Genomic DNA, 144,179 nt, shown 5'->3' on the forward strand with positions numbered 1-144,179 from the left:
TTTCCTACATGTGTAAGCGTTGTAATACTAGGGGATTTCAATTACCCGGGTATAGATTGAGAGAATCTTTCAGCTGAAGATCAATATGAAAGGGACTTAAGTTGGTGCTCGATAATTTTTTGCATCAGCATGTATCAGAAGCCACTACGGGTGTACTGCTATTTTGGATTTAGTTCTCACTAGTTCCGAGGATCTTGTTGGACATGTTTCGGTGGGGGACGAGTTTTCTTCCAGTGATCATCGTGTCGTCAGTTTTCACTGTAACTTTTCTTCGGATAAGATTGATAACAAAAAGAATTGGTTCCTTGTTTTCAGTGGACTAACTTTGATGTTTTGAGAAAAAGATTAGCAGAAAAGATCGGCTGTGATTAGTCGGGTGGTAAGTCAATGGGAAGAATTTAGTACAAAGCTATGTTCTGTTTTGCACGACGTCATTCTCTTTGCTGGAAAAAAAAGCGTGTTTGTTCATCGCGCCTCCTATGGTTTACGGATAGCGTGCGTAACCTCTATCTTGAAAAAAAAAGAGAGCATTCATAGAGTATAAAAAGTGGACGGGGTGACATATCATTGTTTACTGTTAAAAGAAGGGCGTTGAAGAAGGCGATAAGGGATAACAAAAAGGAAGTTGACTCTAGGTTGGCAGATAACATTGGCTCCGAAGCAAAATCATTTTTTTTTTTCAAGTACGCCAAAAACGGATGTAAGGGGACAGTTGGCCCCCTCCTCGGGAAGGTCTAGGGTAGAGAGCAATGTAGGTATGTGTAGTATACATGGGCGGAGATACGGGGGGGGGGCGTTAAAGGCGGAGTCCACTGATCTAACGTATATATGTATATATGAGCTGACATCATCATCATCGTGCCTCCCCCCCCCAACAATAATGACCTTGCCCTCCCAGACTTTTAAGTCAATCTCCGCCTATGGTAGTATAGTATAGAACCGAGCACGCGCCCAGGCTCTGTCGCTTTTGCAGGTATGGGTAGTGTTTTCAATGATTTTTTCGCGTTTGTTTTTAATAGAGAATACGATATTAAATATACTGGTGTTGCATGGCAACGATATAAATTGTAAAATTTTTTAGCTCGAAAATCATTTTCGCCAATAAATGTGAAATTTCCGATTATTATTTTCTTTTTTGCCGAATTTAGATTTTTTTTTATTTACGAAATTTGCGTGTTTGTGTGGATTAAGGCCGGTATTACACTATAAAAGGTTGGTAAAAGTCCTTTTATAAAACTTGAAAAATGCAGCCAAAATAAGGTCCCCGGTTGCATTTTCTAGAATGTAACCAATAACCTTATTGGTTAGATTTTTCAAGTTTTATAAAAGGGATTTTATCAAAATTTTACAGTGTAATACCGGCCTAACACGAAATCATATCAATTATTCCTACTCAAAAATCAACAAAATCGCTGAGCAATTTTTATTGTACAGTCGGAACGCCATAAGCTCATATGTAATGTTCGTATAGAAAAATAATAAATTTAAAAGCTATTCATCGCGCCCCATCTCCAGCCACTGTTTTACAAAATAATAACGACGTAGTAAAACCCGCGCGCGCATGCTCAGACTTGTTTATCAGCTTCTTTCCCTCCAACCGCAAGCACGGAAGAATAGACCGTCGTGGGATTCAGTAGCGTGCTCTCTAATAAGCTAGCTTATTTCGAATACACGTGCCAATCATTTGCTTAGTGGTAGCATATGCTCGAAATTAGCGTGCTTTCGTGCTACTCAGTAGCATTGTATACAGGCCCTTTTAGTTGCTTAAATGAGCAAGCGCAGTCAAGACCACCTTAACGCATGGGCTCACCCGGGAGCCTCAAGTGAAAAGGGGGGGGGGCTTACAAAAATTAGAACCGGTCGAAATTTTTCAATTTGATACGTAGAATTTCAGAAAAATCACTTGGCCCGGGGGCCCACGATGCTCTTAAGACGGCCCTGAGCGCAGTGCTCGCGAGTGGCAAGTTGAAGGTGCTTCGGTGCGGAGTAGTTATTCTCAACCGCGTTCATGGTTTCAAGTTCCCCTAGAAATGCTAAGATTTGTCCACCCCTGAAAATGTGAGGAAACTTTTCGTAATACTAAACGTGGGGAATGGAGTGGGACTAAGCGCCCCCCCCCCCATCCTGGAGCAGGGCCCCAGGCCGGGGTTTCCCGTTAGACTTCACACGGGCTCTTTATAGCGGGAAAAGGAGCCATTCAAGTATTACGTAAGCAGATTTTCAGCCATTTTTGACCCCCCCCCCCCGTCAGCAGCTTGGAATATTTCACATCTTCAAAAAGGGGTCGAAAAGCAACCTCAAACCCCCTTCACCCCTTCCCGCCCCCTCGATGCTGACGTAATACTTGAATGACCCCAAAGCAAAAAATAATGAGAACTGCCCCGGGTCCCAGGGCTAGGACCCTGTCAGCCTCGCCCTTGTGGGGGCCCATGAGTAGGACTGCATACCCCCTAAACATGCGAACTGGCCTATGCAAATTCAAGGCTAGATGAAACAGGTATAAATTAGGACATGAAATTTTCTATGTGTGATTAACTACTACTAAACCAGACATGATCTCGTCCATATTCCTCTGTGGAGCTTCTAACGAACTGATACGTTGGAATGTGTGTAAGTGTAGTGAACCTTCCGTAAACTTTGTTTCTGTGTAATGGTTGTTATGTCTAGTGCTGCCATCTGCCATCCATTTCGGAAACTATCCGTGAAGTGTACTGATTGAATAATTGTGCCATTGCAGGCCTGTTGCTCCCTGCGGTGAGACTTTTTTAACGGGGAGATCGGCTTGCATTTGATCCTCGAAGTTAGGAACCATAGAAAACCAACTTCAGCCGTATGTGTGACAACTAAATATGATTCTCAAAAAGTAATTTAATATCAATTAATGAACTAAAAAGTGGGATTTCCGGGCATGAAATAATGTTCCCTTCCGGCTTTTCCAGGATACAGGGACTCCCTTTACTTACGCCGATATCACCGGAACCCCTTGGTTGAGTCCCGATTTTTTTACTTTATTTTGGGGGGTAGTTAGCATAACGGAAAAAAAAAAATTATCATAGAATGTACAGATAAGCTGAAGGATACCTGCACAAAAATACGCAAAGGCTAAATAAAAATTCATAAAAATGAAGAAATTAATTTTTGGAAAAAATAATTTCAAAATTGATGAATTTAATTATTGGAAGTAATTTCCAAAATTAATGAAAGAAATAATAACAAAATTAATGGAAGAAATAATAACAAAATTAATGGAAGAAATAATAACAAAATTAATGGAAGAAATAATAACAAAATTAATGGAAGAAATAATAACAAAATTAATGAAAGAAAAATTTCAAAACTAATGGAAGAAATAATTTTCAAAAATAATGAAAAATAATTTCAAAATTAATGAAAGAAATAATAACAAAATTAATGAAAGAAATAATAACAAAATTAATGAAAGAAATAATAACAAAATTAATGAAAGAAATTTCAAAATTAAAGAAAGAAGAAATTTCAAAATTAATGAAAGATCATTTCAAAATTAATGAAAGAAATAATTTCAAAATTAATGAAAGAAATAATTTCAAAATTACTGAAAGAAATAATTTGCAAAAATAAAGAAAGATAATTTCAAAATTAATGAAGGAAATAATTTGTAAAAATAATGAAAGAAATAATTCAATAAGAAAAGAAGAATTTAGTTCTAAAAGAAATTTAATTTAAAATAATAAATAAAGCAAGTTATTTATATAATAACAATTATTATACAAAAGTTTCACAGGAAGTTGGTGGTAAGAGGACTGTGGTGTGCCAGTGTCCCAGGAAATGACATAACCTGAAGAATTTGAATCATAGGGATCATGCTGATCCCTTGGGAATACGTGAAGATTACGTTTATTTAAAAAAAAAAAAAAAATTCAAGGCTATAAACAAACTCTATACAACGCCGAGAATAATCCTTTTACCGGAAGAAAACGTGGGCCACACAATGGCAATTATGTAGAAATGATTTTTAAATAAAGATCCTTATCATACATATATTAAAAGCTTCCAAAAAAATTCACTTAGTTTAAAAATCAGAACTCACCTATATCTGACGAAGAAAAATATGCTAAGACCAATCAAAACAGCGAGATTATGTTATCAAAGTAATGTCTTCAGCAACTTGATAAACTTCGGATGGGCAATTTCCGACTGTTGCAGAAGGTCTATACAACGCACACGTCTCGTAACACGAATGATGATAGAAGAAGAAAAGCAGAAACACCACACAGAGTAGCAGCCAAAGCTGCAGGATTGTTGGCTCGAAATAATTGGAGCCAAAAAGTGAGAACTAGCGCCAAAAAATGGTTTCGTGTAGTGTTATTGAGGAATGCTGGGATATCATGTGCTCTCTTCACTCTTCAGCGCTCTCTTCTCCCTTATCCCCCTCCTTCTCTCTCTCTCCGATCCCTATTTACAAAGAGAAGACATACACCCATTGGCTGAAAGTCGGGTCTGAAGAGTCTCTTTCCGCTGAAACTCGGGGCTAGCTAAGACGCCTTCATATACTTAAGGTGTATTAAGGAGTTCTAGCCCCGGCTGAAACTGATATGACGTCACTATCACGTGATGCTTTTCCGCTATTGGAAACCGAAAATGTCCGTTTTATCGGCACTTTTTCCTCCCATTTCCAAGGTCATAATCATGAACAATTTGAGGCCCTCTGTGCTCTGACATCTGCATTCTCGCCAGATCTCTAGCGGAGGGAGGAGGCGGGTTCAAGGCCCGTGAACTTTTTGAGTCGGGCCCCCGAGCAATATTTGCTTTATCGTTTCGACAATCAATAGAAATACAGTGGCCATCGCTCATGAAATAATCACTGGTTATAAACAGCGCCGCAACTGGATGTTTTTCCTTTTTTTCAGACAGGGCAAGCACGCGTTTTGGCGCCCTCTTGTAATGTTGAGGGAGAGGTTAAAAGGTGAAATTTGCGCCCCTTCCGGAGTCAGGGGCATCAGATCCGCCTGCTCCCCCCTTTAGTTGCGGCCCTGGTTATAAGAATCAAATCGGCAATATGAAAGCCAAATGTTATTTTAACGTAGGAAAAAATCACATCGGTTATAAGAATCAGATTTCCGCTTATAAGAGTCGCGTTGCCGTCTGGCAGTCCAGTGTTTAGGGAACTAGCTTCTGACTGTGCAGGTTTGGGTTCGAATCCCTGTTCGGGCATGGATGTAACTAACGGATATCTACTGGATATCTACTAACACTAACAAATTCCCTTGAACAGATCTTACGGACTTCTTAGGAACGAGTGCAGGTTATTATTAAAAAATAATTAAAAAAAAAGCTGCCTCCCCTCCAGTGCCGTCTTAGTTCATCATGCCCCCCACCCCCCGGGAGAAGCGAGTTTTTTTCTGGAGTCTACTTGGCTGAAAATGCTTGCCTACAAAATTTACATGCTTACTTTCGAAAATTTCAATCACATCTCATTTTTATGGGAGGGCTCCCTTTTTCTGTTGGGTCCCCGGGCCGTGCCCGAGTGGGCACTACGCCTCCCCCCCCCCCCCCGCAAACAGTGACAGTGAGGATTACCGCTTTGTAGTAAAGTAAGCTTCCAAGAATGACGGAGAGGGTAGAGCTGCCACTAGGGAAAAGGAAGACAGGTATGGTATTCCGGGCGCTGGGCACCAGAGGGTACGCGAACTCACTCTTTTACTGCTAGTTGTACATTATACGGGGGCGGCAAAACGCGTGCTGGCGCCGGCTGACAAATTACCTAGTTGGGACCTTGATGACAGAAGTGACGAAGAAGATCTATTGATTATCAGCAAGAGGTTTATGGTGGGGGGGGGGGGGGGGATAGCCATCCGTAGCTACTACTACCACCCTTTGGGAAACATTTATGAGTTATGCGCTCTCTCTCGGACAATAGCACAGTTACTGTGTAACATTTTCGTCAGTCTACATCATAGTTTCCCAACCTTTTTGTCCCATCGCCCCCTTCTTCAGAAATTTTTTCTCCCATCGCCCCCAACGCAATCTAACCCATAGAGAATCATATGTATACGCGTAGCTCTTACTGCCCCCCGGAACATTCCATCGCTCCCAGGGGGCGTTAGCGCCCACGTTGGGAATCACTGGTCTACATCATAGTTTCCCAAACCCTTTTTTGTCCCATCACCTCCTTCTTCAGAAATTTTTTTCTCCCATCGCCCCCAACACAGTCTAACCCATAGAATCAAAGGTGTACGCAGAATTTTCGCGAGGGGGGGGGGGGGTGACTGCTGCGGGATGTGGGGTCATGGGCGTAGTGCGCCTTCTCGGGGCATATTTTTTCTTGGGGCACCTTGAAAGGGTTATTGTTATGCAAAATAAATTGAAATATTTTTTTGTGGGGACCCTAGAGAAATGCCCGGTTGCAACAACCTAGTTACGGGCCTGTGTGGGGGCCATAGCTGGCTGAGAGATTGTTATTAACTGTTGCTAGTTACATATGTACGTAAATTGACGCGACGGATTATTAATTTTGAGCGATATCTTGCCAATACTAGCGAGTGAGTTGCCAGAACCGTATATTAATAGGTTACAGTCTCTCTTCACGTTCTATAGTCAAGGTCTTCCAGAGGGCGCTTTCGTTCATGTGTGAACACGTGCAAAATTTGCTATTTTTCTTTGGTCTTGTTTACTTCCTCCTTGTTGATTCTTTATTTTATAGACAGAATGAATACTATTCACAGAACGGCGAATTTTTCTTTTTTCGACTCTTTTTTGTAAAAGTCCACAGCTGCAGTGGCGTCAGTGTTGGGAGAGGTTGAGCGTTTACAGTAAATTTCTAGCAAAGCACAGGGTCATAGTCTGAAGATATGTATTAAAGCAGTCCTAGAGCCCTCAGCAGGCATTGAGGACGTTCATCTGTATTGGGCACGGAGTTATGGGTCGTTCTTCTATGTCTATGATATATGTTAACGGAGACTCCTCGTTAGCGGACAAAATTTTCGGTCTATTGTCGGGAGGTTTTACTGTAAAATGCGACTTGAAAGCGCTTCTCAAAACAAATGTGCCTTTAAAAAAAATCCCTTAACGTTACAGTAGGATAACAACTTTACAGGGTGTTTCAAAAAGAATCATCCGATTAAAAAGAAATCATAACTATTCAGCTTTTAATCCGTTTTGATCGAATATTATAGGTAGAAAGAGAGAAATCTCGAGATTCACGCAGTTGCCAACATGTAGCGCTAACTATAACCACTAGAATAACGGCTGATGCCCTTATCAAGTCGCCTTAGCGCTAACGATCTTCTTTCGGCCGCCACTTCAGTGTTTGTCAATATGGCGACTGCACAACAGAAATCGTATTAGGTTTTAAGCTTCGCGAAATGTAAGTCCATAACAACAGTTCATCGTGCTTTTCATCGACGACACCCTGGTGATGAACTTCCTACCGCTCAGAGCATTAGGCGATAGTATAAACCAGCGGTTCCCAACCCTTTTTGACCCACGGAGCCCTTTCCGGTATATGATTTCTATGGCGGAGCCCCGTAGGCCTATTTTTTATCTATTCATCAAAGTTACTGACTTATTTTCGTTATTCAAAAATATTAATAATTTTGTTTTCAAATTTACTGGTATTTTTTTTATTTTTCTCGAGCGGCCGCGGAGCCCCTGGGAGTTCACACGAAGCACCGGTTGAAAAACCGCTGGTATAAACCATAGTTTCCCAACCTTTTTATCCCATCGCTCCTTTCTTCAGCAATTTTTTCCAACGCAATCCATAGGATCACGTTATATCCGGAACTTCTATCGCCCCCCCCCCCGGAGCATTCCGTCTCCCCCAGGGGGCGTTAACGTGATTTGGTGTAAACAATTCCGAGACGCCGGTTGTCTGTGTAAAGGGAAATTCCCCACTGGCCGTCCCCGCATGTCAGACGAAAATGTGGAGCGCATCCGACGGTTTCGCACGTAGTCAACAGAAATCCACTCGCAATGGATGCAAACATGCTCGCAAAAGTTTGGGACGAATTTGACTACCGTATAGACAAATCCCTTGCATCTCAAGGTGGACATATTGAGCACCTTTAATTTGGTTTGTAAAAAAACTTTTTGATTAGCCAAATAATATAAAATTAATCTTAAGAGAATGTTCAATATTTTTCGTAATATACGCATTTCAAATCGGGTAATTCTTTTTGTAACACCCTGTATGCTCCCTTTTAAATTAAAAAATTTCTACCAAAAACATTCCCATTTGGATAAACCCTGTTACACAATTGTTATATTATGGTATCATGTCCCTATATCGATCCCTATGACTCGTGGTCATCACCAAGCTGGCACATTTTTGTGTGATAATTATGGCCAATTATAATTAGCCATAGGTTAGCTATGGCAACCCTAACGATCAAAGGAATCTGAATGTCGATAGTTTAGTGATCGATATATAGGGAGGGCCCAGCGAAAGTCCGAATTTCGGACCTGCTAAGATATTGCTGATTGAAAATTTAATTGTCAGAATTCATAAAAGTTTTAATAAACTGTAAAAAGAATGTTTCGAATTTTTTTTCTCGAGTTTGTCCCTTTATATATGCTGTTCTTGAGACATTTTCAACGATTTTCGAACCAAAATATCTCCGCTGATATTGCAGTTAGAGAAATGGAATCACCTGTGACCAATGTAAATAAAAGAACTTTTAAAATTCAATAAAATAATGGGGGGAAAGTGAGGTACCCCCACGAGATACAACGCGATTCCACTGTAATTTTCACAGTAGTAAAGGAGAGTAGTCTATGGCAGGACTGGACAAATCCGATGCGCCATGGAGACTAAAAAATTGGTATTGGCGCCTAAAATTTTCTTTGGATAGTTACTGAATTGAAGGCTGAGAGCAGCAGAAAATATTTGGCCTTTACAGCAAGCAGCCTATCTACCAACATGACAGATGGTCACTATGGCCTGAAAAATTCAAAAGGACCATTATTTTGGACGTTTTTCTTCGGGTAAAAATTTTTTCTGGTGCCTTGAGTCTTTTTGTGGTTTGTCCAGCCCTGGTCTATGCAAAATAAAAATAGAGTATATATAATTGACTCTCCTGAATTTTTAGGTTCATCTGGGAGGGGGGGGGGCGCGTATTATACATATAAACTGACAAATCCGAATAAAATGCAAGAACAATTTTATTACACAAAGTTCATTTTAATCAATTACCTTTTTTTTTACACTAAGCATAACTTCGAAAATTTAAGCATCAACGTCAGAAGTCACTTTTTCAATAGTAATATTTGGCACCACGAGTTACAAAATTGTGCCTTCAGAATCGTTGTTTAAGTAAACTCTAAATCGGACATTCAATGCGTGTAACACAATGCGCTGACCACGTAATATATAAAAGCGTATTTCACCACACACTCAAAAAATGATGTGATTTTTTGAACAGTGTTCTTCAACCGCTATTCTGCGGCCCGGTGCCTCCCAGTCCGCGAAACATTCCGAACAACTCTTTTATAGACGCATTTGCATAATTTTAGATTTATTAATCGGCGTCTTTATTTATTTTGGTTAGGGGCCGTTCAAGTATTACGTCATCATCGATGGGGGGGGGGGAGGGGGTTTCCGATTTGCTGACTTTTGATGACAAGGGGGGGGGGGTTTGGATGATGCTTACGTCATCAACCACCATTTATGAAAATATGAGTTAGGATTCAGAGGGGCAAAGCTGATGACGAAATTGTGCTGACATTGGGGAGAGGGGGTCAAAAACGGCTAAAAATTTGCTTACGTAATACTTGAACGGCCCCTTATACCGACTCTACGTTGGTTTTTGACTTGACTTGTTTTACGTTCTTTGTACCAACCTATTTTAGGGATTACACTGATTTTTATTTTTGTCTCTTAGCCGGTCTGTTCTCACATTTATTTCCCTCATTTATTCATTCATTTTTTGCCGGTCCGCGAATTATTTCCCTCCCCTTCATTAATGTTTTCCGATCTGCAATTTATTTCTCTTATTTATTTATTTTTTGAAGGTTTCAGAATTTTTTCTCTCATTTATTTCTTTTTTCCCCGGTGTCCTAATTATTTCTCCAAATGAATAATTTTTTTCGGCAGTCCTATAATTCATTCTTCCATTTGTTTGTATTTTGCTGGTCTGCATATTATTTCTCCTATTTACTTATTTTTTGCCGGTCTGTAAATTATTTATCTTCCATTTATTTTTTAGCCAGTCCGTTATTTCTTCCGTTTATTTTTTGATCGGTCTGCAAACTGTTGCTCTCATTTGTTCATTTTTTTGCCGGTCCTCAAACTATTTCTCCAATTTATTGATTTTTTTTTTTCGCCGGTACCAATTATATTCGAATTATTTTTCCCATTTATCTAATTATTTCTACCGAAACTTTTTTTTGCCGACCACTAAATTATTTTTTTTATTCGGCTCCTTTTTTGCTGGTACGCGAACTATTTCTCCTATGCATTTACTTTTGTTGGCTCCCAAATTATCTTTGCCCATTTATGTGTTTATTTTTTTAGGGTTCTCCAATTATTTCTTCTAATAGTTTTTTGCCACAGGGCAAAATTATTTCTCCGATTTATCTTTTCGCTGGTAATTATTTCTCACATTTCCGCGATATTGTTAAACTATTTTCATCGGTCCGCAGTTGTATAAAAGTTGAAAAACACCGATTTAGAACCATAAAAAAAAGTAATTGAGTCACTGATTACTTTCACAACCTCTTCTTCATATTGGATTTTGCTCGCTCCGTCGAAGTGTTGGAGAATTCCGTCTCCTTCTTCAGAATGTCTAGAGTGGACTTGATTTTCTTTCCGACGACCTCCAGATCTACAGAGACGATCTCCATTGCAATTTGCGTTATGTCTGTGAATTCCATGTCCCTGAAGTAAAGTGCGACGTCGTCGCCGAACTCCACGATGGCCGACTGCATCTCGCGGCATCGCTCGTAGTACTCGTGATACGCGTCGTTCTTGGATACCTTGAAGAACTTCAAAGAAGCGTTGTAGTCGCAGATGAGCTCGACGAAATCTTTCAGGAAGAATAAACCGAGATCCTTGGACTCTTGGGCGTTACGTATCTTGGTGTTGTTCAAGAATCTCTCCACGACGGGGTCGTCGTTTTCGTACCCAAGGTTCTTGGCGTCGAAGATGAAACGTGACACTTCGCCTTGCATCACCTTGAAACTCCTACGGGCCTTGGACCAACGCAGTTTTAACATGACCGTGTTGCTTATGTCACGGTGGAAAGCTGGTACCAGTTTTTGTATCTTATCTTTCTTAAGTTTGTTTTCGTTGTACATGAAGACTACGGCAACGTCAGCGATCAGGCTGACTAATATCAGGGTAGAGAGGATCGTTTGGACGAAGAAGATCACAAACAGCAGCATCAAGGCTTTACATGCTGCGCTGACATACAGCACGTTTCTGGTGATATCGGTCATACTCTGGTAGAAAGCATTTTCATCGTGTAATTCCTGCAAGCTTTGTAGAAGACATACCCGTTCAGGGAGCCAAATTTCCTGGTAGAATTGCATGAATTGCCTTTTGTCATCGTTGACGGACTTCAAATATTTAGGAATATTACTCACGAGCTCAGTTATAAGAATCTCTTCGGGCTTCGGACCTGATTTCTATTGATACAAACACACAAATCATAAATATTATTTAAAAAACATCTCACATACATTTACAGTAGGGGAAAATTGGGGGTACTGGACAAAGGGGTGCTACCCTTTGCTGCCCCGCGATAAGAGGATGACGAAGGTAAAAGACACTAGATGGCGCTGTGATCTTTACTGTTTTTTAGGGGGGGGGGGTCTTTTCTAAATTAAATTTTTTATGTCTAAGAGGGGTCGTTCTTAAATTATCATTCGTCACAATGGCACGAAGAGGCCGGAAAACTTTTTTTTTACGTCGCATTAGGGTTCGTTCTTAAATGAAATTTTTTTATGTCACTAGATGACGTCAGGGATCTTTCCCAAATTAAATTTTTTAGTGGGGGTCGTTCTTAAATGAAATTTTTTAATGTCAATTTTCCCCAAGCATCCTAGAAAATTCCAATGTCATTAAATTATCGTTGTTTAACTTTCCCGTCGGGCTAAAAAATTTTTTTTAGAAAAAGTTTTCTTCGCACCACATTTTTTCGAGGGGTTCTTTCCTGTTAGCATTGCTGAACACAAATTAAATCCTTAAAAAATTTTCATTCTCACTAAGATATTTTTTTCAACACTGTAATAAAACAAAGGAGCAATAAAATACAGAGCCATTTTATGCGAATCAAGTTTTCAATTATTTACATTTAAGAGAGAAAAAAAAAAATATTGACATGAATGAAGAAAAAGAAAATATTTACAAATCGCTAACCATTGCCGATACCGTAGTGGCCATACGCATATGTCTACCGAAAATATACCTCTTGTCGTCACGGGGGCACAGCGACGTTTTTCGGAGGGCGACCGTTTGAAGCTTATGGTTTTCTGCGGAGATTTTTATTATTGTATTTTTCATGGAGGAGTGGTTGTGGAGGCAAGTCAGGTAGTCTCTATGTTTCAGCTCTTTTTGTTTACAATGGTACGACCCACCCCTTTCGCTGTCTTCTTTTCCGCGACTGCTGTTATCATGCTGTACATTTTTGCTCTTAGTCCCACGAATTCCACAACGGGCTCACCTCCATCCTCATCTTTCATTACGCCCACCACTTTCTTATTTTGCAGGCTGAACAGCGGATGATCACTGGGGTAGTTCGACGTATCGAATCTGTGGATTTCATCACGCATGTCACCGGTTTTGATTTGGTATAGGAAAGAGTCCGTCAGTATCTGTAAATAGAATTTGTACACCGGGTCCATATTTATTCTTCATAAAATTGTAGTGGAAATCTGCCATTATATGTTTGGACAGGTCCAAAATTGAAACACCGGTATATATTGGCCTGTCCAAGTGGATCTTCGTTTTTATCACCTTTATTACAGCTAGTTCACTGGTTATTATATTAAAGCATTCAAACGCGGGGGATGCGACTAGCTTCCTCACTCGTTTTTCGTTGTTGACGAGATGGATGTCGACGTGCGTACGAAAGTTTTCAAGTGATTTCCCATACACAGCATTATTGAGGAGCTTGTAGAAATCTTTTTCAAAAATCACACCGGGCTTGCTTCCTCTTTCCGGTGTTGAATGCTATGCGTGGGCGTATCCAGGGCTCCTGGGTGAACTTGATGGCGCGCCGAACACCCGTTAACTTCATCCCCAGCGAAGTATATAATTTGAGGCACCGGTAGTGAATCATATAAGCCTTTTTATCCATCAAGTTCGGAGAGAGTTTACGAGATGGTTTCTTGTGTTCACCGGGGTTTCTTATATATATGTACATATTTCTTATATGTTATTTCAATGTTCTCTGCTGCCAAGGGGAAGCAATTATGCTCATCGTGTAAATGCACCGGATATTCAAGATCTACTTCTAATATGTAGCCCTTTTTAGCATCGTCTGCGACATTCAAAAAGTCTATCTCTTCGAGTTCACTCGGAGATAACCATCTAAAGTCTCTCACCGGGAGGGGTTCCATCATGCATTTACCATACAAGTTATTCACATCATAGTACATTATGTACGTTGTTGGATCACTGGGGTTATAGCCGGCGACCAACGGGTTGTTGTCTCTCGCAAACCGTTTGGTGATCACAGACACGCCGCCTCTGATTCCTTTTTCCAGAAAAAGGTGCATATCCGGGTCTGTTATCAACTCCAGTTTCACACCGGTCATTTTCAAGCATGCGTTCCAGGCCAATCCAGGTGATGTGAATGTGTGGCACGGGTCTATTTTATAATTATCTTCGCAGAGTTTTCTGAATCTTTCAAAGACGTCACTCAGACGCAGCACGTCTGTTTTCACGTAGAGGTCGTGATATTCACCGAGATTTTTCAACTGTCCTCCAAACGGCTTGCGCATATGTATATTCTTCACGGGTAATATGTTGATCCCCCAGAGAGGTGTAAAAGGCCTCTCTTGGGAGCAGCACCGGATCTTCGAATTTTTGAAACGAGGGATAGCATCCCTTGCGTTCAAGCAGATAACTCTTGTCACCGAAGCATTTCCGCATGTTTATAAAATCACTGGGCTCCATAGTCTTCACCAGACAATCCAAAGATGCTGATAGGAACTGGTTTGAATCGAGAAATCGCAAGTGACCGAGAGAAAAAGAAATGAATTTTTCCATATTCCTACCGATCACCTGAATCTTGCGATCTGGGTACCGGCTTAGTCCCTGCATAAAAAAATGAGCGTCATAGTTCTGGAGGTTATGAAAAATAACCTGGATGTGTGTTCTCAAACGCAGCTGGAGATTGCACTTTTGATGGAGTGCCGCTCTAAATTTACCGGTGACGTGACAATGGTCACGCAGTCTGTCTAACCCGAGCTGCTCATTGCATACAATGCAGGTGGTCGGTTGCATGAAATTTCGGACGTCACTGCTAGTCATCTTGATTGCCACCGGGTTATTCAGTTTGCCTAATATAATTTCCTCTTCTTCGAGGAGACATCGAAAAAAAAACATCAACGCAGTCCTCGCCCCTGTACACCATGGGTTCCTTCACATATTCTCCATCGAGTCCCACAACGGCAAAAACGATGGAGACTTTTTCGGGTCGTGTGGGAGTACAAAGGGTCAGGTTCACACCCTTCCACCTTCTCCAAAATCGCTTCGAAGTCGGCGTAGATGACGTATGGCGCACGTAATTGATAGTGGTAGTTTTTATAAACCATAATATTAGTGTTTTCACTGAGACTTTTATGCTTGGTTGTATATTCGAGAAGGCGTGACTTGCTTTTTATCAAACAGCAATGCGACGTGGTGTCATTCCTAATCATTAAAGATTTATCGCTGTCTCCGACCGCTCCTCGCTGACCCTGAGGGGGAAGACTTCACTACCCACTACTAAGCCGAAAACGTTTATCCGCAATTTTCACTTTCTCGAACCATTCTATTTGTTTTAAAGTAACCGAGTATGAGTCCACTGGTATCGAGTTCATTCTCATACTGAATATAGTGACCGACTCTTTGAGGGTTATTTTGCACCGGGTGTAGAGCGGCCAACACAGACCAGAGAAAGCATTTGTTGTCGTCGTTTTTTATGTTGACAACAGGGGATGTACCACCTTCTGATTCTTAATAAGAATCCCCTTCTTAACTATGGATTTGATCTTTAGTTAGAATCGAGAGAGAACTTTGCTACCACATTTTTAACTAAGAATCGTTTTTGTTCCATAGTTAAGAATCGAGTTAAGAACCAAGGCTACCCACTTCTTATATATAACTTGATTCTTAGTAAATAATTTTTTTTTCTATATGCGAGATAACTTAAATTCTTTCTTTAATAGGTGGTTTTTATTTTTCATATTTTAAAAAATGGGAAAAAAATTAACAATGCATTTTTATTTCCAAATAAGGAATTCGTCAGACTTTTTGAGTTATCTGAAGGTTGTGTGGGAGAGTTGAAAACAGTGTTTGAGTCCATATACAGCACATATATGTTGATAATAGTGATAAAATATCGGATTATTTCAATAAAGTTTGATAAATTTTGCTACATTTGTCACATTTACCAGTGATTATGCATAATTCTCAAATTTTCAATCCATAAACATTATGATCGATGAGTCGTAAATACAATTTCTTTTCATATTATGGAAACTTGTAGATTTGAAATTTTTTATTAGTTTAAAACTTGAGAGAAAATTGAATTTCGCTCACAAAATATGTGAGACAAAGCTCTAATCGGCCGAAATATAATTGTACATAAATTAAAGATCATTATTAACCTGCTGCTGCGTTTGTTTTTTTCACATGCTTCGGTGTACGTGAAAAAGCCAACATCACCGAAGCGATGACCATTTTTAATATTGATGTATTATCTGATCACTATTATTGTTATTTGACCACGAAGCAGCAATGCAATACATGTACATCATCACGTTAAATTCCCCATGACAATTAATTTAAAGAAACATGAAGCATATTATAAAAATTATTGTTAGTCTTGTAATGTTAGCTTCACTTACATACATAATGTAAACACAACGATGACTCATTTATCGCATTAACCATGGTTTGACAATTATGCATAATGACCTACAAATGTGATAGATTCGCGGTATATGAGCAAAATTTATCAAACTTATCGAAATGGCCGGTGATTATTCATATAATAACAGCTCTTTATCACTTTCACCATAACATTATAGCGTAGCCCCTCTTCATGGAGGGTGGCAGGGATCCATCCCAGTGAACGTGAGATGAATCTTTGATTCGAATCATATCGGATGATTAAGTTTGGATATGTTTGTTTTTTACTGCAACATGATAAAAAAATATTATGTATTAATCTCATTTCTTCAAAACCGTATTCACATTTGCTGAAATAACCTCCGCCATTCTTTCAGGCTAGCCTCGCTCTAAAATTTCTTTTCCTCTCCATCTTGTTAGCTGGGCGCTGATTGGCCAATGGCGAAATTCCCCAAAACGGAAATTTATCGGCCTGTCCATCGTCACGTGACCTTAAGAATAACTTTTAACAATCACACCGTCGGTGCATTCGGAGCTCGATTCTTAACGTGATTCTTACGTATGGATGATTGATTATTAATAATCAGAAGGTGGTACACCCCCCAGCTTTCCTGCTGACTACCCCTTTCGGCAGCGGAATGTAAGAGGCTAGTGCTAGAGGATGGATGGCTAGAGGACGAGCACCCGATCGAGGACCCACCCATTTCCGCTACCTTCAAAATCCTCTGTGGCCTGCTTCATTTTTTCAAATGTCGATTGCAGTTGGTCGTCAATCTGATTTACTGTAAGAGTGGTGAGCGTTTTGGTGCGAAGGTGCCCGTTGCAGACCTCCTCTTCGCCATCACTCCCTCTACGGCTGAAAACAGCAGTCGCGACAATATTCCACTTCAATGACCTATGTGTGGCCATGTCCTCCCTCAGCAAACGCAAGAGCTCCTCTCTCACGCTGTCGAGGAAGGTGGTCATGTCGTGCTCGTTTCCGGGTTCGGGAATGAGTTCGTGCGAGCCCTCCTCCTCCTGGCCGAGCCCCTTGCTGCGGTGGCGCTCGGTGATGGCTCGGTCCTCCAGGCATCGGTGCTTGTCAGGGTCCCGGGTTCGAACCCTAAGGGTGGATATAGGTAAGATATTTTCCCTGACGAACTCGAGTCGACCACCGATAGACAGCGCCTTCACTTCCAACCTATCTCACTAATGGCAGTAAATTGCAATATAGCGATATGGCCAGAGTTGGTGTTTGGTGAAGTAGTAGGCATCGGTGGTCTCTGTCCGTTGCCTGGTGGCGCATGAGGTTGCTATTGCGGTGAAAAGCTGCACCGCACTCCATGCACTTGTGATGGGGTTCACCATGCGTCAACCTATGTTGGTTGAGATTCCGACGCAAGTCTCACAACTTCTCTAGTGTCAGAGAACCTCATCGTGGACTACAGTGGTGATGACGTTTTCATACAGCCTCTACATCGCGGGGACAATAAAACTTTTAAGTGCTCCGAAAACCCCCCCTCAAAATATCTTTTTCTGCTACCGAAACACTCTTCTGGAGTGAGCACGACAAACTGCTTCATACCGTGGTCATTGAGTTCGTGCAGAAAACGCTTTGCGTTCAATATAATTCATAAATATAAAGTTTATTATTTAATTATAGAAGTTACCTCTTCATCACATTGCTTTTCACTCACATAAGTTTTTCACTTACAAAATAGGATGGGAGAGTTTTGGACAAGCACGGTAAAAACCACGGTAAATACCGTGGTTTTTACCGAACTGTCCAAAACCTTGCCAACCCTGGTGTCATGGCATGAAAAAGGTTGAAAATTGCTGCCCCAAGAAATCGAGCTGGACACATTAATTATCTAATATAATCAAAATTACCATCATAATCTTTTCATAAACCGTCTTTTGAGGACGGCTTGCAGCTGGCTCCTCCTTAACAAATAAAAGAAATATATATAATCATTATATATACCATATTATATATATAAGCATACCAAAACATTACTGAAATACATCGGATAATGATAAGAGATCAAAATGAAAAAAAAGACATTTGCCCCTCCCCCCCCATGCAGCTGACACTCCAACTGGACCAAATTAATAACATAATTTATTTGTCCCCAGTCAATTACGATAATACTATACAAATTAGAGTTTACAATTTAATTACATATTTTACAATATTTGAAAGAAAATGCAAAAAGAAAGGAAACATGTTTGAGAGAATGGAAAAAATCAAGGTAGAAAAAAATAACAGTTAATTCATAATGTGATTGTATGTCCCTCAAAGAGAGAAGAGGGAAATCACGTGATCCAAAAAGCCTCATTGAGAAGAAAATCCGGACAGAGCCGGGTATATTATAGCTAGTTATATATAATTATAATGATCACAATGCCAATGATTTTTTTCATCTATGTTAGAAAACTTACCCTCCCCATTGGTTTAACAGACAACAAAAATAAAATAAGTAAATGTAAGTATTGAAGACAACACACTTTATACTTGGGAGAACAGAACCTACTCTGAAATGTTTTTTTCTTAACCAGGTAACATATTCTCCATTAATTCCAAATGTTGCATTCAATAAAAACATTCTATGTATAGTGGTTGACGTGTGAAGAGTAATATTCGATGAGGCGGGGAATTTTAACATAGTGTCTATGGGAATGAATGGCAGTCTCTATGGGAGAAATTTTGATGCTGGAGGATTTAATCCGTTTTAAGCGGGGCCAACTATATTTTAAAAAAAACGAAATAAACATACTTTTGAGTCATTCTGAGATCTTGAACTTTTCGAGCCCATCTTGTCACTGCTTCTACCTGATGTAGATCTATCTGGACAAAAATAGCGATTAGCAAGATTATAATTAGTAATAAAAAAAATAGCAATTAAATTACTCTTGCAGTAAGTACTAGAAGAAAAATACGAATCACAAAACAATGTTTTTACAAAATCTATTGGAATTTTCCTGAGACGATTTTCAACAAGATTCTCAATACGGTAAACTCTCGATTGTTACACTACGTGTAAAAAAAACTTTTTCTTTGTTCCAAGGTAGAAGTTGTGATTTCTGTGTTTGCTTAGCCGGAATATATATATGGAAAAAATAATATTGTTTATCCCCTAAAACTCTGGTTTTGATGGTGAGGGGATCGATATTTGTGAATAAGCCATCTTATACCATTTGCTGATTGGGCAACTGGAATATTGAAAACGGCAAAAAGAAAAAAGAACTTTTTTGCGCACTGATAATACTTTTAAAAACTGTAAATAACTGTTAGAATATGTCACGCATCCAGGAATTTCACACAAAATAAAATTTGAGTTAAAATAAAAATTTCAAATTAAAAAAAAAATTCATGGTTATTTTTCAAACCTTTAGAGAGAGAGAGATGGCTTTTTCTCAGCCCAACATATAAAGGAAACATTTATTTTCTGGATATTATGCTGAGGTGAACTCAGTAAGTCATCTTGTCTCGCCGGAACTCGAACCCAGACCCTCTTGCATACCGGGCAAGCATGCTACTATCTACACCACTGGAAACACGGCCCTGCCTTCCTTTTTTCACGCACTGTGGCGTGAGGCGCTGAAGTAGAGACAATAGCCTCTAACTTCGAGAATTTTTTTTTAGTCTGTTCACATCAGGGTTAATTAATGTTTAAACCACGTTGGTTTAAACCATGGTTTTAACCAAGTAGTTTTTTCAAAAAATCTAATAAAAGTGGCCTAAATATCACATTTTTGACCCCCCTTGTCAGCAAAATTTCGTCATTTCGTCATCAGCTCTGCCCCTCTGAATCCTAATGCATATTGGTGGGATCAGAGACGTATACGGGGGGGGGGGCATAGAGGGGCTCGTGCCCCCCCCCCATCCCGACGATCAAAAATTTATTTTTTTAATCCAAAATTTTTTTTTATTTGAAATTTCGTTGACCTTTATATGTTATAATCAATTTCTGTAAATTTCAATGTTATTTGAAGGCTATGAACTCAAAATTTATCTTTAATAAATTCATTGCGACCCACCCTTTAAGCCATATAATGATAAATCCCATAGACCCATGGACCAAATATGACCCTGGGGGTTATCTGATGCGGCCTGCCTTCCTCAAACCTAATTTTGTAAAAAAGAACTAAGCGGCACATTTTCACAGATCACTTAAAGTGTCCAGTGGTGCAATTTCAGAACGTTTAAGCGGCCCGTATCACATTTTCAGATCACTTAAATGACCCGGGACACAGTTCCAGAACATTTAAGTGATCCGTGACACATTTAGAGATCCCTTGAGTGACATGTGACGTAGTTTTAGAGCACTTAAGTGACCCCCAGTGCGGTTCTACACATCACTCAAGTTACATTCTCAGATTATTTAAGTGATCCGCGCGGCATATAATTACGGATCACTTGAGTGATGCGTAGCACAGTTCCAGAGCACTTAAGCGGCCCGGACACATTTCCAGATCTCTTGGATCCGCGAAACATTTAGAGATCACTAAAGTGGCTCTGTAGGGCTCTGTATCAGTGGCTCTGTATCAATGAGTGGGGAGGATGTTACTTCAAGTGCCCACAAACTATCGAAAGGTTCTTTTTCCGTTTTTGGCGCACCGAATATGATGCTATTAAGAATATTTCATATCTTCATAAAGAGGGGGTTTGTTAACGTAAGCATCGTCCAAACCCCCCCCCTCCCTCCTTGTCATCAAAAGTCAGCAAATCGTAAACCCCCCCCCCCCAATGCTGACGTAATACTTGAATGACCCCTAATCCAATGGTAAATGACGAATTCACGAATATCGACCCCCACCACCACAAAAACAAAATTTAAAGCCAAAAATGGCTGTATTCAGTCTTGGATAATGTGGATAATTCTAACCATTGGATAATGTGGTCCGTTAAGTAAGAACAGAAATCGTGTTATACAGTGTTATCCACCACATCCCCGCTACATTACACTTGTGCGTAAAATCAATCGGAAAATAGTCCAAAAAATCTAGTATATGTGGAGAAATGGAAATATAATTACAAATAAGATTTTTTTTTCATAATTTTGTATCATTCTAATTTTCCCTAGGCCTACACAGTCAAACTGGTCTACACCGACCTCGATTGTAAAAAAGAAAATATCGGTTATAACGTCCATAATTTTCGGGATCTGCGGATTCATATGTAGAATAATTTTAATGAAACTTTTGCTTATAATGTCGATGGAAACGTACCGACCTCGGATACTACGACACATTTTCCGTCAGTTTGCTTCCGTTTCCCAAGAAATTCTTTTAACGAAGTCCCGTTTTTCTGGCGAAAATTGCTTTAATTTATATACTAAAATTAGGGATGGAAATAATTAGCGTAATTTTTATAAATTATATTATAAGAATTCCCCCCCCCCCCATGAAATATTTTTCAATTCCATGCAGCCTTGCTATAGAAATTTACATCCAGCCAAAGACCATTTATAGGCATAATTCCATCGACAATTGGCAGCATTTTCGGCAAAAAAGGCGATTTGTTTTTAAAGTGTATATGACCCCGATTTCGAGTATTTTTCTCAATAAAATATGCTCACGCCGATCAATGTGAAGTAATTTAATTTTCGTTGCATCTGATTATGTTTTTCACGTTTAAAATGTCTTTGAAAACGCTCACCTCAGTTATAACGAGAAAATGTCAAAGAATCTTCGATGTCGCGTTATAACCGGGTGTTTGACTATATTTTTATTTCGCTAGTCCTAGTACAGTCATATTCCGGGGGATGGGGGAAGAAATATTCAATAGGAAAAAAAAAGTAAATTTTTGACCACTAGGTGAAAAAAGTGGAACTTTTTATCGCAGTTATCTTCCCCCGCCCCGGGGTCATTCAAGTATTACGTCAGCATCGAGTGGGGAGGGGGTTTCGGATACAAGAGGGGAGGGGGGGGGGGTTGAAGGTTGTTTACGTCATCAACCACCCCGTCTTGAAGATATGAAATATTCTAAGCTGCTGACGAAATTTTGCTAACGGGGGGAAGGAAGGGTCAGTGTTTTGCTGACGGGGGTGGGGTCAGAAATGACTGAAAATTAGCTTACGTAATACTCGAATGCCCCCCGGTCTGAATAACGTATATACCAAGTTTAAATGAAATACGTCCACCACACCGGGCGCTACATAGGTCGTTATAGTGTCAATGTACACCACTCAGCATAATTATACTAACACTACTCCGACTTACATAGCTCCCGTTGTGGGGTAGTACTTTATTTAAATTTAGTATATACATTATGTAGACCAGGGGGGGGGGGAGATAATTGCGATAAAATACATCGCTTTTTCACCTGGTGATCTAAATTTGAACTGTTGGTTTTTATTGACTTTTCTTTTCCCCATTCCCAATATATCCCTGAGCTGGACAAATCCCAGGCACCAGATCACCATGGTGACTAAAAATGTTTTTATTGGCGCTTAAAATATTATTTGTGTAGTTTCTAAATTGCAGGTTGAGAGCAGCATTAAAACCATTTCCTGGCACCTATATATTTTTTGCGATTTGGAATGATATATCTTGAGACATTTTGTATATCAAGTTTCATCAAAATAACTCCATCAGAATAGGTGCCGCATACGGCCGAGTAATCAGTTTATTTATTACCACCCTGTATATTTCCACTCGTTGAACAACAACTCTCAGGAGTTGTGCAATTTGAACGCATCCAGAAGAGGAACACTCAGCGAAACCGCGAGTGTCTTTAATCAATACACATAATCTTCAAAATCATAGTGTCAAATCTCATTCTTATGGAAGCTCTTGGATCGAACATTTTCGAAGATAAGGCCAAGCTCGTTACAAGAGGTCAGAAGGTTATCTGTCGGACAGGAACTGCTCAAGAGAGGACGAAGTCCTGAAGATGATTTTGTGATAGTATTTCTTTGTGATAGTAAACAAGTAAAATTAAACATCGCTTGTAAATGCCGTTTGGCGTCCCGTGAAAAAAAACCCAGTGATATCTCTCCAGTTAAGCGTCGTACCAGTGCAAGGGAACAAGGAAAACGAACACATAAGTGAGAGAGGCGTATAAGTGAATAACATTATTATCCTATATCTTTGACTGGGAGTGCAGAAAATCGTCTTATAACCAGTGCCGACTTAACGCATGGGCCCACCTGGGCATGGCCGGGGTCCTCAAGAGAAGAGAGGCCTCACTAAAATTAGATCCGGTTGAAATTTTCTACGATTTACCAGGTTGCGCCTCCGGAAAACCACTTGGCTTGATAGTCTTAAGACAGCCGCTGTGGTGGTCGAGTGGTCATAGTGACGGACTCGCATCGCGGGGACCCGGGTTCGAGCCTCACCTCAGTGGTGGTCGGCTGAAGTTGGTTTTCTGTGGTTCCAACTTCAAGGCGCAAATGTGAGCCGATCTTCCCGTTAAAAAGTCTCGTCACAGAGAGCAACAGTCCTACAAACAGTACAGATATTCAGTCATTACACTTCACTCACTTCACTTCTGAGATATAGATGGCAGCACTAAAAATCATACACACAACACTAGATACGCACTCAGACTGTTAGGTACACATACTTACACTTCTGGCACAACACAGTAAATTGCTCATGGCGATAGACCTGAGTTCTGCTCGGCTTGAAAAAAAAGAAAGTCTTAAGACGGTCCTGCTTATAACTGACAGAAACATGTAAGTGAGAGATCACTGTATAAAAAAAAATGTCCGTCTAAATTATAAAGGGCAAGGTGGCAAAAATCAGAACGTACAGAAAATAGGTACAAACAACATTGCCGTTAGGTCACTAATAATAAAGACACATAGATATATTTTCAGTTCAGCTCTCCAAGCATGTCTCGGAGAACTCCATCAGGGACTCCAGAAGTGGCGTAATGGGCCGAAATATCGGAAGTGAGGGTGGGGCGGTGTGAAACCAGAAATTCCAGAAAGCGAACACATAACACACGGGAAAATACAGTGAAATTCTCAACAACGACCACTGACAGGACCGAGCAAATGTGGTCGTTATTGGGAGGTTTTTGTTGTTATAAGAGAGGTTCAGTATAAAATACCAGAATTAAGATAGAAATTTAGAATCAAGGAGAGGAAAACCCCAAAATTAATGGAAATTCAGGATTAATGAAAGAAATAATTCTAGAATCGATTGAAATTCAGAATTAATGAGAGAAATAATTCTAGAATTGATGAACATTCCAGAATCAAATCAACAGAATCTCAAACACCTTGCTTACTACGACTTTTCTTTTTTTAATGTACATACGGGGGGGGGGGGGGGGTGTTGTTTTGAAGTGGCGGCAAACTCATTGGGGTGATATCAGGCATCCAGAGGAACAAAAATTTCCACAGGACATGGTATAGTCAATCACGTTCAGTCGATGAAAATCGCAAAAATACATGCTACATATCCGCGTCCAGTGGACGCGTGGTAACTTTTGTTTGGCCTCCACGCTCCCCGGACCTCAATCCCTTGGACATTTTCTTTTGGAGACAGCTTAAATCACTCGTGCCTTTCATTCTTCTTTTTTCCGTAAGGGGCCATGCAAGTATTACGTCATCATTTATGGGGAGGGTTTTCGATTTGCTGGAAGGGGGTTTGGATTAAGACGCCTTCATCTATATATATAAAATTGATTTTCTGTGTGTGTGTGTGTGTGTGTGTATGTTCTCTATACAAATCTACAATTTTAGTTCGATCGTCGCCAAATTTTGCATATATACCAAATGGGACCCGACTTGAACGATAGGCTACTTTAAAATTTCATCAGACCAGGGCAAATGCCCCAAATGGGCAAAAAACTGTCCGGCAACAATTGTTTTTGGGCCTCAACAATCACTTTCCGAACGTTTACTTTGGTTACCGTGGTTCTCTAGCGATGAGTTTCAGACGTGTTTATGTCTTTACAATGGTTTGTCACTTCTTTAATGCTGCCAGTTATGTATAATAGTTTATGCCTTTATAATGGTTTGCCACATTTTCAATACTCTCAGTAATGAGGGTTTTTGAATAGACGTCATAATCATCACCATCATCGCTTTGAGGGTCAGGAAAAGGGTGATCCTCATAGAAATCAGTATTAAAATTGCCGATTTAACTGCATAAATACGGAAATTTAGTGGGGGGGGGGCCCCGTAAAGTGCATCGAAAAAATTCCACAGCTTTAATTAAGCATTTTTGGAAGCTCAAACAGGCAGAAATAGATAACTTGAAGTTCAGGGGGAGGGAATCGAAATACCTAACACCCATAAAAAAAAGGGGGGGGGACTATTCATTTCTACGTTTCTTTAGACTTGTTTATTTCATGAGTCGCGCAGGACGTCGCCATATTGGTTAACTTAGACACGGTTTGCATGTCCCTCAAAGAAAGAGGGAGATATCGCATGATCCAAAAAGCCTCATTGAAGAAAACCCGGGCAGCGCCGGGTATTGTAGCTAGTATACTATATTATTAAGGAGTTCTAGTTTGGATAATGTTTACGTCATCAACCACCCTTTATGAATGTATGAGTTGGGATTCAGAGGGGCAGAGCTGATGACGAAATTTTGCTGACAAGGGGGGAGGGGGTCAAAAATGGCTAAAAATTTGCTTACGTAATATTTGAACGCCCCTAACTGCTAATCACGATTTTACTGTGCTCCACTAATCACGAATCGTTAGCGAGCTCAAACGAGAGTACATAAATTCAGATAAATCACTATAGGCCACTCCATTGGCCCGCTTGTTAAGTGCGGTAGAACGGCGAACGTGCCGCGGAACCGCCGTAAAACGTTTTATTCAGGTCAGGTCAGATAACGCGTTGATCCTAACAGCGTACTAAACAATGGCTACTTTCAGCAGTATCCTGAACAACTGCTGCTTCCATTTTACGTATATTTCTCAAAATGCTAAGGTCTGGGACATGCTCATCCAGGAGTACGAAGAAAAAGCGGATAGGGAAGCCAACTTCAGGAAGCTAAGCCTACTAGCAGCAGAAGCCGATGTCCTGATCAAAGACCATGCCAAGGAAATTCTGGAATTCCCAACAATTGGTAACGTCTGTAAAGCCGACAACAAATTACGGCAAATATTCCAGATAACCGAGAAACACTTTGCGGGGCGCCAAGAAGTACTGAAAAACAGGTCCAACACAGGAAACACATCCTGGAGATAACATTCACCATGGCTGACTTGACAGTGTTGTAACAAAGCCGAAGGAACAAGTGGTGGATATGACTCCGGAGAAAAATCCGAGACAGCACTCAGCTAAACCGCTGTTCACTCAATTTTTGTTCCTTTTGATGCCTAATATCACCCCCCCCCCCTGAGTTGTCAATTCAAGGAAACACACTATATTGAATATTTTTTCACTTTTCCGAAAGTGTACCCCCCCCCCCTCCTCAAACAGCGGATCCCAGTGCTACCGCACCTATTGCACACACTTCAGAGCGGCTCTGGCATGTAGAATTATATAAAGCCGTGCTATAAGGGGTCATTCAAGTATTACGTCAGCATCGACGGGGGGGGGGGGGGGGGTTCGGATTTGTTGACTTTTTATGACAAGTGGGGGGGAGGGGGTTTGAAGGTTGTTTACATCATCATATCAATCACCCCTTCTTGAAGATATGAAATATTCTAAGCTGCTGACGAAATTTTGCTGACAGGGTTGGGGGGGGGGGTGCAGTGTTTTGCTGACAAGGGGGGGGGTCAAAAATGGCTGAAAATCTGCTTACGTAATACTTGAATGGCCCCTTACTGAAATTAAGTATTAAAATCATTTTCCCAATCCTATGTGAATTATATTATGATAATATTATGACTTTAAATATTGCCATTTTTTACCATCTCCCCCCATAGAATTAAATTAAATCTGCTTCTATGTGCAATGGTGCTTCATTTTCTGCTTTTGACGTTTTTGGCATAATTTTTGGTGACAATTGGCGATTTCCCCGTATTTTTATCAGGGAAATATGATCAGCCCACATATATGCAATTGTTATTCATTAATTCAGCAGTTTAAAATATTTTGAAGCAATATCTTGAGCGCAGCGTTTTACAGCCAGATTTTACGCAACACCTTCTTAAAATCATACCTCAGATATGGGTGGCCATATGTTCTGTTTTCAACATTGTCTCGTAATCATTGTATCATTGTTGCTCTACACACGGGGACAAAAATTGATGGAAGAAATTCAAGCATTTATAAGCACTTGAAAATTGTTATTTTTTTTTCAAGGACTGCAATGATTCTCAAGGACTTTTAAACTTTTTTTTCTCAAGGACACTGTACCAACCATGTATCGCTAAATGATAAATTATAGTACTAAATGCTTAATTTTTTATTGCTAAATGCTGCAAGGACTGTACGAACCATGTGAAATGTGGTTCGAAGCGTTTTGAAAAAAAAATTCCACATGTGTTGTACCAAGTCTTTTTGTTTAACACTTTTTTTCAAGCTGGGACAGCCAGATTTTGGGGTTTTGCTACAAACAATGATTTAAAAAAAAAAAATGTATACCATCTGAAGCAAATTAAGAAATGTCATATGGCAGAGAATTAAATGAAATACTAGAAAAAAATTGTAATTACTACCTTTGACCTCTGAAGACCGGACCTTCCCATCTCAGAGATATTGAAGAATTCCCGGAGGATGGGTGTATTCGGGTCTTCATGCTGTAGCCACTGATAGGATAGGAAACGTTTTAATGTTGCCTGGCAAAGTGGAGAGGGAGTATAAAATGGGAGGAGAAAAAATGGAATGTTTTGGTCATTTTTCATTATACAGTGTAGTTAAAGTTCTCGTAAAACGAGTAGTTTTTCTCGAAAACTGCATAAACTTTTAGGATATCTTAATGACACAATGGGAGGCAGATGGAGGAAGAAAAACTGAAATTTAGAATTAATGGAAGAAAAACTGAAATTTAGAATTAATGGAAGAAAAACTGAAAATGAAAAATTCAATATTGGAAGAAAAGCTGAAATTTCAGAATTATATAATGAAAAATTCAATAATGGAAGAAAAACTGAAATTTCAGAATTATATAATGAAAAATTCAATAATGGAAGAAAAGCTGAAATTTCAGAATTATATAATGAAAAATTCAATAATGGAAGAAAAACTGAAATTTCAGAATTATATAGTGGAAAATTCAATAATGGAAGAAAAGCTGAAATTTCAGAATTATATAATGAAAAATTCAATAATGGAAGAAAAACTGAAATTTCAGAATTATATAATGAAAAATTCAATAATTGAAGAAAATTTCGAATCAGTGAGAAAAATACCATAACAATTGATGAAAATTCATAATGAAAGAAAGCCTTGATAGTTGAAGAAACTTCAGAACTAATGAAAGAAAAATTCGATAATTGATGAAAAAGTTCAGGATTGAAAATATAAATATTTTCATAATTGATGAAAATTCAAAATCAATGAAGGAAAAATTCGGCGTTGAAAATAATCCAGGATTTATGAGGAAAAAAAAACAAAACGCGACAGTTGAAGAATTAACGAAAGGAAAAACTACATCATTAATGAAAATTTAGAGCGATGAAAGCAAAATTTGATAATGGATATCAGAATTATTGAAAGAAATAATTCGTTAGTGAAGAAAATTCAGAATTCGTGAAAAAAATAATTCGATAATTGAAGATAATCCGAATTATTGAAATCAAGAAAATTTCGACAATTGATGGGAATTGAGAATTCACGAAAAGTAGGAAATAATGAAACAAAAATTTTCGAGAACCGACGAAAAATTTGGAATTGATGAAAAAATTCAGAATCAATCAACAAAGTAAATAATTTCATAATTAATGAAAATTTACAATACGCGAAACAATTTCTTTGTGGGTGTTCCTTAAAACAGTCGAGACCGCAAATGAGGGCGAAGGGGCTGTTATTGAAATTAAAAAAAAACTAATTATTTAGCTAAATAAAAAACGGGTTATACTGTACGTGGGAATTAATTGAAATATCCAGTAACTTCGGGGTCTCGTTGCCATTATAACCGTTTATACAGTAACAAATAACACTGCTCAGAAATTTCCAGAACTTTTCAGTTCTCCGTATTTTTATAGACATGCGCAAGAAGAATTAAAAGAATAAGAGTCATTTAATATAAAACTTATAGTTTTTACCTTTTTGTGATTTGCACAATCAGATGACTTAACTAAGTTAGACGCAAAGAACTAAATTATCTACTATCATCAAGCACGTGCCACTTCACCAAGCCTCGTTTCTTCGGACTCAAAGCTTTGTTCGGACTGTTTAGCGGCAAGCGCTTTGGTTTAGCGCCAAGATAAGTTTAGTGAAGAGGTTGCAATAATTTTGAAAAGTCGCCAACCAAAAATTCTGGGGAAAAAAAGAAATGGTCTTTTTTTTTTGTCTGGCTTTGGCGACTTGGCGTCGATATTTTATCACTATGTTTTTCTCGTTTTTTTTTTCCTCCCACGAGTTATTTATCGCGAAAGCGGGAAAAATAGAAGGGAAATATCCCAGGCCTGATCCAACATAATAACCAGCCATCTTCAACCTGTTGCTTGCGGAAAGCACCGAGAGTGCTAAATGGTTATCAAAGATTTCGTGCTTGTGAGCACTTACTTGATCAGCTCTTCAATCAAATACCCCTGTAAAAATTGCATTCAAGAATTACACTTAAGGAGGGTGGTGTGCACGCAAATTTTCCAAAAAACCATTTTCGAATTTTCAAATAAATGTATATATATACACTGAAGAGCCAGAAAAAGTCAGTGTATATATTGTTGGTTGTGGGCCACCAACCATATATACACGGGGGGGTTAATATATAGTTATGGGGTTGTGGTTATGTATTGTTCAGTGGGCCACAGCAAACATTCATTTGTATTCATTTTAACAACGAATAAAATCCAGCGCCCCCACGCAATAATTACTCGGGACCGAATTCTAAGATTTTTATGGGGCCCCCAGACTGGATATATCTTGAGCTTCCGCTATCGGAAATTTTCAATTTTAAAGCAGCGAGAAAGCAATAAGGTCCATCAAGGGCCCCTGGAAACGAAACCTTTTAACTTCCCCCGTGAAGGTATATGTGCAATGCCCCTCCCCCAGGTACGCCGACTGATCGTCTCGTATATATGTAACTCATGCGTAACATGAGCGATAGCATTCACCCGCGTGTTATTCGATCGGCCGTTTAACAGTCGCTCCGTGAATACGGCCATCAAGCGCGTATATGGCAGAGAAAAAGTGCGTTGCATGTTTTTTTAGAAATTATTGGAGGGGGAACTCAGGCCCCCCCTCCCTTATCAAATTTATTGAGGGGAGGGGGTGGCAAAGGGCCTCAGCCCTTAGGTTTTGGCGCCTATGGGTCCACAAAACATAGTTATATCGAGGTTTCGCTGTACTTAATATGTCCCATCTAAGCATCTGGGGAAATCCTGATGCCCCTCTTGATGCAGACACCCCTCACATGCTTGAACAGGGCCCCCAGATCAATAATTTTCACGGGCCCTTTATAGTGTGAAAAAACAAAAAAATGATGAGATTCGTCTCGGGCTTCAGGGATAGAGTCCTGTTAGCTCCCACTTTTGTAGGGGTCATGGACGGGGGGGGGGGGGAGGAAGAGTTCATGCAGTTCTACCTTCCCACAATAACCAAAAATTTTAAAAAATTTAAAAAAACAAACCAAAATATTGAAAAAACATGTTGGATTATTCGACCGACGTTATCCATATGGTGAAATAATAATTATTTTAAATTATTATTTCCTCTGATAATAATATTATAATTTATCCCATGAATTTTTTGAAATTGCTTTCAATTAAATATGAATCCCCCCAGCAGTTCTGGAAATATTTTTCATTAACACTAGAACCGCGGAGTGAGTCAATTTGATCCAAATCAAACTTCGTTTGTGCTAACGGTAAAAAAATTCCATGACATTTCATGATGTCATATTAATTCATGGAAATTTTAGTTTCTTCACATATTTTGTATTCCAGAACTATAAGTATTGTACTTAAAGTAGCCCCTTTCTATAAAATGCATTTGTAAAGAAGATAGTGAAGAATAAAGGTATTTCAAGGTCAAACGCGCCAATTTATTGTCCGAGGAGATTATCTTTTTTTAAATGAAGGGAACGGCGTGTATATATATAAATACATTTTTTCTTCTTTGTAAACTTGATGAATACCCAGTATTCTGACGAGAATCAAGAAAGGTTTTTGGAAAGTAAAAGCTTAAGCTCAAGAGAAAAACGTGTAGCCGAAATTTTTGTAGGGGTAAACTATGTCACAGAAAAAGAACAAAATTCTGGCTTGCGGTTGAGGTCCACCCCCAGCTTTCGGTCCACCAAATATGTTTTGAACGGACTTCCAAACCTTGGGAAGGATCAGCGTCGGACGAATCTTTCTCTTTCAGATCGCACAGTGATGCAACTGATCAAGCCATTTGAGAACAAGGGTAGAAATGTCTCGATATCTATACCTTTTTTCACTACACTGAAGCTGGCTGAAATGCTAAAAGCCAAAAAATACGAGCTTAGTAGGGACGGTGAGACGAAATCGATAAGACGTACTGACACAATAAATATAGTAAAACTACAGTTGCATCAAACACATCAGTACTGGAATACAATTATCACAATTTATCAAGGAAAAAAAGGAAAAAATTTTTTTATCAGTCAGCCCGCTTCATCTGACAGTCGATATCGACAGTAGTTAGCCACAAAAAGCTTCCCCCCCCCCCAGAAACTTTCACACTAAAATTCAATAAAATTCGCCGTAGATGTACCGATCAAATGACCGAAAAAAATAGTTGATCATTTGATCATTTTTGTCGCACCACGGTCATTTTCTGCACACGAGGGTTAATTAGCCCGGGACCTACAATTTATTGCCGATTCCGAACGGCAGGCTTGTTTTTTATACTCGTTGAGGGGTCGGTGCGCTAACCCCTCGATGGGGGACTCCTTGCGGTAGCAATTTTTTCCTGCGGTCTTGCCGGCGTTTTTGTTGTACCCTTGTGTCAGCAAAGTTTTCTGACAAGGACGAACCGGGCATCGAACTCGCGACACCTCTAAACATCCTTTGGTACTTTAGGTGAGTATCTTGTCGACCTGGGCTACCGCGCCCCCGAAAAAAAATAATCAGTGAAGAATGATAATGATGATCCACCTCCGTGATGAATCCTCACGGAGGTGGCCTCTGTCCACATTTTCTACAACATCCTGGTTCTCACTATAATAAATTCCTGCATTTTGCATAGAATAGTGCAGAACGGCAAAACTGTTCAAGAAATGGTATTTTTTGGCCCGAAATATGTAGTGAGAAATTGAATTTTTCTGGATGTTATGCCGAAACTGATATTTGGAAAGAAAAGTGATTTGTCTCCTCCGGGAATCGAACCCGGATCACCATGTTATAAGGAATTGAAAAACGTGTCTCTTGTGTATTGGTTACCGCACTTGCCCGGTATGCAAGGGGGCCCAGGTTCAATTTCCGGAGTAGACAAATCGATTTTATTTCCAAATATTAGTTTCGGCATAACATCCAGAAAATTCAATTCCTCAGTATATTACGGGCCGAAAAAATGTCATCTCTAAACATTAGAATTAATGAGAGAAATGATTCCATAATTACTGAAAGAAATAATTTCAGAACTGGTGAAAAAAAAAATTTCACGATATTCATGATTGTGCATAAATAATGAGAAATTTCAGAATAATTAAAGATTAATATTTAATGTGAAAACACTTTCAAAATGAATGAAAATTCATGTTCAATGAAAAAAACAATAATTTTTCACAATTAATGGAAATTCATATTTAATGGAAAAAATTATCTTAGAATAAATAAAATTATCAAATACATAAAACTTCAATTATCTGTCACCGTCCGGACCAGGGCTGTGACGGATAACCGAATAGAGGGGATAACAGAAATCTCTCAAACATGTCGATTGAAGTGTATGTATTGCTAAGAGAATACTAGTCTCTTCAATTGACAGACCTATCAAAGAAATCAATAAAAGAAACTTGGCAAATTTCAAAAAAATTGAAAATTGTTAATGGTAATTTTAAGTTTCCATATTTTTTCGCTACTGTCAAATTTCACAAAAATCCAATTAAATTCAGATTTGTGACATGCAACAGAAATAGCTACAATCATAAAATTGGTTTTAAATTCTTCGAATTGCTTCACAATATTCTTTAAGAAATTGACAACAGCAAATCTGGCATTATCATCAACAATAATGTCAAACCACAGGGATTCCCATGGAGAATTGTTTTTCAAGTGCTTTTGCAAATATTTTCTTGCATTACTTTGAAAACAAAAATTTAATTTCACATAATATTTCTCATTATATTTCCAATATAATGAATTGCCAGCGGAGCCAGGTTTGCGGGGTGGGTGCCACCCCTCCCTCGTCCATCGTGTTGTTTTTGCTAAAGCTACAGAGCTATAGCCTTCGTCCGCAGGACTTTAGTGCGACTTAACGACAGCACCCAGCTGAAGCCCCCATGGCCCCCACATCCTGTAGCGGGGCCCCTAGACTGGGATCTTTTGCGGGCCCCCACGGTCAGATTTTTAACGGGCCCCTTCTGTAGTTAATTTATAACGTGAAAAAGTAAAAACATTATGATAACCGTCCCGGGCCCCAGGGCTAGAGCCCCGTCAGCCCACCCCCCTCCCGTGGGGGCAATGGAAGCCCCACCCCACTGTGTCAATCTAGAGAAGCCTAGCCTAGCAACAGTAGAATAAAACTAACCTATCTCCCGAAGGTCACACTTGAAGGAAAATAATTCGCTGCCTAAAATTTTCCCTGGATCATTGATAATTTTTGTCGCACCACGGTCATTTATTATGTCTTATTTGCGACCGGGACATTTGCGACTGAAATAAAAACCGTAGTATTTGCGACCGAAGTCACAGAAGGCATCAAAGGGAGGGTAAGTTGAAGGAAAATGTAGCAAGATTCGATTTACAGCACTTCAACGTGTCAGAAGTATCTGACGGAAAGGATTGTATATGTACATTCGATTTAACGGACTAGAGAGAGAGAGAGAGAGAGAGAGAGCACACACACACACACACACACACAGCATATGGTTTCTCGTTAAAATCAGATTTTTCCTTTTCAGACTAAATACCTGCAATGCTTTACTGGGACTTCATAAATATTGTCGATAGTAACGGAATAGAATATTTACACTATTTTTTGATGTATAGATCTTTTGTAACGTGAACTTTTTGTTTACTCTTCCGGTGGAATCTCCTTAATTAATTTTTGTTTTTTGCGTTATTACGATTAGATGGTCAAAAATTGGGAAGTTTATTTATCCTGCATTAACCGGATACAATCCATTTAATCCGAAGTTGGGTCCGTTAATTAAATTTGGGGTTTGTTGTGTCTTATTGGGGGAAATTGATTCCACAGTGCAATATTTCAGATAAACTGGAGGTAGATTATAACACACATATCACTAAATTAAAAAGTAGGCCTGAATGTAATTTACACGTTAAGTATAAACCAAGAGAAAAGGTATATTGGTTTGAAAAATTCTTAAAACAAAGTGTAGTACTTGTTAAAATCTTTTTAGTATAAACATTTCAAGAGACTTGATTTCACACTGCATTTCAAAAATTTATTTTTGAAATGCATCTGGTCTGGGACCATACCTAATTTTTAAAATCTCGTAGGCAGCTATGCACAATTTGAGGCAGTGCCGTCTTGACGCATGGGCCAACCCGGGCACGTCACGCAGGCCTTGAATGAACAGCGGGGGGGGGGGGGGGGGGGGGGATAAAAATGAGATGTGGTTAAGATTTGCGAGATTAAGCATGTGAATTGGTAAGTAGGCATTTGCAGTCTGGATAGAGGGCTGAGCAAAATCAATTTGCCTGGGGGCTCTTGATGCTTTTAAGACGGTCCGACTCCAGGCCATCTCTGGGCCGTTTTTCCAGGAGAGAGAATGCGTAGCCCTGACTTTCGCAACTTTTCAAAATCAATTTATTCGGTAAAAAAACATATTTTTTACGAAAAAGTGAAAAGTGGGAGGGAGTTATAGTGACTAAAACAAGCAAAGAGTGCTATAAGCCACACCTTTGCAGGCTAGAATATAGTCAAACTGTAGCTCGCTTGTTGCTTCATAGATGGCAGCACAAGTTCAAATATTTTGGGCTACTTTTTGGCTATTTTTGAAGAGGATTTTGGCTGGAAATTTTTTTAGGACCTGGCAACTCTGGGTCGCATGCTTATGGTCATTTTATTCAAGGACTCGAGAATGGGAAGTGGTGACTCTCGTCAGGCTGTAGCAGACGTTGAAATAAACGTAAGTATTATTATCCAACGATAATATTATCACAAAATATAAGCTATATATATATATATATATATATATATTGCGTGTAATCAGCAACAAAAGTATATGTTTGACGACCTTGGGAATTGATGATACCTGATACGTATTTATCATGAAGTTTTATGATACGTATTATCATGTTTGTTTATATAAAAGTACAAAGCACAACAGGCTGAAACCAGTGCCGTCTTAAGGCACGACCCGGGCGCCTCAGGAGAAAAGGGCCTCACAAAAATGTGGTCTGGTTGAAATTTTCAAAAATTTACCTGGTAGAGCCTCAGAAAAATCACTTGGCCCTGGGGCCCATGATGCGCATACAGCCTGCATCATAGGCCCCCGGGCATTACAGCCTGCATTCAGGCAGACTCTTCACAAAAGATGGGAATTAAAAAAATATGTTAAGGGTAAATCCGGTTAAATTATGCATAATCGCTGACCATTCTGGTGAGTTTGATAAATCTCCACACAAATTTATCCCTTTTATCGGTGATTATGGTACCATTTTATCAAGCGGTCGTTGATAAAATGGTAAACATGATAAATCACACGAAATCATCACATTCGCCGGTTATCATGAATAATTGTCATTTCGTACCGATAAATATGATAAATTGCTTCCATTGCCGTGGATGAGTCGCAGATAAAATAGACCTTAGGCGCTCGTCTTGTAGCTTATGTAGGGAATTCTAATTTTTCTGAATTAATTCTTTGTCCGCCATGATGTAAAACTGTTATGACACCATTGATATTTGAGGAGTTTATTTTTAAAAGGGAACATTTAAACATTGGCTAAATTTGCAGTAGAAATGAGAAACGTATTCCATCGGAATAGACTGCTTTACAAAAGTGGAAATAGCACAGCAGGTAGCAACATATACGAATAGTAGAAGAATATTTAAATACAATCAAATCTCGAATGCGCAGCGGCCGACAAAAGAACTTCGAGATACCGTTAGTTCGAGTTAACGGGAATTCTGATTTCAGAGTGGGGAAAAGAAAGATTTATTAAAATGACACGGCCAATTAATAATATCGCATTAGTAAAACATGTCAGACCACTGGAGATGGAAAAATTCGAATTTAATTCTAATTTAATTATTATTGAATAAGAATACAGTAAAACCCCCTCTTAACGGACACTTCAGATGCGGTCAACCCCGAAAAACCAAAACTTCACACTTTTTCCTAATTTAAGAGGCCCAATATTTTCTTTTGCGCCCGGGGCCTCGACCGACTTTAATCCGCCACTGCCTACCGGTAACAGTAAAAGAGAGGTTCAATGTACAGTATATAGACCTCAATGCGAGAATTCTTAGTTGAGGTCGCTCTTTGGTTAGCGTGTATCTCTGCTTGTGAAAATAACTGTTTTCTGCGAATAAATCTGTGATGTCCAGCAAATTGTTTTCTCCTCTGCTCATTTCGAGAACTTGTGAGACGTTATATGGAACAATATTATTGTAGTAGACTTGCATCAAAATTTTTTGCAGTCGAAGCTCTGTTATCTTGTTAGAGAAAAATACAGGAAAACAGGAACATCGTGATTCTCATCAAACATGTTACCAAATGTCAGTGAAATCGCCAGATATCGCTTGTAAATAACCTTCGGTAAGAAATACAGTAATACAATAAGTCTGTTAAAATGTATTTCATGGGGAAAAAATTAACTTGGTAAATGTTTGAAATGAATATTATATTTTATAGTCACGTTCATTATAAAGTAATTCATTAATTATGCAAATTACCTTCATTCCTGATTTTAGTAAAGATGAAAAATTTTCAAGATTCGTTGAAAAAACGGGACATTTTCATAAGAGAAAGTTGGTTAGGGTAAAATACGCGGAAATTTTTTGTATAGCGGTCATTTCCAAGCGCAAGTCGAAGCGTCAACAAACATGTAATTAATGTTTTATCCAATGTTACGTACAAATAAAACAACAGACCAACATTCCCAGAATGTGATTAGATCTTGAAGCCAGAATTACATTATAAAAATTTTATAAAATCTCCTTTATAAAATATTCGATATACGGGTGTTGATATTCGATATACGGGTGTGATATTCGATATACGGGTGTTGCATGGGGTAATAAAACGCTCAACGATATTCAAGTGGAAGACGTGGAGGTCCTAAATCTTCTAAGAAATGTATGTGCAAGCAAAGCACCAGGACCAGATGATATCTATCCCAGGGTTCTCAGGGAAGGTGCTAATGAATTGTTGGGGCCAGTCGCACAGATATACAGGAGTAGTGTTGCTGAGGGTATCGTCCCGAGAGATTGGAAACTGGCTAACGTTGTTCCGATATTTAAGAAGGGTAGTAGAGAAGTGGTGTCTAATTATCGTCCAGTGAGTTTGACGAGCTCCCTCTCGAAAATTTTGGAAATTATCATCAAAAGGCAGTTTGTGAAGTGGATAGACGAGAATAATGTATTGTCGGATAATCAGCATGGGTTCAGGAAGGGGAAGTCATGTGTAACTAACCTCCTTTGCTTCTATGATTACGTGACTAAGGCTTTGGGTAAGAGCAAAAATGTCGACGTTGTTTACCTTGATTTCCAGAAGGCATTCGATCGGGTCCAACATGGCAAACTCTTGAAGCGTTTACACGAGATTGGAATTGGGGGCAACTTGCTGAATTGGATAGAATCGTGGTTAAGAGATAGGTCGCAACGAGTTATGGTGAACGGGGAATTCTCTGGTTGGACAGACGTCACAAGTGGAGTTCCTCAGGGAAGTGTCCTTGGCCCCATACTTTTTTCACTTTTTATCGACAAACTCGATCAGGGTATCAATGGAATTACTAGCAAATTCGCAGATGATGTGAAGCTAATGGGGGTAATCGGAAATGAAAGCGATAGGGAGTTGCTCCAGACCAACTTAAACAAGATTGCAGCATGGGCAAATGAATGGAGCATGACGTTTAGCGTAGATAAGTGCATGGTCGCTCATTTTGGTTCGAACAACCCACGGTTCTCTTACGAGTTGAATGGTGTCACTATCCCGGATGCAACTAGAGTCACCGATTTGGGAATTCTCATTGACGAGCGACTTAAGTTTTCTGAACATTGTTCAGCGGTTGTCAAAAAAGCGAATAGAATGCTTGGTCTCATTTTCAAAAAGGTCTCTTCGCGTTCCCCTAAAGTCATTCTTCCGCTTTTTCGAGGCTTAGTTCGCCCTGGACTGGAGTATGCTGTAAGGTTTTGGAGACCATACCTACAGAGGGACATAGACTTGGTTGAAGGGGTGCAGAGAAGAGCTACGCGTGTCCTTATTGGCACACAGGGCTTGAGTTATGAAGAAAGACTTCATTTTTTGAATATGTTTACATTGGATGAACGCAGGTGTCGAGGAGATATGATCGAAGTGTTCAAAATTTTCAATGGGATGGATAGGATCGACCATGAACTTTTAGTACACCGCCAATCGACTGCTTTTACAAGGGGACACCAGTATCGATTGGTGAGGGACAATGCAAGGTTATGATGTCGCAGGGAATTTTTCTCCAATAGGGTTGTTAATAAATGGAATAGCTTACCCCCGGAGGTAGTAAATTGTAACACAATTGACACGTTTAAAAAGAAATACGATAAACATGTTGGGGTAAATCGAGAAGCTATCCATTCTTAGAATAAGACAACCATAAGTATTCTTTATGGGCATTGTATAATATTTTATCATGTGTATATATTGTTTGTAATTTGTGTTAATTGCATTTTTAATTGGGTTGCTGTATTTTTGAAACATATGACAACCATATTTTTATGGGCATCTTTTTATCAGCCACCTCGTTGGGCATTTTGCCTGTTGTGGCGTTGTATTTGTATTTGTATTTGTATTAAAACTTGAAAAAAAAAACGAAAACTAACCAACCAATATGTCTATTGGTTACATCCGTTCGAATATAATTAATGCGCTTATTGGTTGCATTTTTCTAGTTTTAACAATGAACTTTTACCAAATATTGATAGTATAATCCCAGCCTAAGAATTTTCTTGAGGGGAAACGCCATTGAAACAGAAACAAAAGTGACGAAAAATTTGCCGTTATATCCGAGGTTGTTAATTTTCCATCGACGCTACAAACAAGGTTCATTAACATTATTCTCTATGGGGGGGGGGGATCAGTTCCGACCTCCGAATGTTGACGTTGTAGTTGAAGTGTTGTTACAACCAAGGTCGTTATAGCCGAATTTGACTGTATGTAATTCAATATTTGGTGACATTTTGACTCATTGACATAAAAGGTAAAAGAATTCCTTCCTCGATGGAAAAGGGGAAAAAAATGTTCTTTTTTGTCAAACAGTCGAAAAAAGCTTATCAGTCGTGCCTCAACCACACAGTAAGGCCTCAACCGATTAACAAAACAAGTTTTATCTCTTGCAATTTTTTACCTGTTTCATTTCATACATATCGAGAGAGAGAGAGAGAGAGCATAGCTGCGTGCTGACTTATTTTTTCTGTGTTTTATAATACGATTTTGTATAATGGGAGGTGGTGAATCTCGTCCGACGACCGAGGATGAAATATACAAAGACGTACGTGTGAGCATTATTTATATCATTTTAAATTCATAAACAACGATCGAGACACACAGATTACGGCCCCGTGCCAGGATCGTATATCTCGGCCGTTATAATTGACCGACTCATTTAGTCGCGTTATTAATCTACGTTGTTTGAGCTGTGTCAGCAAACGTTTAGCAATTTTTTTAAATGATTTTGGAGCTATATATGTCCTGTGTTTCTCGAGAGACACTCCGGGTTTCTTGCCGTCCCGATTTTGTTTGTGAAAATGTGTCCCGGTTTTTTACGTATTTTCAACGAAGCTAACTTGAATTTTTATTTTTTCAAATCAACGATTGAAATTATCTTCCCAACTCAGAAATTAAATTACGATATAATTACGACTTTCAATAAAAATATTTTCATCTAAAATATTTGGCTTTTTCCTTTAATTCACTGCAATTTGCAGTAGCGCTTCATTTTTAGCGACTTTTCTGTGATTTCACCAATAGTTGGCAACCTTGATTACTTTTGGTATCATTTTTGGCGTTAATTGGCCCATGTCCCGTATTTTCCCGTATTTTGGAAGCCCAAATATCCCGTAATTTTCTCAAGTGAATATGATCAGCCTATTCTCACCAGAAAGCCTCTCCTCCTCCAGGTCTCTTAACCTGGAGTTTTGTGTGTGTGGCTAATAATGCAGTTGTCACAATTTATTGATGAAACAGTGGTTTCAGTGTGTGCAATCAATTTTTTAGCCATTTTTCGTCCCCTTAATATATATATCGTAACTTTTGGTTACTTTTCCTTTTTTTCTCCATTGATTATGTCTTTTTTTTGACCATTTTTAGTTAACGAAATTCCGGGCTCTATTTATAAACTACTTTACTCCATTTTGAAACAAACCGAATGTAAGAAATTTCGTATCAATCAGTCAATTTTTTCTTCTAAAATCGAGAAAAAATGAGTTTCAGTGTAAATTGTATACAGTCAAACCTCGTTAACACTTTCGTGTCTGGTCTGAGCTATTTCAACTATTATGTTTGTTCCTGTGGACTGAGGGATTTTGGTACTTTTCATGATTTTTTTAAAAATACTTAGAATATATACATCTCAACAGTTTTTTCTTAACTAGAAATTTCAAATTCTTTTCTTTCATAATATAGCAGTTATTTAAAGGTAATAGTAATTAATATTTAATGAGAAATAATTAAAAAAGTATGTTTTAGAGTTTTAAAAAAAGTTCCGCAAAGGAAAAAATAATTTTTTAACATAAAATTTCAAACAATTCTGAGTAAAAACTTATCCAAATGTTGTAAAAATATCTAAAAAGGGTTTTTATTAAAAAAAAATCATCTTGTCATCAACAAACATGGCTACCTAATCTAGGAAGACAAATGTGTCTCAATTATACTTATACATCATTTCATAAAGCTACATCCGTTGGCTCTGATGCCATCTATAAATATATATATCTATATATATTTTTTTTTGAAACTATAGAAGATTCATAGATTATGTTTAAAAACACTGGGAACATATATATTCAGCCATTTATAGCTACTAGAGTTAAAAGTTAAGCCGAGTCTGACTCTGACTTAGTTCCCTTGAACAAAAACGGCAAACCGAGTCAGAGGCTCGGGCCTAGACCCCAAATTGTTGATGAATCATTCTTGGGAGACCAAATGAATTACATCGTAAGCGGAATGACTCGTTAAACGGAGTAAGCCATGGCTGCGCTGATTCCCGTCTCCCTATTGATGAATTCACGCAGAAAAAAATACAACAAATTTTAGTTATTCGAACGAGTTCGTAAATGAAAATTGATTACTTGGACTATTTCTTTAGTCAATTAATGTTTATTTGCTACATAATTACGCATTTGAACAACACAAAATATTACCCTTTTGCGAATTTTTAAGAATTCGGAAATTCCTCCCCCCCCTCCTGTTTATGGAAACCAAAGTATTGTCGTCTTTGATGGCAGTTTTTAATAATTTCGGAACGTCATAAATTAAAATAAAATATTCTTTATGGGCTCGAAAAAAGAGAAATTGTTCATTTTTCACTGAAAAAGCACTGGCGAGTTTTGTTTGTGTGAATCTCCAAAGAAGATAGAAATAGGAAGTCTCTCTGTCTCTCTTGTGCTTTCCAGTCCCAATACAAATTTTCTTAATAGGTAGATTTTTTTCATATTCCTCCACTATAATCCTGCTTTGTCTTTAAAGGTGAACGAACATTCTGGCACTTAGGCCGGGACAACACTATACAATTATTTTATAGAACTTGAAAAATCCAACCAATAAAGCTCATAGGTTACATTCGAGCAAATTCAACCGATAATCTTATTTATTGAATTTTTCAAATTTTATAAAAGAACTTTTAGAAAACTTTCATAGTGTAATCCCGACCTTAGGTGAACACAGGCTTAGGCCGGGATTACACTATAAAATTTTGATAAAATTCCTTTTATGAAACTTGAAAAATCCAACCAATAAAGCTCATAGGTTACATTCGAGCGAATGCAACCGGTAATCTTATTGGTTTAATTTTTCAAATTTTATAAAAGAATGTTTATTGAAGTTTTATACATCATCGCCTTAGGCCGCGATTACAGTTTAAAATTTTGATAAAAGATCTTTCATAAAACTGAAAAAATTCAACCAATAAGGGCATCGGTTACATTCGAGCAAATGCAACCGGCGATCCAATTGGTTGAGTTTTTCGAGTTTTATCAAAGAGCTTTTACAAAACTTTTATAGTGTAATCTCAGCCTTAGAGAGAGAGATGTCCAGCTACATTACAATCGTGCAGCTAAGATTTGTTTTTACGACCAATGTTCCCAATTGGAACATCAGTTTTATTAATTAGAAAAACATTTTTCTTACATGAAAACACTTGATTTTTTTTTTCTTATTTCATGAACGTGTGAGATTCGAAACTTAATTTGCAGAACAAAAATTTCATTCATTCCACTTATGCCATAAATTTGATTTTTTTTAAATAGGTTATTTGCAAGGAAAAATAGAATTTATTATTTTGTTTTTAATTTTAATGTTGTTTCTACGGGCATGGGCAAGTCCAGAAAACGTTCATAAAACTTGAAAAACGCAACCAATAGGCGGATTAGTTGAGTTCGCTCGAATGTAACAGATGTGCTTATTGGTTACATTTTTCAAATTTTATAAAATAATTTTTATCAAAGTTTCATAGTGTAATACCGGCCTTATGTTAGGTAAATCTTTGACGTGATAAAGAATGAACGTTGGACTCATATTGCACGAAGCGTTTCCGATTTGAATGGTGATTTTCCCACGAGTGCTTTAAAAAAAAAGTGACTTCTTAAGCGAAGCGGAGTGCAGTGACGCATTATCAGGAGTTTACTAACATTAGAACCCCCACAGAGCAGGGGAGTTTCAATCTTTTTCCACACGTATGTCAAGGCCGTAGCGAGGGGAGGGAGACTTGGGGGTCTGCGCCCCCCCCAAAATGTGAGAAAATGACGGAAAAAAAGGGGGGGAGGGAAATGGCCAAATCTATTGTTCTATCACTTTGGTCCCCCCCCCCCCCGAACAAAATTTCTGGCTACGGGCCTGCGAGGCGTCCCTTTCCCCTGTTCAATGCTTATCCGCCGGCCCCTCACAGCTTTAACGAAGAATATTTCCGAAAAACCCAGGGGTCTCATCGCTCCGCGGCGCACAGTTTGAGAACCCCTGCCATAGAGGATAATTGGGATATCCAAAAAGTAACTCGGTAAGCGGACTGACGTGTTACCCGGGTGAGGCACTAGCGAGGTTTGACTACAAGAAAACACACTTTGAACGCAATTTTCTGAACACAGTTTTTGAGCTTGTCCCTAAGATTAGTACTGTAATAACTGCACCTAAATTTTTGAAATTCCTTTGAAATATTTATACGACACGCTTGGACCTCGAACGTCTTGCCACGCGTTAGAATTTTATTTGAATTTTAAAAGTTTGAAAAAAAAACAAAAAACGAATTTCTCAATAATTTTCCTCCTGTGTAATCAAAGCCGCTTGAAAGATTACGAACTCTTTTAATGCAGCTTTCTGTGTAATAGAATAGAGCACATATTCTTGTCATGCTGAATCCGCTGCTGCCATCTACCAGCAAAAAAAAGAAAAGAGAAGAAATCTCTATATTAAATTTTCCCACAAAAAACTATCTGTGCAAAATTTCAACTCAAGCGGAAAACCGCTTGGTGACCCTCAAACGCCTTGAGGTTGGAACATTATACCTAGAGCCCGGATTATATGCACTAAAATAGTGGCAAAATATTACCTAAAAATATGCAAATAAGCACTTGAAAATGCAAAAATATACACTTGAAAATGCAAAAATATGCACTTGAAAATGCAAAAATATGCACTTGAAAATGCAAAAATATGCACTTGAAAATGCAAAAATATACACTTGAAAATGCAAAAATATGCACTTGAAAATGCAAAAATATGCACTTGAAAATGCAAAAATATGCACTTGAAAATGCAAAAAAAGCACTTCAAAATGCAAAAAAGCACTAAAAATTCCAAAATGTGCACTAAAAATTCCAAAATATGCATTAAACACCCCAGATATGTAAACTAGAAATCTTGAAAAAGTAAAAAATTCCGAAATATGTACAAAAACTGAGAAAACATGCATTGAAATAAATCACCATGCAAAAAAAAAAGATGTTTTTCAAAATGCATCTTTTCTATTTCTTAGTGCATATGTATTTCATTTACAAAAAAATATCCCCTCATATATACATATATACCCGCATATATGCAAATAACTTCTACATATTTTTTAGTCTGGCATAATAAAATTAACACTTTGGCATATCTCTAGAAATAGCCTTACAATAAAACGGTTAACATTCGTAAAATACTTGTATTTATGTATTAATTCACTAAATTTCACCTGCGGGAAAAAAAATCCGGCTGTTATGAAAATATTGTGAACAATATTTATTTGAAAAATTATTTAAAAAAAATTGAGTGAGCTTAAATAAATCTTCAAAAATATGCACTTGTACTGAAAATTCTTTGATTTTATTCATTTGTATGAATTAATGCTAAAAGAAAGGGCCAGAATATGCAAATGCATATGCACATATGCATTTGCATATAATCCGAGCTCTAATTATACCAATAGCATAGTACCCACATCTTCACAGCTTTATTTCTGTCTCACTTTCCTGTTGACTACTACTAACTACTGAGGGTGTGCCGGCATCATGGCCCCCACATAGGGGGCGCTGACAGGGCTCCAGCCCTGGGGCCCGGGACGGTTATAATTTTTTTTGCTTTTTCATGCTATAAATGAACTACAGAAGGGGCCCGCAAAAGATTCCAGCCTAGGGGCCCCGCTACAGGATGTGGGGGGGGCCATGGCCGGCATCTTAGCTGCTGTATCTGCGAAACTAACTTTTGCAAAAAATTATGAAATTGAATTCGAAAAGCCATGAACCAATCACCAAAAAAAAAAAAAATACCCTACTTTGTCATTTATTCTCGAGCGCATTCATTCAAGGGCGTAGCGAGGGGGGAGGGGGACTTGGGGGTCTGGTCCCCCCCCCGAAATGTGAGAAAATGACCGAAAAAAGGGAAAAAGATGCCCAAATCCATTGTTCTGTCACTTTGGTCCCCCCCCCCGAAATGAAAGCGGTCCACCCCCCTCCGAACGAAATTTCTGGCTACGCCCCTGCATTCACTCACTTTTACATAATATACATTACTCTCTTGCCTATCCCTTCACCGAGGGTCCCCAAGGGACCCCAGCCCGTACGGTGACTAATGGGTAATGGCCCGCCATCACCGGTAAACTTTTGATTCTGGTTCTAGGTTGGAACATAGTTAACTGGCAACGTTAGTTCTATATACGCGCAATGATTAATTCCGTTCAAAAGCGCGGTATATATACTCTCCCTATCTCAACCATTTTATTTTTTCTTCTTAGAAAAAAAAGAAGCCAGGATTATACAATATAAAAGTTTGTTAAAGATGTTTTAGAAAACTTGAGAAAATAACCGATAAAAGCGTATCGGATGCATTCGAGCCTATGTATTTCTCGAATTTTTAATGTTATTTCTCGGTATTTTTCGAATTAACATTCTTAATTCATAATGAGATTCTAAAAAACTGCGGGATCTTAGAGAGGAGAAATAAAGATCTATGGTTTTTCCGCAATGGCTGGATGTGTCCTCATAGATAATGTGACCATACGTCCTCTGGCCGTCCCGACTTTTTTTTATTTGCAAAAATATCTCGGTCTTCCACGTGTTTACAACGAAGCCAACTTGACACTTTCTATTCTTCAAATCAACGATTAAAATCATCTTCCCACCTCAGAGAAATAACATTATGTGATACGACTATAAATTAAAATATTCATCTAGCACAGCGGTTCTGAACCTTTTTTGACTCGCTTTCTAGTAAAAAAATTCTATGGCGGATCCCCGTATAGGCCCATTTCTTAATTATTCTCATCAAAGTTACTGATTTATTTTTACTATTTAAAAATATTTATAATTATTTGTTAAAATTTTAGTTTTTTTTTTATTTTCCTCAAGCGGCCGCGGAGCCCCTGCAGAGTGCGCATGGAGCCCCAAGGGCTCTGCGGAGCACCGGTTGAGAACCGCTGATCTAGCATGTAGAGCACATTAGTAATGACGTCACGACCGGCAGCGCTGATTCTAAACAAACATGAGCTGCGCGAGATTATAAAGGAAAACGCCATATGACGTAGTCTATAGTCTCTATTTAAATTAGTTTTTTTTAAAAAAAGATGATTAAATATAAGACTTTTTTTTTGCGAAGCTCTTGAAATGAAAACTTCAAACTCTTGCGCACATGCAATGTTACAGATATAATAATAGTTAGTCTCTAATTAGCTAAGAGTGCTTTTTATTTCTCTCATGCTATCCGTTCACGTGCGTTTGGCCTAATTGCTCCGAATATAAGAACCTCTCGATAACAGACACCCATGGGACCAAAAATTTTATCCGCTAACGGGGAGTAACGGTATGCAATGGAATCTCATTTATACGACGTTTTGGCTTCTTTGCTATTGGTTCCTATGCATTTTAATTACCAAAAGTGATACGCCGGTGGTTATGCATAATCACTAATCGTCTCGATAAAGAAAGTTTGATTAACTTTCACTATATTTTTATCACTTTTACTGGTGACTAATTGTAATTCCCAAATAAAATTAGAGGAAGTTTGATGAATACACACATAACTTTGTGTCGTAGGGTTTCAATAAGTTTCACGTTGAGGAAAAAAAAAAACTTGCATTCATTTTTCGCGATTAGCGACTTTTCTGTTATTTCAGCAATAGTTGTCACCCTCGATTACTACATCATTTTTGGCGATAATTGGCCATGTCGTTATTTTCCCGTATTTAGGAGTCCAATATCCCGTATTTTTCTCGAGGAAGTATGGTCAGCCTACCTAAAAAGAAAAAGGAAAATGGTTGAGGTAAGGGAGAAGTATACCAAGGACAACTCCGGTCTATCGCTATGGGCAATTTACTACCGAATGAGTTGAGCCGAACAAAAGTATTGCTTATGCGATTAGGCAAGCTGACCGACCGAGTTGGGACTTATTCGAAGGTTACGATCGTGATGTTGCTCTTGTTCTCACTCGCTCATGGTATGGCCTCGTACTGGCATCGTTGAGCCGGAAGTGTGCATGTATACCTAATAGTCCGAGTGCATGAATTTTTAGTGCTGCCATCTATTTTTCAAACTATAAGTAAAGTGTAATGATTGAATATTTGTACTGCTGTAGGTCTGTCGCTCTCTGAACGAAGTCATGGATGGAGATAATTTTTATTAGTAATAAATTCCGAAAAGTATTTAATGATTTCACAAATATACTTATAAATTTTCCTTTGTTTAAGGAATTGGGTCCCAGACCCGAAGATCTCGTGTTCGAGAAAATCGTGACCAGCATCCCACAGATTTTGGAAAGCGTCAATAACAAGAAAATGATATTCGTAAGACACTGTCGCGACACCTGGATACCCCAGAGAGAAATGACTCTGGATGTCTTGGAAGATGCGACAGCTAAATTCCAGATCCAGGAAGAAATAGACAATTTATGTTACCGATTGCAATCGCTCAGCGTCTTCCTCAAAGTCTTGGTGCTAGTTCTCAGTTTCTACTTCAGCGCCGGGCTTCTCGTGGCGCTGCTGGTCATCAGCTTCGGAGACGATTTCTTGAGATTCTACCACGAGACGGAATCGGAAAAGATTAGGGAGAAGATAAGGTCCCTTACTCCAGTTTTGGAAACTGACCGGAGCACAACGGAAAAGGCCAAGATTCTCTGGAATGGATTCGATTCGAAGTTTACGGAATTGAAGGTAGAAATCGACGATTTCGTCAAGAACGTCAAGTACAACTTCATGGAGGTCGAGACCAAGACACCTGGCCTCAAAAGGTTCTTCCAACGGATACGACTCGTCAGGGCCAAAGACAAAGACGACACGAGTAAGTTTTTCGATGCTTTACTGGAGCTTATCCACAATTTCAACTCTGCCAAAAGCATCTACGACAACGTACGAAAGGGCATCAAGGAGGACACTTCGTACGCGAGTTTCGTGGATCGGTGCAAGTCCACGGGTAGTCAGATATCGTCTTTCCTGGAAGATGTGAGCTTCTGCTATTCCGAAATGGAGATTACCGATGCCAGCAAGATGGCGCTCGAAATCGCTGTCAGCAAAGTCAGCGAAGTGCCCAAGAAAGTCCATAAAATGCGGCAAGTTCTGGACAAGAATCGGGAAAATATCAAGAAAAACACTTCGAGAATCAATGTGAAATGTGAACATTAAATTGATAATTTACCCAAGTAGTACCTGACGTAATGTTTGTCGTGGAAATTTTTGTTCGATTGACGTCACAGTCAGGAGAAAACTTACGTTATTTTGACGTATTTCAATGTCGTATATGTACTGGTCATAAATTCACGTCTTTCGTACGCCATGCAATGATATAAAATATTTCAGGACGCCATTTTCCGTTCATAAAATTTCTTGAATACTTCAGAGAGTCGAACCCATGAATGTGATGGGCGAAGAATGAATGCCTAATCTTAATGCGCTCGCACGCGCTTTAATATTTGGCATTCAGTGAAAGCGTATCTTGAATAAATAATTGAAAATAAATTTACAAGATATACGGAAGATTGGATGTTGTGAAAATATTTATTATTTGAGATGTTTTTTTAAGAAAGGAAAAACTCACCTCTGACACCACCGGGAGTCGAACCCGGGTCCCTCGATTGCCGGACGAATGCTCTGACCACTAAGCTACAGAGGAGGTAGAGATTTTCCTTCGCTAGAGCGTATATATATAAATTTAATTAATCAATACTTATTTAATTCAAAATTTTTTAATTTCTCAAGGATAAAATTGTTATATGCATTATTTAACAGTAAATGAGGGTTCAATTCGTGAATAGCGTCAGCTATCCTCCAAAATTCAAAGTATTTGCATATTATGGTCATTATTTTCGACATTCAGTTGATATCTTCAAAGTCGATGTAATCGCGATTTTCATCATGTCAATTTTAAGACAGATTATGATTTACTAGGAAACGTTTTTATCGAAGTCGAATAAAAACTTAAGTGTCATTTCATAGAATTTTATAATACAATCTATCTATATATATAAAATTGATTTTCTGTATGTGTGTGTGTTGTTCTCTATACAAATCTACATTTTTAGATCGATCGTTACCAAATTTTACATATATACCAAATGGGACCCGACTTGAACGATAGGCCACTTAAAAAATTTCGTCAGAGCAGGGCAAATGCCCCAAATGGGAAAAAAAACTGTCGGGCAACAATGGTTTTTCAGCCTCAACAATCACTTTCGGAAAGTTTTTTTTTTGTTACCGTGGTTCCCTAGCAATGCGTTTATATGCCTTTACAATGGTTTGTCACTTCTCTAATCCTGTAAGTATATGCATAATAGTTTATGCATTTATAATGGTTTGCCATATTTTCAATACTCTCAGTAATGAGGCTTTTTGAATAGACGTCATAATCATCATCAGCATTGCTTTGAAAGACAGGCAAAGAATGACCCCCATAGAAATCAGTGTTAAAATTGCCGAGTTTACTGTAGAAATGCGAAAATTTGGTTGGGTTTTCCACACATCAATAACTTAAAAAATTGTATTGAATTCTCGATTTTTGAAATATTGAGTTCGCTTGGAGATATACGAAGCCCAAAAAATTAAATATGAAATAATTGAACGGACCTACTTTGTAGCTGGATATTCATGCAATAACATTGTTTTCAACTTTTTATTTATATCCTGACAAGCATGAAAATTAATGTCTCCGTATTGTCTTTTGATTATTCAACTGTATAAATTCATGTGGGTTAGGATATTTTAAAATTAATTAAGGGCCCGTAAAAAGTACATCGAAAAAATTCCACAGCTTTAATTAAGCATTTGTGAAAGCTGAAATAGGAAGATAGATAACTTGAATTTCAGGGGGGGAGGAATCGAAATACTTAGCGCCCCTTTAAAAAAAAAAGAGATAATTTCTACGTTTCTTTAGATCTAGATTTGTTTATTTCATGAGTCGCGCAGGAAGTCGCCATATTGGTGAACTTAGACACGGTTTGCATGTCCCTCATAGGAAGAGGGAGATATTACGTGATCCAAAAAGTCTCATTAAAGAAAACCCGGGCAGCGTCGGGTATTATAGCTAGTCAATTATTACAATAGTTTTTTCTAATTTCATAAACGGGGGGGGGGGTATAAAAGTTTTCCAAAGCTGCTTGTTAAATGAGAGTGGCTTAGTCATAAAAGTAATCTGTGACAAGTATCTAGTTGTGGCTCGAGGTGATTTTCTGTTACCATCAGTAGTGTCCCCAGGGGCATAATTCGCAGTTGCACCGCGATTAAACGATTTTTTTCGTAATTTTTTCCGCACAGTAAACCACGTTGCTTCAGCCTGTGTGTACAATAATTGGCGTAACTCCACGATATCTTTTTTTCGCATCAGATCACCGAACAGCGGTGTAAACAAGGTAGGTAATATTTTTCGACGCTGTTCCTCGAGATATTTCAGAAACGTGCAAAATTGGGTTATTTTCAATGCGATATAAACGATTTTATTTTTTAAACCAACAAATATACAGTATATACACAACTGAGAGCAAAAACTGAAATATTCAAACGGCTGAAGGGCGGATCACGAAAATATTGGCGAATTTCAGTAAAACATTTCTTTAATTTATCAATGCATTCTTCGATAACAAATCCAACAGAAAAATTATAGTATAAAAAAAGGAACATGTTATATGCACGTTAATGGTCGTAATATTTAATAAAGTATTTTAAAAATCGAAACTTCGGAAGAGAAAAGGTACTAAAATATAACTACATTTTTAGAACATTATTGGTCTTAATTTTTTCTACGTGCTTTCGTTATAATATTTAATTTATTATATACTTGTATTTTAGGGGTCGGAAAAATTTATTGTAAAATGTATTGCATTAGTAAAGAAAATTAAAAGGTTTAAATCATTTTCGGGAGAGTAGAAAAAAAGATATTGGTTATAACTCTTTCTCAAGCTGGATTCGAACCATGGTCTTCGGATTTACAGTCTGATACTCAATGATCTACACCAGTGATTCCCAACGTGGACGTTAATGTCCCCGGGGGATGATGGAATATTCCAGACGGCGGTAGAAGCTACGGGTGTAACATAAGATTCTATGTGTTAGATTGCGTTGGGGGGCGAAAAGATGTAGATTCTACACCATAGTTTCCAACATTTTCTGCCCCATTCGCCCCCTTCAGAATTTTTTTTCTCCCATCGCCTTGAAGAATTTTTATAGTGTAATGCAGGCCTAAGAGAAGTTTTTTTTTTCCATTAGGCCCCCCCCCCCCTCCAGAAGCTGGAGATAGACCGGATAGACCAACTCCATAGACCGGAGTTGAATGTCTACTAGAGACCCAGCTTTCTTTCGGCCCCCGAGTTCTGGGTCTCGGAAATTCAATTCTGGTCTGGTCGAAATAAAAACCTTCTCTTAGGCCATGATTGCACTATAAGAGTTAGATAAAAGTTCTCCTTTAAAACTTGAAAAATGCAACCAGCGAGCGCATCTGCTGCATTCACTCGAATGCACCCGATACGTTTATTGGTTGTTTTTTAAGTTTGGCAAAGGATCTTTTATCAAATTTTTATTGTGTAATCCCGGCTTTATTGGAGAAGATTGGGCCACTGCGTGCTGGGTGCTTTCAACAACGGCATCGATGCCCCCCTTCCCCAGCGTCAAAGGTGGAGTCGACTTATCTTTTGCGTATATGTATAACGCAATTGACATCATCATCGTGCCCCCCTCAGCAATAATATCTGTGCTCCCCAGACTGCCAAGCCTATCTCTGCCTATGAGTCACGCTTATCCGAGGCCACTACTGTGATGATAACAGAATCATTTAGGGCCATTATAAGCATACCCAGGGCAACAACTAGATACTTACCAAACTAGGCCCAACCTGGAAAAATTCTTGAACTATTCAACCATTTCTCGTTTTCTGAGACCCCTTCTTCTCTTGAGGCCCCGGGGTGTTCCCGTGTGAGCTCATGCGTTCAGACGGCCCTGCTAGTAACCTCTTCCCGCAAAATTTCCCTCAAAAAATTTCCCTTCTGACTAAATTTGTCCCACGTATTCCGAAAAATGTGCTGCTATCTAGCGAGAAAAATACCTAATCAAGTACAGTATTTTCTAATAGAAAAGTATTACACTGCATTAATTTCTTTATTTTTTTCAAAAAATTATTTTGTTTGATGAACTAGAAAATTTCCCACAAATGCTAAGAAATTTCCCACTGGGACAAATTTTGGCCAATTTTCCCCATGAATATGGGAAATTTCCCACAAGCTACCATCACTGTATGCAACCCATCGAGCATATATTACTAATATAAGCTCCATGATGAAACCTTAAAAAATTGAACTTCAAATGGCCAATAATATTTAGATGTATTGTGCTGCCATCTTTTGCCGTTTTAATCAACTGATGCATTTAGTTTTATATCGATACAATAGATAGCAGTAAAAGTTCGTATATATAGCTTCTGCTTGAAGAAAAAAGAAAAATAATCAAAAAATATAAAATATTTGGTATAAATAATTTTTTTTTAAATAATTTATTTCAACTACAAAAATTTAACTTTATGTTCAGTGTGGTTTTCAGATTAAATGATGGGGATAAGGGAAATTCTTATTAATAAATTACATTCAGGTTATTTAAGTTATAATTTTTTTTCAAGTATAATCAATTGTATTCATTTAAATATTACTTATTCCAGCAATTTAATTTTATTCCAATAATTTGTTTTACGGCCATAAATACAAAATATTCAACTCTCACGTTTGTTCGCTAAACTAAACCTTTAACCAGCTGAGGGGCCGCGACGCATATGTGAGTCAAAACTCTAGTGTACCAAAAGGGGCAGCAACTCACATATGCGTTCACCGAAAATGGTTTCGAAAGTGCCAGGAACGCACATCTGCGTCGAGAAAACCAGTTCCTTCCCCCATTCTTTTGTATTGCACCGGACACTAATACTGTCATGTCATACGCCCCTTTCCTTTCTCCATTTTTAATCTTTCAGACTGCCCCTCACTTGAAGATCTCTAAAATAAAAGGACACGGGAAAAGAAGAGTTGTGGGGCACACGTACCTTCCTACACATTGATAACACAAATACTCATACATACACGAACACAAATGAACAATTGAGTGTTGTTTGGCATCGGTTTTCTTCGAGGATTATCACGGAGACTACTTTGGGTTGGGGAGGTATTAGGAACTCAGCAGTGATATACTGTAGAAGCATTCTTGGATATCAGATAATTCCCGTCAACAAAGGGAAACAGATTTTCTTGTAAAAGACTTAGATAGACTGTAGCATATTTCATTCTGTCAATTTATCAATGTCGCCAATTTTTATTAAACGTTGTGTTTATCATAGAAATTTTATGCAACCTTTCAATAATTGTGTGCTGCAATTGAAAATTAAATACCTATAGCAATGTTGTAGCAGAGCAATAAAATCATGAGCGGAAACAGACGGGACTGGTCGCCTCTACCGAGTGGCGTACGCAGGATCAACTTTCGGGAGAGGCATAAAAGACTTAGGGGCACAAAAATTTTCTTCCTGAGAAATTCTGAGTTACTACCCTTCAAAAAGCATTTATATTAACAGAAATTTTTAAATATAACATATAAAGAGAGTATTTTTTTTTATATTTCAATTTTTTTCTCATAAATCTAGTGAAACTTTCATAAGCGGCCAACCTTATTCTCTGGCCAACTTACCTTTGCGGCAAGTTTTTCTCGGAACGGAAAATAGGCTCCATAGACATAATAGAAAAATAACCCCTATTTCGCGGCCACCTCTGTATGCGATCAGCGGCCAACCTGTTGTCTTAGAGGAGTTTCACTGTATAATTTCTTTTTCCCAATTTTTAATGGGCTTGGGGGGTCGGTGCACGGGTCAGCCTCCCTGCCCCTTTGCCCCTACCACCCTCCGTTTCCCCAAAAATAAATCTGTATTATCATAGGCGGAGAGTGGAGGAGGAAAATCCGCCCCCTCCCCCTCGTTCGAAGTGCCTGCATCCGCTTATGAATGAAATACAGTGGGAACCTGTTATATATGTGTTATATTTATATGTATGACTTGGCAACAGCGCATAGCGCGAGCTTAAATGAGCGCGCGCCGTTCGATTGTCTGCGCGATTCGAGTTCTAGCGGCCATGGCGGTCGGTTGTGTTTCTCCGTAACTATTGTACCAATGTTGGAATAAAGCGCATTTATGCTATTGTGTAATTCCGAATGCTCCTTCAGTCTGACTCTTATAAATGTCTAGTGAGAGACATTTCAGTGGCGACGAGTACGGGATCTATCGTCATTCTGCAGGAGTTGAAAATCATCGTCTCGGCAGGACGGGAACAAGATAGAAGCAAGCGCTAGCGAGGTAGGCTTAGTTTCTTCAAGCGATTTCCTCATACGCTCCGGATGGCAGGTTTCGGGATAATCGGAGAATTCGACCGCGCGAAAGAACCGTTTTCGGAGTATGCCGAGCGATTGTATCAATATTTTGTTGCGAATGAAGTTACGGATGATGTCCGCAGACGTGCGATATTCCTATCGCTGGTGGGTGCGCCGACGTATGGCTTGATAAGGAGTCTGGTGTCCCCAGCCTTACCCACGGATCGAACGCTAGCAGAACTGATAGACGTTCTCAGGAATCATTTCGAACCGGCTCCGTCGGAGATCGTAGAGCGGTTCAAATTCAACTGTCGCTGTAGGAAGCCGGGAGAGTCTGTGCCAACCTTCATAGCCGAACTTCGAACTCTCGCCAGGTTTTGCAGTTATGGGCGTACTTTAGCGGAAATGCTACGAGATCGGCTCGTATGTGGGATAAATGATGACGCTATTCAGAGAAGGCTGTTGGCGGAAAGAGATCTGTCTTTCGATCGGGCGTCGGAGATCGCGATGTCGATGGAAGCGGCCTCGAAAAACGCCTCTAACCTGCGTGGTGACAACACGTCTCCAGCGGAAGTGCTGTTTGTAAAGCAGACGCGAGCGAAGCAGCAACTGAAAAGTTCCAGAGGTCATCACCCGTCACAAGCCAAGGTTATGTTTTCCTGCTATGCTTGTGGTGCAAGTGGACACAAGTCCTCAACTTGCAAGTTTGCCAAGAGTACGTGCCATTCATGCGGGAAGACGGGACACTTAGCCAGAGTATGCAAGTCAGTGAAGAACAGATGGAGTGTTGGAGTCAAAGGCCAAGGACGTTGTGCGAACAGAGTGAATCAAGTCGACCAGCTGGATAACTCGTCTCCGGCGTTCGATGTGTTGACGTTGAACTCGATGTCTGATTTCCCACCACCTTGTACCGTGCAAGTCGTGATTGAAGGGCTACCTATGGTAATGCAGGTGGACACGGGAGCACCTTTTTCGGTGATGCCTTATTCGATGTTCAAGAAGCACCGATGTCGATTTCCACCTTTGAAAGACACTCGTATAAAGCTCAGATCTTTTACAAGGCATAGTCTGAAGATAGTGGGCACGATGGATGTTTCTGTGAAGTACGAATCCAGTTGTGAAATGCTTCCGATCCTGGTGGTGGATCAGTGTTCCGTGATCTTGATGGGACGAAATTGGATCCGCGAACTAGGGGTGTTGAGCACTATTTATTCGGCTGGCTCTACAAACACGATCCAGGTTGACGTGAAATCTTCGTCACGGGACTTGCAGGCCGTCTTGGATGAACATCAAGAACTGTTTTCGGGGGGTCTCGGGAAGCTGAAAAATGTGAAGGTTCGTCTGAAAAGAAAAGGCTGTGCTTCACCGAAATTCTTCAAAGCTCGTCCCGTGCCTTACGCTTATAAGAAGAAGGTAGAAGAAGAAATAAGTAGACTTTTGGATTTAGGCGTTTTGGAACGAGTGTCGTCATCGGAATGGGCGACACCTGTAGTACCAGTCCTAAAGGCGAACGGTAGGATTCGACTGTGTGGTGACTTTAAGCTCACCGCTAACGTTGCGACAGATCTCGAGAGGTATCCGTTACCCAAAGTCGAGGATTTGTTCGCTCGTCTTTCAGGAGGAGTGACTTTTTCAAAGATCGACTTATCGGATGCGTACTGTCAATTGGAATTGGATGAAGCTTCCAGGGACTTATTGGTAATTAACACTCATAAAGGTTTGTTCAGGTACACGAGACTGCCTTTTGGGGTAGCGTCAGCTCCATCAATTTTTCAGAGAGAAATGGACAAGCTCTTGCAAGGGCATGAAAATGCGTTGTGCTACCTAGACGACTTGCTGATAACAGGCAGCTCTGTTTCGGATCATTTAAGGAATCTGAGCAAAGTGTTGTGTACTTTGCAGGAAGCTGGTATCAAGCTACATCCCTCGAAGTGCTCGTTCATGCAGACGTCAGTAGAATATCTGGGGCATAGAATCGATGCAGAAGGCCTACATCCAGTGCAAACGAAGTTGGAAGCCATTGAGAAAGCTCCTGAGCCAAAGAATGCGGATGAACTGAGGTCTTTCATAGGTTTGCTGACTTATTATGCAAAATTCCTTCCAAATATGTCCTCTATGCTAGCACCATTGTATAAGTTGTTGAATAAGAATTCATGTTGGAAATGGACTGAGCAGGAAAGGAAGTCTTTCCAAGAAGCAAAGAAAAGATTGTCTACATCTTCGTTGTTGGTCCACTTCGATGAAAGTAAGGAAGTGCGTCTCGAGTGTGACGCTAGTCCGTACGGAGTAGGAGCTGTGTTGTCTCATCCCTCAGCTGTGGGCGATCGTCCTATTGCTTTTGCGTCTAGATCCCTGACGAAAGCGGAAAGGAACTACAGCCAGATCGAAAGAGAAGCCTTGTCGTTGGTCTTCGGGGTTACACGGTATCGGAAATATCTTCTGGGAAGAACATTCACTTTGGTTACCGATCATCAGCCCCTAGTGAGCCTGTTTTCTGAGACTAAACCAGTGGCTCCAATGGCTGCTTCTCGCATTCAGCGATGGGCGCTTGTACTATCAGGGTACTCGTACAACATTGTGTATCGGAAAGGATCTTCTCATGCTAATGCTGATGCTTTCAGTAGGCTACCTGTGCCGACAACTGTGACTGATTCTCCAACGCCTGCTGATGTAATATTATTGCTGGAATCTATGGATGATGGCGATGACCAGATTTCATTTCCAGAAGGAGTTAGATGCTGATCCTGTTCTGTTGAAAGTGAAGAGATACATAGCACAAGGCTGGCCCAGGCGTGTAACGGCTGAAATTCATCCTTTCTGGCTCTGCCGAACTGACTTGTCAGTGGAAAACGGTATTATTATACGTGCGAATAGAATATATGTGCCACCAAAGTACAGGAAGTACGTGCTGTCGGAGCTTCATGGGGGTCACCAAGGTATGGGTGCTCTCAAAGCCTTGGCTAGACAGTCTGTGTGGTGGCCGAATATTGATAAGGACATTGAGGACTTGGTGCGTTCGTGCATCGATTGTCAAGTCGAAGCTTCCGTTGCTCCATCAAACTTGGCACCATGGCCTTCCACAACGGAGCCTTGGAGCAGAATTCATATCGACCATGCAGGCCCGTTTGATAACCACATCGTTTTGTTAGTAGTGGATGCTGCCACTAAGTGGTTGGAAGCAATTCCGGTGTCTTTGACATCGTCAGCTGCTACGGTCGCTGCATTACGATCCCTCTTTGCGAGATTCGGACTGCCCAGAACAATCGTCAGTGATAACGCAACATCGTTCACTAGTCAGGAGTTCTCGGATTTCCTTCGTAGGAACGGGATCATCCATGTCCGAGCTGCGCCGTATCACCCGCAGTCAAATGGGTTGGCTGAAAGAGCGGTGCGCTCCATGAAGGATGCTTTGAGGAAAATTAAGGGCGGTTCCTTCCAAGAAAGGCTTGACAGATTTCTGTTTCACTATCGAAGGACACCTGTTTCATCAACTGGTCAAGCTCCTGGTACGGCGATGTTCAACAGACTCATGAGAAGCAGGTTGGACCTGTTGAAACCGGGTCAACATCTGGCGACGGATCCCGATCTCAAACCCAAGTTTGCACCTGAGGATAAGGTATGGTGCAGAAACTACGCAAGTGGCCCAAGGTGGATCCCAGGAACGGTCTCCACTTCAAGGGGTAGGGTCATGTCGGAAGTGAGTACTCCTTCGGGTCACGTGGTTCGGCATCGGGACCAATTGCGTCAACGGCGTTCGGTGTCACCTTCGCGTTCAGCTGGTTCCGAGGTATCCCAGCAGCCCAATAAATCAGAGGGGCCCGATCAGACGGAGAATACCGAGTCCATCAGAAATGAACCAACGAAGGCAAGGAATCCTCAAGCTGTTGATTCATCACCTCCTCATCTGAGGCGATCGCAACGTCGCAGGCGACCACCTGAAAGACTAGGTGTGTAGTGAGTTGCGTAACTGAACTCGTGCATTGTAGTGCAGACTTTCTTTTAGAAGGGAAGGTGTTATATATGTGTTATATTTATATGTATGACTTGGCAACAGCGCATAGCGCGAGCTTAAATGAGCGCGCGCCGTTCGATTGTCTGCGCGATTCGAGTTCTAGCGGCCATGGCGGTCGGTTGTGTTTCTCCGTAACTATTGTACCAATGTTGGAATAAAGCGCATTTATGCTATTGTGTAATTCCGAATGCTCCTTCAGTCTGACTCTTATAAATGTCTAGTGAGAGACATTTCAGAACCCCTCTCTTGTGGACACCCTGCGGAACAAACCAACTTGTCCGTAAAAGAGGAGTGGCCGTAAAGAAGGAGTTTTTCGTTTGTGATTGAGAAATTACTCTGTGAAAAAAATTCATCATTTGAACATCGGTGACAAAGGGTCCATAAGTGGAACCTTTGATCTCAGATTTATTTTTCTTGTAATCTTGCACATAGTAATGAGCAGAGATACGGAAGTTCACGGGGGAAGGAGGAGGGGGGGGGGTTCGACATATAATTTTTAGGAATTTATTCAGCTTTATTAGCTTTGCGTTCAGATAAGTAGACCATTCTTCAAATACAGATAAATACCCCGTATTACCTGTACAAAATACATTCCTATTCATTGTACTAGCAAGTTTGAAAGAAACGTAACGTTCCTTTCCCCTCTAAATTCCTCTCTTCCTGAAATTCTTTTTTTTCCCTCCTTTTATTGTTAGCTAAAATTGTTTCTTTCCTGATAAGAAACTATCTCAAAAACGGTTATTCAGTTGCCTATAATCAATTGACTGCTTCATCACCTTCATTTTCACTAGCGAAAATATTGAAACAAAGTAAAAAAAAAATGAGTGACAGAGAAGAGCTTTTATCAAGCTCAAAAAATGAATCATCTAAAATAATCCGTTACCGAGTCGGAAGAGGAAGACATAAATGATGTAATATGGACTGGTGAAAACTTAATGCTAGAAATCCTCGAGAAATATGCGAGAATATTATTAATATTGCAAATGTGCCGCTAGTTCTCAATGCCTTGCAATGCGGAACATTTTACTGAATTTTTGTTGCCTACTGTATTTTTATGGGGACTTTTTCTCATTCTTTTATTTTTCTACTATCGGTTCAATTCACAAATTTAATAATTGCTACTTCAGGTATCTTTCTGATATTCATTATAATTTTCAAGTACTTCGTTTACCCCACATCTGTATGTTAGAGAAAACATTTCATCGAAAAGCTATCAAAATTCATTTTGTATGCATGGTATGAACTCATGTGTATATGTTTCAGTAAATATGAAAAATTGGTGATTACCCATAATCACCAGTTATTATGCGTAATCACCAATCGCGTCAGTATAAAGTAGATTAATTTTCCTAGATTTATTACTTTTATCAGTGATTACGCATAATTCCCGAATGTAGTTTATAAATAACATAAATATGGAACAAATTATGCAGAAATATTCCCAAATTCAACCACTTATCAGTTTTCCCGTACGTGATGGGGGGAATTAAATTAAATTAAAATAATGTTATAATGATAAAAACATATAAATTATTATCAATCTTGTAATGTTAGCTATCGTTAGAATGTTGGAATTACCTTTTGGGTGAGACAATATACTAGGGAAAACAACGTGAGCATACCAAAAATTAGAAGAGAACAACAGCTAGATACGTTTCGGAACTGTATGAAGTTCCTTCTTCAGTAGCAGAGACAAATAGTGGAAAGACAAAATAATCTTTATAGCTGGAGTTACTCGCCGTTCAAGACAAAGAGTCGGACTTTTTGACTCTTCGTCTTGAACATCGGTATTTGTCTATTTATCACCGGTAAATGTGATAAATTCGAAAAATTTAACAAATTTGTCAAAATGGTCTAGAATTATGCATAATAACCGAATTTTTTGCATTTACCATAAAATATATACGGGGGGCACAGGTAACGGTACGAACGGCATTTTACTGGCGAACGTTGTCACTAGAGGCATACTCGCAATTAGAAAAAGTATCCAAATAGCGAACATTACTGAGATACGTCGTTCATGTTCCAAAGGGTTGTTAGTTACAAAAATAAAACACATTAGTTTTTGTACGGACACCCTGTGGCCGAAAATCAAATTAAAAAGTTGTACCCTGTCTGTCTCTCTACTGCAGCCAACAAAAACAAATTCCACTTTTCCACGAGGTAAAACAGTTTACCCGCATCTCCAGTGCTATTTTTCCCCAACATTCCCCATTTTTCTAATTCGAATATCTCAGTGAATATTCCACTTAGAAACGTGGAATTTTGTGACATCATAAGAAGAGTCAGGACAATAACTTTCTAGTTGGATTTTTGGGCATAGTATGTCCTCCGTATAGAAAGTTAAATTTTATATTTTAATAACTATAGTACCCCTTGCAACATGAATGCGTGTCTGTGCATTGACGACTTCAGTAAATTTACAAATTTAAATAAAGCCTCGTTGAAAAAAACGGAACAAATTGTATAAAAAAAATAATCGGAACAAAATTATAGGAATGTTCCGTAATAGGGGACACATGTGGTCCGAAAAATTGTATGAGACATCTCAGTGGTCCTTGGGATCAGGAAGGTTGAGAAACGCCGAACTAAAAAATACGAGTATTGAAAACGGAAATGACATAGTATTAAATTAAATTGGAGTTTTTTTACTTTTTTTTAGCCGTAACGCAAATTCAACAGAATGATCAACTTTAGAAGTCTTATATTTTGTATCTGAAAGCTCCTATTAAATACCAATACAAACGCCTATAACAAAGTTTGTACACACCTATACAAACAAAATGTTCGATTTTAATTATTTGTGACATTAGTGGAACAGCAAATATAAGGTATTTATAATTTAGATGGATTTGTATGACCCATTTCTGAAGCCGATGCGATAAGAACCCCTAAAATGGATTGATGATCTAAAAAAAAAAATCAAGCATAAATTATACGTTCAAGATCTCTATACACACTTCTCCTCCTTTATTTTTTCAACACCTAAATTAAATTATCTCATATGCAGAACATCTAAAATACAGATTTTTCAGCACATTTCCCTCATCTATATTTCTAAATAGTCAACCGGAACAAGTAAATAACTCTCTACTCTGTCAGTACGATTGAGCAGGTTCGACAAAAGTCCAGAGATGCACTATTGTTCAGCCTAAAGAATAGAGGCATTAAGTGGGCGTTACAGAAATGTCACTTCAGTCAAATCCCTAGCACCCCTTGCTCGATGTCCTGCGGAGCAGAAGGGGGGAAAGCATTTTCTAGCTGGCCACTTTTGAAAACATTTTGTTGAAGGTGAAGTGTTTTTTTTCAAACCATTTTGTGAATCTTCTGTGATCCTCGGAGGGTTAATGCATAGGCGGAGATAGACTTGGAAGTCTGGGGAGGGGGAACGATGATGATGTCAATTCATATATACACATATACATTAGGTTAGTCGACTCTACCTTTGACGCCGGAAAAGCCCCCTAGGCTCCCCCCGTATCTCCGTCCATGCTTGAATGTTGGCTCTTCCACTACTAAAATTATGAGAGACAGATATTTTTGTGTGTGAAGATTTTGATAGAAACTAATGACATATAAAGAATAAAAAGAGAGCCACAATAAGAAAATTTTGGTGATGATCATGGCCCATATTTTTCGGATATTCCCGTAATTTTGGCCGTCTCGATTTTTTTTCCGCAAAAAAAAAATTTCCTGTTTTTTCCCCATATTTTCAAATAAGCCTTCTGGAATTTTTGTTTGTTACTGGAAAATCAAGTATCGATAATTAGCCACTTTGCTCAGCTCTGGCATCATTTTTGGCGGCAACTGATGAGTACCGTATTTGGGATAACAATTTACCGCGTTTATCTCGAAGAAGCATTTTCGGTGTAGTGATGAGGGCAAATTATTGAATGTGACCTTGTTGATTCTTCCCGCCTCCTCATAAAATCGAAATTATGGAACAAATAGAACTCTTAATTTTTTATGGGCTTTGGGATGTTTATCCGAAATAAAGAGCAGTCCCATATACAGTCGAACTTGGTTAATTCGAAGTCAAAAATCACTGGAAAAAAGTTAGAATTATCCAATTTATCTATCCTAGAATTTGTGAAACGACTGCAAATTGCATCATTAACATGCACATAAGTTAATAACTATCATTATTAAAATTTCATCATCTGCTACAGAGCTGGTTCAAAAACTTTAATGATTTATAATTATAATACATTGATCTCAGCTGCTACAATATCCCACTGTTCTGGAATCAGCGCCGCTGCAGAATTTCGTGACCATGCTCAAAGCCTGATTTCATAATCACCCGTTGCAGAAACTGTTTCCCAAATTTTGCTCATTATTCTTATGCTATGAAAGAAATATACTTTCATTAACGTATTACTTTCCATATTCTTAATGACGACAAAGAGATTCAGATCTTGAATGGTACAACAATTTGATTCATAGGCTTAACAACATAATCGGTTGTATAAAGTGGACATATTCTCGATGCACTCCAGCTGAACAATGTTAAAATGGCATTAAATTATCAAAGAAACTGTAGAGAAAAACTGAACATTCAAACATTTATTTGTCTTTTAAGATTTGTTATCTAACAACTTCGCCGAGAAAAGCAAAGTCTGACTTCGTGTACAAATTTTCCAAACTAAATTTGCTCATACAAAAATCACGATTTTTCCCCTCCAACTTCAAATTATCCAAAACATTCGAAAAAAATTCGAATTAAACGAGAAATTTTTAACATTGAATTAGAGTGAAAACTCAAGGGCAGGTCGTAAAAGTTCGAATTATCCGAAATTATATTAACTATATTCGAATTAACGAAGTTCTACTCGTTGGGCATTTTGCCTGTTGTGGCGTTGTTTTTTGTATTTATACTGTATACGGGAGGTCTGAAAAAAAAAAAAAAAATGAACTGATACAGCAAATTTTAAATTAAGATCCAAATCCGGACTCTGCTTATCTATAAATTCATCGGAAGAGAAGTCCATTTTTCCGAAAATAAAGATTCAAAATGTTATTTGTCGTTATTACTGGAAGACATCAACAATGTTCAAGTGATCACTATGTCCATATCTCTCTTCGAGTACAGTCCAAATAAAAAAAACAAAAATTGACCTCATTAAGAAACATCCACCAGAGGGCGAACAATAGATGAGAAACCTTCGTGCCGAACAGAATCCATAAAAATCGAAAATTCAGTCCCTTATTCTTAAAATACACATACCATAGAAGAAAAACATTTTGCAAGGGGGGAAAAAAAACTCTCAGAAGATGAAGGATTTATTACACATAAATAGCAGTTTTACGTGACTAAACCGAATACAAATGAAGACTGGAAAAAGAATGATTTTCTGGATTTTTTCTTCCGTTTGTTTTCTATCTGCCATCAAATTTATTACATCAACATGATTTTTTTTTTTGACATGGAACTGAAAAAAATATCTGGCGTCATGCCAAAAAAAAAAAAAATCTTAACTGAAATAGTTAATATATTATTCTTTTGTATTTTTTTTTATTCACGAAATTTACTACATCCTATTATTGAGAATAATTACAGGTCAAAAGAATCCCTTTTTTTTCACTGCTATTCACTTGCAGTATATTTAATAAAAGGTCTTCTGAAGGTGGCGGATCGTTATTAGAAACCAAGATTAGGAAAATGTTTAGTGTTTAAAATTCTTTCCGTATATTAGTGGGACGAGACGATGATAATCATCATTTGTGTCCCAGCCACACCTGTCGGAAAAGTCTCCACCAATATCTATTTATTTACAGTAAAGCATCGATTATCTGAAACAGTAGGGGACTGGAGGCGTTCGGATACCAGGTTGTAAAGATAACCCAGTGTGTCATGGGAGCAATGTGAATTAAAGAATTAAAGAAACAGTGATATTAAACTCAAAACTGTATATATTTTGTATCGCACGTCTTACAAATAACACAGAAAACTGACTAGCCTGGTTTGACAAGTTCAAAATGGTCATTTTTTAAAGTAGTTTACGGAAAGAAGACTAAAATTTTCTTTTTCTTCAGAGCTGAGACTCGTTTTTTTGCCGCAAACATTTTAAAGATAGCAATTGGACAACATCATATTATTCTTGTTGTTCTAACCACTTCGTAGCCGTCTCAAGGCAGTGAATTTACAGACTAGAACGCTTGCGGTTAACCAATGTTTCGGTTGATCGGTATTTGAATAATCGATGTTCTACTCAGGGCCGTCTTAAGAGTATCATGGGGCCCCGGGCCAATTGATTTTTCAGAGGCCTTACCAAACAAATTCTCGAAAATTTCAACTAGATCTCATTTTTGTGAGGCCCCTCTTCGCTTGAAGTGCCCGGGTAGGCCCATGCCTTAAGACGGCACTGGTTCTACTGTATTTGTACAATAATGTTGGCCGAGAGGCCTATACATGAGAATTGCGGTTGATGGTGACAAAAGTAATGTTATACATTTTTCGAAAACATATAGGGCGTGGGTGAATCAACAACACAGTGGAGGGCAGTGATGGTAACCTCTTCCAGCAAAATTTCCCTCAAAAATTTCCCTTTCGATTAAATATTTCCCCCACGCATTCCGAAATATGTGCTGCCATCTAGCGAGGAACATACGTAATCAAGTATTTTACAATAGAAAAGTATTGCACTGCATTAATTTCTATTTTTTTCAAAAAAATTCCTTTGTTTGATGAACTCGCAAAATTTCCCACAAATGCTAAGAAACTGGTCAAATTTTGGCCAATTTCTCCCACGAATATGGAAAATTTCCCAAGAGTTCCCATCACTGGTGGAGTTCTGGCAGCCGATTAGCGAGACGTAGACGATGATAATCATTTCTAGTATCGCAGCGACACCTGTCGGAAAAGTCTCTACCAATCAGGGCCGTCTTAAGAGCGTCACGGGCCCCCGGGCCAAGTGATTCTTCTGAGGCCCTACCTGGCAAATTCTCGAAAAATTCAACTACTTCTCATTTTTCTGAGGCCCCTATTCTCTTGAGGTGCCCGGGTGGGCCTATGCGTTGAGACGGCACTGCTACCAATATTAGTAAAGTGTTTGGTGGTGAAAATTTTCTAGCAGCTGATTAGCGAGAAGATGATAACCATTTCTAGTGTTTCAGTGACATCTGTCGGGAAAGTCTCTTTACAGAGAGCAACAATCAGGCCTACTACATTTAAAATTTAGTCATAAAACGAAACAGGCAAAATAACTTGCGGAGTTGTTCTGAAATCAGACGACTGGCTGCTCGATTTGAGCACAATAAAACAAATTTCGCATTAGGTGCACGGCACATACACGGCGCGTTCCAACACGTACCAATCAAACCGTTAGTAGATGCTCAATTGATTATTTAAAAACTGCATGTCTGGTTTTGTGGTAGTAGTGACACCTATCGGTAAGACCGAATTAACAGTAAGAACAGGTTTGCGGCCTATCCCACAAATTTTTTAACTTGCCAAAATTACAGGCAGTTCATTTCCTCTCCACAGAGAGCAATCAGGCCTACAATAATAAAAATTCAAGAAAAATAACCACAACGCTGCTGCTTCCGGATTTGGAAGACAGATGGCAGCATTGTTCGAACACATAACATGCATTTCTCCGAAACAAACATCACGTTATGTTTATAGCACACTCCGAGATACGTATTTACATATTAGCTAGAGGTTCCTCAGACGAACAGTCACAACATGCATGTGTGGCAGTAGTAGTCAGCCCATTTCATTGAAGTTGGTTTTCTGTGGCTTTTCAACTTTGAGGCGGGAATGCGAGATGGTCTCCCGTTTGAAAAAGTCCCTCCGCAGAGAGCAGGCTGACCTCAGAACCGACATTTCTTTTTTCACTTCAAAATATTTAAGCCAAATGGTATCACCACTAGAACACAAATTAATAACAATTCTGAGAACATGAATACGTTAAGGCTAATATGTAAATGCGCACGTTCCGACATGCACCAATTCGTTAGAAATTCCATAGAGCCGGGATGGCCAACCTTTTCAGCTTCCGAACAAGATTTACAATGCCATTAGGGGAGGGAGGGGACAGAAACTGGTGTACCTATCGTGTTGTGTGCATTGGCAGTATTTTTAGTAACACTTTTCACGGGACGGATAGAACCCTTTGGTGGACCGTATTTCGCCCGCAGGCAGAAGGATTGACATTCCTACCGTAGAGGAATGTTTATGAGAGGGGTTCTTATATAACCTTTTTCAACCGCTTCCCAAAAAACAACAAGATCAGTTTCGCCACCCATGGGACTGTTTGTACTTCCAAATTAGTGAAACCAGTGACGCTATAAGTGCACTTATAATAGAGCTATAATAAGAATTGTACGGTTCATCTAGGAAGCCGAAGCGAATTAAGTTTGGGTGTTAGCCTTCAGAGGAAGAATCCCTGACAGTAAGTGGATTTGCACGATCCATCTTGGAAGCTCAAGCGAATCAACTTTGGGTCTTAGCCTTCAGAGGAAGAATCCCTGGCAATAAGTGGATTCGCACGACCCATCTTGGAAGCTCAAGCGAATCAAGTTTGTGTCTTAGCCTTCAGAGCAAGAATCCCTGGCAGTAAGTGGATTTGCACGACCCATCTTGGAAGCTCAAGCGAATCAAGTTTGGGTCTTAGCCTTCAGAGGAAGAATCCGTGACAGTAAGTGGATTCGCACGACCCATCTTGGAAGCTCAAGCGAATCAAGTTTGGGTCTTAGCCTTCAGAGCAAGAATCCCTGGCAGTAAGTGGATTCGCACGACCCATCTTGGAAGCTCAAGCGAATCAAGTTTGGGTCTTAGCCTTCAGAGCAAGAATCCCTGGCAGTAAGAGGATTCGCACGACCCATCTTCGAAGCTCAAGTGAATCAATTTTGAGTCGTGACCCGACTCATCCAGGAAGCCCCTGCGAATCAAGTTTCGGTCGTGACACATAGCTCAAGAAACCCTGGCTGTTAGTACATTCTAACGATCCATCTCGGAGCACCCAGCGACCCAAGTTTAGGTCAGGACCCATAAGTTAAGAACTCCCCTGGTTTACGAGGTGCATTATACCGTCAAGTAGAACAGTATTAGTCTGTCTATTCTAGGACGCCCATTGATTAGCCTGTGTTATAATTCTAAGAAATGCGTATGTACCAAGGGTTTCTGAAGAAAAAATATGTATTATACTTTTCAAAAATGTAATATACAAGAAATTTATTTTCGCGAATCGAAAACTTTGGGAATTTAATAGAAGAAATCATAAGTCGAGAATTGATAAATTTCTTTGTTATTTTATTTGTATGAACAGAAAGTTCTTCAAAAAATATAAGAAGCTTCTGAAACCACGTAACGAAGCAAATTGTTACCGTGAAGAAAGGTAATGCCAAAACTATAACCTCAATTTGGAGGAAAAAGTAAATTTCTATTTTATGTCTTAAAATATATATTGTTCGTATTACTCCGTAGTTCTTAGATCCCTACTTCGCTTCTTGTTAAGAATAAATATGAACGAAATGAAGATCGAACCGAATCTTTGGAATAGGAATTCCCAGACATTTCTTGTTCGTGGCATATTTTGGAATTTCAAAAATTTCGCCGCAACTTAAATTGCCGCACGGCAGTTGTGCAGGAACCTTCGACTGGAAGAATTGAATTTATAACATTTCTGAATCGAATTTGTGAATTGTGATCCCGGTCTAATTAACGTGTGAATAATGAAGACCACATGGTGCAGTAGACACATGTAGTCTTTATTTTGAAATGAAATTTATTTTGATTTAATTTAATTGTATTTAATTTGATTTTGAATTTTCATCGATTCGGAAATTGGCTTTGAATTTCCATCAACTCGGAAATTGATCCTGAATTTTCATCAATACTGAAATTAATTACGGATTTACGTGAATTCTGAAATTTATTCTAAATTTCCATGACTTCCGAAAAATTTTCTGGAATCTTTTTTGACTTTTCCTAATTTTCCTTGAATATTCATGATTTTTTTTTCTAAATTTTCATTTTACAATTTTATAAATTTCCACTATTATTTTTTAAAATTTTCTGAATTGGTGTTTTAACGCTTGAGACAACAGTGGCCAGGACGACGCGTCAAGTAGAAGACATCATTATTTTTGTTTTCATGAATTCCGAAATTCACACATTCTGAATTTTCATGATTTCTGGAATTTATTTTAAATTTTATTGAAAATTTATTAAATTTATTTTAAATTTCAAATTTTTATTCAGAAATTGGTTGATTTTGATTAATAATAAGTAATTTTGAAATTGGTTCTGAATTTCCATCAATTATCGAAATATTTCTAAATTTTTTCGCCATTTTTGGAATTTAATCTAAATATTTATTATTTCTGGAAATTATTCTGTTTCGAAAGTTTTGGGATTTTTTTTGTAAATTTTCACGAATCATGACTTTTTTTTCTCAATTTTTACGAACTCTAGCGTTTTTTCCTGAACTTTCATCAGTTCCGAAATTAATTCTGAATTTTTATCAATTGTGAAATTCAGTGATCAATAGCTGGATCACCTTTCGACCAAATCCTACACGCTAAATATATTTTAGTACAATAAATAAAGTCACAAATGTTACAAACCGACATTTTTCTTAATTCTTAAATTTTCATACTTCCCTTGATTATCATTCAACAGAAAGTACTATTAAGAAAAATGTATTTACTTTTCTAGTGATAACTTTTGATATTTCTCTTCAATTTTAGAACTAACCGCAGAATTTTATTTCTTCCGGGCATCCTTTATGAAACACTCGGTACATACATTTAACTGAAACAATATTTTGATCCCCAAAATTTCCTAAAACTGAAACATTTTATACGACGTATAGAATACACAGGGAAAAACTGCTAAGCGCTCCTTAAACATACAGGTTATTTCAGCAGTTTTTTGCTCAAGAAATGTCTTCTCTTATTAAAATTCACGGAACAAAATATCCTTATACGAATGGACGTTTTAATTACTATAAATGGTCGTTTTTTTGTGTGTGTGCGCAAGGTAATTAGAACAATGATGAAGAGGTAGTCTTCATTATATCCTCTAGTTACAGAATTTACTCTTTGCATATGTCTTCAAGACTATAAGAAAATTTTTTTGGGAAAATTAGAATGAATAGTTTCGAAATCGCAATGTTAATGAGATGCATGCAAGAATGCTACCACCAACGGCACGCGTCTCGGAACAAGTACGCACGTATGTATGCATAAATGCATAATAAACCACTTTGTCCGGGAGGTTACTCCAATTTTCGGAAATTTCTGCTGAAACTGATAACGATTCCAATTACTTGCTCAACGAATGGTTCTCAATTTTCGTTAATTATTTCCTCTTCGACTCCTTTCGATTGAAGAATTTAGAAGAGTTTATTCGCGATATACAGGGGGAACGAGAGAAAAGTTATACCACTTCCATTACACATATAAATTATACATCAAATTCTGAAAATATTTATGAATTTTCATCAATTTTTAAATCGATTTTTATGAAGTCTGAAATGTTTCTGAATTATGATGAATTATAAAATTGATTCTGAATTTTCATCAGTTCAGTTGGTTTCACCAGATTTTCTTTGAAATTTCTGAAATGCTAGATTTTTATGTATTCCTAAAACTTTCCTAAATTTTCATGTATTCTTAAAACCTTCCTAAATTTTCATGAATTCCTAAAGTTTTTCTGAATTTTCTTTGAAATTCCACCGATTCTCAAACTAATTCTGAGTTTTCATAAAATTCTTGAAATTTTTCTGTAAATTCTTCTTCTCAATTTCTATAGTTCTGAATTTTTATCACTTCTGAAATATTTTCTAAATTTCACGAATCTTCACTTTTCTGAATTTCATGAATACCCAAAACTTTTCTGAATTTCATGAATTCCCAAAACTTTTCTGAATTTTCATCAATTCTGAGATTTTTTTTTGAATTTTCATCGATTTTGAGATTTTTATCAATTTTATAAACTTTTCTCTAAATTTGAATTCTGAAAATTGTTTAAATATTCTTGAAATCTGAAATTTTTTCTGAATTTTTACCAATTTTCAAATCGATTCTGAATTTCATCAATTTTGAAATCGATTCTGAATTTCATCAATTTTGAAATCGATTCTGAATTTTCTCAATTTTGAAATCGATTCTGAATTTCCTCAATTTTGAAATCGATTCTGAATTTCATCAATTTTGAAATCGATTTTGAATTTCATCAATAGATATATATATATATATATATACACAGTCGATTCCCGTTTTATAAGGAAAACCGTTATAATGAAAAAATCTCTCCCTTATCAAAATCCTTTCCGATTCCTCATACATAGGAACAATGTAAAACTCTCGAATTCCTTTATAAGTAAATTTCGTTATTACGAAGTGGTCTCTTGGAGTTGGTTACTCTGGCCTCTTGGAGCTCTTTGTAATAATGACATTGACTGTACACATAATTTAATCATCATTATACTTCATATTTCCATATTTTTTATTCCAGAGTATTGGGAGAAAAGAAATTGGGAAAATTAGAATGAATAGTTTCGAAATCGCCATGTTAATGAGATGCATGTAAGAACGTTGTCAAAAGCAATTATCTCGGAACATGTAAGTGCGTATGAATTCACATTTATACATATAATAAACCACTTCATGCGGAAGATTACCCCAATTTTCGGAAATCTCTGTCGCAACTGATAACGATTCCAATTACGTACTAACGAATCATTTTCGTTAATTATTTCCTCTGCGACTCCCTTTGATTGAGGAATTTAAAAGAGTTTATACTGGGGAGGGGGCAAAAAGTTATACCACTTCCACATATATCGATACATCATCAATTCTGAATTTTCACGAATTCTGAAATTGATTTCAAATTTTCATCGATTCTGATTTTGAATTTCCATTAGTTTTGAATGCTTCTTTGAAATGTCTCCAATTCTGAATTTGCTTATCTTGAGACTTATTCTTGAGACTCTTATCTCAATTTTCATGAATTTTTAAAACTTTTACGACTTTTCATGAATTTTTAAAACTTTTACGACTTTTCATGAATTTTTAAAACTTTTACGATTCATGAATTTTATAATTTTTATGAATTTTCATAAATTTTACAATTTTTATGAATTTTCATAAATTTTTAAAATTTTTTCTGAATTTTGCGTGAATTACGAAAACTGTTTTAAATTTCCAAGGGTTCTGAAATATTTTTCTAAATTTTCCATATAATTCTAGATTTTTTTCCGAATTTTCATCAAATCTGAAATGTGTTCTGACTCTCGTGAATCCTCAAAAATTTTCTGAATTTGCTACAAAACTGAAATATTTCCAATTCTGAAAATTTTCCTGAATTGGCATCAATTCTGAAATTTTCGGAATTTTCAGGAATTCTGAATTTTTACCGTGTTTTCATGAATTCTGTAAATTTTTCACATAATTTGAATTCTGAATATTGTTTTTTTTAATAAATTTCCTGAGAGAATTCTGAAATTCTTTGTGCATTTCTATCTAATATATAATATATGCTAATGATCAATATAATTTATCTCCCCATACTTATTTCAGACTGTAGGGGGAAAAAAATGGGAAAATTGCGATGTATATCTTCGAAATTGCAATTTTAATTAGATTCATGCAAGTATGTTACCAGCAGAGCACGAATCTCGGAACAAGTACGTACGCATGCATGCATATATGTATAATAAACCACTTCATCCGGAAGATTACTCTAATTTTCGGAAATTTCTCTGCTGCAACTGATAACGATTCCAATTACCTACTCAACGAATGGTTTTCAATTTTCGTTAATTATTTCCTCTTCGACTCCCTTCGATTGAAGAATCTAAAAGAGTTTTACACCATGGGGGCCAAAAAGTTATACCGCTCCCATCATACATATATCGGAATATCGTGGAACAATTTGGATAAATCTCCGATTATTTCCTTCCCCGTATATTCGTAGATATTAGGTTTATCAGAAATAATCGAAGCTGCAATTACATCGTAAAGGTAAATCACCCTTGAAAATGTACCGATTAATGCAAAATTGGACGCGCGCGTGCGAGGCTACGTTACATTATCGATACAAAACTTTCGAGAGAGAGTTTTGTGTCGTTCGCGCTTTGAACGTTCTGTTTTAGTGTCGGCTGTTCCCTTGTCTGATTCCCAGTCGAGAGATTAAATGATCTCGAATTACACGGGGAATTGACAGGTGCCTATTTAATGAAATCTGATTGGACAACACCTGGTTTCGTCGACCGAATGTTTGAGAGTATTAGCGTGTCTTTATGCATACAACTGATTATATATCATGTGAATCATGTGATTCGATATTAGGAAAATGATCATTGAGTTTGGAGACTGTTTGTGTGTCGTTTCATGTACGGAGCGATTCTGAACTGATGGTGCGAATTTTAAATCATGCTAAAACGAATATTTTCTATATAGCTATGAATCGACGTAATTAACACATTTGGCTGTAGGTGGCGCCCCGTGAGGTATAAGGCTGACTTATCCACCACGTTTGAGTAAAAGTGTGACGTCAGTATAACCACTAATGCCAATTATTGTTTCATATCCCTTTCAGATGTGAATTATTTTTTTTGAAATTTCAAAATGTTTTTGATACTCAAAAAAAAGAAAAAAGTTTAAAAAGCATAAATGTCAGCAAATTTTTATTTTTTCAATTTTTTTTTTGCAAATTTTCAATCATTTTTTTGTGAAGAAATAAAATTTCTTACAGAATTATTATCCATGATAGGTAGGCTAACCACTTATTTCTTGGAGAGAAATACGGGAAATTGGGATTCCAAATACGGGAAAATACGGGACATCGCTAATTACCGCCACCAAAAATGTCGCCAAAACTGAACAATGCTGCCAAATATTGCTGAAATTGCGGGAAAAGAAATATGGCGGAAAATGAAGCATTACTGCAGATTGCAGTGGATTAAAATGAATTCCACGAGAAAAACGTTCACCAAGACAAATGTGGGAGATTAATATTCTTATTTATAGTTGTAATTATCACAAAATAATTTATGCGTTGAAAAATAATTCCAATCTTTGACTTCAATAAAGAATAAAAATTCAAGTAGGCTTCGCGTAAAAAACGGGGACACTTTTGCCAAAAAGTAGGGATAGCCAGAAAAATAGAAAATAATGGGACTGTCCCGGGAAATACGGGACGTATGGTCACCCTACTGATAGGTGGTAAAAAGGTTGGAAATCTCCCATTGGCGATATTCATGGAGGTTGTAGACGGTTTAGAAGAAAGTAGTCTACAAATATCCTGATCCGCGTTATAACTACCATGGTGGAAATCACTAAACCTTCTAGAAATTGCCACCGATTTTCAAGAAGAAATTTTTCTTTTCGATTTTGTGCACAGATAAATGCTTTTCCCCCAACTTAAAATAATAATAATAAAACAAAGAAGGGAAAAAAATCTATAGTTTTCTGTTATTTTCACTGTACGATTTTAATCGTATAACTACCTCGAAGGAAAAGGAAAGACATCCATTCACTCCCCTTCTGTTACCAGACTTTGAATAAAAGCCGACTCCGCCCACTGGCAGTTGATTGACAGGACGGGGAGCGGAAAGGAAAACATGTTATGAGGAGAAGAAAACTCCCAACGGTATCTGGTTTCGGGGTTGCCGATATGAGAGAGTTTTTAGAATCTGAGATAATTCGGGATTTCCGAAATAAAGCAGATCAAGTTGGACGAGATATCTCGGGATTGACCTTGTAAGAGTTGAAGTTCTATTGGATAATTAAAATAACAAAAGTATTTTGCAATATACAAGGATTCCTTATTCAACGAGTTGAAATTTGTATTCACAAAAATTTTATTTTAACCAATGGAAGGCAGTGTTTAGATTGTCATTCTTAAAAATTGTATCGACAGCAGAACATTTCACAACTCTTAGATACTTTAGAGACTTTAGGGGATAACTTTCGACTGCGGTTTTGCATGTGACGGACGGTTTTGATTTTCGCACTTATGTCAGACGTGCTATTTTTTGAGCGTGCTAATAATCAAAGCCAAAAAAATCACCACCTACTAGTGAAAAAATTATTGCGACTAAAGGGATTTTTAAGGAATGCTATGAATAAAAAAGTTTAAAGGCTAAGAATGAAGAATTTTAGGAATTCTATGAATATGAAATTTTGAGGAATTGTACTGTATGAATAACAAATTTTAAAGAACGCTTCGAACAAAGAATGTTAAGAAATGCTATAAATAAAGAATTTTACTGAATATTAATCTTATGACTAACAGTTTTAAGGAATGTTATGAAAAGTAAGAAATTTAGGCAATGCTACAATAATAAGGAATTTCAATTAATGCTACGATAATAAGGAATTTCAATTAATGCTACGATAATAAGGAATTTCAATTAATGCTACGAATAAGGAATTTTAACGAATGATGTGAATAATTAATTGCATTTAATGCTACGGAAAAAAGGAATATTAAGAACTGAGACAAAAATAGGAAATTTTTAAGGAAAGAAGAATAAAGAATACTAGGAAAACTAGGAATATATAAAGATATATTAGTAATGCTAAGAATCAAAACATTAGTACTGTAAAATGCTATGAATATGAAATTGTGGGAAATGCTAGGAACAAGGAATGCTACGAAATTATGGAATTTTAAGGAGTGTCATAGGCCGCGAATTTTAAAGAATGCTACTAAAATAAGGGAATTGTAAGGAATACTGAAAATAAAATGATGGGCATCTTTTTTCAGCCATTTTCATCTTTTTTCATTGGACATCTCGCCTGATATAACCTTTGTATAATAAAGACTATTTATAAATGCCATGAAAATTAAGTTTTAAGGAATGCTTGGATTAAGAAATTTAAAAGAATGCTATGAATAAGAAATTTTAAAAAATGAAAAAAAAAAAAGGAATTTTGAGGAAGGTTGCAAAAATTCTAAGGATTTCTAAAGAATGTTATAAACAACGAATTTGAAAGAGTGCTATGCGAAAAAGTAATTTCAAGAAATGTTAGAATATTAAATTATAATATTTTTCGCTATGAATAAAGAATTTTATGTAATTAGGCAAATAAGGAATTAGTCTTAGTTTTTGAGTTGTTTTCATCTTGTGTTTGTACGTTCTAACAAATTTTTTTTCTTTAGTATGCTTCGTCACCCCCTCTCAGTTTCCACCACGAGTTCAGAATCACCCTGCTTGAATACTACATAAAAATTCACGAATTCTTTTCATATCTTCCTTTAAGTCTAATACTAGATTCATTCAAAATCACAAAAAAAAAAAAAAAAATAAATCAAATTCTGATCATTTAAGGTGTTTTAGCACTAAAATTTCTTCAGAATCAATTAATTTCTGCCGAGTTTCTAAATATTATTTATTAAAAAATACGAAAGTATTTGCATTGCATTTAAGAAATCACTGAATATGCAGAAATAATCACATATAATTCAAGAAATTAAAAAAAATGAAACTCCGAAGGAATTTTTCTATAGTCTATGAGTAGCTCCTAAATATTACAATATATTTTTGTAAATATTAACAGAAAGCGCGTATCTTAATTATAACACCATTCTCTTTCATAGGAAGCATTAAAAATTACAATTAATCATCTTCTAAAGAATATCATAATTACATAGAATACATAAATTTCGACGATAAAGATTTCCATGTCCATACTGACATGTAAAAATACATATAATGTATATTTCCCTCATTAAGGTCATAAATACATAATAAGACATTGAAAATTCATGCAAATGAAGTGTTTTTAATGGTCTATTTTTTTTTTATTTAAGTATTCAAAGGCATATATATATATATTAGGTCGTAAAGCGAGTGAAATAAGAAAAGCTCAGCCCCATTGAGAAAAATCTGTCGAATAACATAATTTTCTTTAACGTTGCCCTCGAGGATTTACAATGACGCTAAATAAAGAAAAGAAATTATACAAGAAGATATTTGAAGAAAATAGTGATGTCAGAGATTAAAGTAAATGAAGATACGATACGAAAAAAAAAAGAAAATTGAGAATTTTGTTTGAAAAAAACTGAGAAAACTGGAAATTTATGTGAAGCTTTTTTCCCATTATTTCTCAGGCAATTCATTTAATAGTAAAAAACGAGCTTCACTATTTTTTAAAGCTTATGCTTTTATTTTTAATAATATATTCCGACGGGATTTTTAATTCTTTTATTGTACTTGTGGATAAAAATATTAGGGAAAAGGAATTCTTCCTTAAATAAAATTAAAAATTATTTTTTGTTTTTCAATTAACTGAAATGAAGAAGTAATATTACTTGTAGACCTTGAGCGATTTTGGGAAATTTATTTTTGATTTTTTTTGTTTTGTAATATATAATTCCAAAAAATTAATGATATTTCAATTAAAATAATCTGTTTTTTTAATTAGTTTTTCTGAGAGGAACTGTATTAATAAAAGATTGTTGTGATGATAATGTTATTGCGAAGTAGAGTCTGAAATTATGATTTTTGTACTTGAATAACATGATATTTTTTTTGTACATATCTTGATCTGTTTGATTAAAAAAAGTTTTTCGAGATTAAATTTTAATTTAATTATGATAGAAAAATTCTAAAAGAAAAATCTTACGGACTTTTTGAATGAAATGATTTTTTTGGACTGTGTGATGATTATCAGGTTATAATCCGACAATTTTAAATTCAAAAATTCAAAAATAGCAAATAGAAGTTTTAAAATATGCTCCGATAATATCTAATAGAAATTCAATTTTTCTCTTAATAATGAAAATTGTTTTCAGGTAATTACATTATTTAATGATGAAATCTTCTTATTCTTTATGGAATTAATTCGAACGAGACGGGGTATGTTGCTGGTGCCTAGATTTCCAACTAGTGTGTCACGGAACACAGGGGCTTATTGAAAGCTTGCAAAGTAAATTTTCCACATGCTTAAGAAAAATCTTTGTGGAAAATTTTCCAAGAATGGCCATCACTGTGAGTGAGCGCACTGAAAATTTTGGGGTAACACATAGTTGGTTTCACTGTCCAATCAGCATTTGTTAAAAAATATCACGTGACAAGCAAAAAAATAAAACTAAAATATTAGGCAGCCTCCTGAGAATTCTCCGCAGAGAGCAGACAGACCTTCAACACGATATTTATAGATCACGAGAATCCACAGAATCTGTCATTCCCACTTCAAAACATGGAAGCCAGATGACAGCTACAGTAGAACATGAAACACACACCATTCGGACAACATAAATGCGTTAGAACCATAGACTAAAGGTATAATAGACCGAGCACGCTATTCATAAAACTTGTCGAACGTGAAGAAAAGATGAGCAGTATTGTCGGGGAAAGAACAGGTTCTGCGCTATTACATTTGGCTCGTTTTCGCAGAACCTAGTGATTTCGTGTTAACGCAAGGATGTTGCTGTAACGAAATTTGACTCGATGGAGTTGATGAAAACTTTCCTTCATTTCTTCAATGAATTTCATTCATTCTTTTGTAAAATATTTAGGGAATGAGGGATTCGGAAAAAAAAATCAATTCTATAATATAATAATAATAATATTTATTTATTTGCATATAGGCCATTGGCCCGTTACAAAGACCGGCAACATCATAATTACACATAAAAATACATTTACAAAAATACATCATAATTCAAAAAATAGTAATAAAATGAAACGAGGGTCGGGGGTTAATTAATTTTTACATATCAACTTCAGATAGTTGATATGTAAAAATCAATCATAATCAATTATATTTATATAATATATATATATTATTTATATATATATTTATTTATAATCAATTCTATATAATATAAACAAATATTGAAAAACGAAATTGTTTTATTTTCCAAAGGGGATAATTCCTAATAATTTAAGACTTTCGAGTTTTTAAATCTTATTATATAACCTATCTCTTATATATACAGTCTATTTCATTTATATTTTTAAATATTCTCTTCTCATTCACTTTGTCACTATTAATTTCGAAAATTTATTTTAACTAGGAGTTATTAAAACATAAAAATTATCTTCCAAGAACATTAAAATTACTTTAATCATACATTTATTTTGAGTATATAATTATAATGCATCATATTATGTTATGTAATGTAACACATTCACACTCATACCATATTCAGTCATGAGATATTTAAATAATAAGTAACAGTTTCATTTCTAACATTTTCTTGAAAAACCTTTTATAACCTTATCACACAAAAATGTAAACACTTACATAATATTTCAGGAATAAAATGATTTTTTCAAGAAAATTGCAATACCTCATCGTCAGTACTTTTCTAAACTATAAGAAATGAAATTTCGTGTAGCGTATATATGTAATAATTTAGAGTACGTAAATGTATGTTACCTGTCACATATGTGCAACCTCTTCGCTCCAGAAGTATACATATGTGAATCTTCATTTGTTTTAGGCATTAAGTAGTTTTTAGAATGATTCTTTCATTCAGTTAACATCTGAGGTACACATAGTGACTTCAGATCTTAACTCAGATGGTCCTAATAAAGATATTAACTGAAAATTAATTAATCAATTAATTAATTGATTTTTGTTATTTGAGGGCAATTTCACATACAACAAACACAAATTAATCAATAAAAAAATTTATTTTCTGTAATAGTTTTATCTCAGGCGTGAAGAGAGGTAAAAATACTATTTTTAGAGGTAGTTATACATTTTTATGCAAAACTGCCATTGTCTAGAGGGTGCGTTTTCATTACATTCTATTTAAATAAAATATTTGCCATAAATTCCTCATTCTGAAAAGCATATTTTCTTCAAGTTGAGCGAAACTCGAATAAACTCACTAGCTCGCCAAATCTCGCCAAATCTTGCGGAGACGTATATTTCAGTTAAAAGTTAATAAAACTCATTACTTCAATCATTTATTGCCAAGAATTCTATTAAAACATTTAATAATGGCTTAATATTCCAATTTTTAATTTATAAGAAGGGGAATAAGCAAAAAAGTATTCCCTTGTGAAAGGATACTGGTCCCCCTTTCCTAAACCGTTCAGAACATCCGAAAGCTGCGCAAGTGCGCCATTCTAAGCTGCGCCATTCTAATCAAAAATAAGACAGCGCGTGTAGATTGTCATACGAATAGCCATAAGGAAAGCATTGAAAGCGAGATTCCCTGACCAGCCTTTTGACCGGAGTCACGTGACTCCGGATCTTTGCTTCACATTGTAACCCCTCGCGCGCACTCTATATTATTCTTACTCTATGGTTAGAACCACACGTATACCCAGAACACATATTCCAGTGTGTACCAATTCATCAGAAATTCCCCAGAGAAATATTTACGAGTCATAAAGATAATAACATCTGGACTCTGCAAGAAATGAAAGCCTTCTCTTCGAACAGTCAAAGAGAAGTAAAGAAAAGGTGTGCTCACGAAAACGATGTGTTGGCAGATTTATGATATTGGAGCGCCACCACCTGTGTACTCTTGCCGACAGCACTGCCAAGTGTCAATATACTGAAACAACTCAGACCTACAGTATGTAGCGCCTGTTCTAGTAGACGTATTCCATTGAAACTTGGTATATACGCCATATGGACCACGGGAAAATGCAAAATGTAATAAAAAAAAGTTTTTCCATTTTCGACCTGGTGGTCATAAATGGAACTTTTTTTTTATTTCATAAATCTCTTTTCCATGGTCTCATTAAGATATCCTAAAATTTGGCTGTTTTTGAGAGAAACTACTCACAGAGCACGGGAACTTTAAATATATGGTTAAGTAGTTGTAGTCCTCAGATAAATATGTGCTCTCTATCTTAAAAACGAACACTCTTTCATTATGTATCATTTCAGTCTTTATTAGTTTGTAAAATTTCTTGGATTTTTTTTACATTGAAATTTCAACATGAAACTGGTTCCAACTCTGTGCGATGGATAAAACGTCACAAATGTTATATTCGAATCTATCGGGAAATTTTAAATCTTAAAATAGAAGGTTTTTTAGAACTTTCTACTCACTAAGGGCGATATTCACCAACATGATTTAAACTAGACACAATTTTTTGATAGGAGATCGACACGAATTGGTTAAATTCAGGTTTTTAACCAATCTACATTTATATTGATCTCTTATCCAAAAATTGTGCCCACAGTTTAAACCATGTCGGTGAATACGGCCCTAAGAGTGAGAATTTTGAAACCGCAGAACTTACGAAAAATTTACGGGACAGGGGACACCCTTAAAATTAAGAGCTATGACCTTAGACAAAAGGAGAAACATGTTGCTGTAACGTCACAGCCAGTACTGTATAAAAATGCGATTGACGACTCGTTCCCCGCAATCAACTTTTTACTTTTAACCTTATGCATCCCTGTTATCCGTTTCAAGTTATATAATTTTTTTAGCATGTTAACCAGTTTGTTCTGGAGTTATGTTATTAATAATGAATTGTTCAATTTACCAAAATATGGAGAAGTAGCAATTCATGGAGTAAGATTTGTAAATTAGTAATTGCTATCACCCAGCTGTTCTGAATAGCAATAATTTCTTGAGGTGGTACAAATTCTTGACACCTGATGCAATTTTAAGATAACATTGTGATGAAGGTCAGGATACAATTTTTAGTGACGAAAAATTCCTATTTAGTAATTAAAACCCGGGCTTGATGGGTTTTCAAAAGTCATTTAGTAGGAATCTACTCAGTTTTCAACTGCTATAATTCTCACGAAATGTTTTGAAACAATGAGTTTTAACTCTTCCAGATCCTGGTGCCACAAATGCGTGTGGATTGCTTTCTTTCCCCGTAGAATTTTTTTTTTCGACCTTAAGGAATTAAGCCCCGATTTAAAGGATTTTGTAAGTTTTAAGTTAGAAATATGGTGAACAAGAACTTTAGGGGGCTTTCATTAGAGGGCAGCACATAAACTTGAATTTTCAGGTGGTTTTTACCAGGAAAAGTGCCTCCGGTGAAAATGTGATTTATTACACATTATTTAGTAAGAAAATTCTGGAAAAAATGTACGTGGAGATGAATGCATCTCCTACATCATTTTGGATGAAAAAATTTGGACGAATTGAATTATTTTTCACAAAAAAGTTAAAGTGTGAAAAAAAATTGTAAAATAGAGATTTTTTGGGAAAATTCCAAGAAAAATGAATGCTTGGGTCTGAAAAGGGTAAAAACATTGTTCACTTTGCTGTATTGTTGAGATGGACCCTTTTTTTATATTTTTATTTTCACAGTCGATGTAACTAATTCAATTGTTATGCTTAACAAATGAGCATTGAAAGTACGATTTCAGCCAGAGACGATTTGATTGCAGTATAGCGCGGTATTCGAAACAGAGGGTTATACGAACTTAATGAAAAAAATAAGAGATCAGAGATTATTATATAAATATTGAATGACTATTCAATGCTACTTCTGCATATTATTGTTCCATCCTTGCGTTGTTTTTTCTTTTGTTATATGTTAATCAGATCATTTCATTCATATATAAATGTAACCCTTCGAGCTGCACAGCAAATATCACTAACCTCCCTTCCAAATGCCATATATATATTTTTAATGAAGTAGTCTTTCTTTGAATTTTTTCTGCAGGTACAAATTAAGAGGTATTGGGTGATGTGTTCTATTGAGAAATCAACATTATAAAAATTCTGGGCCTGTCAATGTTGAAGGGCTTTTAAGCGCCTCATTTTAACGCAACCCTTATTTTAGCATTGAGGCGAGATATCTCGTCAATGCCACTTAAAGGGTCGAGAGAAATAATTTAGTTTCAAAAACCAATATACGCATGAAAATTAAGTATAAACGAATTAATAAATTATGAAAAGCTTCATAAGAAACAAAAATTAATGAATGCTATATATATTCAACATGTGAATTATAAAAATTTGATTATTCATCAAAACTACTTTGATACCTAAAAATACTTTTTCGTTAGATTATATTAATATTATATTACAAAAACGTGTTTACACTAGATGTTTCTATGGACAACGTAGTTTTTTCACTAGCATAGCTTTAGGATGTGTAAAAGTCTGAATCAGATTAAGATATTTGAAATGCTTAATTTTCTCTCAATTTGAGATTATAACTTCAGATATTCTGTAAAGTAAAAGCTTTATTATCATATTATCTCCTTGTTTCGTAGAGTAATAATTAATAGCGTGCATTCTTATGTTAATGATCTGAAGTGCAATTTGAACAGCCTAATCGCACAAGAAATTTTTGATTATTTTTTTCGGAGAGTAGTGTCTTGTCACTTTCGATTAGTTGAAATTCAGGTCATCGAGATCCCTCGTGGACCAAGGAAGAAACGAACGATTACTCAAATTCCTCTCTAGCAAGATCTAGAGACAATTTAGATCCCATGAGTTCTAGATCTGGCTTGAGCAGGAACTAGGGTGACCAGCCCAAGTGTTCCAATGATACCCAGAACTTTATCAACCTATTTTTCACGGTTTAAGATCAACGTTTATCGGCATCTGAATCATCCTAGAATATGTCATTGCCTTTTAAGAAGACAAAAAAAAAACCAATTGATGAATAACTATGATCATAAAGTTTACTGAAAGACTCAGCAGGCTCCATTTTGTTACTGGGACAAGCTACCAAATATATAGACTATTATAAATTTTTTTTAGAACTTTGGTGTATTTTACGCGCATAAAAATATGTATAAAAAAAGAAGTTCATGAAGAGTTAAAGACGAAAAGTTTTCCGAAGTTTGTAGAACAAACAAAAACATCAACAAAAATTTAAATAAATATTTCGAGTATATAAAGAAAATTGTGAAAGAAAAAGAGTTTTCCCGAAACTTAAAGCTTAATGTATGGATACTTAGAACAAAAATTTCCCAGACAAGAAAATTTTCCGAACATGAAAAATGATAAATTTCATAAAAAGTGCACAAAGAAATAAAAAAAACAACAACTTATAGTCTGAGAAAGACTTTATTCTTTATTTACGATTAAAAAATAACATTACTTATATCTATTTTTTTTCTTTTTTCAACTATATACTCATGAATGTTCGTATTACGTGACTCGAATAAAAGATTTCATGCATCATTCCTCTACATGTTGATTTTCAAGAAATATTTTATGTGTTTCTCCTTGTTAAAAGAAATCTTTTAAAAGTTTTTGCAAAGTTTTTCGGATCGCAATTGACGGCATATACTTGAAACGGCTGATGTATTAACCGACGTATATATTTTAAAAATTTGTTTATTTTTCTTAGAAAATTTTTTTGCAATGGAAACTATCGTTATAAAAAGAAAATGGCTAAATGGTGGGTAGACATGCTCTACATCATTAGATAACCTAGATATATGCATTATTTTTACGAGATAAAATCTAAACCTCACATCTGAAGTTTTTCCACGATTATTTAATGATATTTCTATGAAATACATGTGTTCAATCTCAAATTAAGAAAAATATTTTCTTCTACTTATGAGTTTATAGAGATCGGGATTTTTCTAATTAATTGCGATGAAATTTTTAATGTTTGATGGAATTTTCTATCGCTCTATTGTGTGCATGACATTTAGATTATTTTGAGAGACAACTATATTCAAATTGTCTCTCAAAGTAATTTAAATATTATTATACAATTATACAAATTAATTTCATAGAATTGAAATAATTAATAGTATAAATACAGGAAGAATAAAAATACAAAAAAAAACCCCCAGTAATAACGTAAATAACGTAATCCCCACGTATTCCCAAAAGATACGCATTATCTGTCCAGGAAATTTTTATTAGTGTTAGTAGACATCCATACTCGAACCGAGATTCGAACCCAGACCGGCACTTAATTTTGTACCTGGTTTTATTATTAAAATTGAGGGACTTTTGCCAACACGGTCTATAGCAGAAAGCCTCCACGCGAAGCTCGTGACATCACTGAAGACTACAATTTCAACTATTGGATATACTGCAAAAAAAGGTAAAGATTTCGCATACGCCGGCCTGCTATATTCAATGGCTACAGATGAAATTTACAACTTCAGCTTCTTTCTGCTATAGAAGGTGTTGCCTTTGCATGCCACCCGCCATATTTGTTGACACGATTTTTACCGTCAAAACGTATGTTTACAGCAAATATATATGGACAATTTTTGAACAATAAAAAATATGTGAAAGGACATTAAAAATGCTTTTGTGGATGGTGGTTATTACTGCGTCTAAGCAATGAAACAATTATTGAACAATCACAGTTCCCACACCGGGAAGTTAGCGTACTTTCATTCTATGCAAGAGACATGGAAGATAGCTGCTCAAAATCACCTACAATATAGGTCTTGTTCTAGCCGACATCCTTCTTCGTGTAAAAAGACGGACATAATATATGAAAAAACTGATCGAAATGAACTATATGCTTGTTTTTTTTTACACTATAAACTGATTTTTAAAAATTTTATATGAATATATTTCTATCATACGAATAAATCGAATTTTTTGGTTATATTTTAGTGAAATAAAAAAAAACATGATATCTCCAGCCTAATGAAATTAGTGGATAATATTTAAGAAAGTTCAATGAATGCGGTTGATCTCCTATCAAAAAAATAGTTCATGTTTTTTTCGATTAACTTTTAATATTTCTTACCTTCAAAGTTCAACATTTTTACGATGATATTTTATGTGCTATTTGGAAGAGGAAAATTTGAATTTTTCCTAAAAAAAGAAAATTCTCGCGACTGAATGTGTACATAACCGCGTGGGCTTGAGATGTAATATTTCTGAAAAAGTTTTCGAAAGCGTAGCTTTTTCGAACGGAAAAAAATATATATATAACTTAATGGTTTGTCAGAAGAATTTTTTTTTTGAAGTAAACATTACGTGCATAAGTGCAAGTATTCATCGTATAAAACGTTTTCGAAATACGATTCATGGTGACTTCTCATACAATTTTCCGTGTTTTCCTACCTTAATATCATGCGATTATGTTTTTGGATGAGCTTCGTCTTAAGAGCTATACGTGCGGTAAGATATTCGGTGAATTACCTAACAAGAAAGCACTCGTATGCACTTTGTTGTTGCGCGGAAAAAAAACTTCACAAATACACACGTCCCTTAAGCAATTGTAAAGTCTTAGATAATGTACTTATCATTCCATAGATTTCAACAAGTTTAATGCAGCGAAAAACATGGAAACGATGCATTTAACGATTCAGAATATGAACAAAAGTTATATACAAATACAAATAGCCTAATATGACCATCAGGCTATTTATTTTTAATAGAAGTACGTTGTTAGTTTCTATTTTCGAATAACTTAATAAAGTGATAGCAATGATTAGCGATGATTTTGGGATCTAAAAATGCAGTCAAGCTTGGTAAATACCACCTATAAAATATTCGAAAAATTATTGTAATTAAAAATACAGGACGGGAAATTGTCAATTGCCTTCAAAAATAGTGACTAAGCAAAGCCACTAGGACTGAAGCAAAGCCACCAATTATAAATGAAATCACTGAAAAATTGTCAAATAGCGAGAGATGAAGCACTATTGCAATTCCCAGTGGACTGAATGTAATTTATGAAGATGAAAATTTTATATTTTTGGTCATAATTATCAAAAGTGTGCAGTCAAACTCGGTTGTAACGACTGCTCGGATATAACGTTAGTAAATGCCGGTCCCGGTCATTTATTGTTATTATTTATTATTAATTCCTTGGGAAATAACGTTAATGAGCTTTGCTTATAATGCCAATGAAAGCGCAACGACCTCGGATATAACGAGATTCATCGTTCGTTTTTTAGTTTCTCTTGTTTATTTATCATTAGGGCTAGGATTTTTATGACCTACAAACTGCTTGGAAATGGTCCATAAAAAATATATTTATGGCCTAAAAAAACGAAAAATATTCTCTACTAGAATATATATGAATATTTATTTGTTCGCCATCTACATGTCATTTAAAGAATTTCAATTCAAACCATCAGAGTATGATTAAGCAGGTCACTACGCTTCCCCATGTATAGACGATGGGGGTCAGTTTACGGGCTAATCTCAATATTTTATACATAACTAAACATCTTTAATATATCAGTAAAAATGTAAAAAAGAGGAATAAATTTAACGATTAACTTTTTATAATTAAAATTTATTATATGAAATCTCATTCTGTAAATTATATTCAAAAGCACTAAAATCTCGATGACTTTATAAAGCCATTTGGTTCTGATGAAATCATATGGTCAATTTAATCGTATGCGTGTGAGTGCTATGGTGCAGCGACAAAATAGGCTTATTCTGAAACCAGTATAAAATTTTGATCTTGAAACATCCAAATAAATTTGTCAATTTCTCTGCGGCACTATGAGACTTTCCAATCACCGGTTTCGAAGGTAAGTCCACGGATTAACAATGTGTATTACGGGTATTCATAAACTAATAAATGTTACATAAAAGTACAAAAAAAAAAAAACATGAATAAAAGGCGTTGATTATATTCGTAATGGGTGGAAAAATATTTCTGGTCGAGGTCTGGGTGTAAGATCTTATGGTCACAACTATTAATGTATATGATAATAATATTGTGATCATAATTATGATATATTAACAATATCACTAGAATAGTCATGTAATTGTAATACTCCAATGTAATTGGAGACGTTTTGCTGTAATCTTAAATTTTTTTCTCCGCTGTTTCGCCCATTCTAGATATGAATGGACAAAAAAAAAAATTATGAATTGATGCAACCCCTCTTGTGAATTTTCGTAAGAAGTATTTTAGAATTTATTTAAGTTTTCGAGGTATTTGCTGTTTCCTTAATCAATCAGTTATTTTCCCTCTTTCTGTTCTCTCATTACTCTCAGCGCATTCTGATATGGGCTCACCACCACACGATTGCTCGTGTGTATTTCGCACAAAAGAGAACGTTGACTTGTCGAAATTTGCTATTTATTCTTTTTGCGTTTTACGTGCACCTCTCCAATTTTGCTTAATTTAAGCATTTAAAACTTCATTCTGTGTTAATTTCTTTAAGAGATTTTCTGAATCAGTGCATTGCTACTTAATATTTGAGAGCTGTGAAATCTTTTATACATATATACTTCGGTCAAATCTCTTTTTTTTTTTCGGAGTGAAGCATCTGGAGTTTTAAACTAGAGAGAAAAAAAATTCTGAAACATGTTTTGCGTTTCAATTTTACAGCTTTAATCAACAATAAACCATTTTTGAAGAAATTTTATTAAATTAAAATCTATTCTGCATTTGTTTAGGGAAGCCTCGGCTTTGGTATGTTGAAGAAAAGTCGCTGCAGTCAGCGGATATTAGCAGTTAATTTCACTTTTTTCATAAACTAAACATGATAAAGAATGTTGAGAAATGAATTTCAAACATCAGGATATTTTTTTTGCACCACCACTCACAAAAATTAATTTTTCTATAAAATGACTTTGTTGAAACAATAATTTATTTCTTTTAATAAAAATACCAAGAATGAAATTCAGAATGTATTTCTAAATTTCTGACACATTTGAAGGAAAAGAAATAACTGCCTAAAATTCCCTGGAGAGCCACGGAATTTCTGAACGAAAGCTGTTTTGTAAAAGGCTTAGGTTCAGGTGAGGTATACTGCTACTTGAATCTCCACATTGGAGCACCTTCTAAAAAGAAAAGAAAGAACATGCGTTGAGAAGCTGGGGTTTATCCACTCTTCATCTTTTAAAATAAGGATTGAACGGGTAAAGTTTTTTTTTTGGGGTTTTTGGCTCACGATTTTTGCAAAACGCACCAGTGTGCGTTGAGGAGATAGTGAATGTTTGTGTATAAAGTTCTCGTATAATTAGGCCTCGGAGTTCAATTGCTCTTATACACGGGGTTCTTGAGATAACAACGATATTTTTACTCCGAACAACGACCACTTTGGACATGGAGTCGGAAAAAAATGAGCATATCGCTGTGAAAAAATAATTTTCAAGCTGATTTTTTCTCATGGGAGTTTTTCCCTTGCAAACTCTACAAAAAAAGAATCTTTTCTTTTCCTGGATATAAATGCCAGATGGGCAGAAAGAAGTGAAGTGCCGCCGTAGTTCCTTCATACAATATGAGGTTTGAGATCGCGGGCCACATCAGATAACTCCAAGGGCTATATTTGGCCCACCTGTCATGAGTTGAGCATGTATGGTCTAGTTGATCGTGGGTGGAAATAAAGAATTATTTTGGTGTTGTTGGTACACTATCTTGGTCCATATCAGTTTTGGTCCATATCAGTCACCAATACCAAGTCGTTTGTGCTGTGTCCTTTCTCAGCACTGCAAACGAAAATTTTAAGATGCTAAAACAGCACTGATAGCAATGTAGATCGATTAACAGTGCTGGAACTAGATTCTTGGTCAGCCGTGGCAAGAGCACATTTTGGTGCCCCCCTCTTGCAATGTTGAAGGAAAGTTGAATGGATGAAAATTGCACCCCCTCTGGTCTAGCGCCCGAGCCCCCAGACCCACCTCATTCCCCCTCTAGTTCCAGCCCTATCGATTTATCAATTATTATAATCTTACAGTATCAATACAATCATATATATATTCTAATATAATCAATTATATATAATTACATTAATCAATTACAGAACGGATATAATCATTATTCGTTATAATTTATATATATATATATATATATATACAGTTTGTGTGATTTATATAACATATATAATAATAATCATTATTATATATGTTATATAGATCACAAATTTTTTCAGTGTTTTTTTTCCAGACATAGATCGGACATTCTCAATAATGGCTATTCCCAATAACGGCCATTTTTTCCCGATTCTGTTGGTCACCGTTGTTCGGGGGTTATACTGTATACGAAAAATCTGTTATACCTAGTAACCCTTCATGGTTTTGCCTTATCGGAAGGAACCCCTGCATTGGAGGGGGAGAGGAGGGGTTGCCACTTGGTTGTCGTGTAGCAACTTTCACATACATTCCAAAATTTTGAAATCAATAATATGCAGTATATATAAATTTAAAAAAATCATAATTTTTTTTAAGGAGTTAAGGGCCCCATGCCCACAAAAAACTCCCATAAGGCAATATTTCGAGACAAGTAACCCTAGTTCTGTGACACTTTTTTTAATCCTAAAATAAATCAACAGGACCGCTACCGGAGCGGTCAGAAACGACCGCTCCGGTAGTTCTAGCGTTAACCTGTAAAATTTCAGGAAAAGGACGAACAAAAAACAACAAAAACGACCATAATACCGTCGATAAAAAGTATACCGGATCACCATGAAAATCAATCAAAACGCTCGAAGGCACTATCATTTTCGAGAAACAATTCGGACATAAAAATGAAATTCTAGCCCTTGAAGCTACGAAATGGAGATGAAAACCTAAAATATTGGATATTCATGAAAGAATATGCATTAAAAAAATTTCCCCATCGGAAAACTTATTTTTCTCTTATAAAAGTCATTAGCTTTGAAAAGTTTGATGTGCGATGGAAATATCAAAGAAGAAAATCTCCCTATGGCCAAAATGATCGATTTATACCCATTTCCCCCTTGAAAAATATGCCTATCCTAAAGAGAAAAAATAGTAACCAAATTTCACAGGAAAAATGAATTTTTCTTTTGGAATTGTTAAAGATTTGAAAAAAATGAAAATAAATCGGTGATTTTTTTCCATTTCTAGTTGGTTACGATTAAAAAAAAAAATGAAATTGGTGAAAGAGGAGGAGTGGAATCACAAAATCGCCAGCATCGCATTTCTCTGTTCGGCCATTACTCTTCTCCCAAGTATTGATAAATGATATATCCTACGGCAATGACTCGAGATATAAACGACCAACATGTTCACGATTAATATTTCGCTGCGATAAGAGAAAAAAAAAACGAAACAAATTGTTTTTCGAACGGCAAAAGATTTATTTCAAATAACGGGAAAAAGAAAATCACATCGAGGTGATGTCCGATTTATTAATTCCAAGATGAAATTAATTTTTCCTCCGTAGAATTTATGAATATTTTTTACCTATGAATGAGAAAGTTATCGCTTATATCAGTTTGCAAAAATCGTCATGTTTCATTAGTGAGTTTTATGAGTGAATCAATGATTTTATATACACAGTCGAGTCACATTATTGACATCATCTATTCTGAGAACATCAGTTCTGTAATTGAAAATAATATGCATCCAGTTCTAAATTTTTGGTATTAAAGATGGGATTTTTGAAAGATTTTGCGCCTGTGGTTTGCGGTTTTCTTATTTTAAAGTTTGATCACGTTTAATGCTTAATATCTTAAATTGGTACAGAATTTAATTTTTTTTTCTGTTTCTAATTTTCCTGTTATTTTATTCTAACATTATGATTGTTTTAAATTTTGCTATTTTTTTATTTTAAGTTATTTCATTTTTTAATTGTAATTTTTGGTATTTTTTATATTTCATTTTTTTTCATTTTTATTTTTCATGTTTTTTTCATTTTTATTTTTCATGTTTTTTTCATTTTTATTTTTCATGTTTTTTTCATTTTTATTTTTCATGTTTTTTTCATTTTTATTTTTCATGTTTTTTTCATTTTTATTTTTCATGTTTTTTTCATTTTCCAAGTTGTTTTTTTGTTCTGATATTTAGAATTAGTGTTTAATATTTAATTGGTAATTTAAATATTAAATTAGTCTAATATTAGAATTATATTATACGTGCCATACACTGGTGTAAGAAATTAAGAGAATTTGCAGACTTCGTCGATTATCTCTAGAACTACTGTACCGATTTTAATGAAATTTGATATGCACATACATTGATACAATACAAAACAAATAACCATTCAATAATTGTAATACACACGCATGATCGTGCGTAACACTCGTTGGAATCGGAAGGTACAAAACAGCGGTTGCAGAATAAACAAAAAAATTTGTTAATAGGGGGTATGGTCCCCTCTTACAGATATACAGGTCTCGCAGCGTGATTTCATACTTGAAATAAGGCAGTTTATCATTTCCTGCGGCAATTGGTCCCACTCGTTCAGCAACGCTGTTTTCATTCCCTGGATGGTTCTCGGAGGGGGGGGGGTTGCGAGTTGCAATTGCCCTCCCCAGAGCGTCCCAGACATGCTATATAGGGTTAAGGTCTGGAGATCTGGCTGGCCAATCCATCCGGCGAATATCCTCACTCTCTAAAAAATCGTCGAGCAGAAGAGCTCTATGTGGCCTCGCGTTATCGTCCATTAAAAGGAACTCAGGGCCAACTGCACCCCTGAAAAGGCGAACATAGTGCTTCAAGACCTCATCCCTATACCTCACACCAGTCACAGTGCCTCTTTCAAAGACATGGAGAGGTGTGCGGCCATCCAACATGATGCCTGCCATTAAAGCTCCTCCGCCATAATGGTCGATTTCGCGGACATTGGAGGGTAGGTAGCGGGTCCCTGGTTCTCTCCATACGAACGTACGGCGAGAATCGGTGCTTAGGCAGAACCGGGACTCATCAGTGAAGAGAACGGTCGCCCATTGATCCATACTCCAATCTCTATGCTCTCTGCACCATGATAAACAGATTCTCCTGTCCATAGAAGTGAGCCGGACGCAAACATCGGGTCTTTTTGCAAACAACCCTCTCTCATGAAGTCTTTTGGAAACAGTCACCCTTGATACACGGGTTCCTGTTGCTGCATACAAGTCACGAGAGAGCTGAGAAGCTGTAGCACTCCTGTTACGCCTCGCTATAATCGACAAATGGCGATCTTCTCTGGCCGTCGTGGCTTTTTTACGACCTGGCCCAGGCTTTCTCTCGATGGATATGGTATCCTGGAACTGTTTCCATAAGTTACACACGACGCTGGGCGTTAAATTGAATTCTCTACAAATCTGGACTTGAGATTGGCCTGCTTCTAGCCTCCCCACAATTCGCCAACTCATTCCATCATCTAAACGTTGGTGGTTACTAATTTTTACTGTTACAATTTGAAATTAACCGATTGCTGCAAAATAACACCAAGAAATTCGCCAAGGTGGGCTAGCGAACGAAATGCGTCTTAACTTACGCGCGCTTATAAAGCCTGTTTCTCTACTGGTTCCGCCTACACACACGTGTACGCTTACGCATTTGACGTACAAGATTTGCATTTTTGTCTAGAAGAAGTGGGTTTTACATTCAGTTTAGTTCTTTTCATGAAATTCGATAAAATATGCAAATTCTCTTAATTTATTTCACCAGTGTATGTCAAACTACTCCTCATCCCTCTTTTTTCGCATATAGGTATCTGTTGACAAATTTGTAACAAATTTTTGATTATCTTCTTTGCAGGTTTGCCATGAAAAATTACTAGAGGAAGTCTGAATGAGCTGAGATAATGAGGAATGCTGTGAGATAAAAATAAGCCTAGCTGACACTATGGGGGAGAATTCAAAACCCTGTCCAGAATTCAGCCACATATTGCCGAAAAAAAGTGGGAACTTGATGCTGCTTTCCCATTAGACACAGCCACTGAAGAGGAGGAATGCGAGCCCAAGCTTTCAGGATCTCGAGAGTGCCCACCAACACTCCACAATAAAAACACCATGAATACAGCTCGTAGGCATTATTCGGATCAGTATCGGGGGATAACTTCGTGCCGGGGGATGATAGTGCCAGGCCATATTTTGGAAAGGTAATGGAAATTGATGAACGATCCACTATAGTAAAGGAACAGAAATTTAGGAGATGTCCAGACATATCCCAGACACGATTTGGTATAACCCCAGAAAAATTGTGCGGAAATTACATCCACCAGTTAGCGATTGACCTGCTTTCTTAGTGGACATGAAGCTCGAATGATGACATCCTCGTTCTTTTGCTGTTACTTTTCTCTTTTTACATTCATTTTCTTAAAAGTATCGAGTGCTTAATATGCGCACTATATTTTTTCTACATTGAGGAATGCTGTAAGTGTATTTGCATTGAAATAAAAGTTTTGTATTCACTAACTTACTATTCCTTAGACTTCCTGTTAACCATCATGCTATGACAACTCACCCCTCCATTGGGGTGTGTGAAGTTACCCACATCTAGACGGAAAAAAGATGTGGAATTTTACAGAGGGTTTGCTTATTTCCACTTTAAGAGGTATTATGAGGATAAATAAAATTTATACAACCCTGAAAGGATTAATAGTGACAGAGAAATCCCTAATAAAATTACGTAATCCCCAAAAGATACTCTGAATTATGCCAATATAAGTTTATTAAAATTTGATCGCTGAGATGAACTTTGTGTGAGATACATGAAAAGTGTCCCAAAATTTACATAAAAGGCTTTCTTTGGCACAGGCACTTGATGATGTAACATGATTCAAAATACAATCGAACCACTTTATAGCATCCTTCAATTTATTGCTAAACCCCACTTCACGGCAGAAATTTTCACTAAACAAACCTTCTATGTTTATGAATTATAGGTGTTCAACCGAGATTCAATATAACGGCAAACTCATTGTAGCGCCAGAATTCTACGAGACAAATGATGGTGTTGTATCGAGATTCGATTGTAAATGAAATCCTAATTTTCATTCTCATGTGCATGTTGACATATCGGGTGTCTTTTTCTGGTCAGTGCGACTTATCGGAACAATACTTGTAATATCCTCTTTGCCTAGGTTCGGGCATGGATGTCTACTAACCTAACACTAACAAATCCCTGGACGGATCATGCTGATCCCTTGGGTATACGTGAAGATCATGCTATTATTATTATTATTATAATTTTTCATCATAAAAAATCTCCCATACAGACAGTCCCTACCGGATCTCAATCCGATCATTTATTCACAGTTTTTTATTAATTTAAAATATCTTTACGGACATTGTCCACCCTGTACCAAGTCTAGATTGTTACTTGAATACGAACAAAATTTCCTTGTAAATTCAATATCTGGAAGAAGAATGTTTGACCATATTTAAAGATACCTTCAAAAACACACACAAACTGGATAAGATTGTAGAAAGTTTGTTCAAACATTTCAGTCTCAAGAGTATTATCATTCCATTGAAATTTTTTTCTATTCAAAATAAATATCCGGTTCTTTTTTAGCGTTATTGTAAGGTACACATACGTATTTTCATTCTGGAATTGCGTTTTGCTTTGGAATCGTTCATATTTTCAAAGTATGTGTGAATTCACGGGTCATCATCCCAGACTGAAAATTTATTTCGATTCGATTCTCTGATCTCAAAGGAACGTTTTTTTGCTTCTGGGAATCAAAAGGAAAAGGTTTTCCTTTTTTACTTTTCCCGAGTTTCCGTGGAGAAAATTGAATTTGTTCTCAGAGGAGGACTTTTGCGCTTCCTTTTTCTTTTCTCCCGAATGTCCATCTCTATTGCTTCTTGGCTCTGATGAAATGAATATTTACATTGACCGATTCACGAATTCGGACAATATTTCTCCTTTGAGGAAACACGCGTACAAGTACGAAATCGAATTGTGAATTTTACTCTCTCTTCTTTTACATTCGCGATTTGTTAAATAAATTCTCTTGTAGAAATGAATTTAACCAATAGAAATCGAAATTTTCACCGGCTTTGAGGTGTACAAATTGTGTGTATTTCAATTACAAAATGAACATTTTCATTCATAATAATATTTCAACAAAAATTATTGTGTAATTGAAAATAATACGCTTTCTAATTCTAAATTCTTGGTATTAAAGATGGGATGTCTAAGAAATATGGATTATATAATGCGCCTAGTTTGCGGTATAATTTTTGAGTTTGATTATATATTTCATACGTAATTTACTGGAAACGTCATCTGTTTTACTAGCGGTTATGCATAATACCCAAGCATCGTTGGTAAATTTGATAAATACTAAAAAAATATCACTTTCACCGGTTATTATGCATATTACTCAAGTGTCGTTGTAAATTTGATAAATATTTTAAATTTACCGGCTTTATCTGGGATTATGCATAATACCCTAGTGTAATAGGTGAATTTCATAAATAATAAATGCGGAAAAAAATTCTAAATGAGTCTAGCATGTGTGATGGATATAGTCAGACCCCGATGTATAACGATAAAAAATTCTACGATCGTATCATGATATAATGATATTACGCATGTATCAATCATCATGTATAGTAAGTACATCATACAATGAGATTTATCATGTTTACCAACAACGCGACGCTTGGGTTTTATGCATAATCGCCGGTAAATGTGATAAATTTAGGGAAATTTATCAACTTAATTACAAAATGCTAGGCAATTATGCATAATATAACCAGATTTACACATTCACCGTAACATATACATTTCATCGCCATTTATAAAAACTCACTTGTTTGAAAACATTCCGCGTCATTGGACGAGGGTATTGTCAGTAATTATTATATTTTAATAAATAATAATAATAATAATAAAAATATATCTAATAAAAATTTAAGATTTTATTTCATCACGTACAGAGAGATCTTCAGAAAAAAAAAATCGTAAGGAAAAAAAACCCCAACTTTTTTTATTTTCGACTTTCGGAAAAAAGCCAGTAGTATACAGAAACGGGCTCCAGAGAGTGAATGCAACAGCCATTAAAATTCAGTCAGCGAACAGCTGTTTCAGCAAACGCCCATGTCGAGTGGCATCTCCACAAGTCTCTCTATTTCTGTAGGATTCAGGTTATATGGTGGACGAGCCAATCGGGACACTGGAGATCACCCCTACCGACCTCCACGTTGTTTCCTCCCCCCCTCTCCTACAGGAACGTGACCTGTTGTAGAATGTGAATTATATAGACATCAAAAAATGTTCCTTATTTCTTGTTTGTGTGTGTTATATGCGATACATAAAACAGAGCACGCACGTGCGCGTCACACAAACAACGAGATACCGCTTTAGTAACAATAGAGCCGGAGAATGTTTTTTTACTTTTCTTTTGCATGCATGCATGATATTCTTGATGTCACATTTATGACGCTTGCATGTACAGATATTATTGACATGGGGAAAATGTATTGGTCCTTTTTATTGGAAAGATAAACGTATGAGCTGACGTGGAAACAAGTATAAAATGTAACTGTTACTGCGTAGAAAATTTTAGAAATCGTGTGGAAATCTGCGAACGAGTTTCTGAACGGATAAACTTGTGAAGTGTGACTTCATCAGTGTTATCGAAATGTGATGTGTGTTGTTTGGAGATTGATTGTTAATGTAAATGCTATGGGGAAAAAATGATTGTTGCTGTTGAAGGGATTTTTAGTGAATGCGCTTTTCGTTATCTTCTAAGAACCGTACGTAATTCATATTTAACACAACAGGGCTTGAGTCAGAATTTTGTAGATATTTGTCATAACCGCATATATTTTTCAACTCAGTAGCTTTTGGACACGATGAAATCTCAAAGCTTGCATGGTGATACGAAATCCTTGTAGAACCTAATTGTTTTTGCATATGTCTGACTTTGTAAAGTGCTTTTTGAAACTGTACATGAATGAACATGATTTGAGGTCCTTTAGATCACTCGCCAGGATCCTCGATTTATTTTTAAATTTTGTGCAGTCTATATTTATACTTGCACGTGTTACTTTGAATCTCGTATTTGAATGCGTATTGCCAAAGGGGGTCCCCGAACTCCTCGTATAAACTGATTATTTTCGTTGTGCCTGAACTCGCACATGGCTTATGAAATTGTGTATGAATATACATGACGCGGGGTTCTTTAGGTCCCACGACAGGGCCCCCGATTTATTTTTACTTATTTGTTTTGTACTTGCACTCTTCCGCGTATGTATTTATACATACGTACACACATACCGTGTACGTGTTACTTTGAATCTTGTATTTGAATGCATATTGCCTAAAGGTTCTCTAGGTATCCTAAAATAGGTGCCGCCGAATTCATTGTACAATCTGATTCACTTTTATATGTCTGATCTCACGTTTTTTTGTAATTCTATATGAATGCACATACATGACTAGGGGTCAGTTAGATCCCATGATAGGGACCGCAATTATTATTATTTTATGTATGTTTTTCTCTTTATAACTCAAAATTTTTTTCGGCACGATCACGACCTCAGGGACAATGAGCTTATGTCGCGTGACACACAGAGCCTGCTCATGCTGGGTCTGTTCTGTTCTGTATAGTAATACACAGAAAACTTATTAATAAAACAAGAGTGGTTGAAAATTGCAATGCTCATGGACTGCTGCTTGGTGCAGGGAATTCTTAGGCCAAAACTTTTTTTATTCAATACTCTCACGAGACTATACATAGCCAAGCCTAAAGGAATAATTACCATACATGCATAAACTATACACCATCCAGATCTACCACTAATGCGATTTACTTTCTATCGCCATTTGAGGCAGGATGGTGGCAGAAAACCTTTGAGCATCCGGGACATGCGAGGCTACCACGCATCGACTCCATCAAATCACACCTTAATCAAAGCGGTTTGTTCCAGCCTACTCATCACCATACTGATTCGACAGACAAGCACATCTAAGAGAAGAAAACAAATCGGGTCAGGCTGTACCATAGATACGGCCGCAAGTTCTGACGTGAATACGTTTTTTGTGCCTTGAATCACTTGTTAGGTACTGACAAAATCATTGGGTTTGTCTTTGGAATAGCTAACAAACGACACTAATGTCGTCTATTTTTGTTGTAAACTGCTCGAGATATATCGGAAAAAAAAAAACATTGTTACGAATTAGTGCAGCGGGCCTGGTTCCCATATGGGAAAAGACATTGAAACTGGAGTAACATCACTGGATGCACCTTTGCTATGTGCATCTGACCATACATTGGCACCATTGACAAGCCATATCATTGCTTTTGATTTGCGTTAGGGACTCCTTTAAATATGAGAGCTTAAATAATTTCATCACGTAACTTTTTGTGAATTCTCTCAGTATCGTCAAACGATTTAAAAGACGTATTCACGTGAAAAATAAAAAAATAAATCAAATGACACAATTCTGAATAAAATATCAAACGAATACAAGAAACAACCACAAGTTTGATTTGTCCAGACTTTGAGTATCGAAGCTGAACTGTTACGAGGATATATCTGAGTATTTCAAACCAAATATATTATATATACAGGGTGTCATGTAAGTGCTAGCACGGCATTTATATCATCCGTCTGTCGTAGAGGTATGATTCCAGCTTGAAAAATGCTCAACAGGCATTAAAAAATTACCCTGTACCAGTTTTGAGATTGAGAGTACAGTGTGTAACAAAAATTTAAAAAAAACACACATTTTTATACGTTCTCCCTCTCTCTGTGCTCTAACTTCCACTCAGAAAGTTCTTGCCCTGCCTCTCCTGATGCCAGAAAAAAAAAATCAATGTTTCTAATTGCAATATTCACAGAGATATTCGAATTCCAATAACGGAGGAAAGTTGGGAAAAACAGCGTTAAGTACGAATTCTATTAACGATTAAACCATTTCACCCTCATCTCAATCTCAAAGCTGATGCAGGATAAATTTTGAACTCCCGTTGAACATTTTTTAAATTGGAATCATACCTCTGCGACTGACGGTTGATGAGATAAAGGCCGTGCTAGCACTTACAGGACACCCTGTATATTATATATACATTATTATATTAGAAAGACCCCGTGGTAACATTGGCATATATTCATATTGTGTCTGGTAAATTCATAGACGACAATTCATCAACGATAGTTTTCATTTAATTGATCAAAAGAAAATTGACCGAGAAATTAATAAAAAAAAATCGCAATTCATCGAGAGACTGATACTTCATCGCCATTGGTACTGATCTTTATTAATCAAACTTGAATGCAAATAAACGTAAACAAAAATTTTACATTAGTTAATTAGCTGTATATTAGAACTACCCATCTAATATTACACTGATGCAAATTTTTCAAGACGAATCACGTTAACGGTGAGCCGTTGTTGACGGATTTTTTGCAAACCTGTTTATCACTCATAAAATAGCTTTCATCGACAAAAATTATTCCTTTAAAACTTTTTGTAAAAAATTTTTCATAATGAAACACAGTGAGAATTTTTAATTAAGCTCATACTTTATTCGTAGAATAACTCGTGTTCCTTACAAAGTATCATATGTTGCAGGTATCATATTTCGCAGAGAACACTCCAGACGATACCCGAGATCCCTTCTTATCAGGGGAAAAAAATCCCTCAAAAACAAGATTTTTCCAAAAATTAATTATGTCCCAAAAAAAACAAAGATAAAAAGCGTGAATGTATCCCTCAAATCCCTTTGATGTTTATTCATACCATTTATTTCTCAACGTGCATAACTTATTCACCTCTCGTTAACATTGAAAAAAATGCATCAACTTCACGTAAGAATTAATTTTCACCACGGAATATGATATAATATATATAAGAGCATCACATTATATTTCGAGAAAGATGTGTAACTCTTTACTTCTTAATACAAGATACACCGAAAAACTGGCTAATTTCATAGAAATATTGATTTTTTTGGAAAAGTTTCACCTCTGCCGGGACTCGAACCAGGGTCCCTGGATTACCGTTCGAGTGCTCTACAGTATTTCTACATGATTAGCCAGATTTTCAGTATATCTTGTACCATTATTATTATTAGAAAACGTATATTGTAATTAATAACGTATATTTTATAGTATATTGACTGCAGCCAAGGACATGAATAAAAAGCAAGACACTCAACGGAAAATGAATTATGAACGTAATAATACATCTTATGATGAAGCGATTGACCCTAAAGAATGGGAATTAAAGAAATACATCCAATGATTCAAATAATCCTAATTAGAAGCAATGTATTTCGGTATTTGAAATAATAATGTAATTGTGTATACATAACACGTTGGATACAGTATCGATAGAGAAATTATTAGGAGAGAAAGACTGATAATTAGTTCACTAATAACAGTTCACCATCACCTCACATATCCATAGTAACCAAACCGAAATGAATATAAACGTAAATAAAATGTATATAGTAGATAATTAGCTATATTACTGATAACTACCCTTTTTCTAAGAATACGGTAATAGCTTACTTATGATGAACTGTCAATTTTACCGACAACAGTTCACTGTAAGTAATTAGTTATCACCGGTGAACTGTTTTATGTAAATAGGTGAAAGGCCTGTTTTTTACATAATAATAATAATATTAATGATATGATCATTGAATTCATTCATCGATATGATAAGCAAATTAATCGCCTCCTTACGGTTTTTAAAAGAGAAAACAAATATACTCGTTTTGCGAAAATGCTAATAGAATCTCTATATATATAAAATTGATTTTCTATGTGTCTGTGTGTATGTTCTTTATACAAATCTACAATTTTAGATCGATCGTCGCCAAATGTTGCATATATACCAAATGGGACCCAACTTAAACGATAGGCTACTTTAAAATTTCGTCAGGGTAGGGCAAGTGCCCCAAATGGGCAAAAAACTGTCGGGCAACAATGGTTTTTGGGCCTCAACAATCACTTTCCGAACGTTTACTTTGGTTACCGTGGCTCCCTAGCAATGCGTTTAAGACGTGTATATGCCTTTACAATGGTTTGTGACTTCTTCAACGCTGTCAATATATGTATAATATTTATGACTTTATAATGGTTTTCCACTTTATTCAATCCTCCCAGTAATGAGAGCTTTTTGAATAGACACCATCATCAGCATCACTTTGAGGGTAAGGGGCCGTTCAAGTATTACGTCATCATCGATGGTGGGGGGGAGTTTCCGATTTGCTGACTTTTGATAACAAGGGGGGGGGGGTTTGGATAATGCTTACGTCATCAACCACCCTTTATGAAAATATGAAAATATGAGTTAGGACTCAGAAGGGCAGAGCTGATGATGGAAATTTGCTGACAAGGGGGGGGGGGGTTAAAAATGGCTACTAATTTGCTTACGTAATACTTGAACGGCTCCTAAGGCAAAGGATGATGCCCCATAGAAATCAGTGTTAAAATTGCCGATTTTAATGTAGAAATGCGGAAATTTGGTGGGGTTTTCTGTCACATCAATAATTTTAAAAATTGTATTCAATACTCGATTTTTGAAATATTGAGTTCGCTTAGAGATATACGAAGCCCAGAAAATTAGATATGAAGTAAATAGCCGGACCTACCTTCGAGTTGGATATCCATACAATAACATTGATTTCAACTTTTTATTTATATCTTCTCAAGCATGAAAATTAATGTCTCCGTATTATCTTTTGATATTCAACTGCATGAATTCATATAGTTTAGGTTGCTTTAAAATTAATTATGGGCCCGTAAAAAGTACATCGAAAAATTCCACAGCTTTAATTAAGCATTTTTTTTGAAGCAGAAACAGGCAGAAATGGATAACTTGAAGTTCAAAGGGGGGAATCGAAATACCTGGCACCCTTCAAAAAAAGAAAAATATATATATTTATTTTTACGTTTCTTTAAATCTAGATTTGTTTCTTTCATGAGTCGCGTAGGAAGTCGCCATATTGGTGAACTTAGACACGGTTTGTATGTCCCTCAAAGAAAGAGGGAGATATCACGTGATCCAAAAAAGTCTCATTGAAGAAAACCGGGCAACGCCGGGTATTATAGCTAGTGCATAATAAAGGTAAATCAAAGTAATTTCATGCATTCACGATGTCAATGAATATTCGCTAATTAAGTAAATGCTTATATTAAGTTAGAGAGATATTTTTCCTTTTATTCTTTGTTCTAATAAGCAATATCATCACCGTTCTAACGTTAATTATTTCTTTTTGGCATTTATCCACCTTTTATAATTGAAGAAAAAAGGAAAAAAGTAGGTATATTGAGTAATCCTCAATACCTACAGTAAAATTAACATACATGATTTATAGTAATCCTGTTTCTCACGTTTAAAAAAACATTTTCATCAAAAAAAAATATTCCTTACAACATTTTAATTAAAATACTTTTATGTTGAAACGTAATTCTTTAACTAACTATCACATCATATTCGCCGAATAACCCATGATATTCACGTTCTCATAAAGTATATGTATCGGGTATCATATCTCACCGAAAAACTCTCGGAACGATACCTTAGCTCCCTCTCCTTAGCAAAACTAAAAAAAAAAAAAAATCAAATATCTTAACAAGATTTTCCAAAAATTAATTATAACACAGAAAAGAAGAAGAAACAAAGACGAAAAACATGAACGTACTCTAAAATTCCTTTGATATATTTATTTACTATATCAATCATTCCTCACAACGTGTATAATAACTTATTTACCTCTCGTTCACGTTCAAAAAGTAGATCAAATTCACGTAGGAATTAATTTTCCCAACGGGATATGATAAGAGTACCATTATTATTATTATTATTATTGCGATTTTTCCGATATCGATATTGACAATCCAGCCAAGAACATGAATAAAAAATAAGAAGATACTCAAGGAAAAATGAATTATGAACGTACTAATCATCTTATGATGAAGTGCTTGACTCTAAAGAGAGAGGGTATATGATTTATCTTGGTACACTTTTAATATATACTACATCATTATAATGAGTGACAAAGAGTAAGAGAAGAAAAAAAAGTAGATTATGAAGATAGTAACGAGGTTTCGCCGGGTATAGAATATTCACGAGAATTTTCTCCACTTTTGTCATTCCCAAGACACTCATTTACGTCAACGCAAAGTGACAGTAACCTTAAGAACTTGGTCTCTTCAAACAAAATTGAATTTCATGCAGTGACATACACACACATAAAAAGCACGAAAAAAAACCTGGATAACAAAAAAAAAAAGCTTAGTTTTACTGGAAGTGGAGTGTTAAGCTATTAAGCTATGCATATTTCATTTTCTTTGAAAAGAAACTGAAGGGAAAGTAATTAATTTTTCCTCTCTCGCTGGAAATGTTAATGAGTATGTGCGCGTGAATACTTCTCGGTTTTCAATGTAATTAGCCTTAGTAAAAAAAAACAACAAAGGAATTGATCCTGTTTCAAAGCCCAGGACAGAGATTTATGGTTTAACGTACTAGGGGAAAAAATGCATGTGTTATTAATATTCCCATCATTATACTACATAAGTAATTTCGGAATCACATGTAATGAAAATCGTGGAAAAATAATTAACCTTAATATATTTATATTTTTTTGATCTGAGAATTTCTGCTTTTTTTGATGGCTTATGTTTCAGCGGCGTTAGTTTTTTATGACATCAAATTTTTTGTTGCTATACAGGGCGAAGTTGAAGTCTAGTTAGATGTCTAGTCTGTCTTCAATCGTAATCTGTATATTTTGAATGCTTTTTGTAGTGCTACGATGAGGGAATTGAAACTTATTCATTTGATGATGTAGATATGTTACGGTAAATGCGATGAATCTGGTAATTATGCATAATAACGTGTTATATACAGTCAAACCTCGTTAATGAGTCGCTCTTGGGAGAGAAAAATATGACTTAGTAAGCGGAGTGACTCGTTAAACGGAGTAAGCCATAGCTGTGTCAATTCCTGGCTGAGGACACTTTGGGACTTCCAAAAAGTGACCCGGTAAGCGGAGTGACGTGTTAACCGGGTGACGCACTAACGAGGTTTGACTGTATATATATACAGGGGGGGGGGGCAAAAGTTCGTAAAAAAACTTTAAAAATTCATGAAAACCGGAAAAATAAACGAAATAAAAAACGATTTGCAGGATTAGCATCGCTAGGTCACGGGAATTTTTGACAAGAAAAAAAAAAACTCAAAAACAGCCGATAGGTGGCGCTGACGTACGCAAGTCGAAGAAAATATACGCAAATACTGAACAGAATGCCTCCAAATCGTTTATTACAACAGTATGTGTTCCACATGACTACCACCACAGGGGATAACACATTGCAGGCGAGTCACAAATCCAACAACGGAAGAGTCCAGCAGGTCCACTTACATGGTTTGCAACGGTGAACTGGTTGTGGATTAAGCGCAAGTTCTTATAACCGTCTCATTTGCATATTTCCATCGAAGCATATTTGTAAAGTCGCTCGTATCAGCACCAACTATCGGGTGTTTTTGAGTTATTTTTTTTCTTGTCTTAAAAATTACCGTGACCTAGCGATGGTAACTCAGCAAACCATTTTTTATTTCAGTTATTTTTCCGGTTTTTATTCATTTTTAAAGTTTCTACGGACTTTTTGCCCACCCTGTATATATATATTATAATATATGCTAAAAGCTACGTATGACATTGTATTTGAGTGATTCGACAATTACATTCAACTTTAAAGCTAATTTCAACATTCGTGCATTTGTACTTTTACGTCTATGTCATGATGAACGTGTAAAAAATCTGGTTACTACGCATAATCGCCGATCATTTTGGTATGTTTGATAAATTTCCCTAAATTTATTACTTTTACGAAGTTATGCATACTATCCAAGCGTCGTTGATAAATTTAATAAACACTAAAAAATTATCATTTTTTCCGGTGATTATGCAAATTATCCAAACTACGCATCGTTGGTAAAGATCTAATCGTACTACCTTTTAATAACCGTTATCATCGTAATATAATCGTAAATATCTATATCGTGATAATTCATATACGATAATTCATACATGCATAACTTCATTGTATTGGGATACGAGCGATATAATAAAATTTGTTATCGTTATATCGGGGTCCAACTATATTCATCATACATACTAGACTCATTTGTAATTTTTACATATTTATCCAATTCACCAATTACACTAGGGTATTATGCCTAATTACAGATAAAGGTGATAAAAAAATTTCAAGTATTTATCAAATTTATTATTGACACTTGGCTATTATGCATAGTCGTCGGTAAAAGTTCATTTCAGCATTGATCAAATTTACTAATGACGCTTGGGTACTATGCATATTTTCTGGTAGAAGTGATAAATTTATCAAACTCACCAAGACGATTGGTAAGTATGCTTAATAACTGGTTGTTATGTATAATAATAACTCATTCATCAAATTTTTCGTTACATGTGTATTTAACAAATGTTATTATGCATAATAACTGATAATTTTGATAAAAATGAATAAATTTCCATAAAACATCGTTTTCATTGTAAATTATGCATAATACAAAGCATCATTGGTAAACATCATTAACTGTAACTAAGTCTAAATTAATTATATTTGCCAGTTATTATGCATAAATACCATTTCGTATTGGTTAATGTGATTAGTTGTTCCCTTGTCGTGATAAGATTTATTATATTTAGTTGTTGTACTTGTGAGCCAGAGTCTGATCCGGATATAATGAACTACGATTCAAAGAATTTTTCCGAACACTTCTGAAATAACTCCCGTAATTTAATTCTACATGACAAATTCTGAAATTAGACCCCGATGTAACGAACGCTCACTTAACAAATTCTTTGATTTAGAGAATTTTTACAGGTTTTTGTGCGTATACAATCAGATCCTAATATAACAAACTTCTATTTAGCGAATTCAACAATCGGACCCCCCCCCCCCCGATAGAATTAAACCCTATTCGACGAATTATAAAATCAAATCTCGATATAATGAACTCTCATTCAATATATTCTTTGTTTACCAAATTTTTACAAGTTTTCATTTAACAGATTCGCACGGGGACAGGATTCAAAAGAAAAAAAAAACCCGTTAAATCGTGAAACTCATTACATGGGAGTTCATTATATCGGGGCTCAACTTTATTTATCAAACATACTACCGAGACTCATTTAGGAATTTTTTTCATATTTATCAAATTTACCAATTATATTAGGGTATTATGCATAATCACGGTAAAACAGATAAGTTTCAAGTAGTCATGAAATTTACCAGGTACGCATGGTTGTTATGCATGATCACCTTTAAAAGTGATAATTTTTGTTAGCGTTTGTCAAATATACAAACGACACTTGGTATTATACATCTTTCCACCATGGTCTAGGCCAGTGTTTCCCAAAGTGGGCAATATCGCTCCCTGGTGGGCGAGTGGGGACGATGGATGCTACGATTATAACATTGGAATCTATGGACTTGTTTGAGTAGGGGGGCGATGAGAGAGAAAAATTTCTGAAGAAGGGGGCGATGGAACAAAAAAGTTTGGAAAACTATGGTCCGGGTCTTCCTCGACCACCTGCTTATATCTCTTCGTTGAGAGAGCGGCGGGCCACGATCTGGTAAGGATGAGGTGTTATATATACACGATTGCCGGTAAAAATGATAAATTCATCAAACTTAGAGACGATTGGCGATTATGAATATTTACTGATTTTTACAAATGTCATCGTAACAGATAAATATTATCGTAAATGGGGAAGATCATGTGATTATGCCGCTAAATCGCCTGTTATTACTCATGCAATACCGACCATTTTGGTGAGTTTGATAAATTTTGTTCATATATTGTGAATTTATCCCATTCACCGGTGATTTTATACAATTCCCACGTCGTATTGGTATATATGATGAATAATATTCTTGAAATTTACCGGAAATGTGAGTGAATATCAATCCCAATCCAGGATGACGAATTTCGATCTGTAATGTTGGTCTTTTTGCACATATTGGTACACGGGAAGAAAGCCAACATTACCCAAACTTGTAACAATTTTTTTGTTTTTAATTTTTCACACGATTATACATTTAATTGCATTTTTATTGCAAAATAAGTGTGTTGTACGCATCACGTACGTGTAAAACTAATAAACTGATTAAGTGGAAAGCGAAAAGAGATGAAAATTTTTTTCTCATTTATTATCATTACCAACTTAATTCGGGAATCATGGATGATCATAAAGGATAGAAATCGAGAAAAATTTATCAAATGCACCGATGTGATTATTGACTACGCATAATAACCAGCGATTATGCACAATTTATTAACATATGCATTTTCCATAAAGGTAATTTTTACTCGGACTTGTGTAACTTTTGGAAGTCTAACAAGATGTTGCTATACGCCACTTGCAGAAATTTCGAATCCAAGAATTTTTGAGCACGTAAGAAAAAGGAAAAATGAATGATCATGATTACTTGATTATGATGTCTTGAAAGGGGGGGGGGTATCGATTAGCAGTGATTATGAATATTGTTGAAAGTGAAAATCATTCACTGATGTATAGCAGTCAAAAGCCCCATAGACGAATTTTTTGCCTTAAAACCTCTTAAATTATAGAAATTCGTAACTTTGAACATGTCCGAAGGGCATTGTAAATTTGTAAAAATTTGGATAGAAAATTCTTCAAAAGACAAATCGACTTCCTAAACCTCTTCCTAAACCTCGCTTTAAAACAGTGCTGTTCAACCTTTTCCTACTTTTCGACCGGTGAGATTAAGTGAGCTTTTCTTTTTCGCGGATCGGAATAAACGGGAGAAATAATTCACGAACCGGCGAAAAAAAAGGGGAATTTCTTAACCTTATACTTTATTACATTCTATCGTGCGAGAAACATCGTTGAGGTGAAAGTCCTGCTGCCACCTATCTAATATAAACAGAACAATTTGTTGTAATTTCTCAAGTAAAATTGGTTGCTGATTTTAAACCTGAGCGCAGCATAGAAACGAAAAGCGCATGGCAGCGGTTCTCAACCGGTGCTCCGTGTGCACTGCTCAGGGGCTCCGCGGAAGCTCGAGGAAAATAAAAAAAAAACAGTTAATTTGAAAAAAAATAAATATAAATATTTTTAAATAATGAAAATAAACTTTCAATATTTCAGATATGCAAACAATAAAAAATTGTTTGCATATCTGAAATTATTGAATAAATTAGAATTTCATAGCAAAAAAATGTGTCATTCGTGCAATGGTAGAAAAGGAAAATGATACCACGGAAGACTCTTATGTAACAAAGTACTCATGGACCAACCGAGGATCCGTGCACCACAGGTTCAAAACACTGCTCTAAAACGTGCTAAAAAAACTAACTCTCTTACCTCTCAGACCCAATAAATATTACATTTAATGATTATGTATTTCAAAATTTCCTCTTTGGGAGTTGGAATATTTTCTGTAAGAGAGTATAGATTAAATCCGAAATGCGTGAGACAATCCGTAAATTCAATTTTATAAAAACATGCACCGTAATGAAATTCATCTAATTCTTAATGAGTTACGCATTATAAGCAAATAATACATGTATTTGTATGTTTATCGCTCCCATCATAACGCCGGTATTAAATTTTAAAATCAAATGTAAACCATGTATCCACGTGATCAATACAAATTTGCATGGAAAGAAATACATACACAATATATGCAGAAATAGTTATTCTAATCCAATCTCTTTTCCGGGTATTCCGGGTCTTTCTCTCCCTCTTTCTCATGCGAGTTTTCTAATAACTTGCATAAATATTGCACAAGTAAATTTACATAAATTCCTCTTCGGATCCGTCTTCAATTAAGTTCATCTCCATTTAGATGAAATAATAACGTTGTTCGTGTCCGGGCGCTGATTAACAAATAAATCGTTTTCTTCGAGGATAATAAATAAGAGAAGGGGAAAAAAAAGTGTATTAATGTAATTGAAGTTATACTGTCGTAATGAGTAAAACCTCCGTCGAAATTACTAGAAATAACGGGGGGAAAAATAATAAATCGGAGGGAAAGCCTTTATTAAATTCTACGTCATTGATATAATTTATTTTCGGGGAAATGATTTAACAAGAAACTAGTTTTCCCTTTTTTTTTACCCTTCTTAATCATTAATATCAATGAAGGAAAAAGCTTTCTCTCCAAGATTTAGAAATTTTCCAAACATTCTCAGTTTTAGTATAATATTATGATATATCCACAAAAATTTATATACCTACTCCGAGCAATATAATAGAATATTATGATATATATTTTATGGGTATATTAGATTATTTATAATATTTATTTTGATAAGAAAGATAATAGTAATATATATATTTTGTTGAATTAAAGTAGTTATAAATTTTTTTATAAGTTATTGTTATTAGAGAATTGTGCGTTTTTTTTTATTATTATACAATTATATTTATGAATATTTATTTGCTATCGTAGAAGTTGCTTTTGTGTTTCGCAAGCGTTTGTGTTTAAAAATATGATTTAAGGAGATCATATTCCATTTATAGAACAATATATTTGGTAGACAGAATTAAAAGAGTATAATTTTTTTAAATACTGTATATTCGCATAGCTTTTCTGGTAGCAAAATGATCAAAATAGTCTGAAATGATTATTGCGATGTAATTAAATACAGGTTGATTGCTTAATTACCCTTGCCGCATTTTACTGGCGAACCATCGATCATAGAAGCATACTTCCAATTAGAAAAAAATATGCCAATAACATATGGATAACATAAAATCTCTCTTTTGCGGACACAAGAGGGACAAAAAAAATTAGTTAAAAAAAAAAAAAAAAAAAGGTGGTGACCGTTGATAAGGAGTTCGAAATGCATAATTTTATTATGAAAGGAAAATTAATATTTGTCCGTAAAAGAGAGGTGACCGTTAAGTGGGGTTTTACTGTAAAATAAATAAAATTAACTTTTCATATACGGACACCTTGTCCTCAACAACCCAATTATAAAGCCTATTGTTTCTCTCAATGCCAACAAAATAACTACCACGTTCATAAGTGCAACATTCGCAGGGATATTTGAAATTAAGGAAAGTTGAGAGAGGAAAAAACAGCTTAAACTAACGTTTCTTTCTCTGATTTATGCTGTTTTTTCCCCAATTTTCTTCGGATTTTTGAATCTTTGCGAATATTGCATTTAGAAACTTGGGAGTTTTTTTTGTTAGCCTCAGGAGAGACAAGGCTTTATATTTGGATTCTTGAAGACAAGGTGTCAGTAAAAAAAAGTTGATTTTTTTAATTTTCATACTATTTAATGCCCGGCAACGTGGATGACGTATCTGAGTTCTACTCATTATTGGGATACTTTTTTCTAATTGGAAGTATGCCTCTGGGATCGACAGCTGACAGTTATTGAACTAATACTTAGCGGCAAGGGGAATTAAGTAATCACCCTTTATACTGGATGCAGCAAAAATTATAGAGGGAGAAGTTATTAGTAGAGCTAAACATTTTACGAATAAAGTTGACGCATTAATTCACTGTGATGACGATTATTCGCGAATTATTGCAAACATAGCTTTAAGTTTACTAATAAAAAAATCATTAAAACTCTTATATACAACCATTTCTTTTTGTTGTAATTTAATCGACTCCTAAAAGTATAATTTATAGTGAAATCACATTTTCATTTACTATTTATGAAAATATAAAATCCTTGTTTAATTTATCATATTTCACAAAAAAATATTTTTTTTATCACTTCGTAATTCATTATAATTTTTAAATTGAATTTTTTTAATTAAATTTTTTTATAAATTTCGATATATTCTGCAGAACTTCCCTATAACGACTTTAATGTTTAAATTTAGTTTTTATAATCATTATACTACTTTAATTTTGAGCAGTTAATTTAATTCGCTTACCTTTATAAGAATTCTGATTTTATTCAATAGTTTCTGATTCAGTTCTGATTTTATTGAGCTTTTGTATTTAAATTGAATTAAAGCTTTTATTTAAAAGTAAAAAATAATTTTATTAAAATTTTAAAAATTTATTTAATTAAACCTTAAAAATTTATTTAATTAAACCTTAAAAATAATGAAAATACTTGAATTAAAATTCAAAAAGCAACTAAATAAAAAAATTGAAAAAATAATTAATTTAAATTTAAAAGAATAATATATAAATCTAGATATTTGTCCTTTTATTTCGTGTTTAAAAAGTTATTTAATTGATTTTTTAATCTGTGTTTTTGATTTTGAGCTCAGTTTTAGCCAATATTCTTAAATTAAAATACATGAACTCTCGCGTTTTATTTTATTATTTCAAGACATAATAGATGTCTCTCCCCATAAAACAATTATAATTTACCACATTTCACACATATTTCAATTTTCACTCAACATTTTCTCCGATATAAAAATATGTTAAAAAAATCCTTAAAAAATACAGAAATTGTAATTTTAAAAAATTTAAATCAACACATTTTTTCAATATTAGAGAATTAAAAAATGGCATATATATTTCTTGCAAGTATAAATAATGTAATTCGCAATGTAATCTCAATAATGTAATTCGCGGAAATAAATTTTCATATAACAAGTTTTCCTCTCGAAATACATAGTTCCGTTTTGAAATTTCGAATGAATATTTTACCGATATTTTACTGGACAAATTCATGATAAATTATCCGCTGAAATCCAGCTCATATTAACACTTCAGAGATAAAGGATGAAAAAAAATCCCTTCGGTGCTTTTTCCTATCCATAATCGATTAATTAATTTCGACTACATAAGTGGTCAACGGAATAAAAATGGTATCGAAATTATTTTTTTTGAGATGAAATATTTTCCTCCAGTTTTTCTTTTAATCAGAGCCTAAGGCTGGTATTACACTGTAAAAGTTTTGTAAAAGCGCTTTGATAAAACTTCAAAAATCCAACCAATAAGCTTATCGGTTACATTCGAGCGAGTGCCAACTATAAGCGTATTGTTTGCATTTTATAAAAGAACTTTTAGAAAACTTTTATTGCGTAATCCCGGCCTTATCCATCTAATAACAATTCGTATATATTTTTTTGCTCGTGCTTTTAGGTGCGGAAACGAATAGTTTAAAAACATTTCTAATTTAAATTTAATCGATGTTTTCAGTATTTTAAATTTAAAATCAAATTGAAGTTTCAGCCAATATTCTTGAATTGAAATACAAAAATGGCCTTGATTTTGGTAGATTTTTCCACACAAAATTGTCTGTTTGTCTCATAAATCCATTATAATAACCCCATTATAATTGACTGTATTTGGTATTGCAATTTCCATACAAAATATAATTTAATAACAAAATATAAATTTCACACAAATATAGAAACATTAAAAAATTCACACACACACACAGTAATTGTATTTTTGTTAAAATACAGTGAACACCTTCCATTTTACAGTATTAAAATCTATAGTCTTTTTCTGTAACATGGTCCTCTGTAACATTTAAATTTGTAATCTTTGTTTTTTTTCAATTTTGTAGGGATTGCTTTTACGGTATTTTTATGAGTAACACAATTTTACTTATGTTATATACAAATCGTTATAATTAAATACATTCCATATTGCAATTTTTACTCAAAATTATTTTTTGTTATTAAGTATTAAAAATCAATAAAATTTTTAAAGAAAGCGAAATTTAAAAAAATTCAATTGTTATGGAGAATGGGAAAAATGGAAGGTGTAGTGTTATTATTTCTGTGTTGATTATTTATTATACTCATTCTTCATACTCACACACACACACACACACACAGCTATTAATATCTCTGTAATATTCATATTATTAATATCTCTGTAATATTCATATTATTAATATCTCTGTAATATTCATATTATTAATATCTCTGTAATATTCATATTATTAATATCTCTGTAATATTCATATTATTAATATCTCTGTAATATTCATATTATTAATATCTCTGTAATATTCATATTATTAATATCTCTGTAATATTCATATTATTAATATCTCTGTAATATTCATATTATTAATATCTCTGTAATATTCATATTATTAATATCTCTGTAATATTCATATTATTAATATCTCTGTAATATTCATATTATTAATATCTCTGTAATATTCATATTATTAATATCTCTGTAATATTCATATTATTCGTTTCAAAAGGGGCCCCTAGAACCAACGGTTCATTTTTTTAGAATTAAATTCTTAATTTTTGAAATGTTGTCTTGCTTGATTCACTGTATCCTGTGATTTGTTGAGATAGCTTTTCCTTTCTATTTTTGGTAATAATATATTCTCAGAAATTATAAAAGAACCTGGGTGGTTATTCACCCCCTTTCCCCCTCTTATCACGGCATTCCTCTATTTAAATTAGGTAACGGTAAAATTAATGCACTAAGAGTTAAATAATCTAAATAAACCATATAACACAATCAGTAGTTTTAAACACTACACATTCATATGGATGATTCTTTTCCTAGATGGCGTGACTAAAAGGAACTATGTACACTGAAAATTCAGGCATTCTCATCTTCTCACACGTTTATACTCTCCGTAAAAACGATGAATATTATAATTTTTAATTATTTTTACTGATCTATATATGCCTAAGTATACGTATTTATGTGAATATGTGTTTATATAATCGTATATAATAATGCATATGGCAATTCCACGTCTACATTGATGACATAAGTACAACTGAACTGCGATGTTTTTTTCATTTTCAATCATTGGAATGACGAAGAAGAAAAAGTTACCTTCGTTTTTTGTATAAAATTATCAATACTATAACTGATGACTGCTGTCTTGTTGATTTTTCTGCGCCAATTGGCCTGTTTGAAGGACTTTTCGCCTCCCTAAACCTAAATATTTTACGACGGTCTCCTATTTCTGAGATGTGCAATATATATATAATCAGTGCGATATGTTCAATTTAGCTATAAGAGAATTTCTTAAAAGTTAAATGCGAGTTTTGAATATTCATGTTATTATGCTTTTCCGTACGTATTTCTTAGTATTGTATTTTTGATCATTGTGTTCCACTTTTTTTTGTGCTTTGTTGTATTCACCTTTTGTATTTCTCTTCTCTCGTCCATATCTGTAATTGGACAATCCTTGCCTGTTGACATGTGAATAAATGAATAAAAATAAAATAATGTATTGCTACTCATGGTAAAGAACCTTTGTTTTTTCAGATAATAAAGTTCTATTCTATTCTGTTAATGATGTTACATATATTAAATTAAATAGAAAACACTAGAGGATTTCGCGTAAAAGTTCGAATTAACCAAGCTCTACCTTATATAAAAAGTCATATTTGTATCAATATTTTGTTATTTGATATTTCAATATATGATTTATATTGAAGAGAGAGAGAGAGATAGAAGTACTTATATTATGTTATTTTTCCTGCAACATTTGTAGGTTCTCATCTTCGTAATTTTACTTTGTTTCAAGGTACAACAGTACATGCTTAGAGATACAAGACCCCTTGCTATAAATTGGAAAATTTTTTCCTTTTCAAAAATCCATATTTTGTGATTACAAAACAATTTTTAAAATTTGTAGAAAATTTTTAAATTAAAAAAATTTAAGAAAAAAAAAGTAATTTAATATTTATATGATATTCCGTACAGTATACAGTTACTAAAAATGCATGAATCCAGTGAAAGTTTACGGTAAAATTTGACTAAAGCCAAGGGATTACAAAGGGATTACATTATAAAAGTTTGATAAAAGCATTTTTATAAAACTTGAAAAATGCCACCAATAAAATTTACTTGTTACATTCTAGAAAATGCAACCGGTACCATTTTTAAAGTTTTATAAAAGGACTTTAATCAAACTTTTATAGTGTAATCCCGGCCTAAGTAAAAGAAGTTTGAAAAATAATATGCCAACGTATAACAATCTCCCGTACATAGTCACATTTTCAATTTAAGAACGAATATCACACAGGAAAAATTTATGATGAATTATCCTCTGAAATCGGGATCATGTTAACAGTTGAGGGAGGGAAAAAATCAATGTTCGATTAATTAATTTCAACAACATAAGTGGTCAACGAAATAAAAATGGCAGTGAAATTACTTGAGATGAAATATTTTCCTCTCTGGTTTTCCTTTAATCTGTGCCTTATGCATCTAAGAACTATGTGTATGCACTTTTTTTTTTTTGCGCCGTGCTTTTCGGTGCGGAAACGAATGTGTTTACGGAAGCGGAAATGGTATCACTTCCCCCTCCATCTTCCAGAGAAGGGTAATTTCCTCTTCTTTCGCCCATATCCCAGCTCCTATTTTTTTTATATTTCTTATTTGCCGTTTCACGAGAGGGACGAGGAGTCGGGAGAAATGGGAATCAATTTCTTTCGAACCAATGATCGAGATGACATAAATAGTTTCGGGTTCGGTTCCCGTCTCTCTCTGTTGGATGATGCTTGCTATTCGCGTGAGACGTCTCTACCGACTTTCTCCACACTCGTATCTTCGCTAACTTACTTACTTACTTACTCACTCCTCTGGCTCCCACTTTCCGTTTCTATTCCGACTCCCTCACGCTTCTTGCTTTCAATAAACGACGATGATTTGGACATGAGAATATGCTGGCCGGTCTTGACTTGTCTTGAATGGAATCTTGAAGTGTCTGGAATCATTCAAAAAAGAGATTGGGGGGGGGGGGGGAAGGAGGTTAAATGTGCGGGGTCGAAATGATTTCGTAGCTACTTATCTGAGAATTCAATTTTATTCATATGTTACTGTGAAATTTTTAGATGTCACATTTGTTTTTTCTAGTCAATAAAATTAGCTGCCACTTTATTGCTAGATTTATTGCAGTTTATGAAAGTGTTTGTTTTTGAACACTCTATAAATATTGAGAGAGATAGAATACTAAAAATTCCACTCTCGACACCAATCTGGAAAGTACAGGGGTTGGACAAAATAATATGAACACCTGTGAAAAGAGAAAAAATAATATGAATACCTGTGAAATAAGACAAAAATATTTATTAATAGGCTGTTGGCTATAGGCTGTCATTACCGTCGACACGGTACTTCTCCCGACACCACAACAAGGGTGGCCGTTTTCGTAACTGTGGCCCCGGCAAGACGGGCTCCAATAATCATGCCTCTTTCGAAATCTGTGAGGTCAGCCATAACGAAGTTTTAACGCCTCAATATACTATTTCGCACCCGAACGCTATCACTGCTACGATTAGACTGATGTGTGCACATTCTCGCCCGCTAGGTGGTACTCTTCCGCACTAGAGGGCGGGAGTATACGACACAGGTTCCGTCGAGTGTTGTTTTTTTCACAGGTGTTCATATTACATGTATATTTTGTCCACCCCCTGTAGGTAAACTCTTAAATGCACAGCTTTGCATATGTGAAAAGCTGTTTTTAAACGTTCATTAATGCAGCCGGTTTGGTCATTGATCATTTTTGTCGCACCACGGTCATTTTCTGCACACGAGGGCTAATTAGACCGGGATCTACAATTTATTGCCGATTCCGAACGGCAGGCTTGTTTCTTATACTCGTCGAGAGGTTGGTGCGCTAACCCTTCGATGGGGGACTCCCTGCGGTAGCAATTTTTTGCTGCGGTCAAGTCGCCGTTTTTTGGTTGTACCCCTGTGTCAGGAAAGTTTTCTGACAAGGACGAACCGGGTATCGAACTCGCGACACCTCTAAACATCCTTTGGTACTTTAGGCGAGTATCTTATCGACCGGGCTATCGCGCCCCTTGGGGGGGGGGAATCCTGCGGCATCCCAGTCGGTTGTGCCTGCCGGCCACGATACCGGGAGGGGTTTTCCAGCATGGCCCAGCCACGAGGTAAACTGCTTATATCCTGCATTATATCCTGCAAAGGACAGAGCGGGGGCCATCTTTGGTGTGGTCACGTTCCCGCCGTTGCTGTTGAACCTTCGCATCAGGAATGTGTCTAACAAGGACGAATGGTATAATGAACTTGCGACACCTCTAAACATCCTTTGGTACTTCATGCAAGTATCTTATCGACCTGGTCCAGCCAGTTTGAGACATAAATTCACAATCGCCTTTCTACATAAAGTTGGGTGACATTCCTTCCATTTCATATCTTGAATTTGCTGGTAGATGTCCCAATTAACGGCAAACAACTCTTTATCTGTTGCAGAGCATGTGCGGCTAAGATTTCGATAACTTGTTAGAATGCTTTGCTTGCATTTCTTTCTTTCACCTTGAAGTTTGCAATTTGAATTTTTTCTTACGAAATCTTGATCACAAAGAACGTAGTTATGTATTCCAAGAGAAGTAGTATAACTTCAATACATTATCTCACTTTCACACCGAAGGCAAGGGCTCGATTCATGGCACCTCAATTATTTTATGTGCGATTTTTGAGGCCTTGCAAGTATTCAATAAGACCCTTTATAAGCAGAGCAATTTGAAATACATTTTTAAAGTGATTTTACCGGCTTTCAATACGTGTCATTAATGATGAGAAAAATTATCAGCTCAGAAAAACATTAAGCATTTAAGGGTTGAAGATGCGGTTATTTTCTGATACACATAATCCATTATCTGGATTAAAATTTATTGGTTTTGTTATCCACGGGAGGTCCTGGTGTATAAGGTTCTTTATCAGTTAATTATACTGGTTATTAATCAGTTATGCTAGTGGTTCCCAAATAGTGGGCGACGACCCTCCCTCTTCCAGGGAGCCGCGCTAACGAACTAAGGGAAACGCGAGGGAATTTACAAAATAGAAACATCCTTTTAGAAATTTATTTATTTAAGGTAAATAAAAATATATCAAGTTAGTATAATGACTTCTCAACTCTTCACTGAGCTATTTGGCATATAGGTATGTCTCATATCATATAAAAAAGTGAAGCACACACACACACACACGCACGCACGCTCGCAATAATCGATAACAATATAGCCATGGTGGCCTATAAGTACTGATGCAGACTTTATCTCATCACCCGTCCTTCGTAGAGGTATGATACCAAAACAATTTGGAATTTTTTTTAATAACAAAAATATTCTCAAAACACGTTCAAAAATTACCCTTTACCAGTTTTCAGAGGGATAATACAATGTGTCACACAATACAAAATTTTAATTTCCATACGGTTCCCTTGTCCTCTAACTTCCAATAAGAAAATTATTGTCCTGTTTTCTTCTGAGCTCAACAAAAAATCCCATGTTTTTAACTGCAATATTGACTGAGATATTTTAATTCAAAAAACGGAGAAAAGTTGGGAAAGAACAGCAAAACACTAACGGACAACGCTCCTCTACCTCATTCATGCTGTCCTTTTCTAAGTTTTCTCTGATTTTTTAAATTCGAATATCTCAGTTAATATTGCACTTAGAAACTTTTTTGTAGGCCTAAAGAGATACCCAAGCCAAAAACTCTCTGATTGGAAGTTAGAGGACAAGGGGACCGTATAAAAATCCAGACATTTTATTTTTACGCACTGTATTCCCACTCTCGAAACTGGTACAGGGTAATTTTCAAACGCTTTTTGAGCACTTTTTAAAGTGGAATCACAGCTCTACGACAGATGGTTGATGAGATAAAGATCACATTAGAACTTACAGGGCATCCTGTGAATAGAAAGAATAAGAAAAACAAATTGAAGAGATTTATTTGGTCGAAGTGCAATGCAGTCGTTCACTGTTTTATTTTGAACGAAGTTGATTACGACAAAAGGAGGGGGGGTCCCGCTTAAAAACTTGGGGTCACTGAGTTATACCCCATGGCAACTAAAATTCAGCCGAGCTGGGCATCATGTGAACCTAAGAATTCACTGAACCCTTTGTATTTGCATTATTCCATGGCAGTGTTTCGCAAAATGTACATGCGGCGAAACGAAGGTACTGATTTGTGTGAATATTTATGCTTTTTTTTACAAGGGAAAATATCTTCTAGAGTACTCTGGGGAGCCGCAGATGCATCACATGAATTGGGCAAGGGAACCACTGTGTCTGTGCTTATAGTCTATCGTAGCAATGCTCTTGAATCGGCAGGACATCAACGAAGTCCGGTGCAAAACTTACAGCAGATTGGAGCCACATGTTACCACTACAATCCCGATTCGGAAAAAAATTCTTGAAAATTTTTATTTTTTGAATAAATCCCTTTTGAAGTTATTTTTTACAAAATAAAAAAGTAAAAAATAAAATATAAAATATAATTTACTTTTCAAACAACTTATCTCAAATGATAATGTAAATGGCTATTTTGCATTTATATAATTTTAAGCTCGAAGTTAACGCTAGATGTCACGATATAGGGCTATGTGTTTCATATATATGTGCTGTATTGAGCATGAAATTGCCAATCCGAACACGACTGTTTCAATATATGATTTAATGATTTTCAGCGCGTACTTCTATGCGTCTAATTCTATCGCTTTTAATTCATGCTATAATCAGCATATAGACCCTCATCCTGAGATTTTGTAAAGAAAAGTTAAAATTATTTTTGGTATCGCTGAGAACTATAAACGCTTCATCGATTAAGTAATGACAAAATAATTTAATTAATTGAAAAATCTTCGATAATTTTAATATCATAAAATTACTTTGAAAAAATATTAGTAAATTATCCATTAAGTAATATACAGGGTGTCCTGTAAGTGCTAATGTGGCCTTTATCTCATCAACTGTTTGTCGTACAGGTGTGGTTCCAGTTTAAAAAATGCTCAAAACACGTTCAAAAATTACCCTATACCAATTTTCATAGTGAGAATACAGCGTGCCAAAAAATTAAAAAGTATAGCTTTTTAATACAGTCCCCTTGTTCTCTAATTTCCAATTAGAAAGTTGTTGCACTCTCCTTTCTGAGTCCGACAAAGAATTCCCATGTTTTTAACTGAGATATTTAATTTAAAAATTGGATAAAAGTTGCGAAATGACAGCAAAAACTAAGGGGTGCATACACACATACACACGCCGCTCCTTTCTTTCAGTTATATTGTCCTTTTCCAACTTTTCTCCCAATTTTTAATTCGAATATCTCAGTGAATATCGCAGTTAAAAAAGACAGGGCAACAAATTTTTAATTAGAACTTAGAAAACGGGGGGGGGGACTTTAAAAAATTAAGATTTGTTTATTTGGTGAAACACTATATTTTCGCTCTCAGAACTGGTACAGGGTAATTTTTTTAAACATATTTAGGAGGTTTTAAATTGAAACCATACCTCTACGACAAACGGATGACGAGATAAAGGCCACATTAGCACTTTAACGATTTCCCTGCATATGAAACACCTATATTTAATACAAAAAAAATTAACTTAATATAATAATTTTATTTGAAGCTTATATGTAATCAACAACAAGCATATTTGTGCAAATACGTTTACAAACACGATATTACGGCACAAAAAAAACCCCATTAATTTTGAAAATTTTTGAATGTAAGATGAATTTGAAATTCCTGAGAAAAACAAACTTGAACAATATAAATAGACGGCGTTTTTTTTTTAAATCATCCGTACTTCCAAGAATTCCGTAATTTTTAAAGATAACGAGAATATCAATCATCATGCATTACTTATTTAATGTTTGAATAACAGTGCATGGGGGGAAAAAGCCCCACATCCACACATTATTTACGAACTGAATAACATAAATAAACAGAATCATTCTTCAAATCAAATATTCTAATTCATTCACGCTTCCCTATGAAAATAAATAAAAAAAAAACTAAAATTCTGAATATATCACGTTAGCAAACGATTAGAGGCACTCAAATCAGAAAAAAAAGACAGAATTACATTTCGAATTACTTTAATTACTTCAAAAAATCCACTTCTTCAATATTTTTATATACGTTTTGCTTCCTACTTTATTATGTGTGCGGAAAATTACGTAAGGAGTTCCATTTAGAATAAAATTCGAATTCCTTGGAGCAGCTTTCATAAGAGAGACTGAAAAAAAAGTAAAATAATGTCTTAATTAGTTAAATAAACTTTTGCTGAGTATTTTTATGACTTTCAAGTCAAACTTCTTTTTCCTAAAAGATATTATTAGTAAATTATCCATTAAACCATATATGAAATGCCCATGTTCTATTTTAATATTATGAATACGTATAAAATAATAATTTTATTTAAAGCGTTATTATAATCAATAAAAAGCGTCTGTATTGAGATTTACAGACACGGAATTACGGTAAAAAAAAATTTTTTTTATCGATTTTGGAAATTTTTGAGTAGAAAGATGAATTAAAAAATTCTGGGTGGAAACAAACAAATTCCACAAATAGACGGTGTTTTTGTGTTTTAATTATACACACTTATAAGAATTTCCTAACTTTAAAGATAATATAAACATCAATCATCACGCATTACTTGTTTAATGTTTGAATAATAATACATAAAGAAAACACATTCCCTCTTTCACACACATTATTTACCGAACAGAATAATATGAATACAAATACAAGGCCACAACAGACGAAATGCCCAACGAGGTGGCTGAAAAGAATGACCATTAAAAAAAAATATGGATGTCGAATGCAAATCTGAACTATATCAAAAACATAGCAACCCAATAAGAGCAATAGAAAACAAATAAACAAATAATTCTGATAAAATATAAATATGCTTCCCATAAAAATTATGGTTGTCTCATCTAAGTATGGATAGCTTCTCGATTTACCCCACTATGTCTATCGTATTTCTTTTTTAAACGTGTCAGTTGTGTTAGAATTCACGATCCTGGAAGGTAAGCTATTCCATTTATTCACAACCGTATTAGAGAAAAACTCCCTGTGACACCATAATCTTGAGTTGTCTTTTACCAATCGATGGTTAACTCGAGCACAATTCTAGTCCATCGCAATGGGCAATTTACTACCGAGTGAGTTGTGACGAAAATGTAAGCGTGTGTGCCTAACAGTCTGAGTGCGTATATAGTATTGTGTCTGATTTTTCAATGCTGTCATCTGAATTTCAGAAGGGAAGCGGGTGAAGTGTAATGGTTGAATGTTTGTACCATTATAGGGCTATTGCTGTCTGTGGGGAGACTTTTTTAACGGGGACCAATCAGTACTGGTGTTCCCTTGTCGAAGCAATTGATTGACGATGTATTAATAACTCATGGCCCGTTTTATTCATCCCGTTGAAAATTTTAAACACTTCAATCGTTCCCCTCCTGACATCTGCATTCTTCCACTGTAACCATTTTAAAATTATCCAGTGTCTCTTCATAGCTTAACCCCGTAAGTCAATGCCCTTCTGTAGGCATGTCTCTATAACCTGATGGCATACTCCAATCCAGGAAACTAAGCCCGGAAAATTCGAAGGATCATTTTAGGATAACACGAAGAGTCCCTTTTTTGAGAATGAAACCGAGCATTCTATCTGATTTTCGGCTACCGCTGAGCAATGTTCAGAAAACCTAAGCCGCTCATCAATAAGAATACCCAGATCGGTGATCCTAGTTTCATTCGGAATAAGAACAACATTCAACTCGCAAGTGAAACGCGGATTGTTGGGACCAAAATGAGCGACCTTGCAATCGCCATGCTCCATTCATTAAACCATGCTGCAATCCTGTTTAAGTTGGTCTGGAGCAACTCCCTATCACTTTGATTCCGACTATCCCCATTGGCTTCACGTCATCTGTGAATTTGCTAGCAATCCCATCGATACCCTGATCGAGTTTATCGATAAAAAGTGAAAAAAGTATGTTGCCCAGGACACTTGCTTGAGGAATTCCACTAGTGACGCCTATCCAATCAGACAATTCCCCGTTCACCATAACCCGTTGTGATCTGTCTATCAACCACGATTCTATCCAATTCAGCAAGTTCCCCAAATCTCAATCTCGCGTAAACGCTTCAAGAGTTTATCATGTTGGACCCGATCGAATGCCTTCTGGAAATCAAAGTAAACAAAAATCTTCATTTTTGCCGTTACCCAAAGCCTTAGTCTCGTGATCATAGAAGCAAAGGAGGTTGGCTACACATGACTTCTCCTTTTTGAACCCATGCTGGTTTTTCGACATCACATTATTTTCATCTATCCACTTCACCAATTTCCATTTTGTAATAATTTCCAAAATTTTCGAGAGGGAAATCATCAAACTCACAGGACGATAATTGGACACAGCTCCTTCACTATCCCTTTTTAAATATCGGAACCAAATTAGCAAGTTTCAATCCCCATTGGGACGACACCCCTCAGCACAACACCACTCCTGTAAATCTGCGAATGCACAGAATTATTCGTCATATCAAATAAGCTTATACGATAAGAAATACTTCAAAAAAATAATAAGTAAAACTCTAAATATCATGTTATCAAACGATTGCAGGCACTTAGATAAGAAAAGAGACGAGACAAAATTACATTTTGAATTTTTTAATTACTTCAAAGAATCCACTTCTTCAATGTTTTTTGTATAGTTCTTATTTCCTACTTCGAGTGCTGAAAAAATACGTACGGAATTCCAGTTAGAATGAAATTCGAATTCTTTGGAGCAGCTTTCATAAGAGACATTGAAAAAAAAAAAAAACGCAAGATAATTTCTTAATTAGTTAAATAACTTTCTCTGAAGTTATTTTTTTATGAACTTCTAAAGTAGTTTTTTTTTCTTATATTGTCATAAAACTAATTATTGATAGCATTGAAGCAAGAAATGGACTTACTGTATCAAGTGAATTAGAAATTTTAGGTAGAAAAAAAAACCGATAAGGATATATATATATATTAAGAAGACATATAGCCAAAAAAGGGGGTTTTAAAGGATTAATTTAGATTTTGGATCAAATTAAGAAAAAAAAAATATTATCGATATACTAAATATGTGGTTATTTTCTAACTTTAGATCTAATTTTTAGAGATGATGCCGTAAAAAAAATTTGGGGGAAAATAATTATCCGCTTGAAAGATTTTTAATAGCTTGAAAAAATAAAATTCATTACTAGATAAATTTAAAATCTCAATTGAATGAAATTAAAAACCAGAATATTAATGAAAAACGATACTCTGGAGTATCTAGAGATCTCTTAAATTAAAATCATTTTTTAAATGTTGCTTTTTTCCGAAGCTGTTTTTTTTCCTTGTTTGTAATAATTACAATATGATTCCAAAATCTTATGAATTGTTTTTTTTCCCGAAATCAGTCAAATTCAGTGTTTTTAGTACTGTTTTGTTACTGTGATCTATTTCAATACTGAGAAGTCTTTGGATTGTCAAGGTAAAATAAATATGTAAATATCTACCTGTTATACTGAATGGAAATATTTATACAGTATTTAAAATTAAATTTAAAATTCAAATTTCTTAACAACTAAAATAAATATTTTTTCTTATTGGAAAAAAAAAGTAAATATATTTTGATTAAAAAATTAAATGTTTTTAAAAGGAATATGATACATTATTTAGTGCAAATTATAAGATCTATTTTGATACAGAGTGGTCTTTGGATTCAAGCTGAAATGAATATGTACTAGTTATCAGCCTGATATACTGAATGGAAATGTTGATATAGTATTTAAAATTAAATATAAAATTCAAATTTTTTAAAAACTTCTTTAAAAAAATCAATTTTTTTTCTTTATAAATCAAGTATTTATGAATGGCTCTCAAATGTATATCGATTGAAATGAACGATTTTCATTATTTTGAATTAGTTTTTATTCAATTAGATTGATATCATGCTATTTTATCAGGAACGCAATATATTAATAATGCATTTTTTTCTCTTATTGTTTGAAATTGGCAAAGAAAATTATTTATCTAAAACAATACTGGCGTAATATAGGATTTGCAACCAAAAATAAATATACTCAGTTTGAAGCATAGTAAAACCCCCTCTTTACAATTAAAAATGTCACATCAGACAAAATGTCCAACGTGGTGGCTGAAAAAACATGGCCGTACAAAAAATATGGATATCGAAAATCTTTTATCTTAATCCCTCACGTCGATTCGTTTCCGATTTCATCATTCGTTCCATTGGACTAGTCAATCTTGTACGGACATCAATAGTGCAATTTTGGTTTAAATTATACTCACTAAATAGCAGTACAAGTTTCAACGTTCAATTTACTTTTTGAGTACTTTTAAATAGAATTTTAGTAGATTTTTATTGTATTCGGTATGCTTCCGATGTGTTATTCGTCTCAAACGGGGGATGTCCCTCAAACCTTTTAACCGAAATATTATCGAGGACATCCTTTATAGGCTGTTGTAGCATTCCAATTTCTCGCTACTAAATGTGGTGTCCCGGGAGCACTTTTCGGAATGTTTGTTTCGGTTTTAATTAGGCGATATATACAGGGTGATTCATAATTCCCTCCGGGGTTTCGGAATGCTATTGTGGGGAAACTATGACGAGTGCAGCGGAGGGAACCCTCGCAGTAAATACAGAAACAATTCAAGTTCATTTATAGAACTTACAAATGCTCGGTGGAACTTACAATGACCCCTCCTCACACGGCATACATCAATTCGATAATCCAGTTCTTGTCATATTCTTTCGAACATGGCACGATCTACGGTATAGATCCATCCACGCAGATTTGCTAAATCACGCGTCAAAGTGGGTACGAACACAAGATCTTTGGCATAGCCCCACAAGAAAAAGTCGCATGACTGAGTCTAACTCTGAACAGAGAGAAGAGGAGCATCATCTTCGGAAGTTCGTCCAATCCAACGATGAGGCAATTCAGCATTAAGGTACTCGCACACATTTCGCAGGAAATGGGGGGGGGGGGGGAGAGCTCCATCTTGTTAAAAATGAAGTCATCACGATGTTACTGTAACTATGGAATATTCAGGTCCACTACAATGGTAAAAGTTCGCTCCGTATAAAAATGGCCCGTAAAGGTAAATGTGGACCTGACTGCAATTTAGCAAATTCTAACACACAGAAAGCATTTTTATTGCCCGTGAACGCCATTTTAATTCACTGACTGCTTTCAGTCGAATGCATACTGCTATCTACCAGTGACTGCTGTTATAAAAAACTTGAATTGTTTCTGCATTCAGTGCAAGGCTCCCCTCCACTGCACTCGTCATGGCTTTCCCTCTACAGCATTCCGACATCTCGGAGGGACTTACGAATCACCCTGTATATTGAATTTTAACGATATTCAATACATTTTTTTATATACTACGTAAATGTTTATTTTGTTTTTTGATATAGTCTACTTACTGTTCTTTATGCAAGATGGAAATTTAGCGAGATGTATGCTTCTTGATTTTCGTATACAGTGTGATTAAGAAAGAATCATCCGATTTCAAAATGATACTTCACTTGAAATCGTCCATTAACAAAAAACTGTTCATAAAATGTAGACATTCCCCCCCCCCACTTATATTCACGTATATTACTTATCATTCTGTGTTTTTAGTTTTTTAGAAATATACAATTTTGCAATCAGGTGATTCGCTCTGAGTCACCCTTGAATTGATTATTGTAAGAGTAGAATTTGATAAATTACATTGAATGATACACGGTAAATAACTCAGATGTGTAAAGGCAGTTTTTAGTTTTGCCATATTTTTAAAAGAAAAATGAATTTCTTATTTGGACGTTTTTTATTTCGGAAAATCTCTCGCGTACCACTTTTTGGGAACCACTGCTACAGATAACAATATGAATGTAGAATAACACAACCCCAGAAATATCCAACATAATTAATTTTTTGTAATCAGCAATGTCAGAAAGTTATCTGAAGAAAACTAAAAGGAAGGCATAGAGTGTGAGAAGCAAGCGTGTGAAACTATTCGTACCTTTCTAAAGTACTGTACTTGTTGGATTAAATACATTTTCCTGTACACACAATCACGGAAAGACTGTATTTAGTCTTGAAGAGCTACATTTTGAAGGAGTTAGAATACTCAGCAAAGTCCACCAAACATCGATTGATCAGTTTTTCCAATAGATGTGAACTTTGAAAAATATTCCTTTTGTAATTTTAATTGCGTATGTGTGCAGCAATTATGTGCTTTCATGAGTTTAAACGCATCTTATATTGTCAGACTTTCATTCATTTTCAAATAAAGAACCCATTCCAGTTATTGTAAGCACTGCATTTTACAGTTCCAACAGAAACCTCTTTTCATACGCTCACCTCCTCTCTTACGGACGAATTTTTTTGTCCAGCGAAAGAAGGGTTTTACTGTTAAGAAGGGTTTTGTATCTTCTATATATTCTATATATTAATTGTTAAATGATAACTTTAATGATATTTATACTAGAGCACACAGCTTTTAAAGGTTTTTAAGCAACGTTAAAATGCATGAGACACCTTTAGAAGCTGAGCGGTCTTTGATTTAAGGCTAAAACATTTATTAGAACAAACTTCAGTTATTGTAATTATTAGAGCCCTAAAGTTTAGGCATTAAAAATACCTAAAATAGACACTAAAAAAGGGGCATTTATAACTTATGGAAGGAAGGAAAAGTAACTAAAAATTAAGGTATAAAGGGTCCAAAAACTATCCGGAAGATTGGTTGCACTTAATCCGTCTGTTTCAATTTATCATTTATAATTGTATTATTATGCAAGTAAGATTGATTTCAATCCCAATATAAAATGTTAGTAGACCTTCGGGATTAGATCAATTCCAGGGCTACCATTACCAGACGCAGATCCCGTACAGAAAATTATCTTTAGGGCTCTTTCTCGTTGCGATTAATTCTTGTTTATTTATTGCATTGCTTGTGGAATAATAATTGTCATTTGTTTCAATAATGATTACCATTCATTTTTAGTTGAAACATAGCTACCGCTTTCCATTGTTGTGAAAAAAAGTTATATTTTTTTACATAACCATGTATATGCGGGACTCCTTCAAGCGTAGGACCCCGTGTGGGTCGAACACCTTTGAGGGTGACTCTAGCAATTTGATCAAATACTAAATATTTTTAGGAAATAAACAGTCATGGATGTTTGCATTTATGATGTAAAAAAATAAAATCAAAACAACATGAGGCCCCCAGAGCTCTGTCTGCTCCTACCCCGCCTTTGTTAGCCATGATATCCACCGATGACCTACCATTGGAACAGTCATCGGTCAAGTATACATATTCAATGCCAGTCCAAAATGGCTGAGCGAGACACGTTTTGCGAAAGCATTTGGAGAAACAAATTCTTAATTTTCCTCTGCTTTTCTAACATGGGCTGCGTTTACATGAAAGAAAATCATTCACGTTTAACACCATCTGGTCAAAGCAAAGTTAATGCACGGCAACACACATCACAACACCAAATACTTAATCTCTCGGATCGCTTATTCGCATTTAAGTGGGACTGAAAGGACCACCCCCCCCCCAAAGGAGGGGGAGGGCTTTTTAACACTGTTAGAAAATAAATTAAAAAAAACAAAACATTATTTTGTTACAAGGCTCAAAATATCCAAGTTTTGAAGATTATGGCCTCTCAAATTCACTAATAAACTTAAAACTATGTTAAAATAGGCATTTATGGCAGGAAAAGGTAAAAAAGAAAGGCATTTTTTTACCGAAAAGTTTGAAGATAGGAAAAAAAGGCATTTTGCCTAAACTTGCGGGTAATAATAATTATTAAATTTTCTATATTAAATGAAAATATTTGACTTTTCCTCCCGTAAAAAGAAACCTTAAATTGTATTTCTTGTGTATTTCATGAAATAAAGTGTTGAAATACACCTCCCATGCGATATCTATCGTTGAACTAAATCTAGAAACTTAATCGTGGGAATAACACACACACACACTTCTTGGTAAATTCAATTGAGGGGAAAAAACTTTCGATAACTTTTCTCGGAAACTTTCCTCGATGGTTATCGCGAAAAGATATCTCGCGATTCATCTTCTACGTGGCATAATCCTTTCTTTCTCCTTCATCTCTTTTCTATCTTAAACTCACCAAGAACGTATCATTTTTTCCTCACCTACGATTTTTCTTACTCTATCTTTATATTGACTGGCTGTCACTGAGATAAATACACGTCGATATTTCATCCGCTTCTAAAAGAAATAAAAAAAAAAGAGAAAAAAAGTGATTTAATATTTTTAGTCTTAACCTTCCCATTTTCCGAGTATCATTTCTCAATATTTAGCGGATAATTTATATTAGATGGACAGCAACCTTTACAGTCCGTGGGCCAGATCATCTCCACCTAGATATAGAAGGCCTCCGCACTCTGCTTGTTACGTGAGTAAGTAGTCTATTTTCCCTCAGAATATTCAGGGAAAACAAATTGCCTGCTCGTGCCAGTACAACACCCACTAGAGAATTGTTTTCTAGTGGGTGTTGGCCAGTATCAATGTTGTGAGGAAAAGAAATTATCGAGCTCAGAATTGGCGATTTCTATGCCCCCACATCCAATCATTATGCTGCTTTCGTGAGGCAATCAGGAAGATTCGACGCCAAAATAAGAAGAAACGAAATACGATGCTGTGTGGCAAACTTGCTAGGTAGTCTAAATCAGTGTTTCTTAACCTTTTTTTGTCCGTGGCCCCCTTTGAATTATATTTTTTTTCTCGTGGCTCCCATGTCTTACACACAGAGTCTTCACCTCTCATCTAGAAGCAAGATGCTTTATACGTATTGAAATGATTTTTTCAGTGAATTTATACTGAACGAAAATTTTGTAAAGAAAATTGGCCTCCAGACCATTAGTCTAGAATTATTGATTTCCATGCTAGCCCGAGTTCTATCAGGACCGACCATCTCAACATCACAGCCCCCCCCCCCCCACCAAAGCGATGCTATGGTAGTCCCATACTTGACTGGAAATAAACAGCCTATATATTTCCTACTTATTTCCAAAATTAATTGTACTACAAAAATATCATAAGGTGGACAGGAGGCCCCCCAGGCATTACCCCTCACAAGAGCAGAACTGCAGCCCGGGGCTTGATATGGTTTTCATCATTTTTTTGTTTTTCACACTATATTTAATATAGAGAGGGGGGGGGGTCTGCGAAAAAACCCATCCTAGGGAACTTGTTGCAAAATGTAAGAGGTGAGGCCCGGATGGGTCTTTGCCCTAAGACGGCCCTGGTTTTATGGGTGGTTTTGTTGGATTTTGTAAGTGTATATTCACTAATATAAAAGCTTTATTTCTTCACACCTTAATTTTTTTTCTCAGCTCCATGCCGCCCTCCAAACCACTGTGTCATGGCCCCTTTCTCTACTTTCGTCCGTGGCCCCCTTGAAGTATCCCAGTACCCCTAGGGGGCCACATGGCCCCCGGTTGAGAACCACTAGTCTAAATGACGTTTACGGCAAACACTGCAGAGGCCTTCTATCTCTAGGAGGTGATGGCCAGATACACGGTATTTTCGCCGCTCACGGGCTACTACTACAACTACTATTATACCTCACATGTGTGCACCTCGTCCACATACTTCTGAGGAACTTCTAACGAATTGGTACAGGTTGGATTGTGCGTGCACGTGGGGTTACCAGATTCAAAAACTGAGAAAAGAGGATACTTGCGCGCACCCTTAGTGACGTCACTTTTCCCTAATTTTCGCAACAAATGACGCCACTATACTGACTGATAAAACCGGCCACAACGATAATTTTTCCCGACTAAAACAAAACTGCAAAGAAAAAAGACAAAAAAAAACACGCAATAACTGGGAATATCGATGGCTATTGGTAAATGGAGAAAAACCCACAAAACACTCATGTTAATGAAAGTACATATTTCCAAGTGGGGGAAAAATTATAAGAAAAAAAGAAAAATAATTCCGGAAACCCCTGAAAAGAACAAAAGGGTGAATTTTCCGAAACGTAGTAGGACGCTTGAAATGACAACAAAAAAGAGGACGTCTGGTAACACTAAGCGTACTTGTAGGGAACCTGACATGAAGTTTGTATCTGTGTAGTGCCGCCATCTGCCGTCATTTCTTCTGTCTATGAGTGAAGAGTAAAGATTGATTGCTCTCAGTGGCAACAGGCCTACGACGATGCAATACGTCTCGCGGGCTAGAAACCTGTATATATATAGGGATGGCCATATACGACCGATCGATATTTTATGGGACATTTCCATAATTTTGACCTCACCATTTTTTTCAACGAGACTTGATTGAATTTTTTTTCTTTAAAGAAATCAATCTTTTGGCTGTAAATGACAACTTTACACTTCGGCAACAAATATGTTGGCTATAACTACTACACTTGCTTTTGATAGTTATTTTTGACTGTAAGTGGCAATCTTACGTGCCATTAACGCAAGTCTTTTGACGTTTTTGTAGCTACAACTGACAACTTTACGTGACTTTCACAATTTTTTTTTTGGCTATAACCGGCAACTTTACCTGCCTTCAACAATGTATTTGGCTATAATTGAAAACTCTAGTTCACTTTGACAATTCTTTTTGCCTATAATTGGGGAATTTAATTGCTTCCGACAATGTTTTTGGCTATGATTTGCGAAGCCCCCATATGGACTCAAAATTTCCACATTTATATCGGGTAAACATGGTTAGCCTGGATGCTGATCATATTTTTGCTTTTACAACGGAACAGCTATCGCGGACCAGATTATATATAATATTTAGTCTAGAATGATAAAAATTTCTCCAAACATATACTGTAAAGACATATTAACATTCCAAAACGATTAATAATGCTAGAAATGATTACGATACACTTAACACACAACTATTATCTTGAACCTTTTAGAATCGTTCAAGTGGGTAATTATTTTCTCTCGAATGTTTTATACGCGGCATCATAATCTTTAAAGTGACACGGAAATTAATGGACAGAAATGATCGCGTATTTAATATACGATATTTTAATTTGATCCAAAATCTGAATTAATCCTTTGAAAATATCGGGGTTTTTTTTTTCCTGTTTTACTATTATTATATCCATATCATTTTTTTTTCTCTCCCCATCTAAAATTTCTAGTTCACTTGATGCAGTAAGTCCATTTCTTGCTTCAGTGCCATCTATAATTACTTTCGAGATACTTTAAAGAAATGAATGCGAGTTAAAAATAGTGACTGGAAAAGAAACCCCGGAGAAACTTATTTTACTTATTAGGAAATTATCTATCATTCTTTTTATTTATTTAATTCAATATTTTTTTTATGGAAGCTGCTCCAGGAAATTCAAAATGTTATTTCAACTGGAATTTCGTCACGTATTTTTTTTTTTTTTACGTACAACGTAATAAGCATTTTTTTTTAAAAACAAAACATTAAAAAGTGGATTCTTTGAAGTAATTAAGTAATTTGAAATGTAATTTTGTCTTTTCCGTTTTCTTATTTGAGTGCCCGCAAGCGTTTGATAACGCGATATTGAGAGTTTTATTTACTATTCTTTCAAGTATTTCTCATGCAAGAGCGTGAATGAATGAATTTGCATATTTGATTTGAAGAATGAATCTGTGTATTTGCATCATTCAGTTCAGTAAATAATGGATGTGGGGGGGAAAACAAAAAATTTTCCCCCTCTGTATATACTGTTATTTAGGTTTTAAATATGTAATCCGTGATGATTAATATTTACAATATCTTCAAACATTAAAGAAATTCTGGGAATTAAGAATAATTAAAAAAAACGAAATATCGTCAGTTATTGTAATTTGTTGTTTTTACCAAGTTCTTCGATTTTTGTATTGCTTATTAATTTTAGAAGAACCATTATGTTTCGAAAAATAAATAATTATTATTTACAAAATGATGAATTTCGTGCCTTTAAACTTATCCATATTACGATTATATGCTTCTTAGAAAACTCTAAATATGCGTATTTATAATACAGTCAAACTCGGTTATAACGACTTCGGTTGTAACGACATCTCAGTTGAACATCAATAATAGATCCGGACGGATAGAGCATGAGGTTTTCAATGCATGGCCCGCGGGCCACATTTCACCCTCGGAGCTGTTTGCTGTAGCCCGCCGACCCCTTTAAGAAAATGGTTAAAAACATTGAAAGACTATTTTAGAAATAATTTCGGAATAAATGAAAGAAATAATTTCGTAATATGTAATAGAAATTGTTTTACAATTACTAAATAGATAATTTACTAATATAGGAATTAATGAAAGCAAATTATTTCAAGAATAAAATTTTTCAAACTTTTTTCTAGAATTTTAGCACTAAATTTTATGCAATGAATCAGTTTTGCTCGGACTTTCAAAGCAGTTTCTTCTGGAAGCCTTCTTAAACCCCCCTCCCTGAAAATTCAACTTTAATTGCAGCCCTCAAGTGAAAGCCCTAATTTCGTAATATTTCTAACTCAAAACTTACCCAATTCTTCAAGTCAGGACTTAAATTCCGGAGGTCAAAAGGAAAAATTTTAAAGTGAGAAAAAGCGCCGCTGTGCGGTCGTGTTAGCATCGTGCTGGACTCTCGTCCTGAGGATCGATGTTCGAACCCCGTTCACGAAGCAGTAGTGGTCGGCCGATGTCGGTTTTGTTGAGGTTTCCCAGCTTCGAGGAGTGAATGCGAGCTGGTCCCCCATTTGAAAAAGTCTCTCCTCAGAGAGTAGGCAGACCTACAACACGATATTCACATAATATGAAAATTCAAGCATTTCCATCTCTACTTTTGAAAAACGGAAGACAGATGGCTATACGAACACTAGACAAGTGCATCTCGACAACATAAATACGTTAGGGCCATACATGCGCTCAGAACGTCAGAACACACATTCCGGCATATGCCGATTAGCTAGAAATTCCGTAGAGGAATGTGTACGAGGTGCATGTACGGTTGAGTAATATTGAGAGAAAACAACCCACACATTCGTGGCACCACCGTCTGAAAGAGATAAATGTGAAATGAAATTTAGTTGATAATTCAGTGATGTATTTTTCAATTAATTGCGTGATATTATATCAGCGGGAATTTCTTAAATATTTTATTAAATATGCGGGATTTTCAATTGATGAAGTGTTTGTAATTCCCTGAAATACCCGAAAAGATTTATATTTCCCCCTTCTAAAATCGTTCAAGATTCTACGCTAATGATAACACGAATGAATCGTGAAAAAAACAAAACTGGAAAGCAGAAGAAAAGGATGCAAAAAACAGTAATTTGGATTTTTCAAGGCAGCGATATTAATGGTTAATTAGTTGTTTAATTAAGAGATTTCCTTAGAGATAGAGAACAACATTTTCTTCTGTTTTCAATTCTTCCGTTTTATTGTTTTCTTTTTCGTTCCATAAAAGACCAACGACTAAGAAAGAAAAGCCAGTTAATTTTTTTTTTCCTGTTCCCGCGGGAAGTGAGTAAGTATGTGTACAGTCAACCAACTATTCCCGGCCTAACTAATTTTGAGGTCTCGTGCAGTTGCTAATTACTTCGTTAATCCTCCGACGCTTGACTTCGTTTTGCGTCTTGGTGGAATTAATCAGGTTACGTCAAGTTTCCTTCTTGAAAATTCATATCCGTCGTCCCTATCTCGGTCTCATGCAAATCGAGGATTATTATTATAGTCGCATTCGACTGGACAATCTTGCGTTAATGGTTTATATTTTATATCAGATACATGTATCATTCCAATATCGATCCAAAATATCTGTTCTTACGCTAAAATTAAAGAGGAACACCATACTGCTTGTTTAAATCTTTCACTTACTGGTATTTGGATGATATCTGTTTGACGAATCAGCGATAAATATGGTAACCTTCTCCTAACCCAACCGCATGTTAGAAAAAATAAAGGAGAAGGAAAAAAAATGAAAATTAAGAAAAAAAACGAATGAAAGGAAAACAGTATAATAGATAAGTATAAAAGAGATATACTTATCTATTATATGCAATATACTCTCTCACTTATCTGTTATAGGTACAGATAAGTGAGTATGTACGAAGTAGATTTCTCTTTTCACCCTCACTTAACTATTCTCTTTCGCTCTTACAAGTATACAGGGTGAATCTCCGACCTATTCTCTCAAACGTAAGGGGTTGATAGATGAGCCCAAGTGGATCATAAAACACCCCATCAACTTTGTCCTATCTCAAACCGTTTTCGAGTTATAGTGGATAATCAATTACAGAAAAAAATGCGTCAAGTCTGAAAAAACCAGAATTTGCGAAGTTTCTAAAAGACCTATAAACAAACTAAGCACACATTTGGAAAGAACAGAAAAAAATGCTATAAGAGGTGACACTAATTTCATCGAAGTATCTAGTTTTCACGGTGAGCTACAAGCGCTGAAACATTGGCGAAGATTTCGAAATCAAATTTTTGCTAAAATTTTTAATTAATTCTGCAAACACCCTTCTAGCTACAATCGGCCAAATTTGCTAAAAATGTATCCATTCTACCGGCTTCAATAGACGGAAAAAGCTTACAATAGACCTTATCGGTTTTCTGGTTGATAAGAAATTTAGTCTTTTGTTTGCAATACATCACTGAAATCAGCGTTGGGCAATTTAATTTTTTATACAGTCTCCCTGCTTCTAATTGAAAAGTTGTTGCCCTGTCTTTTCTTACCCCCCCCCCCCAAAAAAAAAAATTCTATGTTCCTAAGTGCAATATTAGCTGAGATATTCGAATAACGGATAAGCTCATTTTACGCTTCTTATGCTGTGCTTTCCTTTATATACTATGTGATTTTGAATTCAAATATCGCCGCGAATATTGCAATTAGAAACGCGGAACTTATTTGTTGCGGACTCAGACGGGCAACGACTTTTTAATTAGAAGTTAGAGAACAGGGTGACCGTATAAAAGTTACAATTTTTTTGTATCTCAGTACATAGCTATGCGGTCACTATCATTATACTAGTAGGATAAAAAATACACAGGGTCCTGAAAAATTGATACACATATGTCTTGGAAGTCGTTAATCGTGGCCTTTCTTTTACCAACCGTTCGTCGACAGAGAAATGGCTCTAATTTCAAAAGTGCTCAAAATCTGTTAAAAATCACCCTGTACCAGTTTTGAGAGTGGAAATACAGTGTGTCACAAATGAATGGTCCAAATTTTTATAAACTAAAAGACAACGCTACTTTCCCTCATTTACTTTGTTTTTTCCGATTCCTACTGATTTTCGCGCAATCAAATAGCTCAGCAAATGTTTCACTTAGAAACGTGAAATATTACTGGTTGACCTCAAAAAGAAACAGGGCAACAACTTTCTAATTGGGTTTTTTGGAACAGAGGATGTTCATATATAAAAGTTCAAACACTTTTTGGTTGGTGGTACATTGTATTTTTACTCTCAAAACTGGTGCAGGGTGATTTTTCAACACATTTTGAGCATTTTTTAAACTGGAACCATTCCGCTACGACGAACGGTTGCTGAAACAAAAGCCGCATTAGAGCATACAGGATACCCTGTATTAGCAAGTTATTTAAACACTTTTTCTAATTGAGAGTATTGATAGTATTCTAATTTTTAAGTCTTTATTTCTCTCGAGGATACTATTCGTTAAACACCCCTGAACATTATATTTATCGTTGATTGCGATACAACATGATTTACGGTTCAAACTATCGCATATCAAGAACAACTCTTATCACGTTCTGATGAGGGATGCTATACGAACCCAGACATTAAATGGAGGTTAGTACAGGGCAACCGAATTATCGAGTTATTCATCATTCATCCGTTTTAAGCTGTAACACATGATCATAATGATGCATTTTGCGCACATCGGCCGACCGCAGAGACGTAATCTCATTAACCATTTTCTTGTAGACAGGATCGTGTCTAACCCCCTTTAACTGACAAGTTGGTGGCCTTCGTCACTAATTTAAGCATAAGTGGAATGAATACCCAGTATCAGATTTTCATCGAGCTGTGTTGGAAGGAAATCTGATGAGGGGGGTAGATTATCCAGATAGTCCGGAACATGTTAGTTTTCGGTTGCTGTTGTTTCCGGATACTTGCTACACTCCGTGTTCCAGAAGTTGAAGAGTGTAGTGTAGCTAATTGAACTTCGCTGTCATGTTTAGATCGTAATTAGTGTAAGGATTTCACTAAATTTAGTGACAGTTCTGAAATAATTTTTGGGTGGAGATAGAAAATACCCGTTTTTTAAAATAACTGTTCTGTAAGTGGTTGCAGTTGAGGAATTATGCGTAAGACCCTTAAGAAAACATGTTTATTGCTTCAAGTAGGAAACAGATGTACGATTCTTTTCACGTTTCAGCAGGAAAATTTAGCCGAAACATTGTAGACGGATGTGTGTTGTCCGTCCTACAGTTCCGACCTTTCATAATGTGATTCTTTTGTCTGGAATTTTAGAAAAAAAGTTCTTAAGGGGAGCATAATCTCACCGTGCAACAAAATCCCAATACACACGAAAACATCTAGATCTCTTTTCCGTGATCCGTGGTTTATTTTGCTTACGGATGCAAATGGGTTAGATCTGCATTGGGTGCAATGGATCAGACAGAAAGTGAAGACTCAGCGCGCTAGCGTACCTTTATCACAGGCTCCGTTAATCGTAGTAGTAACGTGCGTTACGTAATCGGCTTTGTAACTTGCACAAGTATTTTTCGCGGAGGCAAATTTAAACTCACAGTTGTATTGCGCCTATTCAAAATATTGTTCTTGCTTCGTGTGTCAAAGCAATTTTTGCTTTTTATTTATTTCTCAGATACAAACATGTATAATACACAAATTTAGACGTATGTTACGAAAATGCAAACATGGAATACACAAAAATAGCAATATATAAATAAACAAAATACAAGCAAACCCTTTGTGGCCTCAAGGGACTGAAAAGTCCTTCCAGCAGGCCTAAAGGAATATTAGTTACTAAATACATTGAAACCTGTACGAAACGGAACGTCAGCAGACTGAAATAGTATTTCAGTCAAATATTACGAAGTCAAATATTATAAGATTTATGCTTTTATTATTATTAAGATGATTTTCAATGTGAAAAATGTTTAATATCTTAGGGAGAAATATAGGATAAAGCTCTTTTTTATATAATGTTTTATTAGATTTTGGCACTTGATAAACTCGATTCTATCTATTTGTAGTTCTATTTTGATTTTTCTTTGAAAATAGATAAATTAAATTTAAAATCGTAAAGCTAAAGGCTTCCACATACGTCGGTAAATTTTGCGAACAAATTCCACGCTTAAAGCATGCAACAATAATATATGAAAAATAATTAAACTCAGAACTTAATAATATTGAAGTTGATGGAGAGGAAGTCTGATTTCTCGATTTGAATGGGAAATTTAATACATGCATATAGTAGGTACGTTGTGCCCATTATCGACACTTTTATCATTGCTATGAAGCCTATTGAGTAAACGTTCAATTTTTACTGTACGGGAAATAAAGAACAGTAAAGAAAATATACTCCGTAATGCCCATATTGTTTTTTCATGTTGTGTAAGGATCGCTGAGGGATTAAACTAGTCTAATGGATGTTGTGGCAAATTTCGAGAAGAAAAAGACCCTATTAATTTAGGGCTGTCGTTAGAAAAAAAGGTCCGCGCATTATACAAATACAGAAATAAGGGCTATAACATGCAAACTTGAAAACGAGGGGGAAGGGAATAGAAAAAAAAATACCCATAAAAATATTGATTTGAAACATATTTGAAAATTAACAACCAAAATATAAAAGCAATTTTCATGAAAATACGAAAAACAAAAATTCCTTTTAAGAAAGTATGGTTGTCTTCATCTAAGCATTGATAACTTCTCGATTTATTCTAATAGCTCAGATTCATCTTTTAAACGTATCAATTTTGGTGGGATTCACAAAACCTGCGAATAATTATTTCATTTACTCACATTTCTGTTGGGAGCAAAATTCCTTGATACACCTTTTACACATTTGCCCTTACCAATCGATACTGCGTATTAATAACTGATGGACCCTGATTGAACATTTAAATCACATCTCTACATCCGTGTTCTTCTGATGTCAACATGTTCAAAAAGCCATCAGGTCTACTTTCATAGGTGAAGCCTCGTGTACCGACATGGGCTCACGTAACGCTTCTTCGCATGAGCTGGACCAAGTGTCCAAGTGTATCTTATACTGAAGATTACGGTCTTTAAAATCGTACGGTATACTTTAGATCAAAACGGACTAAGCATAAAAAAAACAAAAAACGGTACAATGTCTTTACAACTCGAAGAGAAATTTCTAAGAATGAATCCCAGCATTCTATTTGCTATCAGCATTGGAGGTTGGAAAACATCACTAGGAAATGATACATCTTCGATAACGGCCGATTGGAATCTGCTGTGGAGAGAGATTTCAAACGTTCATGGCGTTGCTGCTAAAATCTTCCTACGAATCTAGACAAAGGCATCAAATGGCGACTTTAATGAAATGGGACCTTCCACTGATCGTACTCAGAATGCAGAATTCGAGTTACATCCGACTGCTCTCTCGCGGTATTGTAGGTGTATCGAAGTATAGATGGGATCACCCAGTATTACATTTCCAAGAAGACTCTTATCTACTTTCCAGAGAATACGCCGACACCTCACCGTATTCTGAAAGGCACTGAAAATTCGAAATCATTATTCTTCGAGGTACTTGAATAGTGTATTTCGGGAGAAAAATTTTATTTTTTTTTTGTTGAGAAAAGCCAATGGATTGGTCTCACACGTGAGTGTAATACTGTCTTCACCAGATAGATATCCTCCAGGGAATAAAAATATTTTCCCCACTATTTTCGTATATATACACGTGAGTATTTCTTTTTCCCCTGCTGTGGCAAAACACGATGGCGTACGTATATAAAGAATGAAAAGGGGGAAAAAAATTGTTTCAGTTAAAATTATATATTTTTTCTCGGATATCGGAAAAATCAACGTAAAAGAAAACTTACCCTGAAGCCAAATAAAAAAGAAATATTGTGGATAAAAAAGAAAGAATAGTTTTTCAATGAACATCTGACAAGTTTAAATGGTTTCTATCAGGTTTCGTTTCTTTCCTCCCTTGCTGTAATTCTGAACGGGACTAAAAACTTCAGATAGATTTGATTTATATTTGAGCTTATCGTATTGACTTTGAGCTTATATTGTTATTATTCTAGAGGACACATGAATAAAAGTTATGTCGAGAAAAGTTTTGTCTAACTCAAATAATATATCTGAGGGGATTTTGGGAATTCAGCCAATGTCTTTAGCCCGAAGGCCCTCGAAGTGATATGTTAGTATGGAGAAGGGGCCCCTCAATCATCAATTCGGTTCCAGACGCAATTTATGTTTCACACTGTGAAAAAGAAAACGAATTCTCGTATATATATTTTTTCCTCTCTCTTCTTATAGTATTTATTATCTTAATGCGATACGATTTGAACAGTTTCAAGTGTTTTGTTCCGGTACAGCTTCCTGCGAGGTGATCCTCGTCGATACTTTATAAAATATAAAATCGGATTTCATTTTATTTTTCAGATATGAATTGGCAAAATGTACTTCAGTCAATGGATACCTTAAACGTTTTCTTTAGACGATTGGAATCATCGTTTTTTTTAAGTCTATAAGGGTCTTAACAGATATATGTGCAGTTATAGGATCCCATATAAAAGCTTTGTATTCGACCTTCATCTGAGACTATCGCATTATGGCTATCTTTTTGAGTTCGGCCGATTTCTATTATATTGGAACCTATGGTTCAGCTCGACTAACGATTGTTTAATTTCTTTATACAAATACAACGCCACAACAGGCCAAATGCCAAACGAGGTGGCTGAGAAAAAGATGCCCATACAAATATGGATGTCATATATTTCAAAAATACACAACCCAATTAATAACACAATCACAGAAATTATAAACAATATACACACATGATAAAATATTATACAATGCTAAATTTTGAACTAAATAATAATAATTTGATAATAATTTTGAAAACTGTAAATAATTTTTAAAATATAAGTTCCGCATCTGGACGTTTCACAGGAAATATAGTTAGAATTAAAATAAAACTAGAATCAAAATAAAATTTTAAATTTAAAATATGATAGGACTTTTTCCATCTTTGTCCTCATTTATACACTTTATATTCTTTCATTTTTGCTCACAAATGCCATGATATTTTCCATGTTCTCTCCCTTCTATAGATGCTCGAAGTCGTGAATTTTTTGAGGGTGCTCTTTTGGTTAAGAACCCATGCTTTCTGTGAATTCTTCGAGAATTTTTTATAGAATGTAGAATGCTATGAACTTCCCAGAAAAGTCAAAGACCAATAAAGAAGAACCAAAATCCATCTTAAGCTTGAGGAAAAGCATAAAACTATACAAAGTTCTTAGCCACCTCGTTGGACATTTTGCTTGTTGTGATGTTGTATTTGTATTTGTATAAAAACGGAATTTCCAATGTTTCTCCAAATGACACATCGCATCCTTCACGTTTGTCTCGAAAATTTCGAAGAAAGCATGGGTGCTTACCCTAAAGAACACCTTCACCAAGTAATTCCCGACTTGGAACATGTATAAAAGAGAAAACACATAGAAATGAATCATGAAAATTACTTTTGGGATCTAAAATATGAAATGAAGTTTATATGGGAATAACGAAGGGAAAAAGTCTCATTATTTTTAAATTTGAAATTTTAACTCAAAGTTTATTTTCTATGAAACGTCCAGATACGGGACTTATATTCTAAAACTTATTTACAGTTCTTAAAATTATTATCAGTTCGAAAATTTCTTTTATTTCCATTTTTAATAATCCAGCCACCCAATGAGCTAATGGTAAATGACGAATTCACAAATATTTATCTTTTCAAGACAAAAACAAAATTTGAGGGGAATAACAATCATTTTCATGATTATTCGGGCCGAGCAAACACAGAAATAACAACTGTAACCCAAGGACAAAGGAAAAAGTTTTCTTTTTGCTACGTAAATGTTATTAAAGATTTGAAAATACTGTATTCAATGTATAATATTGATTTGCTAAATATATTCATAGCATTTCCATGCATCCATACACTTGGTATAACAAACTTTAAGATATCAGACTTCTCGAATACCTGTTAGAGACGGAAAGAGATTTGATTTCAAACACATTAAACCGAATATTTTCATTTCAATGTACAGAAAACATTTCCAAGCTATTTCTACACAAAAAAAATATGTATATGTATTTTTTTTCCTCCACCATGACAGAAGACTATGGTTGTTATTGGTGCCGCTACGAAAGCAAATGCATGCAACCGAAAGAGAAGAAAATAGTAGCAATGCATGTGATTGGTTCATCGAATATTTATAATATTTTCCTGATGGAAAGAAACGCCACGAAATCCAAAGAATTTCCAGAAAATTCTCTATTTCGTAACTACCTTAAAACCACGTTTTTTTATTACAATTCTCTCCGCAAAGTGACGATAAAGTACGTAGGTGTACGTTAGGAACTGAGTCTAGGATACCAAATACATGGAAATACACACATTGAAAAATATGAAGCAATTTATACATACATATATTTTCTAGTATATGTGTGTGGTTTCCGTATAAGAATCTTATCGCATGTATTTCTTATACTAGATTTATGAAAATATACTGTATCATCGGAAAATTGTTTCATAGAATATTTATATGAATTTGTGATGTTTTCGTAAAGGTATTCGCAGCAGATATTCGGCGCGTATTTGTTTTTCCATGTCGTATTCAAGAGAGAGAAGAAAATGCGGATCTCATGTGTGTTTGTATTGAGATTTGATTCTATCATGTCAAATCATTATTAATGTGTTCTTATCGTCGTGATTTTGTATCCATGACGAATGTATATCTGATTTGAACTTACGTAGAAAAATACGATAGCAATAGATTCATATTTAGCGTTTTTGAAAAACTTGGAGATGATATTTATTGAAATATTTTGAATATCTGAATGTAATTTCGTTGAATCTTTTCAAAGACGTCAGGTCTTAGAATTTCAACAACTCACGGGATTATGAGATTTTCACATAAATGAATAATTAGCATGTTTGAATTATAAATAAATGCTAGTTATCTGTTGGAAAGTTTTCGTATTTTAGAGACAAAAATGCGTGGATCGTTGATATTAATATAAAAAGAAAGTAGAAGAAAGTAATTCTTGTTTGAAAATAATGACTTTCCCTGCTTTTCATTAATTGACTGAAAATTCTTATTAATAAACAAAAATAAATGATTGATGACATTATAGTGAAGATAATAATGTGTTATGTGCAATTGATATTTCAGACTTTCAGCTTAGTTTGACAGTTTAGTTTTTACTTACACGTTGTTAGACAGACTTTCAACACGATATAGTAGAACCTCTCGATAACAAACACCTACTTGACCAAATTTTTTAACGAGGAATGTTCGTTAATGGAGCTCGGTTGATGTAATTTAAAAACGTCTCCGTTAACGGGAAGTGTCCGGTATGAAAGTTTCCACTGTACATGCGAAAAATTCAGACATTTGTACGGTGAATTCAGAATATGGAAGGCTTATGGAAGCACCAGTACAACACGAAAAAATATGGGACATTTTACGTCCGAATGGCGCGATGGTAAGATGCTAGTCTTCCACCATGAAGGTTACCGCCAAGGTCCGAGAGTTCGACCATGGGGAAGAACATAGTTAAAAAGATATTTTTCGCAACGAATCTAAGTTGATCACCGACAGATGGCGCCGTCATTTCCAACCAAATTTTATCGGTAGTAAATTGCGAAAAAAGTTGAACATCTTGGGAGCCAAACAAAGGAGAAGTTTTAGGAAACAAATTTTATTTGGCCTTCGTGCCTGCATAGTATGACGTCAAACTCTTGTTTTTGAAAAGAGATTTTCTGGATGTTACGCCGATACGAACCTTTGGAGAGAAAAGAATGCGAAAAAACCCGTTTTACCCGCATTTAACGCTGTTTTTTTTCCAGCTTTCCTCCGCTTTTCGAATTCGAATATCTCAGTGAATATTCCACTTAGAAACACGTGTAGTTTTCTGTTGG

The 144,179-nt window shown here is 35.8% G+C and overlaps 3 protein-coding genes across 8 annotated transcripts in view; 1 reads left to right on the forward strand and 2 right to left on the reverse strand.

Moving 5' to 3' along the window:
* LOC149089833 (uncharacterized) overlaps positions 1–4,520 on the reverse strand; it is a 14,743-nt gene extending 10,223 nt beyond the window's left edge. Inside the window, exon 1 of the mRNA XM_089250158.1 lies at positions 4,070–4,520. The gene's annotated coding sequence lies outside the window, so the exon portion shown is untranslated. The remainder of the gene's footprint in view (positions 1–4,069) is intronic.
* A 4,600-nt stretch (positions 4,521–9,120) lies between these two features.
* Positions 9,121–29,288, reverse strand: LOC149089834 (uncharacterized). Of its 4 annotated transcripts, none has more exons than XM_089250292.1 (5): positions 29,142–29,288; positions 23,590–23,644; positions 18,793–18,859; positions 17,906–17,959; positions 9,121–11,601 (listed from the first exon to the last, which is right to left on the reverse strand). In XM_089250292.1, the coding sequence occupies exons 3-5, from the start codon at positions 18,829–18,831 to the stop codon at positions 10,684–10,686; spliced, it is 1,011 nt and encodes a 336-aa protein (XP_089106418.1). In that variant the 5' UTR covers positions 18,832–18,859; positions 23,590–23,644; positions 29,142–29,288; the 3' UTR covers positions 9,121–10,683. The 4 variants fall into 4 exon arrangements, with proteins under 4 accessions (XP_089106418.1, XP_089106426.1, XP_089106409.1 ...); XM_089250300.1 differs by having other exon boundaries at positions 18,793–18,863; XM_089250283.1 differs by lacking the exon at positions 23,590–23,644.
* Positions 29,289–35,104: 5,816 nt separating this feature from the next.
* Positions 35,105–93,795, forward strand: LOC149089835 (uncharacterized). Of its 3 annotated transcripts, none has more exons than XR_016195112.1 (2): positions 35,105–35,317; positions 93,137–93,795. XR_016195112.1 is itself a non-coding variant. In XM_089250359.1 (2 exons), the coding sequence occupies exons 1-2, from the start codon at positions 35,237–35,239 to the stop codon at positions 48,687–48,689; spliced, it is 1,011 nt and encodes a 336-aa protein (XP_089106485.1). In that variant the 5' UTR covers positions 35,186–35,236; the 3' UTR covers positions 48,690–49,545. The 3 variants fall into 3 exon arrangements, 2 of the variants coding, with proteins under 2 accessions (XP_089106485.1, XP_089106562.1); XM_089250359.1 differs by lacking the exon at positions 93,137–93,795 and adding an exon at positions 47,760–49,545 and having other exon boundaries at positions 35,186–35,317; XM_089250436.1 differs by lacking the exons at positions 35,105–35,317; positions 93,137–93,795 and adding exons at positions 39,744–39,881; positions 47,760–49,545.
* Positions 93,796–144,179: the final 50,384 nt, after the last annotated feature.

The sequence above is a fragment of the Pholcus phalangioides genome, unplaced genomic scaffold (assembly GCF_987345545.1).
Source record: "Pholcus phalangioides strain wild (caught in Gottingen) unplaced genomic scaffold, Ppha-v1.0 ptg000001l_1, whole genome shotgun sequence".
NCBI classification, from domain to species: Eukaryota; Metazoa; Arthropoda; class Arachnida; order Araneae; family Pholcidae; genus Pholcus; species Pholcus phalangioides.

Coding starts and splice junctions, on each gene's coding strand:
- LOC149089834 (XM_089250283.1), bottom strand. CDS start 18,831: ATGGGCTCGAAAAGTTCAAGATCTCAGAATGACTCAAAA. Junction 17,960..18,792: donor GATCTCAGAATGACTCAAAA/GTATGTTTATTT, acceptor TTATTTGTTAAG/GAGGAGCCAGCTGCAAGCCG. Junction 11,602..17,905: donor TTTATGAAAAGATTATGATG/GTAATTTTGATT, acceptor TTGTATCAATAG/AAATCAGGTCCGAAGCCCGA.
- LOC149089835 (XM_089250359.1), top strand. CDS start 35,237: ATGCTTATGGTCATTTTATTCAAGGACTCGAGAATGGGAAGTGGTGAC. Junction 35,318..47,759: donor TAGCAGACGTTGAAATAAAC/GTAAGTATTATT, acceptor CCTTTGTTTAAG/GAATTGGGTCCCAGACCCGA.